Genomic DNA, 144,179 nt, shown 5'->3' with positions numbered 1-144,179 from the left:
TACCCCTCCTATCAGTCTGCATCCCTATGTAGTGCCCCAGCACAGGGTGCTGTCTATTGCATCTGAGTAAGTAAGTAATTCCCTCAGGTTCACACAAGTGGGATATGGTGTATTATTGTGTTTTCCCCACTAGGTGTCACTACTTTCTTTGTCTAACTTTATGCACAGATGAAGGAGCAGAAGGGTTAACTATGTTTTGTACCACATGTTGTTTTCTGACCACTTATAGGTGCAGGTGCTTTCCCTCTTGTTCTATCCTATCCTCTCTTTCTCTACACACACAGCCCCTACCACTTACAGGAGGGTTTAGTTAGCCCCCATAGAAGGAGTTAGTTCATGGTGGGAGGAAGTTGGGGAGTTAGTGGCTGTAGGTCCAAGTAAGTGGAGGTCTGAGAAGTAGCTCAGCAACAGCATTCTTCTAGTGACTCTTCAGACAACTTTGCAGTGCTAAGCTTTCAACAGTGGAGAGAAGACAAACAGGGATTCACCTTGCCCATGCCAGGAAACTCTCTAAAACATGCAGGGCAGTTACCTGAAAGCTATAGGAAATGACCCAAGTGGGACAAAGCTATGGAACATCTACGTATTCCACTGTGCAGTGCAGGCCAACTAGGAAACTTTGGGAGTCTGCTTTGGGAGTCTCTCTCTTTCTCTCTCTCTTTCTTTTTCTCTCTCTCTTTCTTTCTCAACTGCAAAGCACCCCTTTCCCGGTATTTCTTTTCAACTTCCAGCACCTCCGTCTTCTGTAAGATTGGTACTGATCTACTGCACTGTTAACACGTGAACTGTTTGCACTACGTTGATTCACAACATACCTGCACCTACACACACACCTGTACACTTGAGTTAATCCCTTTTTTGTGCTGATGAGGCGCAAGTGACCCTAGACCCACACAGCTACCACACCACCATACTAGCTGACCCGGCAGGGAAAAACCACCAATCCCCCATGCCTCTCTTCTCCCTCCCACTTCTTCTAGCAGTCTGCATCAGTGGCTTGCTCACTTCCACTACTCCTCATACAAGTCTGCATCCCTGCCCTTCTCCCTCCCACTACTGCTCCTAGCAGTCTGCATTCCTGGCCTGCTTCCTCCCACTACTCCTCCTAGCAGTCTGCATCCCTGCCCTTCTCCCTCCCACTACTGCTCCTAGCAGTCTGCATTCCTGTCCTGCTCCCTTACAGTACTGCTCCTACCAGTCTGCATTCCTGGCCTGCTCCCTCCCACTACGCCTCCTCCTAGAAATCTGCATCCCTGGCCTGCTCCCATCCATTACCCCTCCTAACAGCCTGCATCCCCAGTGTGCTCCCTCCCACTACTCCTCCTAGCAGTCTGCATCCCTGGCCTGTTCCATCCCATTCCTCCTCCTAGCAGTCTGCATCCCTGTCCTGCTCCCTCCCACTACTCCTCCTAGCAGTCTGCATCCCTGGCCTGTTCCATCCCACTCCCCCTCCTAGCAGTCTGCATCCCTGCCCTTCTACCTCCCACTCCAGCTCCTAGCAGTCTGCATCCCTGTCCTGCTCCCTCCCACTACTCCTCCTAGCAGTCTGCATCCCTGGCCTGTTCCATCCCACTCCCCCTCCTAGCAGTCTGCATCCCTTTGGCAAGTTGGATGCCTCACTAGAAATATCATGATGTTCCCCCTTTAGCCTTTAGTCTTTGTTCACACTTTTCTATGTCTTCCTGCCCACAGGTCTATTCATAACAGTGCATGTGCTTTTATTAAACAGACTATGCTTGCACCACACTGAAAGCCGGCATGACAGTACATATTTACACAGTAAAATTGTGGTGAGAAATTGTACACTGATCATATAAGTCGCAGGTAAATTGTTAAAATTTTGCTGAGGTTTGCATAATTGATGTCAAATGGCACCATTCTACTGCAGTTTTGCAAAAATTGTCAGAAATAACGTGCCGCTACAGTGTGCACTGTCATGCAGAGGGCTGTGGATTAGTATTCAGTGCAGCACAAGCGCAGCTCTGGTGGTCCGCATCACTGTCTGTTTTATAACAGCACTTGCACTGTTATGGCCAGGACTGTGAGTGGGGAGACATGAAAGTGTGTGACTACAGACCAGTGTCAAGGCTTTGTGAGGGCTAAAGAGGCTGTGGGTGGGCTAGCAGAGAAGAAGACATCAATGGGGAAATGTATAGTTAGGAGAACCAGAAGACTGATGCAGAGGTCATGTGGCTGGTTTCTGCAGCATCAAAACAATGGTGAAGTTCTAATTATATTAGGGTGCCCTAACACAGCACAGCAATAAAAGTCTATAAAATAGCAAGGGGTACAGGATGAGTAAATACGAGAGAAAGGGTAGGGAGAAACAATGGGCTCAGCTTAGTATTCTGACACAGAAATGGAGCCTGCAGGGAGGTAACTTATGGGGAAAATGTCATATTCAAGTTATATAATGGCCAGAAATAGTTAATTTATACATACAGTAAAGTGCTCTCCACTATGCCTCTGTAACAGAGCCCCACATCACACTTCCTAGTTAGTGGTCATGCAAGACATGCCCATCAGCCAATCCGCAAGCTGTACCTTCTCAACTGCTGATTGACTAATGGGGCTCCATTACAGACGTGCAGTGGGAGAGCTAAGAAGGTAAGTATGGTATAACCACTCCCCACCTGCTGTAGCAGCATTTTTAAGGCCAGGTACACACAGCGTGAGACACCGATCATTCTGTGACCCGGCAGTGTCACAAAACGGCCAGGGTCAGTGAGGTCATCCCGACTGGTACTGCAGTATCGGCCGTATGAACTTCACTTTTGTTGAATTGGGATGCAATCCCGGCCGGAGCGTATACTATGGGAGACATGTATCAAGTGGCGTACATATGTATTTCGGCGTAAAGAGCAGATTTGTGAATATTTTAATTGCAAAATGGCCGCTTTGCGAATAAAATATTCGCAAACCGGCTCTTTACGCCGGGGGGCCGGGAGGGGGTGTAGTTGGTGTGGAACGGGGGGCGCGGACTCATAGTCCACGCGATTCACTATTTTTTTCTCTAAAAGATACGCCGAAAACCTACTCCAGTCCTTAGCTGGTGTAGGTTTTCGGCCGTGCGCACCGGAGCGCACAGGATTTATGTAGAGGCAGTCCACCTCTACATAAATCTCCATAGCGCCGGAGATGCGGGGACATTTTTAAGTCTGGCGTAAAAAACTTCGGACTTAATAAATGTCCCCCTATGTGTATATACTCTGGCCGGGATTCCATTCATTCAGTGGAACGTGTCTTTTGAATTAATCACAGCCGTTGTTGCAATTTGCAACAACAGCAGTGATTAATTTAAAAAATATGTTGTGTGAACATAGCTTAAAAATTATACACAGGATGGCTAAAACAGCATGTACACCATATTTGTAATAGTAAATCTGGCATTATTATTATTTGTCTATAATACAGACTCATAAGGATTTAAGGTTACAATTTCAATGTATGCATCTGTGTATGTAACAATTGTATAAACATCTAGTACTATTATTACATACTTGTGTTCTAAGTACAAGGTAAATGCTCAGCTAGTGAAAGGAATACAATTTACTAATGCAAGGATATGATGCCCATCTGTTAGCTAATGAAAGAATGCTGAGCATATAATCTTTATAGTTAAAGACAGATGCGAGGAAGAGGTATTGCTGCACATTCATCAATAACTCTGGATCAATAGGCACACTTCTTTAGATCAATATACACAGCTTCAAATCCAACAACAGATTACAATAGGTTACTTATCACTGCAATTTTTCTTGAGGAATCAATAACTCAATTTATATCTTAAACTTCTGTAAGTAGTATAACCAGTTCAATAAAATATTAGCTATGCTGGTCTTCGAGTCATACTAGCTCTATGCTGGTATGATACAAAAAAGATCCTAAAGAAAACCATCTTTGCCAGGAAAATAAATCACTGCCACAGGGCAGATTTTAGTCCTCTGACCCCCCCCCCCCCCCCCCCCCCCCCAACAACAAAAAAATGCATAAAACATTTTACAGAAATAGGCTGGGTTCACACACAGTAAATTTTAGTCAGTATTTGGTCAGTATTTTGCAACCTTAGGGCGGGTTCACACTACGGAATTCTCGCAGACCATGTCCGCGGAATTCCGTCAGCTGTCTGCCCGCACGGTGCTTTTCCGCCGGCTCCATAGACACCATTCTATGGGCCGGTGTATTCCGCAATCCGCTAAAAGAAGTGACATGACACTTCTTTCAGCGTATAGCGGAATACGCCGGCCCATAGAATGGTGTCTATGGGGCCGGTGGAAAGGCGCCCAGATGTGCGGGCGGACAGCTGACGGAATTCCGCGGACATTGTCCGCGAGAATTCCGTAGTGTGAGCCCGCCCTTAACCAGGAGTGGATTGAAAACACAGAAAAGCTCTGTTCATGCACTGTGTGTGAACCCAGCCTCAAGCTGTGTTTCCACAATAGCGTCCCTTGTTGAGAAACAGCGGCCATTCTTAACGGCCCTTATATGCCCTTATTTTTACAAACAAAGTTAAGACAAATATCTATGTATGATTTTAAATATAGTAAATATTTTCACCATACAAATGACCTCATACTGTTACTGACCAAACCTAGGATACCAAGACCAATGTTACCAATAATACCACTGTACCAGTGGCAGGATATTACTACCACATCATACCACATTTTACCATCATATAATGACTGAATAATACCATCATACTTTTACTGAATAAGAACTACTATACAAAAGCCAAACATACTCCCATACAGTGACCATACAGCAGTAGGTACCAGTTCTTCATCAGCACTCTGTGAACAGTATAAGTGATTTTGTGTAGTGATGAGTAAACTTACAGACCGTTCAGGTTGGTCTAAACTCATTTAATTTGGCATTTAACTCCCAGTGGCTAGAGAAGTTGGATGCAGCCATAGGACATGTTAAAAAAACATGGATATACCCATAGGCGACTGTAACATAATCTTGTGAATCAGCCAGAACACACTGCATGAATTTGACTATTAAAGTCTATTACACATTTGCTCAGATTTTCCTGGCATTATCTCCAAATGTTCAGCACAGATATAGTATGAACCTACTTATTCAATATCTTGTATTATTGTGCAACATAGATAATGGCCTAGATTTTGGTCTCAAAAAGCAAGCAATCACAGCTCAGCTTTCATTTCTTAGAATAGAGTGTGATTGGTTGCTATCTGAGACAAAAATGTGTCCGTTCTTTGTCTCAAACAAGTTAATAAATCTAGGCCAATGATTTATTACTACATCTTATGGCATCTAACATTTCAAAATGTTTGATGCCAAGTTTAGAATATATCTGTATTTACCTCACTTTATTCTAATTAACACTCCATTTTTAGATTACATTGACAGCAAGGATATAAACATTGAGTCATATAGATTATACTAGATTACATTACCAGTTTATAGGTACATTCACGCAACGTCTTTTTTTGGCCACATTTGTGAACGGCCGTCAAATAACTATTTGCACAATACAGCTGTATTTTCATTGCAAAAATGTAAATTGCCTAAGGGTATATTCACACGGGCGGGCTCGCAGCGAGATTCTCGCTGCGAGCCCGGCAGGTCCTGGCAGTTCCCATACACTACATACTCGCTGCGGTCTAAACGACCGCAGCGAGTATGTAATTATACCGCCCTTAACCCCTTCTGCTCCCGCCGGCTCCCCCGCTGTAAGCAGCATACATTACCTGTCCTTGCTGCACGGGTCCGGCGTCCTGCTCTCCCGTCCGGCCAATTAGTGTGTTGCCCAGCCGCAGCCACTGATTGGCCGGGCGGGAGAGCAGGACGCCGGACCCGTGCAGCAAGGACAGGTAATGTATGCTGCTTACAGCGGGGGAGCCGGCGGGAGCAGAAGGGGTTAAGGTCGGTATAATTACATACTCGCTGCGGTCGTTTAGACCGCAGCAAGTATGTAGTTTATGGGAACTGACAGGACCTGCCGGGCTCGCAGCGAGAATCTCGCTGCGAGCCCGCCCGTGTGAATATACCCTAAATGTAAATGTTTCAGGTTTTGGACAGTATCTCTGCTTCCTGCTGTCGGAGCTCCATAAGAAATTAGTATTGTGGGAGCAAAAGGAACTCGTATTGAAGGTATTATTAAAAGGTTTAATTATGTTATTTTGGGGAAATCTATCAATAGGCTTAAAACTTTAAGAAAAACTTTTAATCCAGATGACCGTCAACATCTGAACTGAAATGTCATCATTAATAAAAGATTGCCCTGTGAGCACAAGGTTCTTTATTACTGCACCTAACAAAGCCTGTTTCATTCCTCAACTGTAGGAAAGAGCAGGTGGTCCCAGAGATCCATGTGATAAAAAGGGTGCACAGATGCTAGCTTCAGAAAAGAGGCAGAGAAAAAATACAATTACTTTGCAAGCTTGACACAGCAAGAAAGATGTGTAATAAATTATGCAGAGACTCTTTAGCTGTCACTATAAAATTAGAGAAGCAATAAATGGACTACTTTAAAGCAACTGCTTGTTATACAATGCATTTTCTTGACAACTATACTACCAAGGCTTTGAGTGCTTTCTTGGAAAATTGTTGGAAACAAATCAAAGAGTCAATTTGTTTTAGTGAACTACAGGAAGAAGAGTGAAACCAATATTATCCTATTGTTCACTCTTCTGCTCAAAAAAAAAATCTGAAGAAATATGAATTTACCTGTAAATGATGTTCCACTGATAAATGATGCCTCTGACATGGAGAAATACAAATACATTTTAACCTATAACTTGTCACCATTATTTTTTGAAAAACACAACAAATATTCTGTGCACTTAGCTTTACAGCTCTAAAGCTACAGTTTTAACCTGACTTGGTTAGCTTCTTTATGATCAAGAAAATACCAATAGGAAATTAGGGCCCGGATTTATCATTCGAGTCTGTGTCAGAAGTGGAAAAGGGATAGCTCAGATGGGACCCGAAGATAATGTACTGTAGGAGGATGTGGGGGAGCACGGAGAAGTAAGAGTAGGCTCTTTCTTATCTTCTGAACCAGGGCAGCAACATATTAAAAGTTACTTTGGGTGGAAAATCCTGTCCGCGCTAAAGAATGAACATGTTCATTCTTCAGCGCGGACAGAGCAGGAGCGCGCACCTCCCATAGACTCCCATTATGAGCGGGAGGCTAACAGCATTCCACTAGTTTTGCTCAGTGGGAACGGGGCCTAAATCAAATAAGTTTGATTTGATTGACAGCTGAGGAGAGACATGCAATTCCCCCTGAGTGTATCTTGGGATAACAGTAGGTCTCAGGAGTGAGATCTGGTGTGATCAGAAACTTTTTGTATGTTTGTTGGCATGTCAAAAGTTAGTGCCAATAACAGTTTAGGTTAAAGTTTATGCCATATGCCGTGGTAGCTTGTGCGGTGTTGTGGGTGTAGGGTCACTTGGGCACGTGTCACAGTGGCCAGGAGTAGTGTTGTAACCCACCCCCGAACACACTGGCACCACGCTCGAGGATTGGGTAGCCCAACTGTGAACTGGTGTGTAGGTGCAATAAAGGATAGACCAGAAGCCAATGTCTTAAACAGAACTTACGTTTACTTAAAATCTTCAGTGCAATACAGGATAATAAGAAGACTTTGGCATGCAGGTGCAGGCATGAGGTAGTTATAGTAGACTTTGTGGAGTGACAGTAGAATGGAGTAGAGGAGCGTCTTGAGGGCCCTGTCCAATGTACTAGTGTACGTTTCCAGGATAGCGTAGTTGAGGAGAGAAGTAACAAAGGAAGAAGATACTCTTACTTACATATAGATGCTTTTGACCTCCCTTTGCCCTATAGTGTCAGGGTACCCGTCTTTCTCGGGTAGAACGAGGTCCCAGGTCCCTGCGCTGGGTTGAGCAGACTTTCCAAGACCTCTCAGAATAGCCATGCATTACAGTAGGATATGTAGGCTTGCACGCTGCTTTCTCCTACTGGGGTCAGTACTCAATTCCAGGTTTACTGCCCTGTGTGTTGCTGAAGGTATCCCTGCAGGGGCAATGTTCTCCTCACAGGACATTACGTGCTCCTACAACATGTATCCTCCTCCACTCCAAGATGGTTAAAACAGGCGCAGGTCCAAGGTGTATTTGTGATATAAAATATCATGAAATTCTGTAAAAGAATTAAGCCAGTGACACAACGCGTTTCAAGACCGGTCCGGTCTCTTTATCAAGTGTCTAAGTGTCAAGTGTCTGATACTGTTTGTCTTTCATCCCTGTGGGGATTAGTCGGGATTGGCTGCGGTTCATTCTAATGCTATCAGTAAGTGCTGTGCCTTACATCAGCACAACCTACCCAGGTGAGAGTTCTATGTGCTTGCTTTCACCACTTCAGCCGTGTCTGAATTATGCTATGGAGCGCTATCTTTGTTCCTACAAAATGTGACAAAGACTGTTAACCCATGAGACCTTCAGCTGTGTCTAGTACAGTGCATCCAAAAAAATACCACAGTGACATCTAGTGGGGAAAACTCACAATACGCTTTCCTTCATAACCTTTTGGTGAGAATCTGAGTAACTTTGCCTAGGTGCATAAAGACTTAGTGGCACACCTGTGCTGGAACACTACAATTACCCCCTTCCAAGCAACAGCTCATGGGTTCAAGCCCTACTTGTTTCCTACAGTCTTTAGTAACCAGGGCCTGAACAGTGAAAAAATCCTAGTAAGGGTGCGTTCACACCTACAGGATCTGCAGCAGATCTGCAGCAGATTTGATGCTGTGTTCAGTTATTTAAATAATATCTGCTGCAGAAAATGAGCTGCAGATCCTGTAGGTGTGAACGCACCATAAAGGAGCCAAGCTCCCACAAGCCCCCTTCCCCCTTCATGACTTCTGTCAGTTGCTATATCATAGGTTTTAAAGAAGAATGTATACAGGAATATTAAAATAAGGATTTACTGCCTCAGAAAGGGGTACACATTGAATTGCCAAAGGACTTGAACCAGGAATTATTGTGTGCAAAGGCATTGTAACTAACTACAGCGCCAAACACATTCCAGGCTTAGCGCAAGAATGGGGCAAGGCCATGATTATGCTGCCTTGAATCTGCTACCTCCCAGATCTTGATAATTAACATTAACACCTTTGATCGCAAGGATCATGAGTTTCACTCTTCTTCTGATACTAGGGAAGTTTGGAGACATTGGAAGCTCAGCAGATGACGTTGATGGATGAGGACACTGCCCCATAGAAGAGGCATATATTTTATCTCTAGTATCTTATTCCCTATTACATGCAGATTGTAAGACCATATTGGCAATGTTCTTACAAGATGCATTTCGTAAAAAAACTGTTTACATTACATTTTACAGTGTGTTACCTTAATGTTGTGTTATGGAAAGTGCTGCAGAATTCAATGGTGTGATATAAATAAATTGCATACTTTATATAAAGAATTACAGTCATATGCTTTTATTTCTTTTTATTTCTCTTCAATTCCCTATTGATTATGATATGTATACATATATATTGAATTCCAACAGAATGTATTTACAGTTCATGTTGCCATACATCAAAATTGATTTTCCATTACTGTCTTGAAAACAGCAATATCCCCAGTCAACGTACTAAAATATGAAACTGTAAACAATTATCCACATAACCTTTTGTCAAAAAGATGCTACTCGAATGCAACTAGGTGGCACGTGCCAGATGAAATACCAATAAAACTGCAAAAGATAAAAATTTTAAACCTATGTTCCATTTAAGCTCTACATTTCTACATGCTATCTAGTATATAGAGGAATATTTTGTTTTGTTAACCCTTATCTGTCCAAGATCTGTGTTGAAAAATCTTTCTTACAGTGGTTAGCGTGCCATTTTCATGACAGGTTCAAAATGCCCTGTGATCTTCAGCAGGTATTGTAGGTAGGTCGGTAGTTAGGTAGGTAGATAAACAAAACACAAGAATCACTAAGCTGAAAAAAATCAAACGGAGTACTCATTTAAGAGTCTCCACTGATATATTGCCCCCTACAAAATTTGAATATGCAAAGAAGGGGTCTGTGGAGCCTCAGTTGCGAGTCACAAAACACGGGAATAGCCAGATATCCCTCTCTCCAGAGAAGGAAGCCTGTTGCCAAGGGGTGCCTTCTAGTGGGGAGAGCACCAAACCACCCTGATATGTAGCCTCTTAAGTCCTCACTTTGTTGCAAGCTTTGGGACATAAATAGGGAAACACCAGGGTGGCTCCTTTAAGTCAAAGTCTAACTCTTTTGCGAGTGTAACAACACAAGACAAGGGTTACCAAGGCTAGGCATCCATCCACAGACAGCTATCTGTGGATGGATATCAAAAAGGTAATCTATTGTTTTCCTAAAAAAAAAAAAAGTCTGCTAATTCTCTTTTAGATTTTAACAGTTTTTACCCCATACAAAGAAAAAGCACAGTGCTTTTTTATTACATCTTGTGCTTTTTTATTCATTTATTTAATAAATTCCTTACATGTTAGTGCTCCATTGGATATTCGTTTTGTTTGGGACAGCGCTGACCTAGAGTACCATATACAGTATATTTTTTCTAGTTTCCAAGTAAATGAAGCCTTGATGCAGTAGTAAGTGCAGGAGAAAGTGCAGGTGAAAAAGCACTTTATAAGCATTTCCGTAATAAGTGTATATTGGTAATTTGTATAATTTTTGGGAAGCAGTACAATACTTTATTAAATTTTCGCCTAACTTCTTCTTTAATACCTCTATGATTGTATAAAATAAAATTTTAAATTCTTTTATTTCTTTTCATTTTTCCATCTTTGACAAAAGACATTTATTAACTTTTCATAGAGAATACAAGTCTCTTACAATAAAAATTACACAATATAATCATTTACAAAACATATATATTAACCACTCTGTCCCATTAATCCCCCCCCCCCCAATTTGCCAATAATGGGAGAAAACAAACAAACAAAAAAGGAGGTCCGCCTCCATAAAACTTCACTCACATAAATCTGCTGGTGCACAGTATACTTAAAGGGGTACTCCGGCAAAAATATTTTTCCAAGTAATTGAAACACATTACAAAGTTATATAACTTTGTAATATTTTTCAATCACCTATCTGCCCTCCTTCCCTATTTTTCCCTCCTCAACCCACCACCAGGAAGTGAAGTAAACTCATTCTTACCTAATGATTGTTGATCCCAGACTGCTCTGTGGCAGCCATTTTGTGACAGTGACATCATCAAGAGGGAGGTAAATCTAAGCCCTGTTAGGCCAGCCTCCTTTTGTCAGAGTCAGACATCACAGGAGACAAACCTGAACCAGGAAGCGAAGAAAAAATTAAGACACCAACTGGAGTTGGAGTTCAGAATCCAAAAACAATGGTCCAGCACAGATGAAGAATAAAAGCTTATCTTTATTTAAAAAAAACAGGAAAGTCACAGAGCAATCAGATGTACTACCTCCACTACCCCATATTTCCTTTACATCCCTGAAGATTTTGCCCAGATAGTTCATAAAGCTTTCTAACATTCTTTCTCCCAAGATAGAATAAATTTTCATATTTCTGTACCTTATTTACTAGTATCACCCAGTTGATAAAAGTGGGTGGGGTCTGGAGTATCCAGTTTCGCAATATGATCACCTTACCAAGAAGTAGGAGCTTGGAAACCAGCAGTTAATATTTTTCAGTCCCACTATATAGCCTAGAATTATACAGAGTGCTCTATGGGATCTCTACATCCAATTTCACTTGTATTTGCTGTGTTACCCTCCTCCAGAATTGTTGAGAAAATACACATTTCCATATCATATAAGTGGCATTACCTTCTCCACATATAAAGCATTTATCGTTCTTCTTGCATTTGATTTTATATAGAAATGATGGTGTATAATGGAGCAAGTGATTCATTTTAAACTGCAATATTTGAAGGCGATTTTAAGAAACTTTGTAATTGGCTTTATTAGGCAAATATGCCATTATCTGCATTCAAAAAGACTTTCCCCAGGTCCCCCCCCCCCCTCCTCTCTCTCATTTACTGCTCATTATCAGTAAATCTCGACTCTTTTACATCAGTCGAGCCCTGTCTAACCTATGGAGAGGGGAGGGGGAGGAGGGAGATTAGTAGCCAGCAGAGAGCAGAGAACAAAGGATTACATAGTGGAAGCTGTGTGAAAGCCAGTATTCAGAGGTCAGAGAGGTCAGTACTGACTTCAGAGGAGAGAGCCCGGTGATGTAGCTGTAAATTAACTCTTTGTTGTCCTGTTTTGGTGCCTCATCTTCCTCCACCCCTCCTCTCTCCATAGAAAACCATAAAGACAGGGGGGATAAAGTAAATCTCGCAAAAACAGAGGGACTCAATGTTACTTTATCTGCCCCTGATGTTTCTCTTTTACAAGCTACCTTTTCCTTTCAACGGCACTCAGACAGCATCACTTATTTGGGGATTCAGATTCCATCCCGACTAGAGCTTCTATTCTCGCTAAACTACCTCCCACTGCACAGCAGGACGATGGACATGCTCCAGTCCTATCATCGCAAATATCTGTCATGGTTTGGACGTATGAATGTTCTCAAGATGGATATTCTGCCACGCTTTCTCTATGTTTTCCAAACGATCTCTATACACGTGTCAGCAAGCTATTTTAAACAGTTGCAACGTGCCTTTGCTAGATATGTATGGGGATATGGTCGAGCTAGATTTGGGTTAAACTCCTCACCAAACATAAGCTCAAGGGGTGTACTGGTTTACCCGACCTCTGACTGTACCACGAGGCGGCGATGCTATCTAGGATGGTTGATTGGTCCCACAATGCTCAGACCAAATGTTGGGTGGTGCTCGAAGACAGTATTTCCCCGTTGACTTTGGCCACATCCCCTTGGCTACTAGCGTCAGACCGGGACACCATAGAAGACTGGCCATACCTGACTAGACATACATTGTGCATTTGGGAGAAGTGGGTGACCACACACAAGATCTCCTCTAGGCCTGGCTCTATGACCCCATTGTTCGCTAACCTGGCTTTCGAGCCAGGCCTCACAGCGTCCTTCTTCCTGGGGTGGCGCCGTACGGACGCCCCTAGGCTTCAACAAGTATTAGTGGCTTCACAAATTCCCTCCTTGTCTGATCTCCAGGCATTGTGCCCCGATAGGATCCTCTCCTGGTTCGCATATAATCAGTTGCGTTCCTTCTTGCGTGCCTCCTTAGTGGGGCTGCCGGACAGCTGTGATCTCTCTGACTTTGACAATTGGATCTTGTCCTCGGGGGGGCGAGTCGGGCACTCTGTCTAGAATGTATGCCCTGCTTCTTTCACTAAGCAATGCCGCTAGAGCGCCTTTCTTTTCTGCGTGGGAGAGAGACCTTGGAGTTTCCTTTTCCCTAGAAGATGAATTGAAAATTTGCTCTTTTTCTCACGGCTTGTCCACTGATTCGCACTCCAAGGAGAAGAATTACAAACTTTTATCACGATGGTACAGATGCCCTACGCTACTGCACCGAATGTACCTGGAAGTGTCTGATAGATGCTGGTGGTGCCTCAACGAGGAGGGTTCCCTGCACCATGTATGGTGGGAGTGTCCCTTGATCCAACAGTTTTGGGGCGCAGTGTTTCGGATTTATGAAAAGTATGCTAGTAAGCGGATTCCACATACCCCCCAACTGGCACTTCTCTCTCTTCTACCTGGTACCCTGGCCACTCAGTAAAAAAGTATGCTTAGACATATGTTGGCCGCAGCACGAACAGTAGTGCCGAGACATTGGAAGTCGACAGTGGTGCCTACCATGACTGAATGGCATAATGAACTCACAGCTATCCGAAGAGCTGAGGAGCTGGTGGCGGATGTGCATGACCTCACGGAGGGTTTCTCCAAAGTATGGAACCCCTGGGTCCTTTTTGAGGCTTCCGCTGATTTTGCCCCACTTCTAATATGAACCTTGTGTGGTTTACAAGTCCTGTTCTCCATACTGCGTGGGGGCATCGTGCCCCGCATTTGTCTGTTTAGTTGTTAAATGTGATCCCTCCTCTTGTTTTGTCCCTCATCCTGTCTCTGTTGTCTATGTCCCCTCTTGTCTGTTTCCCCGCCACACCAGGGTGCATGTAGGTCACTAGTTGAGTGTCATGTTGGAGTGCCTTTTCTTTCCTTTACTATGGTGTGCTAAGTTTGTCTCATAGCCCAGTTTTTTAGAAGTTCATTACGGGCCTGGTTCGTCCAAGTTAGGTATTACTGGCTCACCAGTTCATTTAATTTCCTTTTTATTATAAGCCCTGTGGCCTATTCAACGGCTCGATCACCCATAATATATAGGTATATTACTTAGATGAACATGCGCTGAACCGATTTCTGTACCGTGCTCTGACTATACTTTGTTTATTTGTGTCCATATATATTGAAAATGTCAATAAACTCAGAGTTAACATAAAGACAGAGGGGAGAGCTTCAAACTGATTTTTCATGATAAAAATGCATTTTTCAGCTAATAAACCCAGGTACAAAGTTTCTTAAAATCGGCTGTACTATTGATTTCTACAAAAAAAAATTTAAAGTGACACTGTCACCCCCTTTTTGCATTTTGACTGCTCTTCACAGGTGTAAAGGGTAAATGTTACAGCTTTCATTACTTATTTTATATTATTTGTCATGGTGCTTGTTCTGATAAAAAGTGGTTTTTATTATTTGTGGATTGGTATATGAGGGCGTGGCTTAGCGGGCTAAGCACCACTTAGCCCCGACCCCCATTCGTGACATCATCGCTGCATAGGCCCCCTCAGCAGCCATTGGTAGGGCCAGCCTAAAGATCTAGGCCCCACCCCCTAGATCAACCCACAATAATGGCTGCTAAGGGGCCTATGCAATGATGACGTCACGGATGGGGGCGGGGTGATGTGGCATATTAGAGACTAAGCAACGCCCCTTTGGCGCAGTAACAAGCGGATAAAAGTACACTTTTCACAAAAACAAGCACCATGAATAATAATCTGAAATAAGGTATGGAGACTAAATTAGTCATTTAAACGTTTTTAATTGTGTAAAAATGACAAAATTGGGTGACAGTGTCACTTTAAGGTTAATAGAAACCGTACTTATATTGCCTCGTACATTTTCTCATTTTGCCTCAGTAATTGTTTCTAGCTCTTTTTCCCATGCATCTTTGGATTTTTCACCAGGGTCCACCCATGAGCTGTCTAGAATACTTTTATAAATTTGCCTAAGTTCTCTTTTTTGTGCCAGTGATTGTTGTAATTAGATGTAATAGTGAATGGTTTTGTACCTCAAAGGTATTTTGCACAGCGTGTTTTAATTGATTGTATAGGAATAAGAAAGAAGACGGGATACAGTGTTCTGCTTGCAATATCTCAAATGTATTAAGGCACCCATCAATGAGGAACTGAGTGACCTTAACTAAGCCATAATTAATCCGCTATGTAATATTATCAATTTTGTTTACCTCCACCAATTAAGAATGTTGACACAATATTGTGAACTGTGTACAATTTTCAATTTGACAATGTGTCTTGATTTTCAACCATAGTTTATGCCATGCTTTTAATTTAGTGATATACAGTACTGTATTTCTATAACTCTGGAAATAGTCTGGTCTGGGTCCCGTACAAATAGTAAGACATCTACATAAAGCACAATTTTAACTCGCCTTGCATACCAAACCCTTAAAGGGAACCAATCACCGGAAAAACGCATATAGAGCTTTTGAAATGTGCTGTTAGAGCACACAGCACACTTGCCACACGTGTTTCCATAGCCTCCGTGCCTTCCCCGTGTAAGCCGCAAAGTAACTTTATAAAACTGGCGCCCTGTATGCTAATTACCTGAGGTAGTCACCTGGGCGGTGTTCGGCTAGCAGGTAGTCACGGTCCCCTGGGCGTTCTACCGCTGTAATCACGCCCCTCTGGGGCTGATGCCGGACGCCGCCGCACATGCGCAGTGCAGCCGCTTCCATTCCGGCGGTACTGCGCCTGTGCAGAATAGCCTCGAATAGCCTGTTAGCCGGAGTTTGAGGCTATTCTGCACAGGCGCAGTCCAACCGGAATGGAAGCGGCTGCACTGCGCATGTGCGGCGGCGTCCGGCATCAGTACGCAAGCGCGCCGACGTTGGGCACGGCGCGCTCCCGAGTGACGCCACAGCCACTCTGACATTTGAATCACGCCCAGAGGGGCGTGATTACAGCGGAAGAACGCCCAGGGTATTCACCAGCATATTCACCATATTTACAGAATATTTCAAAGACAACCAGGGTGTGGTACGACACAACCTTTGATTCATAAGCCATCCTCTTTACCTTGGTAAGCGCCGTTTTGTCGGATAACACCAGGTCAATATGAGATGCTGAAAGACAAAGTGGAGATGCCAGGGATTGAACCTGGGGCCTCACACAGTGATAACTTAAATTTAGCGGGTATTTTGAAGTTGACAGAGTCCCTTTAAAAACAATCATTTGATGATCGGCTCCTTGGCTGATCCTTGTCTTTATTACATGCGGTAATATATGCCCAATTCTGCCAATAAAATGACAAAATTACCACATGGCGTTTGGTTCAAATGAGTCATTGAGGAAAAATGAAACTAATACCCCCATTATATTTTCCGGTTTGCTTTTGGACATTTTATCACAGGGGTAAAAACACTAGGAAAAAAAGTCATGTCTATATGCATACTGGCATTGTTTTCTAGAATTATTTACCTAACATTTAAAAAAAAATATTAAAAACTTACATTGTAATTAAAAAAAAAAAAAAAAACGCAAGACATAGAATGCCAGAGATAAAACCTATACAATGGTCCCTCAATAGATTGGTTTCAGGTTGAAACCATTGTATGTTGAGACCAAAACTCTATGGAAAACTGGTAATTGGTTCCAGTTTTCCTAAAATATGATCCCAAAATGAGAAAAAAAATGAAGATTTAGAAGAAAATAAGCAGATAACTAATATGAACAAAGCAAGCCCTTCCATACAACAAACATAAAGTGTGACTGGAGACTGTAAATGACTATGTAAATGTCCCAGAAAAATACACTGAAGTCATCCTTACCTGGTGCCCAAAGGAGCAACTTATCCTGGTACAGGGAAAGAGCTATATAGGACATGTAGCATCACACTGTATTGTAGAGAGGAGATACTAGACTCCAGACTTTGATCTCTCTCTCTCTCTCTCTCTCTCTCTCTCTCTCTCTCTCTCTCTCTCTCTCTCTCTCTCTCTCTCTCTCTCTACCAAGTGGACCAACATGAATCATGGCTCCAACAAGAGATGTGTTAATTGAAACAAAGGGGAGGATTATCAAACTCTTAAAAGAGGGCAAATCATCACGCAATGTTGCAAAAGATGTTGGTTGTTCTTAGTCAGCTGTGTCTAAAATCTGGACCAAACACAAACAACATGAGAAGGTTGGTAAAGGCAAACCTACTGGTAGACCGAGGAAGACAAAGTGTCAAGACAGAAAACTTACAGCAATATGTCTCACAAACAGAAAATGCACAACAAAACAATTGAGAAACGAATGGGAGGAAACTGGAGTCAACATCTGTGACCAGACTAAGAAACCGCCTAAAGGAAATGGGAATTACATTCAGAAAAGCTAAATGAAAGCCCAAAATCCTTCATTTACACATAAACAGAAATAACAAGGTTCCAATGGGCTAAGGGAAAGCAATCGTGGACTGTGGATGACTGGATGAAAGTCTTAGTGAGGAATCGCCAATCTGCATTGGACAGGGTGATGATGATTCAACTTTTGTTTGCCTGAAGTTAACATGCAAATGTCCACAGTCATTATTGATATGGGGCTGCATGTCAGGTAAAGGCAATAGGAATATGTCTGTCAATACATCTTCAATAAATGCACAAGTTTACGTTGATATTTTGGACACTTTCCTTATCCCATCCATTGTAAGGATGTTTTAGGGATGATGAAAATCATTTTTCAGGATGATAATGCATCTTGCCATAGAGCAAAAACTTTGGAAACATTCCTTGAAAAAAGACACATAAGGTCAACGTCATGGCCTGCAAATAGTCCGGATCTCAATCCAATTAAAAATCTTTGCTGGAAGTTAAAGAAAATGGTCCATGACAAGGCTCCAACCTGCAAAGCTGATCTGGCAACCACAATCAGTGAAAGTTGGAGCCACAATTGATGAAGAGTACTGTTTGTATTCATAAAGTCCATGTCTCAGAGACTGCAAGCTGTTATAAAAGCCAGAGGGGGTGCACCAAAATACTAGTGATGTTTCAGAGTGTTCTTTTGTTTGTTTTTCATGATTCCATAATTTTTTCCTCAGAATTGAGTGATTCCATAAATTTCCCCCCGCTTGGTCTAAAAAATTAAATGTTACAGACTACCACATTTTTATTTCTTGATTTCTGTTAGTGATTCTTAAAGCCAGAACGTTGCCATTTGACATGACTTTAGCTTTGTGTCATATCTGTGATCTGCTGAACATCCTCCAAGGCCGGTGATTCCATAATTTTTCCAGGGGTTGTATTTGCCTAGCTCTGTGGAGTTAATCTCCTAAAGTAGTTATTTTAATCTACATCTATAATATTTCAGGTAAAGCTGGCAAAACATACTCTTACCACTAGATGGTGCTACATTACCATAAAAAGACTGCTATTCAAGTAAATTGAATAAGAAATATTAGATGCTGGATCTTACAAGAAACATTTACCCCTTTCCAGAAGTCTTTTAAAGTGTCTTTGTCGTTTGTAAAAACTTTTTATACGTCATAGAGGCAAACGTTTTGATACGTCCAGTTCTAAGTGTTCGGACCCATACCAATCGGGAGAAGGAGTGGAAGAGGTTGTACTGCAGTGCGGTCCACTCTCACTCTGTGTAAGAAAAAAATTGGGCTCATATTGGAGCTATATTGATCCTGAGTCTTTTTTTCTTACACAGAGTTGGAAGAGGATGCTCTGCAACACGGCCCTCTCCCTCACCCGAAGCGATCAAAACTTTTGACATGTGTCTATGACATATCAAAAGTTTTTACAAATGACAGGTACCCTTTAATTTTAATATAATGTTAGTTATTCAAGCAACTTCAACAGGTGATATTAAAATTATACTTGCCTCTAAAATTATACTTGCCTCTAACTCCTTAACTAATATATTGTGTTGGAATTAGCCTTCAGAGCTGACCCCCATCTCTGTGTAGAGCTAGCCATAACTGCAGTCTATGCTAGAGCAATGCTGATAGTGTTCTCTCATTTATTTATTTTGTAGTACAAGCAATGCCCTAGAATATATTTAAAACCGATGGCTGTACTGACGGCCAAACATGTTTTGCCCCTAAATGGGCACTATCAAGGGGTAGAGTTTTCAAATGTATGCACTTTGGCTTGGTGGAGTGCATATGTGAAGTAAAATAGTTTTATCCAGTAGCATATTATAATAGGTCAGTTTCACGTGGTAGCCCGGGGCCTTGAGCTCCTGGGGGCCCATGGCCGCCCAACTAAACTTATACTTTCAGGAGGGGGAAATTTTTTTTCCCCCACCAATTTTGCAAAAATCAGGTCAAAACTGCGGCCAGGAAACAATTCAGTAACAGTACAGTACATAATGAAGGACCTTATCACGTGATTATGATGTCACCACAGGTTCTTTACAGTCAACACTATGGAGGAGGATTACTAAAGCCACAGGTATGTGGAAGGGACAGGGAGGACAATCAGTGAACAGAGGGGTTCAGGGTGACCAGTCTGGGGTAGGGGCAGGGGGTATAGGATGACCAGTCTAGGGTGTGGACAGGGGAATACAGGGTGACCAGTCTAGGGTAGAGGCAGGAGGATACAGGGTGACCAGTCTGGGGTAGGGGCAGGGGGTATAGGATGACCAGTCTAGGGTGTGGACAGGGGAATACAGGGTGACCAGTCTGGGGTAGGGGCAGGGGGTATAGGATGACCAGTCTAGGGTGTGGACAGGGGAATACAGGGTGATCAGTCTAGGGTAGAGGTAGGAGGATACAGGGTGACCAGTCTGGGGTAGGGGCAGGGGGTATAGGATGACCAGTCTAGGGTGTGGACAGGGAAATACAGGGTGATCAGTCTGGGGTAGGGGCAGGGGGTATAGGATGACCAGTCTAGAGTGTGGACAGGGGAATACAGGGTGATCAGTCTAGGGTAGAGGCAGGAGGGTACAGGGTGACCAGTCTGGTAGGGGCAGGAGGAGTGACTAGTCTGGGATGAGGGTAGGGATACAAGGACACATGCTTTTTGGCTTGTTGAAGTACACATGTGAAAAAAAAAAGTTTTATCCAGTAGTGGACATGTAAGTTTTCACTGCAGCCGCTAGCGATCCTAGCCAGAGTGCATACTATGTGTATACACTCTGGCCGGGATCTCATCGACTGCAGTGTAACGTAAATTTTCTATTAATCATGGCAGTTGTTGCAAATCGGCAACAACGGCCGTGATTAATAACAAATTTAGGTTGTGTAAACTTAGCCTAAATGTGACAGACACATCATTATTTTGCAGTCCATAGATTGCATTTTGTGATTTACTATTCCTAGCAGACATAGTTTAACATTGTAGTAACCTCTGATTTCTGCCCCTCCACCCTGTTTTAAGGTGTCTTTTGTGTTTTTTAGGGGATCATTTGAGATTTTTTGACATTTAATAAGATTTATTAAGGTAGTTTTTAGTTGTTAATTTGTCAATATAATGTTATTTATTTTATTTTTTTTATTTAAAATATAAAGCCTTGACAGTGACTGGTTAGAAGGTAGAAGAAAATTTGTCTCTTCTTCTTTTGGTCCCTGACAAGGGCTCTGGCCCATGCCTGGGTATTATTGCAACAGGAACTCTCTTGCTTTATGTTCTTTATGAGTCTAACCTCCCATTGGTGGGGAAAGTGCTAGAAGGGAAAGAAAAGAAGTGTGTGATAACAGAAAAGTGTGTGTGTGTGTGTGTGTTACCTGTGATTGGTTAGAACAGAACACAAAAAACACATAGGTTACCGTTTTCCTTCAGCTGTGCATAGGTAATACAAGAAGTCACAGAGGCTCTAGTGACATCTAGTAGCAGAAAAGTGGGTAGTGCAAGCATTCAGTCCCCAGCATGAAAATACATATAGAATAGAGATGAGCGAACCGGGTTCGGGTTCGAGTCGATTCAAACCCGAATGTTCGGTATTTGATTAGCTGGGGCTGCTGAGCTTGGATAAAGCTCTAAGGTTAGACAAATGCTGATTTGGGGTCAGCTCACCTGCTACTTCCACTCACGGTGCACGGCAAAGCCCGGAGCCAGGGCAACACATGCGAAGGGAAAAGTCCAGCACCAGTGCAGCGGGTAAAAAACGTACTTCTTTATTTAGGCAAACTTCACATACAGGAAATAGACATGCGGTAGGTTGACGCGTTTCGGCGTATCTCACGCCTTGTTCACAACACAATCACAATAACCTACCGCATGTCTATTTCCTGTATGTGAAGTTTGCCTAAATAAAGAAGTACGTTTTTTACCCGCTGCACTGGTGCTGGACTTTTCCCAAAGCTCTAAGGTTGTCTGGAAAACATGAATACAGCCAATGACTATATCCATGATTTCCACATAGCCTTAGGGCTTTATCCAAGTTCAGCAGCCACCGCTAATCAAATGCCGAAAGTTCGTGTTCGGATCGACTCGAGCATGCTCGAGGTTCGCTCATCTCTAATATAGAAATTTTTTTCTGAAATACTTTTTGACAGGTGGAATAGAAACTTAGTGGCACATTTGTCCCAGGACACTATAATACACTGAAACAAATCCACATGCATTCATTTTCACTGGAACACTATAAGGGTCCATTACAAAAGAAAGATTATCTGACAGATTGTCTGCCAAAGATTTGAAGCCAAAGCCAGGAACAGACTATAAACAGAGATCAGGTCATAAAGGAAAGACTGAGACCTCTCCCCTTTTCAAATCTATTCCTGGCTTTGGCTTCAAACCTTTGGCAGATAATCTGTCATATAATCTTTCTGTGTAAATGGGCCCTAAAACCTTTGCACAGGAAAGAGGTGTGGTTGCCTGATACAACAGGTGATTGGTATGGAAAGGATTTAAGTGCCTTTGAAAATCGTTTTTTGGAGAGCAGGAAACAGCTGAAACCTTATGCTCCCAAGAGCTCACTTCTGGTGATTCTATGTCTCAGAAATAAAGGCCCTATTCCTCGGAAACGATTATCGTCCGTATTCGGCTGATATCGGCCGCTACGGACGATAATCGTCCCGTGGAATAGAGTGCAACGATCAGCCGACATCGTTCATGTCCCCGCAGCTCCCCGCCACTCCCTCCCGCACTCACCCACTCGCTGCAGCCGCGTTGAATAGCGGCGGCAGCGAGCGGGGAACGAGGAGCAAACGAGCGCTGAGAGCGCTCGTTTGCTCCTCTTAACGACCAGTGTAATAGGCCCTTAAGCCTCTGAATATGAAAAGTACTTTGTGTCTCCTTCACCTAACAGTATCAGCAGTCAGAAACGTGACGTGGAGCTGACAGATTCCCTTTAAGCAAACTAATAGTTGGTCTAAATTAAGAGTAAACAGTCTTTAAATGCAACAGATTTATCAAACAGCCTGCTCCACATTGCATCTGGTACATCTGAAGCCTGTTTACTCTACTAGTATTAATAAATCTGGGCCAATCTGTTTAGCAAACCAGGAGACACACAGAAACAGACAGAACAGAAACATTCCGAAGGGGCCCTTCAATGTAAATGGTATTCCTTCAGCTGTGATGTCTGCTGTCCACATCCATTGGCTATATACTTGTTTCGTTTAAATAAATTACGTAGCCTTTGAAGTTCAGTGAAACTTTCTTGGCATGTAATTCTCCATTTATTAAATTAAAACTGTTTTGTTTTTGTAATTTTTCTTCATGGAGGAGACTTAAGGATCTGTATAGGCCAAAGTAATGCACATATATACGTAGGTCTTTAGCACTCCATTACCAGTGGAACCTGTGAATAGTCTTAGTTCATTCAAGGGATTGTTATATACCCGGGAACATAAATATCATATACTGTATTTTTCGGACTATAAGGCGCACCGGACTATAAGGCGCACCTTCAATTTTAGCCTGCTAAGCCATCTAGGTTCATATATAGGGCGCACCGGACTATAAGGCGCACCAGACTATAAGGCGCACTGCAGAGTTGTGTAGCAATTATTCTCATGTTACTCCAGCTATCAGTACACTTATTATTTTGTCGTTGTGTATGATGAGGTGCTGCAGCAGCTGACGTGCATGATGACATTCTGCAGCAGCTAAGGTGTATGAAGTGGTTCTGCAGCAGCTGGGGTGTATTATGAGGTTCTGCAGCAGATGGGGTGTATTATGATAAAGTTCTGCAGCAGCTGAGATGTATTAGGTTCTGCAGCAGCTGACGTGTATTATGAGGTTCTGCAGCAGCTGAGGTGTATTATAAGGTTCTGCAGCAACTGACGTATATTATGAGGTTCATCAGCAGCTGAGATGTATGAGGTTCTGCAGCAGCTGACATGTATTATAAGGTTCTGCAGCAGCTGGGGTGTATTATGAGGTTCTGCAGCAGATGGGGTGTATTATGATAAAGTTCTGCAGCAGCTGAGATGTATTAGGTTCTGCAGCAGCTGACGTGTATTATGAGGTTCTGCAGCAGCTGAGGTGTATTATAAGGTTCTGCAGCAGCTGAGGTGTATTATAAGGTTCTGCAGCAACTGACGTATATTATGAGGTTCATCAGCAGCTGAGATGTATGAGGTTCTGCAGCAGCTGACGTGTATTATAAGGTTCTGCAGCAGCTGACGTATATTATGAGGTTCTGCAGCAGCTGACGTGTATTATAAGGTTCTGCAGCAGCTGACGTATATTATGAGGTTCTGCAGCAGCTGAGGTGTATTATAAGGTTCAGGGCCGTATTAATAGCTACTGCTGCCCTTGGCACTAAACCTGAAGACGCCCCATCTTCATGCACCAGTTAGCATTATGAAGTAATGGGGGCGTGGTTTCGTCCATATGCACTTCTCTACATGTAAAATTAAAGTCTGAATCACGTTTTTCATGGTTTTTAACTGCTTAAAACATCAACAAATTTCACCACAAGATTGGTAGATTGGTAGGTGATAGCTCCAGGCATCATATTTAACACCTCTACAGCAGACCTGACCAATACCACTATACCCCAACCCCCCAAACCCCTTTTGAAAAGACACCAGATTTGCTGGCAAGTCTGAACAGGATGTGGGAGACAAAAAAATAGGTGCTGCCCTAGGCACCGGACCACGGGTGCCTAGTGGTAAATACAGCCCTGATAAGGTTCTGCAGCAATTGAAGTGTGTTATAAGGTTCTGCAGCAGCTGAGGTGTATTATGAGGTTCTGCAGCAGATGGGGTGTATAATCAGGGCCGGCGTCAGCACCCGGCTAAGTAGGGCAAATGCCGGGGCCCCCAGCTCCTCTAGGGGCCCACTCCCGTTTGTTACTACATTTTTTTTGTTAGTAAAAAAGAAAAAAAAGTGTAGTAACAAAGGGGACTGGGCCCCTAGAGGCCGCATGTGACAGTTAGGGGCCCGCCGATCCATACTGGGGCCCCCGAGCACCTGTCTTCCATCACAAATCTTCCCTACAGCCGAGTAGGAAAGAGGACCTGTGAGTCTGAAGGACCTTTGATGATGTCACGGGTCATGTGATCGGACACATGACCTGATAGAGGCAGCAGGTAGGCTCTGCAAACTAAGGGTACTATTACACCAACAGATCTGACGACAGATTATCTGTCAAAGATTTGAAGCCAAACCCAGGAACGGACTATAAACAGGGAACAGGTCATAAAGGAAAGACTGGATTTCTCCTCTTTTAAATCCACTCCTGGGTTTGGCTTCAAATCTTTGGCAGATAATCTGTCGTCAGATCTGTTGGTGTAATAGTACCCTAAGTGTCCTGTATGTGCTGGTTCTTCTACTTGTTTTGTGTATAGAGGTCCTGCTGTAATATATATATATATATATATCTATTACAGCAGTATATATATATATATATATATATATATATATATATATATATATATTACAGCAGGACCTCTATACACAAAACAAGTAGATATCCGTATCTATCTATCTATCTATCTATCTATCTATCTCCTATCTATCTATCTATCTATCTATCTATCTATCTATCTATCTCCTATCTATCTATCTATCTATCTATCTATCTATCTATCTCCTATCTATCTATCTATCTATCTCCTATCTATCTATCTATCTATCTCCTATCTATCTATCTATCTCCTATCTATCTATCTATCTATCTATCTATCTATCTATCTATTTCCCTATCTCCTATCTATCTATCTATCTATCTCCTATCTATCTCCTATCTATCTATCTATCTCCTATCTATCTATCTATCTCCTATCTATCTATCTATCTATCTATCTATCTATCTATCTATCTATTTCCCTATCTCCTATCTATCATATGAACATGGTGAGACTTCTAGTTCTCCTATATTTAGGCCCTGCAGTGATATACAGTGTGTGTGTGTGTATATATATATATATATATATATATATATATATATATATATACACTGTATATCACTGCAGGGCCTGAATATAGGAGAACTAGAGGTCTCACCATGTTCATATTATAAATAAATATATATATAATGCTGGTGCTGCTAGTTCTCTAGTATACAGCTCCTGCTCTGTTTGTGTGTATGTATATACACACACACACACACACACACACACACAAACACACACAGAAGGAGCTGTATACTAGAGAACTAGCAGCACCAGCATGATATATATATATAATCCTGTGACTGGGTCTGATTCCTCTAGAGTCCTGACTACTGCAGAGATCAGGAGATACAGGAGGAGAAAGATATGCAGCAGCCGCATGTTTCTTCTGCTGCAAATCTTTCCTCGCCTGTCTCTCCATGATTTGCTCCTCAAAGGGGCCCGCCGAGGCTCTGTCGCCCAAGGGCCCACAAAAAGCTGGAGCCGGCCCTGTGTATAATGATGAAAGTTCTGCAGCAGCTGAGATGTATTATAAGGATCTGCAGCAGCTGAGGTGTATAAGGTTCTTCAGCAGCTAAGGGTGTGTGTTATAAGGTTCTGCAGCAGCTGAGGTGTATTATGAGGTTCTGCAGCAACTGAAGTGCGTTATAAGGTTCTGCAGCAGCTGAGGTGTATTATAAGGTTCTGCAGCAGCTGAGGTGTATTATAAGGTTCTGCAGCAACTAAAGTGTGTTATAAGGGTCTGCAGCAGCTGAGGTGTATTATGAGGTTCTGCAGCAGCTGAGGTGTGTGATGAGGTTCTGCAGCAGCTGAGGTATATTATGAGGTTCTGCAGCAGCTGGGCTATATGCTGCAACTTACAACAATTACAGCTAAAAGTTGTTGTCTGGTAAGAGGCTGTTGCTTATAAAGATACGCATAGAACCTCATCATACACCACAGCTGCTGCAGAACATCACAACACACACTCCAGCTGCTGCGGCAGCTCATCATACACTTCAGTTGCTGCAGAACCTCATCATACACCTTAGCTGCTGCAGAACCTCATAATACACCACAGCTGCAGCGGAACATCATAACACACACCTCAGCTGCTGCAGAACATCATACACCTCAGCTGCTGCCGAACCTCACCATACACCTTAGCTGTTGCAGAGCCTCCTTATACACACACCTCAGCTGCTACTGCAGTACATCATACACCTTAGCTGATGCAGAACCTCCTCATATACACCTCAGCTGCTGCTGCAGAACATCATACACCTTAGCTGATGCAGAATCTCCTCATATACACCTCAGCTGCTGCATAACATCATATACCTTAGCTGATGCACAACCTCCTTATACACACCTCAGCTGCTGCAGAACATCATACACTTTAGCTGATGCAGAACCTCATACACCCCAGCTGCTGCAGAACCTCACCATACACCTTAGCTGTTGCAGAGCCTCCTTATACACACACCTCAGCTGCTACTGCAGTACATCATACACCTTAGCTGATGCAGAACCTCCTCATATACACCTCAGCTGCTGCATAACATCATATACCTTAGCTGATGCAGAACCTCCTCATATACACCTCAGCTGCTGCATAACATCATATACCTTAGCTGATGCAGAACCTCCTTATACACACCTCAGCTGCTGCAGAACATCATACACTTTAGCTGATGCAGAACCTCATACACCCCAGCTGCTGCAGAACCTCACCATACACCTTAGCTGATGCAGAGCCTCCTTATACACACCTCAGCTGCTGCTACAGAACATCATACACCTTAGCTGATGCAGAACCTCATAAGCCTCTTACATCATCTTTTAGCTGTAATATACACAATTATACAAACACACAGAGACACAAACATGCAGAATTACATGAAAACACACACATCAGTGCACTTACACTCTTCTCAGGGAAACTCCAGGGGGCCATGTGGTGTGTCCTTATCTTCCGGTCTTCTGCACACAGCCGGCTCTGGGCCCCTCCTCTTCTGTCGCGACATGAGAGAAAGTATGCAGAGAAGCTAGTGAGGAGGTGGGGGAGGGGCCCAGTGGCAAGTGAGGAGAGGGCCCTGCTTCTGTCGTGTGACCCTGCCTGTCAGCTATGACAGGAAACAGCAGTGTGCGGTATAGCTGTCAGGAGCTTCAGTGGGCCCCCCCAGATTCTAGTTTTGGCCCGGGCCCCTGACAGCTGTACCGCCAATACTGCCCTGATGGCGGCCCTGTGTGAATGTAGCCGAAGGGTAGCTTTACACGTAACGAAATCGCAGCGGATTCCCCTCCTGTCAGCTACAATAGGATTACTTACTCACAGCGGAATTATCATCCTATTGCAAGTATGTAAGCGGCAGTCGAGCAAGTATGTAAGCGGCAGTCAAAAATAATCATCAAGAGCATTAAGTCTGGCAAAATTTTTATTAAAGTATTGTATTGCCCCCCAAAAGTTATACAAATTACCAATATACTTTTATTATGGGAAATGCTCATAAATGCCTTTTTCCCTGCACTTACTACTGCAGCAAGGCTTCACTTCCTGGATAACATGGTGATGTCATGACCCAACTCCCAGAGCTGTGCGGGCTGTGGCTGCTGGAGAGGATGATGGCAGGGGGATGCTCGGTGTCCCTCCAGTGCCCTGTGTCCCTCAGTGTCCCACTGCCATCATCCACTCCAGCAGCCACAGCCCGCACAGCTCTGGGAGTCGGGTCGTGACATCACCATGTTATCCAGGAAGTGAAGCCTTGATACAGTAGTAAGTGCAGGGAAAAAAAGCACTTTATGTGCATTTCTCGTAATAAGTGTATATTGGTAATTTGTATAAATTTTGGGGGGAAATAAAATACTTTAATAAAAATTTTCGCTGGATTTCTTTAATTTGTCACCCCCGCAAACAACATCTGTTATTCAATACACTATGTGCATTGGATGGCCATCATTCTATTGACTTAATTTATTTATTTTTTAAATTGATACCTTTTCTCTTTTTTTTACACAGTGTGAACATTGCCATTAGGTGATCTCTTCCACATTCAAGGAATTGAGTGTAACTTTTTTAAAGGGGTTATCCAGTGCTACAAAAATATAAATATGACCACTTTCTTTCTGAGACAACACGACTCTTGTCTCTAGTTCAGGTGCGGTTTGCAATTAACCTCCAATCACTTCAATGAAAGCAATGAAAGGAGCGAAATACTGCCCAAGCTGGAGACAAGAGTGGGTCTGTCTCTGAAAGAAAGTGGCCATGTTTTGGTAGCGCTCGATAACCCCTTTAACCTTCTGCTGATCAATAAAAGGTTGTTGCTATACATTTAGGAAAGTCCTCTGCTCAAAAATGTTATTTAATCCCTATAGAGGATCAAAAATTCTGTGATACTTCTCTTCAAGAGGGTAACTGAGCTTCATCTCATATTGACAACTCTTCTGAAGATAATTCTCAGTGGAGTTCACTTTATGTGGTGGTTTACCTGTGCTCCTAGGACCACTAGCATAGATTAAAAAAATTAAAAAATTTGTTCCTTAGATCAGTAAAGCTTTGTAGCCCTACAAAGCTTTACTGATCTAAGGAACAAATTTTTTAATTTTTTTAATAGGACATAGGAGATGCTGAGATCAGTAAAAAAAAATATGTGTAGCCAGTGACGGGCTGGGGTATCAGGGGCCCAGCAGAGAAACTGATCCTAGGGGCCCACCAATAAGGAACCAGTGAGAAATCACATGTTAGTGTTAGGGTAGGGACAGGGAAACACAAGGACAGGTGAGCCCTGAAGCTGGCAATAGCAACGGACAACTGGACGGCAATCCCTGATCTCACTGAGTGGAACACAGAACAAAACAAGACAATACACAACACAATAAAGGGAAAGTCAGGAGTCCAAGTCAAAACCAACCGAGCAGCAAAGTACAAAAATCGTGTCCAGAGGGGAAGTCAAAGGGTTAATAGCCGAAGTCAGGTAACCAGAGAATAAATGCAGGAAACGCTAGGTCAAGTAAACTAGGAGCTAGATACTATCACCGGTGCTGAATCTGGCCAGAATGGAAATACTTATAGGACCTGGAGTCCCAGCCCAGCCCAGCCCAGATACTGACGGCTAACTGGAAGAGCCAGCTGTCAGTCCAGTCACCATGATAACAAACACCAGTGCTGATTCAGCCAGGGAGAGCACACTTGCCACTGCTACAACATCGAGCAGCAGAGCTGAGTATAGCAAAAAACATGAAAGTGTTCAAGTAGCTATGGACGCCGAGCCGAGCGCATGGCCCGAGTCCTAACAGTTAGTCATTGTTAGTGCAGGCTCTAAAGCTGGGGGCCCACCAGAGCATCCTCTGATCCTCTGGTGGGCCAGTCCGACACTGTGCGTAGCAGAAGAGTAAAACAACCTCCAACTGTGGTGCAGCTGATGTTTCTGTGGAACCCTGTATACAACAGTATATACAGTAACTGACCATCAAAAACCTCTATTATGAGGAGCGCAGCTTAAAGTGACACTGTCACCCCCTTTGTGCATTCTGACATCTCTACACAGGTGTAAAGGGTAAATTTAGCGTTTTTCATACCTTATTTCATATCATACGTCAAGGTGTTTGTTCAAGTAAAAAGTGTCCTTTTATCAACTGCAGATTGTATTAAGTGGGCGTGGCCTCGCAGCATTAGCGCCACTTAGCACCGCCCACAACGGCACCACCCCTTGATGCCCATTGGTTGGCCGACGTAAAGGGGGTGCGGTCTAGACCTTTCGGCCAGGCTGTTCCAATGGCCGGCGAGGGGACGGGGCCAACTGTGGTGTTGTGGGCGGGGCTAAGTGGTGCTAATGTCGTGAGGCCACGCCCACTTAATACAATCTGCAGTTGATAAAAGATGACTTTTTACTTGAACAAGCACCATGACGTATGATATAAAATAAGGTATGAAAAACGCTAAGTTTACCCTTTACACCTGTGTAGAGATGTCAGAATGCAAAAAGGAGGTGACAGTGTCACTTTAAGTTTAAAAGACAACCTCCAAAATTTTGCAATCAATTTCTCTCTACAAATCAAACTACCCACTTTATTGTATGGTAATCATGTACATCCCCTCAGTGGAACACCTTGAGAGATGTAATCTACAATTTACCATTTAAGACATACAGTACAGACCAAAAGATTGGACACACCTTTTCATTCAATGAGTTTTTTGTATTTTCATGACTATGAAAATTGTAGATTCCCACTGAAGGCATCAAAACTATAAATTAACACATGTGGAATTATATACATAACAAAAAAGTGTGAAATAACTGAAATATGTCTTATATTCTTGGTTCTTCCAAGTAGCCTACTTTTGCTTTAAATACTTTCTACACTCTTGTTATTCTTTTGATGAGCGTCACTTCACAGGTGTGCCCTGTCAGGTTTAATAAGTGAGATTCCGTGCCTTATAAATGGGGTTGGGACCATCAGTTGTGTTGTGCAGAAGTCAGGTGGATACACAGATGATAGGTCTACTGAATAGACTGTTAGAATTTGTATTATGGCAAGAAAAAAGCAGCTAAGTAAAGAAAAACAAGTGGCCATCATTACTTTAAGAAATAAAGGTTACTCAGACCGAAAAATTGTCAAAACTTAGAAAGTGTCCCCAAGTGCAGTTGCAAAAACCATCAAAGAAACTGGCTCTCATTAGGACTGCCCCAGGAAAGGAAGACCAAGAGTCACCTCTGTGGAGTAGGAGAAGTTCATCCGAGTCACCAGCCTCAGAAATCACAGGTTACCAGCGGCTCAGATTAGAGACCAGGTCAATGGCACACAAAGTTCTAGCAGCAGACACATCTCTACAACATCTAGCAAGCGGAGACTGTGCAGCAGGCCATCATGGTAAAATAGCTGCTAGGAAACCACTGCTAAGGACAGGCAACAAGCAGGAGAGACTTGTCTCGGCTAAAGAACACAAGGAATGGACATTAGACCAGTGGAAATCTGTGCTTTGGTCAGATGAGTCCAAATTTGAGATCTTTGGTTCCAACCACCGTATCTTTGTCCTAAGAAGAAAAGGTGAACGTATGGACTCTACATGCCTGGTTGCCACCATGAAGCATTGAGGAGGAGGTGTGATGGTGTGGGGGTGCTTTGCTGGTGACAATGTTGGGGATTTATTCAAAATTGAAGGTATACTGAACCAGCATGGCTACCAGAGCATCTTGTAGCTGCATGCTATTCCATCCGGTTTCCATTTAGTTGGACCATCATTTATTTTTCAACAGGACAATGACCCCAAACACACCTCCAGGCTGTGTAAGGGCTATTTGACCAAAAAGGAGAGTGATGGTGGGCTACGAGATGGTTTGGGGTGAGCTGTACCGCAGAGTGAAGGCAAAAGGGCCAACAAGTGCTAAGTATCTCTGAGAGCTCCTTAAAGACTGTTGGAAGACCATTTCAGGTGACTACCGCTTGAAGCTCATCAAGAGAATGCCAAGAGTGCAAAGCAGGAATCAAAGCAAAAAGTGGCTTCTTTGAAGAACCTAGAATATAAGATATATTTTCAGTTGTTTCAAACTTTTTTGTTAAGTATATAATTCCACATGTGCTAATTCATAGTTTTGATGCCTTCAGTGTGAATCTAAAATTTTCATAGTTATGAAAATACAGAAAACTCTTTGAATGAGAAGGTGTGTCCAAACTTTTGGTCTGTACTGTAGTAGGAAGTTTGTACGATTTATAGGGAGAGATTGGTTGGGCACCATCTATATTATCTGGCTATTAGCTACCATTTTGTAGGTTACCATTTAAAATTTAACCTAGCTGCTCATAATAGAGATTTTTTAAATCTGTGCAGAAGATCAAAATCCCCCGGGGGGGGGGGGGGGGGGTGATTTTACTCGCTATAACCCCATATAATGTGCTGCTGTAAATAAAGTTTGTATTTAGAGTATGAGGTGGTGTCCCACGGGTCTTTCGTGTCTTACACCTGTCACAAAAGTTTCTACTCTAGGCTCAGTGGTGATGAAGGTAGCATTCTCTAGTTTCACCACTAGATGTCAGTGTTTATTATATATGCTCTTATGGATTGCACAGCTGGAGTTAACAAAGGGTTACTGTTCCTTATGTGCACTTATTGTGCACTTTTCTTGTCCAATAGAGATACTCTTTTTTTTCTGAGCTATCCCTAACCTTCTTTTCTTTGCACACAGGTTGCCTGATGAAGGCTCTATCTTATTTGTGAGCCAAAACGTGTTGCGTCTGTTAATAAATACCGCTTGTTCTGATATTTTACAGCTTGGAGATTCTCCTTGGGGGTGTATAATATACTGGATTTCCCTACACCTGCGCCAGGCTAGTTTGGAAGGTTCTTTCCTGTCCCAGTTGGTTGCTGCTGGGAATTTGCTCTACTGCTACTGTGATTAATAGAAAAGATAGATTGTGTGAACATAGCCTGAATCTGTTTTCCATTAGTTCTGTCAGCATCATAAGGCTTTCTTGCTATAAAGTTTTTAGTCAGTGTGCTAATAAAGATTTAGGAGATCTCATATTGTATTTAGGTGTCAGTAAAAACATCCATCTTGCCTATCAGCTCCAAGTGGGTAGAAATTACCTACTGTGCTGCTGATGGGACTGATAAGGCTGTAATGTAAGGCTTTGTTTATACTCCAACAATGGTTCGAAGCCACTCAATAATGCTGCATATGTGCATGGGGGCGTTTTGACCCCACAGAGTATATATCAGGGTTGCTTCCAAAAAGTACTTACAAACTGCTAGTAAAAACAAAGTGTGAACAGAGACTTGGGAAATAAGGGCTTTTCAAAGAATGTAAAAGTAGCCTTATCTTTCCATGAAAAAGTATTTGTGAATCATCTGCGCAGCTTGCTAAAGGGGAAAAAAATTCTTATCAGGTGACGTTTGCATAGCAAGCATCAGAAATGGTTTAGTAACATTATTCATCATGATTCAGTGCAGTGTCCTTGTTACATAGCAGGAAATGCCCGGTGACATTAAAATAACCCACCTTTTGTAATACTCTTTAAAATCAGGGAATCCCGCAGGTGTGAGTCATAAGCACAGAAATAGTAGCTATAGATATGAACGGTATGACTAATATGCTCAAGTAAAGGTGAAGGCTTAGGAAATTCTTCAAAGTACAAAGGTTAATCATTACCAAGTTTTTCACCTTCGCATATTTCTATTTAATGTCACTTATGGAGTGAGCAAGTGTATGTTACTCAAGTGTTCTCTATAAATCATGTGATTTGACAGATACAGTATTATGTCCCCACACAGTATTTGTGCTCAGTATTTTGCAACCATAACCAGGAGTGGATTTCAAACACAGAAAGGCTATGTTCACACACTGTTGAAATTTAGTGGATGACCGCCATATAACGGTAAACAAGGCAGGCTCTATTAGAAGATAGCAGATAACACTTATCAATGCAATGTTATGGCATAGCATTGACCAGTGTATGCAATCTGATGAGTGCATGTAATAGCCTCCCCAATGGGGGGCTTAAAAAGTGTAAAAATAAAGATATATAAAAATGTATTTAAAATATTTCAAAGCCCCTTCAATAAAAGTTTAAATCACCCCCCTTTTCCATTATAAATAAAACATGTAAAAAAAATTAAAGGAAATAAACATATTATATATTGTATCGGGCGTAATTGTCAGACTTATTAAAATAAAACAATATTGTTCCAGCACAGTGAACAGCGTAAACCAAAAAAAGCGGTACCAAATGCAAGAATTTCTCATTTTTTATTACATTTTATTTTAAAATATAAAAAAAATATTATACTAATAAAAACTAGAGATCATGATGCAAAAAAAGACATCCCATACAGCCCCGTAGATGAAAAAAATAAAAGTGTTATAGGAGTCACAATAGGGCCATTTTATGCTGCGTTTACACTGAACGATTTTCGTGCGAATTTGCACGATAACGATCGAATTTGAACGATAATCGTACGTGTAAACGCAGCAAACAATCAAACGACGAGCGAGAAATCGTTCATTTTGAACATGTTCTCAAATTGTCGTTGGACGTTCGCAAAAAATTCGCAGATCGTTCCGTGTAAACAGTCGTTCACCGATTAAACCTATGTGCGAGATAGGCTTAAGCGATCGCAAAACAATCGCAAAACGATTTTTCTGTATGATATATTGTTCCATCTTAACGCTGATCGTTCTGAAAAAAAAAATCGTTACTTCGAAATCGTTAATCGTACGATCGGGTGAATTATCGCTCCATGTAAACGCAGCATTAGTCATACCTATTTGCAACAAAAAAAAAAAAGTTTCACTATTAATAAAAAAAAGTAAAACAGTAGAAAAGCTATGTAAATGTACATATTGCTGTATTCAGACTGGCCTATAGAATAAGGTTGTATCATAAAGTGCATTACGGAAACACAGAATACCCCCCACCTCCCCCCAATTTGTGGAATTGTTTTTTTATTCCAATTTCACCACATAAACAATATTTTGGACGTTTCATCATTCAGCCATCAAGAAGCCATTACAAAGTACACTTGTTCCTGAAAAAAACAAGCCATTTTGTGGCCCTCTATAGAGATAAGTGAAGCGAATCTGGCGAATCGCGCCATCAATTTGATTCGTTCTGCTAAGTGAACTCACAACATATGGAGCACCACCACACCAGGCCAGAGTATACCCCCTGTCCAGACTATAAAGTGACCTAGACTGGATTATATCCCAGATATATTTTGGCTTAGGCTAGATTTTACCCCGGGGTGTATTTTGGCCTAGGCTAATTCATTCCCCTTCAGGCCATAATATAATTCCATGAAATCAGTAGCATTGAGTGATATTCACAAACATTACTTAACTTTTCAACATTTTGTCGTGTCACACACTGGTGTATGACAAGCCATACACCGATTAGCTCATGATGTGTCATATACTTTACTAATAAGGTGACCCGGGAGACCTGCATAGATAGGAGACAGCGCACCTTTCCACAAATTAGAGACAGTGTGAGAAAACCATTGAAGTGACAACTTGACAGCCTGGAGGGTTGTAGTCTGGCCTCTGCATTTTTAAACCCCTGGGTATGAAAATATATCCCCTGGGGTATACTATGAGCTGGGCCAGACGTGAGAAAACCAGTGAAGTGATAACATTATGGCTCTGAGGGATGTAGTATGGCCTAGGCTGTTTTATACCCCAAGTATAGAGTTTATCCCCCAAGGTATACCGTGGTCTGGGACAGAGGTGAGAAAACCAGTGAAGTGATAATATTATGGCCTGAAGAAATATAGTATGGCCTAGGCTGTTTTATACCCCCGGACAGAGAGTTTTTTCCCTTTTAGGTATATGGCCTGGGCTAGACTGTACCCAGGTTCGACATTCGATATGTTCTGGTCCACATGGGTATAGTTTGGTCTAGGCTATTTTACACCCCAGGGTATAGTTTGACCTAGGCTATTCTACACACCAGGTATTTTGGCCAAGGCTATTTTACACACCACAGTACAGTTTGGCCTAGGCTATTTTACACACCAGAGTATAGTTTGGCCTAGGCTATTTTACACACCAGGGTATAGTTTGACCTAGGCTATTCTACACACCCGGTATAGTTTGGCCTAGGCTACTTTACACACCAGGGTATAGTTTGACCTAGGCTATTGTACACACCAGGGTATAGTTTCACCTAGGCTATTTTACACAACGGGTATAGTTTGGCCTAGACTATTATACACGCCAGGGTATAGTTTGGCCTAGGCTATTTTACACACCGGGTATAGTTTGACCTAGACTATTTTACACCCCAAGTATAGTTTGGTCTAGGCTATTTTACACCCCATGGCATAGTTTGGCCTAGGCTATTTTACACCCCAGGGTATAGTTTGGCCTAGGCTATTTTACACCCCAGGGTCTAGTTTGGCCTAGGCTATTTTACACCCCAGGGTATAGTTTGGCCTAGGCTATTTTACACCCCAGGGTCTAGTTTGGCCTAGGCTATTTTACACCCCGGGGTATAGTTTGGCCTAGGCTATTTTACACCCCAGAGCATGGTAGGACCTGTGTTTGTCACAGAACAGGAGAGCCAGGATCGGGAGCAGATGAAGATTTCTGCGTGCTATACACCTTCTCCTTGCTTTTCTGTACTTTACCCTCCATAGGCAGATGGGATTTATCAAACATGGTGTAAAGTGAAACTGGCTCAGTTGCCCCTAGCAACCAATCAGATTCCACTTTTCGTTCCTCACAGACTCTTTGGAAAATGAAAGGTGGAATCTGATTGGTTGCTAGGGGCAACTGAGACAGTTTCACTTTATACAATGTTTGATAAATCTCCCCCTATATTTTCTCACAATTTATGGCTTCTTACTTATGGCACTTTTTGTGCAAGAAAGCACCTGAGAGTACAGCATTTGATTATGGGTTGCTGAAGAAGTTTGATACAACCCTAGAAAGCCCTGGAAAACATGAATACAGCCTATGGCGAAGCCCAGCATGCTCAAGGTTCGCTCATTTCTAGTCCTGACTGCTGAGGCCACATTCAGACACTTTTGGTTTAGTAGAGCAGTTTTGGAGTAATCTGGTGTGATGGCTTGCAACTGTGTGTAAGTCTGCAACTGGGACAGATCTCATTCTGGGAAAAGGATCTAGAGTGAAATGCCTGGGAAAATGCCACTCAACATGTGTATCAGGTTGTTTGGATTGTGCTATTTTGTGTTTGTTGTTGGTGCCAGGTATTGCGCCTGATTCACAAAATTAGTGCACTTACCATATTTACAGACAATGTGCTACAGACCGGACTTTGGAACTCCCGGCATCATCATCACTTATAATGCCTTGTGCTCTGAAAAAGTTCAGTATTCGCACTACTGTACTGACACAGCAGTGCCAGTACAGTAGGATGAAGATTTAAACTGATTTGGAGCCCACTGCATCATAATGAATGATGATGATGCCGGGGGTTCTGGCCTATAGCACATTGTCTGTAAATATGGTCTGTGCACGGAATGTGTGAATGTGGCCTTAGGCATGCTATATGTTAATAGGAAGTATCTATGTTTATTTCAAGCAAGAGGAAATAAAACTGGTTGAGGTCAGTTGTACCAGCATTTGGTGTCAACTGTAACCTGCTTGTGTACCTGCTAAAGAGTGTCCCGCTACCTAATCCCTTAACTCTTTAAGGCTAAAGACAATTTTCACTTTTTCCTTGTGCTTGCGCTTGCATTTTTTTTCACCTACAGATCCATATGAGCCCTTATTTTTGGCTATGCCAATTGTACTTTCCAAAGACATACTTAATTTTTCCATAAAATTTGCTGCACAATTTTTTTCATTATGGGGGGTTCATCTTTATGCTATTTGCCTGTGGTAAAACTGACATGTTATCTGTGTTCCTCAAATCAGTGTGATTACAAGGATAGACACTTTATATAACTTCATTTTTATTTTACTGCTTTTAAAGAATTCAAACCTTTAAAAAAATTAAGGAGGAAATTTATCAAACTGGTATAAAGTAGAATTGTCTTATTATCAGATTATCAGATTCCACTTTTCATTCCTCACAGATTATTTGAAAAATGAAAGGTGGAATATGATTGGTTGCTAGTTGACAATTCTACTTTACACCTGTTTGATAAATCTCCCACTAAGTGTTTAGAATTGCTGTATTATGATCCTTGTAACACTTTTATTTTTTTGTCTATGGGGCTATTTGAAGTGTGATTTTTTGCATTTTTCTGTCCTTTTTATCAGTATCTTGATTGCGTATGTTTGACTTTTTGATTATATGTACTGCATTGATTTATGTTATCTATGCTTTATTGTTTCAGGCTGTTGCAGATAGCCTGAAACAATCGCTGAAGCAGGGACAAGGCCCGCAGCCAGAAGAGGACCCAGGCTGTAAGTATGATGGATCGGCTTGCTGCAATTGCGTCACAGCAAGCAGATCCTACCATTGGACCACCAGGGATGGCTTTAACAAGCAATTTAAATGCTGCTGTCTAAAAAACAAAAAAATAACGCTGTTGGAAGCCCGGCACCTAGATGCCCCACTCACAAAAAGCCACACCTCTTTGTTGTCACAAAAATCCAAAAGTTGGCAACTATGAGTATTTTGCTCAGTAAGTATTTCAGTAAGTATTTTTAGCCAAAATCAGGAGTGCAACCAACAGAGAAAAATGTAATGGAAAGATTTGCATTTTTTCAGTATTTTTGACCCACTCCTGGTTTTGGTTAAAAATACTGACGAAAATACTATGTGTGAACTCGGCCTTAGGCCATGTTCACATTCTGACACGACCTATTGTAACAAAGCCAAGTTCCAAAGGTAGGCAGAGAAAGTGCTATGTCTCAGTCCACTCACCTGGTGGGGTTGTGTAAGAAAAATAGGCACAACTCTACGTAGAGCATAAGCAGAAGACCCCAGCACAGCCAAGGACGGACTATCTGTACAAACCATAAGAGTAGTCAGTGGAAGAGAGCAGGTTACCTTAGGGACCACAGAAACCTCATTTGAGCCACTATATGGCAGAGCGCACATGACAGTTCACATGAGATCACCTGCATTGAAACCACAGCTAACACACAGGCCACCTCAGACCAATGTCAGAAAGGGTATTTTATTTATTGTTGCAATGAACTTCGGCACCTAAATCGGCTGTACAATAAAATTGACATGTCTATTTGGTGCAGCCGCATAGAACAATGGCCGTAGCGTATACAGTGTGTATACACTACAGCTGTTGTTCTATAGAATCTAATGTAAAGCTACACTATCAACAAACACAGGCTGTTGTTGCAATCTGCAACAACGGCTGTTGTTGTAAATATGCGTAGTGTAAAGGTGGCCTTAAAGAGCACATACAGTTATTCCCACCCAATATGAAACTGCAGTATTTAATTTAATTTATTTCATTTAATATTATTTACTACTATAATTAGGACATCATAGGACTGCCATTTGCAGCAGGGGTTAAAGCTAAGAAGAAGAAAAAGTGTTTGTAAAGCGCTTACGGAAACATCACATGATTATTGAAGAGGGAATTTCCGTGTATTGAAAATGCTGAGGAAAAAAAAAACTATTTGTTCTTCAGGCTTGTTTTTCAAAATACCTAAAAACTTTAGTAACAACTTTACGTACTTACTGCAAAGAAATTACCCAAGCTTCCCCAGCCCTATGGTAACACAACAGCAGCTCGGGTTATTCTTACCTGCTGCTAGTTTCCATTTAACAGATTTATTTTTTCTTAGCATGCAAACTCTTTCACTCTTCTGTGCTTCAGTAATAACAACATAATTCATTCACCTTTGCTACTCATTTTCTCCAGGCTAAGTATTTTTGACATGACAACAAACACTGGGTATTTTGAGAAAAGACAAAACTTCAAATCAAGTTGAAGTTGTTCTGAGGTAATCCTTAGGGTCCTATTCCACGGGCCGACCAGGGCCCAATTAACAATGTAAACCGGAGGCGATCTGCTAGATTTTACTGGGCCTATTCCACGGCCTGATAATCGTTTAGCAAGGGCTGCAGGGACATAGTTACCGATGTCCTTGCAGCCCTTGTTTAAACATCATACTTTACCTATTCAGGCTGCCGGTCTTCTGGGCTCCTTTTCCCGATCCCGCGTGCAGCAGCAGCTTCGGGGGCCGCCTGTATGAACTGACAGACCACTCAGGCAATCACTGGCCGTAGCGATCCCGGCCAGTCATTCGCTGAGCGGTCTGTCAGCTCACACAGGCCGCTCCGAGGCTGCTGCTGTGCGCGGGATCGGGAGAAGGAGCACAGAAGACCGGCAGCCAGGATAGGTAAAGTATGATGTATTTAAACCGTCACCCGCCGCGCAACATTATTCCACGTAGCGATGCGCTGGTGGCGACCGATGATTTTAGGTTTGAACGAAATCAATGAACGATCAGCCGATAACACGATCATTGATAACACGAACGCTGATCGTTCTCTCTATTCCACGAAGCGATAATCAGCCGAATAGGGCCAATTCGGCCGATCATCGCTCCGTGGAATAGGCCCCTAAAAAAAAATAATGGCCGTTGTTTTGAAATAAGGGTTGTTATTTTCCATTAAAAGGGGGCCATCCACTAAATTTCAACACTGTGTAAACATTGCCTTTCTGTTTTTTTTATCCACTCCTGGTTTGGGTGGCAAAATACTGAGCAAAAATACTGTGAGGGAACACACTATGTGAGTGGATTGCCCCCCTACCCCCCCCCCGTTCATCCTACCCGGACGGGCCTCGGCGCCAGAATGTAGCTGATCCTGGCTCTGTATTCTATTGATTTGGTCTGCTTCAGAACAGACCAATAGAGCACCGATCTAAAGTCCCCAGAGGACTTCATAGTACTGTATAAAAAAAAAGTATTTCCATAAATACAAAAGCCCTCCGCTAATAAGAATTTAAATCACCCCCCTTTTCCCATTTTATAAAAATCTTACTGACTTGAGGAACGAAGATAACATGTCAGTTTTACCATAAGGCAAATGGTCTAAACACATACCCCCCCCCCTCCCCCCCAAAAAAAAAAAATTCTTTCAATTTCACTGCGCAAATATTCTTTTTCCAGTTTTGCAACATATTTTATGGAAAAATTAGGTCTGCCATTGCAAATTACAATTGGTGGCCCAAACATAAAGGTTCGTGTGGGTCTGTAGGTGAAAAAAACGTAGTGCTACAGCCTTTTAAACACAAAGAGGAAAAGGCAAAAACGAAAATTTGCCTGGTCCTGAAGGGGTTAAACAACGGCTTGTGTTATGAAATATGGCTGTTACATAGTGTGAACAAAGCCTAACCCTGTAAATGCAGTGGTCACATGGGTGAGATTTAGCTGATTCAGAGCAGATTGCTCAAATAAAAGCCAATTTGGTGAACCAGTGGCATCCCCGCACCAGTTCCCTGACTGTAAATTAATTGTAAGCACATCCTTAGTAAGCCCAAAGACTCCCAACACCATGGCCTGGAACAAGATGTAGACAGCGTGATACATGTTATTTGGCAGGGATATATTAAAGGGGCACAGTGTGTGGTAGGATTATATTCAGGGGGTGCAGTGTGTGGCAGGCTTAGGCTATGTTTCCATCCCCATTTCAGCCCCACATCAGGCTTCACATTGGGAATCAATGAAAAAAGGATGCAGACGTGCGACCCAGCACGCGGCCGATGGCCCCATTGACTTGGCCAGGAGCTATTTTGTAACCATTTTTTGTTCATTTGGCCGGCATATACTTCTTTTGTGCAGGTCTTCCATGCTTTTGAGTACTGCACAAAAGAAGCATTCGTTGGGCAGATGGGCAAATGTAATGACTTCGTCCTGCCCATTCAAGTCAATAGGGCCTGTCGGCTGCACGCCGGGCTACACGTCAACATCCTTTTTTTTATTGATACTCAACGTGAAGCCTGACGTGGGGCTGAAAACATGATGTGAACATAGCCTTTTATTCAGGAGGTGCAGTGTGTGGCAGGGTTATATTCTGGGAGTAGTGTGAGGCAGGGTTATATTCAGGGGGTACAGTGTGGGGCAGGGTTATATTCAGGGAGTAGTGTGGGGCAGGGTTGTATTCAGGGGGTACAGTGTGAGGCAGGGTTATATTCAGGGGGTACAGTCTGGGGCAGGGTTATATTCAGGGGGTAAAGTATATGGCCCCATTATATTCAGACTTAGCAGTGTGTGGCAGGATTATATTCATACTGTTTAGTGAAGATCCGCTGAGAACACTTTCCCCTTTTCCAGCATCATATTGATACATGATGCCAGAAGGTGATACATTCCACTACACCGCTTACCTTTCCGTAGATTCCGACTTTCAAAGAATATGTAAATGCCCCCTAGACCTATGTACCCACAAAGTCTTTTTTTGGCTATTTCTAGGTTGTTTCTTTGGGCCATAATTTGTATTAAATGACCATGTTTTGGCTCCAAAATAAGGACTGTAGAAAAAAACGGCCATGAAACGAACAAAAAAAAAACCCTGAAAAAATGGAAGAAAAACATCACCCCAAAATTCACAGGGCCACACATGCAAAAAACTGTAGATCTAGGGTAATAAATATTGACCTGAAATTTTCTGTTTGCATCTGCTGTAACCTCCATTTTCTTTTATTTCCAGTAAATCAGTGCTTCTCAATTCCAGTCCTCAGTCCAATAGGTCGTGTTTTGAGGCTATCCCATACAAAGAACACCTGTGATAATACCTAATGCACTGAGTATAATTATATCACCTGTGAAAAACTAAGGAAATCCTCAAAACATGACCTGTTGGTGATGCCTGAGGACTGGAATTGAGAAGCACTGCTGTAAATGGCCTGAAGGGTTGACAAAGTTCCTGAACCTTGTTGTGAACTCTTTGAGCAGTGAAATTAATAAATTAAGTTTTTTGTAGGGTACACCAGCCTAAAAGTCTCTTCAGAAACTAATTTGTTCCTTTAAAAATATCAATGCTTGAAATTTGAAAATGTGAAAATTTGCTGCTTGAAAATTAACAAAGCTTACTAAATGATGTTAACATAAAGTTGACATATTGTCAATGTGAAAAATAAACTCATTTATGTGGTATGACTATCTTTATTAGCAGAGAATTTAAAATTTAGGAAAATGTTAATTTTCGCATATCTTCACAAAAGTTTTTCACAAAAAAAATAATCGCTGAAAGTATCACCCAAAATTTAAGTACAATATGTCTCAAAACAACAATCTCAGAATCATTTGAATGGGTTAAAGCATTGCAAAGTTATTACCACATCAATTAAAACAGGTCAGATTTATCCAGGGAGTCAAAATTGACTTTGTGCCCTTAAGGGGTTAAAAATGCTAACCCAGTATTGGTCTTACACAGCTATACAAAAAGTTCCCCTGCAAATTCGATAACAGAGGAATGTTCTATGTTTAAAAGACTTCATATTATATTACATTGGAAATATTCTCTTAATGATAAATTAAGCAGTAAAAGAAAAATCAACCATACTTTGTTTTCAACTCGATGAGAAATTCCACAACAACAATAAAAAAGGTCACTGCTGCTTTTACACAGTATATAATGTGGCCATTCACACACACACATATATACCATACATGTATCAAAATATAATTCTCTCATTTAATTATAATACCTTTTAACAACATTTTAGACTACATATCTTCATATTTTTACCAAAATATTATAAATATAGATAACCAAAGTTTTCGGAAATTCAGTTTGCCAGGTTCGCAATTGTTATTTTGCGTAAAGTTTGCAAACTTGGGAACCACTCAGCTTCCGGGCCACTTCCTCCACTGCAGGGGCCAGATGTAGAGCTTAAAGGGGTTATCCAGCGCTACAAAAACATGGCCACTTTCCCCCTACTGTTGTCTCCAGTTTGGGTGGGGTTTTGAAACTCAGTTCCATTGAAGTAAATGGAGCTTAATTGCAAACCGCACCTGAACTGGAGACAACAATAGGGGGAAAAGTGGTCATGTTTTTGAAGCGCTGGATAACCCCTTTAAAAGAGGGGAACATCCTTGTGTATAAGGATTCCCAGATAGACTAATCTGTGAACCAGAAGTAGAGAGGAGGCAGGAGATTTGCACATTAATCCTCGGTGTGTCCATACAAATAGCCGTTTGTGCCATGCAGCTGGGAAATGTTATGGATGCAGCTTACCACAAATTGCCAGTTTTACTATGTACAAGTGTACAAGAATAGGTAAAGCATTTTTTATATGCTTTACCATGATTTTTGCCATGACTAAAAGTAACAACAACACAAAACTGTTTCAAATGCGGTAAAATACCATGGTGTACAGTTTGGGCCATTTGGCATCAAAATCCATGCCTCTTGTCAGTTTTCTGTGGCCACTATTCATTGAATAGCGGCCGCAGAAAACCCTGTCAGTGCACACTATGGAGCTCAGGGCCTCAGCGGCGCAAAATATCATCTAGTGGTACTGCAGTACCTGCCGGGATGGTCTTTTCTGAGACCAGCCATTCCGTAACCCGGCTGGGTCACGGAACGGCCGGTCTTATACAGCGTGTGAACATAGCTTTAAACTGATCAAAAAGTCTTATATTCCCCAAAATGGTACAAATAAATACTACAGCTCATTCTGCAAAACAAAATCCCTTACACAACCCTTCAATCAAAAAATAATAATTTAGAACTGTCAGAATATGGCGACGCAAATTGTTGTTTTGTTTGTTTTTTTAAATAGGGTTAACAATGATAGCTGATTGGTAGGGGTCTGACCAATGTGACCTCAACCAGTCTTAGACATGGAGGCAGAAACATGTATACTGGACAGCAGCTTCATTTACATGCTATGGGACTGCTCAAGATATTCTGCTATGTTTGTCAGACTGATATAAAGGGAGCACCAGCGCATATACACAATGTCGATGACTGATTCACTTATGCCGGGGCCCTCAGAACCCCTTTTCCTATAACAGGTCAGTTACAAGTGTGGTGTTTTGTTGTTTTTTTCTATTGTGGCACTAGTTGGTATTTGCCTGACAGCTTAGCCAGAGATGGTATAGTCGTGACGCCAGTGCTTATCCAGCACACAGGTGTGATGTTGATACCTGCTTTGTGTTTGTGGCTGGCTGTATTCCCCAAATGGTCGCTGACCTGCCAGGTTGTAGAGGCTCCCTCCGGACTATTGGTACCATCACTCATAGAAAGGGGAAAAATAACCCAAGGTGTGCGGTTTGTGTGTATGGGTGCTGGTGTGTATAAAGTATGATGGAGTCCGAGTGATATAAAAAATAGAACAAAATTACTGTAAAGTCTTTCAGTAATACAATACACTTCAGTAGAATAGATAAATCTTCACATAGACTTTAGTGCTGGAACTTGTTTGTGCTTGAGGAGGAGCTTAGAGTAGTAGAGTAGAAGAGAGGTAGTTGTAGCAGTACTTGGAGAGTTAAGTAGAGTAGAGGAGAAGAGTTGGTCGAAAGAGCCCTTTCCCAGTGTAGCAATGTACTCTGCCAGAACTTTAGAGAATACTTTGTAGTGGAACGTGTACTTGTACCAGTGTTTAGACTATGTCTGACCACCTTGTGCTCTACAGTGTCAAGTGACCCGTCCCAATAGGGTGATACAAGCCCCAGCTGTGGTTATCTGAGCAAAGGTAAGTTTCCAGGAGTGCCCCAGTTACCGGCACTGCAAAATAAGATATGTAGACTTTCCTTTGGTAACTTTCCCCTATCCAGGAAAGTTCCTCTGGTTCTTAGGATACTGCCCTGCACTTTTAAGACGTGTTCTCGGCATGGGGTAGGGTGTTCCTGGACTCTTCTCCCTTAAAGTGCTTAGCACTGCATAATAGATATAGTAGGAATACTAAAAGTACTGGTTGTCTTTAGCTGCATCTATACAATTCTGTGTCTCAGACTAGACTGACTGATCACTTCCTCCCACACGGAGCTATTGAACTCCTTCTTTAGGGGTTGAGTGTATGTGGAGAGCAGAGATAGGCAGAAGAAGATAAAGCACCTCCTATAGATCAGCACTGAACACATGGTACAACAGTAACCCATTCCTAACTTCAGCTGTAGATAAAATAACAAGACTTGGAAATAACACTGACACCTAGAGCTTTGCAACAGGTGCCTAAGCCGCTTAATAATGGGACACCATGCAAGCAGTTGGACAATCGAATAGTTGAAGTTTTTCAGAAAATAATTTTCCGCACCCAGAAAGCCAAAATAAACTCACAATTCGGCCATAAACTCATGATTGTACTGCTAAGCTTGCCAAACCATATACCTCCAAGAACTGTCCCTAATACATTTTTCAAAATATGCAACACTGAAATTGCATACCTGTGGTAAAGTGCAATACTCACTTTCCTCCAAATGATTTGCATTACGTTCTGAAAAACACCAGGGTATGTGGGATCAATACTACTGTATTCAAGAAAAATTGTGTAACAAATCTGGAGTGTTTATGGTAAAAGTGGGAAGAAATAAGCTGAAACTACATATTTTTGGAAAAAAATGTATTTTGCATTTTTACATCTCAACAAATTTTATAAAACATCTGTGGAGGTCAACAGTTCACTACCCTCTAGATAAATTCTGGTTGTAATTTCCACAATCGGATCTTTTGGGGGAGAATTTTAATGTATTGTAAGCTTAAATCCTTTAAAAACCTTATATGGTACCTGAAAAAACATCCTAAGGGTATAAACCCGCACACCGTATATGCAGCGTATTTACTGCTTCGATACGCAGCAAACTCGCAGCAGATTAGATCTAAATAACTAAACACAGCATCAAATCTGTACCAACAAATCTGCTGCATATTTGTTGCATATCTGCTGCATATACGGTGTGTAGGTTTATACCCTTATATTAAGAATACCCCAAAATCCACAAGCCCCTCTATTTCTGAGCCATATGTCTGAGGGAAGGAGAGACAAAACCAGAAGAGGATCCAACACAAAAAGGAAGTACAAGTCCTCCTTTTACATTCCTTCTTTGTCCATTCCATTTGAATCCACTTCTAGTTTTGGCACAAAAACTGCAGTGGCAGTTTTCCCCCCAAAAAAGCTGTGTGTGTTTCCAGCATTATACCTGCTGTGTTAGGCCCCTTTCACACGTCCGGAAAATCCATCCGGATTTCCAGACCCATAGACTTTAATTAGTCACGGACACCCTTCCGGATTTTTCCGGAAGGGTGTCCGTTCCAGAAAATAGATCCAGAAAAAATAGGACATGTCCTATTTTTGGCCGGAATTCCTGGCCCGGACGCTCCCATAGAAGTCTATGGGAGCGCCGGAATCATGGGCACTTTCCTGATGTACATCAGGAAAGTGCCCATGATTCCGGAATGTCAGAGAGACCCGCCACGCCCGCGCCCTGCTGACAGGTCATGATGAGAGTTGTACTTCTGCAGCCTGTGGCCGTGCAGGTTGCAGAAATACAACTCCCATCATGCCCTGCAACCTGGGTGGCCACAGACTGCAGAAGTACAACTCCCATCATGCCCTGCTGACAGGTCATGATGGGAGTTGTACTTCAGCAGCCTGTGACCATGCAGGTTGCTGAAGTACAACTTCCATCATGCCCTGCTGACAGGTCATGATGGGAGTTGTACTTCAGCAGCCTGTGACCATGCAGGTTGCTGAAGTACAACTTCCATCATGCCCTGCAACCTGGGTGGCCACAGACTGCAGAAGTACAACTCCCATCATGCCCTGCAACCTGGGTGGCCAAAGACTGCAGAAGTACAATTAACATTATGACCTGTCAGCCGGGCATGATGGGAGTTGTAGTTCTGCAAACTGTGACCATCCAGTTCGCATCTCCCATCATGTCCTATTTTTTTCTTTTCATCAGGATATCCTGAAGGTTTTTCCTGATGGTTTCCTGAAGGTAAAAACGGATTACTGTCAGGAAATCCTGATACTTTCCTGATGACATTTGAGGTCTCCTGATCAGGATTTCCTGACAGTAAAAACTGACACGGACGTGTGAATGGGGCCTTACAGAAAAATACAGATTACAATTGTGAAGAAACCTCCACTTTATTTTAATTCATGTAAATCTCCTAAAAGATTAACAAAGTTCCAAAACCCTGTTGTGAGTTCTTAGATGGGTGACATTTTTTAAATAGGGTGATTTATAGGGGTTTCTAGCATACAGGAAATGTTGTTGAATATTTGCTGCTACATTTCTGAGCTCTCTGAAATACTAAAAAAGTAAGAGAAGGTTAACCAAATGATGGCAATATAAAGTAGATACATTATGTGAAATATTAATGGGATAATAACAGCAGGTTAGAAGACCAGAGACAACAGCCATTAGTACACGTTCTGCCCCTCCGGCCTGCCCTTTCTTGTGAAATATTCATCCAGTGCTCTGCAGTGATCAGTGCTAAAGTGAAGTCACTCATTATAGATCGCCGCCTCTATATTCATGGGGAGGGGACGGGCAGCACAGTGGTTTGTGCACTGAGGAGGGTGGTAGTCCCGTCCCCAGTGCCCCAATGTTATATTTCCATAGGGCACAGAACACTTACACTAATCCTCAGCACTGTTTTCACAAAATGTTGACTTCAATCAATATGTAAATAATGCAGACAGTACAGAGATATTTCTAGTAATCTTTTTACACCTAGGGGGCATCCTCTATGTTCATAGAAAAGAAGGTTTCATCATTATCATCATTAATGGGGATTCCTTACTATAGGAGCAAGAAGGCCATGGAACTTTCTGACAGATTACTCATTACACAAATCTATTAAAGGGGGGACCTGGATGAGGGGAGAGAATATAAAGCCATGGAAGTTGCAATTCTACCTGTTTGTTACTGGTGATTGCCAGACATGCTCACATCATATCTGTTTAAATATTTTGGGAATAAATAGCAATGTTATATTGGAGAGGGATCAGGTCACTCCTTTTATGTTGTTTGGATACTATGAAGATTCTTCACTCTCCATGGAATGTTGCACCACCGTAATCTTTTCTACATGACTGAAGTTTCTCTTATGCTGCATAGCCGAAGTCTGGACTTTTAGTGACGACTTGCTGTTTCTTTCTTATAAATTATCCAGTCATCCAATCCAATTTATGAAATGTATTGGTCATGCTTCCAACATTGGTTTACGTGCAATGTAGAGGTTTTTACGTTTTTTTTAATTATTATTTCAAGCTTACCTACAATTATTGTAACCCTCCCCCCCTCCTTCCACCCTGTGGTATATGAGTAGTTCTTAATTCTCTTGCCCCTAGTTCTTAGGTTCCATTCTTAGGTTAGCCATTGTCTCCTACTCCATCTTCCTTATTGTTTAAATGTCTGTGTTTTAGCTCAGGTTCCAGGTTACCTGGCTTCTCCTTGCTCAGGTTACCCAGAAATGGTAGATTCTTTGTTTTCAGTTCCCCTTTGGTTGATAGATATTGTTGTCCTAGGCATTGAGGAAATAAACTTAAGTTATTTATCATTCTAAAATAAGGCACCATTTTAGTGGCGTTAGTATTACTGAATGTCTATTGTTTCTACAACCAATTTATTACCTTGGTTTTCAAACAAACATAAATTACTGAAACATCAAAATAGGATTTAAAAAAAAAATGACAGAATTACCTTTATATGTATCCCCCTGTCTGTGCCTAAACCCAAAACATAGCTTGGACTAAACTGTTAGGGGTTAATGAATCTCTCAATCCATGTCTGGTCCTGGGCTTCCCTGGATGCTCTAGGCCAGAGTTTTGGGGGCACTGTCAGATGATTCAGATTTGCTTTACAGGGTTTATATCTATATTTTGTAAAGCAGTTTAAGGCTATGTTCCCACACAGTATTTTGCTCAGTATTTTGGTCAGTATTTTGCAATCAAAACCAGGAGTGGATTGAATACACAGAAAAACTATGTTCACACACTGTTGAAATATAGTGGATGGCCGTCATTTTACAAGGAAAACAACAGTCATTGTTTCAAAATAACAGTAATTAATTGTCATTAAATGGTGGCCATCCACTCAATTTCAACAGTGTGTGAACCAAATCCACTCCTGGTTTTGGTTGTCAAATACTGACCAAAAATACTGTGTGTGAACATAGCCCTAAAAATGATACAATAATGAGGGGGAAGAAAAAAATAAAGACCTATATTTCATTTCTATCCAGGAATTTGAATCAAAGAATGAACTGCTGGCTGGTCTCTAGACAGGAGAGTTACCCCCAAACCACAGCTCCAACATATTTGGGGACAGAGATTCAACTATATCTGAGTATTTCTTTCAGACATTAATTGCCTACAGAGTACTGATCTGCAATCAGAGACACTGGCTGAAAGCTGAGTGAGAAGGAGGCCGGGCAGCATTGATTAATCATGAAGAGGAGGGAGGAGGAAGGAGTGGTGAGGTGTGCCAGAGTGTGGCACAAACAATTGTGCATAATACACTGCACAGACAAAATACCAAAAGGTACCCTGCTCACTAGGGGACTGCCAGCTACAGCACACTGCCAGCATCTTAGGTAGGAACCGGGAGATTAATGATCAATGACAGATTAATGTCATTAAATTGGCGATTAAACACCTTTCTACACTTTCTTTTTTTAGATTTGTTGGATTATAGTTTGTCTGACAATTTAGTTAATGGCCATGAACTTAAATTTAACAGTACCAGTATTCCATGGGGGGCCGTTAGGGGTGTATGGAGTGGATTTGGGGCTCCTGTCTGAACCATATCCAACAGCTATCCGCTGCTGAATTTTGCTAATAGCTCAAACGTAGCCATCACTCAGTGCTAGCTATTAAAAAGTCCAGAGCGAACAGTGTCAGCCAGGAGAGAAAACACCACTTAATTTACAAATCTGTATAACTTTCTGGCACCAGTTGAACAATTGAACAATGAAAACAATTTTTGTCACTGTATCCCTTTAATAATGGAAGTTGTAATGGGCATGATTATACAGTCAGATGGTATGACTGTCTCATGGGTATATGTATATGCCTAATATACACTCCCTGACTATATAACCACACCCATTATCTGAAATCCACTCCCATTATTACAATTTAGTGCATGCCTAGAGAGCCTAGGCCACCTAGGCTTTTTTATGATAGTAATATGTTATTTTGGGGGAGGGGGCAAAAGTTCCTTTTTAAATTCAGTGTCTGTGGAGTTACTATCCACATTTGCTCCCAGTTTGTTCCAAGCATCTACTACTCTTTAAGCAAAGCAATATTTTCTAATCTCTCCCCAAACTAACCTCAGATTGTGTCCCTTGGTCTTGTGTTCTGTTTTAAATTAAAAACAATCCCTCGTGTTTCAATAAAACTTTTTATACTAAAAACGATTCCTTCCTCAACCCTATTTACCCTTTACTTAATATATTTAAATGTACTAAAAGCTGAACTTTGGTTGCTTGCTATGGACAACTCAGTAGTTTTAGTGTCACTTTATATTTAGTCCCCCTACTTTTCCTGAAAGGTAAATCAGGTCTTCTCTCTCATCTCTGATCCCCATAAAGCTCAGGACAGCTGTCTCTTGTGTTAATCTGTATACCTACTGCTGTATGTAATTCTGTAGTGCTGCAATATAATCTCCTCCTCTCTTTAGCTTATCACCAGCAGTTCAATGCCTATTGTAACCCCTTCCATGCTGTTATGTTTATATCATCCCAAAGCACAGTGCAGCCTACTCAGTGCACTTTCACAAGCACCATGATATAGCATAGCAGGGAGGAGTATGTGCTGTGACTAGCCAAAGAAGTAAAGGAAAGGGTATCCTGTGCGTGTCCTACTAGCAAACGTCCCAGCTCTGGTCATGCCCTCTTAAATAAAGAAAATGCTGTGTGGTGTGGTGGGGACTCTCAGGCACACAATAACAGCAGTAGGAGCACTAAAATCACATTGTCTAAACTGTTACTTTTCCATACCGATATATTCTAGAATAATCCTCACTAGTGTATAAATTGGCACCTGTATTATAGAAAACAGTGATATACAATTCAAACTTCAGATAAATTAATATCTGCATTATACTAGGGTAGGATAAGCACTAAAGCATTTAAGATCATAAAAAGAAAATTCTTTGTATGGTAATAGTTACTGTATTCTAGTTACAAAGGTATCAGGGATACTTACTACAAGGTATATCACAGATCTGCACAGGAAAGGAGTAATTCACATCCACCCTTGAGCCCTGTATAATGGGGGAAAACAATTAATTTTGTGATACATATGTTTTAGTAGTTACATTTTAACTATACATGATGATTGAATATTATTACTGTTACCAGACTATCACCAGACTATCACTTTAAATCTCTGGGTGTTTGGAGCCTTAAAGGAAACCAATCAGTAGTATAAAGCATATTACGCTGTTATAATAGAGCTGCTAAAGCGTTCTCTTACCATTAGCTAGTGTGCCATCCTCCTAGGGGGTATATAGGAGAAAATGTTGTTTAATTCTGGCACACGCTGCAGGGAGAGAGCCAGGAAATAGTCATTTGGGTGGAGCCGACCTGTAACTAGTCACAGCTCTCTGCTTGTCAGAGTGCTCTGCAGAGATGATTGGCTTCTAACAGGCCTCTTAATCGTCCCTGCAAAGCGCACAGACAGGCAGAGAGCCATGACTAGTTACAGGTCAGCTCCACCCAAATGACTATTTCCTGGCTCTCTCCCTGCAGTGTGCACTGGAATATAACAATGTTTTCGCCTATATAGCCCCTAGGAGGACAGCACACAAAGTATGGTAAAACAATGCTTTAGCAGCTCTATTAGGAGCTGCTAACAGCATTTTATGTACTATAGCTGTGATTGGTTCCCTTTAAAGAGATAGTATGACATTTTGATAATTCCCCTAAATTTTTATAATTCAGTCATTTGATAATCTTGATAAATCCCCAAACATATTTAGTCGTAAAATTCTGAACTAGCCTTAAAATTCTTCTCCAGGCCTGTATCATTAACCCCTTAACTCTGTAGCCATCATTTGACATTAAGAACCAAGCTCTATTTTTAAAATCTGACCTGTCTCGTTTCATCGGCTAATAACTATGTGAAACCTGAACGTATCCTAGAGATTCTGAGACTGTTTCCTCATGACAAAATGTACTTTATGTTAGAAGAAAATTTTGGTGCATACAATAACCCTTTCTTTCTTTAGAAAAAAAAAATTCCAACATTTTTGAAGGTTTGAAATTCTCTGCGTGTAATAAAGATGGCGACAGAACACAAATAAGACACACAATGGAGGAGATCAGAACCAGAGCTGTCAGAAGCCAGTCCATGCTGACATTTCTCAATTGCTAATGACAGACAAATCACAACACAAGTGGTGATCCCTGGCTGGTTCCTGGTGTCACTCATTGCGTAAATCAACTAATTTGCATATATGTACCTACATGTACTTGGGGTTGCAATATTATTCAGCAACCATTGACATACGTGCATGTGAAATTGGGTCAAGGAGAAGTTAATCAACTTACCAATTCATGAGGCGGCTTGAGTATTTATTAGTCTTATTTACAGATTTTGAGGTATTTTTATAAATCCAGCTGACAGATACCCATACCAATAATGAGAAAGTCAGAGTTGCAGTACTGGGGGGAGGGGGGGGGGAAGACTTTTTGTTTGAAATAAAAACAAAGCCAGGCATGGATTGGAAAAGAGGGGGCATCTTAGTATTTCCTTTATTACTTGTACTCTAGTTATAATCTGTTCCTGGCTTTGGCTTCAATAATTGCAACTAAAAAACCTCATTGTGGAACACACTCTAAACTGTCCTCTCTAAGGGTATGTGCACACTGAGGAATTCAGACAGAGCCTCCGACGTGCCCCCGCCCGTGTCATAGACTCCATTCTATGCACAGGTGGATTCCTTCCTCCGTTCAAAAAAGTGCGCGAGCTGGGAATTCCACGACTGAGGTTCCATCTGAATTCCTCAGTGTGCACATCCCCTAAGGGTCCATTTACACAGAAAGATTATCTGACAGATTGTCTGCCAAAGATTTGAAGCCAAAGCCAGGAATGGATTTTTTTTAAAAAGGAAAAATCGCAGTCTTTCCTTTATGACCTAATCTCTGTTTATAGTCTGTTTCTGGCTTTGGCTTCAAATCTTTGGCAGATAATCTGTCAGATAATCTTTCTGTGTAAATGGACCCTAACACTGCCAAACTAGTGTCAATGCACCAGGTTGCCATCCACCTATGTCCAACTAGGCAATGCCTTTCACACTTATAAAGATAATTCTTCTCTGTTTATACTCATTTTGATATTCCTCAGAAACTTTACTTAAAGGGGTTGTCCAGCGCTGCTTTCTTGGAGAAACAGCACCTTTCCTGTCCTCAGTTTGGGTGTGGTTTTGAAGCTCCTTTTCATCAAAGTGAATGGTGCTGAATACCACAAACAACCTGGAGACAGGTGTGCTGTTTTTGCACCAACAAAAAAACTAGCTGTACTCTTTTAATCCTGGATAACTCATTTAAGATCAGTTAAATACTGTCCAAAATTAGGAACCTATTTACACATCTATCGTTGCTACAGATCCGTAAAGGTCCATGATCCGCATATGGCAATACTGATAAGCCATTTCAATCAAAGGGTCTATGCAAATACGGACAAGACAGATACACATCCAAATCCTGTCATTAGTTGCGGGCCTGCAATGTGTGCATAAACTCACTGTTAACAGTGAACCCAACTGCACCTCCATACCCCCCCCACCCCAACACACACACACCGCAGTTTTTATATGGACATATCTGTTCATACACTAACACTTATGAATTCATATGGACTTACTCATTCTTACACAGACACTTATGAATTCATATGGACTTACCTGTTCTTACACAGACACTTATGAGTTCATATGGACTTACCTGTTCTTACACTAACACTTAGGAATTCACATGGACTTACCTGTTCTTACACTAACACTTAGGAATTCACATGGACTTACCTGTTCTTACACTAACACTTAGGAATTCACATGGACTTACCTGTTCTTACACAAACACTTGATGGATGAATTACTCATGAAGCTTTATGAGCCATACAGTGATTTTAATTTTTATGTAAATGTTGGCTTGACCATTGTACAAAAGAAGCACTTGCACCTCTTATTTCACCCCAACTTCTTCATAGTAATGTCTGATTGTGTACATTTATACTCTGAATTTTAAAGTGTATGTAATAATCTGTTACACAAATAAAGATTATTCTCATTACTCCTTATGGACCTTTGATCTCTCTAGTGCAAATCAAGCAGATGATTGATGTTGACAGTAGGTTTATATGTTTGTTTAGCTAGACTAACAATGTTATATATCTTAGTTACAGTACAGCTTTAGAGGTCAGAACTTTCCATCATTTTGTCCTCATATGCCTCAGTGCACTATGTACACCTTTATGGGCTGACAGTGGATTAGCAGCTCTAATGCAAAACAGGTTTGGTCGATACTGCAATCTTTAGCATAATTAATTTTCTAATTAACAGGTTATCTTCATGAGTGTTTCATTGCACATTTTCACATGTGTTTCATGCCTGCAGTGTCATTATACAGGCATTCAGCATGCATGTGAATTACTTTTAATCCATGAGAATATTTGAATATGACTGTGAAATTATTTGGCATTGTACTAATCCTGTCCACATAAAGCTTGGTTAACAAACTATAAATGAAAAAAGTGGCTGTAAAATAGGTATAAAAATAAGGCTTTTTTTAATGTGCACACTGCTGCTTTGCAGTAGTCCATAAACTTTAACAAAACACATTATGAGTTTTTTTAAAAGGCTTTTTATATCCATTTTACAGCCACTTTTTAATTCTAATTTGACAATGTGAAGCACAGACTTTACTCAAAAAATACCATGGCATGGCTTTTTTTGGCTTAAAAACACTGTTCCCAGTTATTAGCTGAGAGTCAGTAGGGAAATACAAAATGTCATATCTTCATGATGTTTTTGTAATTTTCTTCTCTTCTTCTCTTTTGCAGGTACTGTATGCTAAACTGCAACAGGTTGAGGCTATGTTTCTATAACATTTTTTCAGCTCCGTTTAAAATTATGTCCGTCATTTTGAGTCTAAAATAACAGACGTCATTTCGCTGTCTGGCCTCCCCTTATTACAATGACTGGTGTTGGTACATTATTTGAACTCTGCTGTGAACTCTTGTCTGAGGGAACCCTTTAGGGTATTGTCACTTAATGCAGTACTGCATGCACGCATGCAGTTTTTAATTATACAGTGCAGTCAACTGTTGAGTCAACACATGCTACAATGGGAGTTATTTTTCAATGATACAGACAGATTTATCAGTATGAAAGAATCCCAGAACAGAACAATTTGTGACAAATGTATTCATCTCATGTAGACGCCACTTGTAGGCATCATTTACAACCATGGGTGTTTTGTAAGGCTATGTTCAGACACTGTATAAACAAAGATCATTATTTAACACTGAAAACAACAGCTGTTGTTTTGCGTATGAACAGGGCCGTATCTGCCATGAGGCGAGGTGAAGTGTTCGCCTCAGGCGGCAGATAACACAGCCCTTCAGGGGGGGCGGCATCAGCGTCCTGTGTCCTTATCATTACAACTAGTTACGGCTCAGTGCCCAGCCGTGTTTCCTGTCAGTTGCCTCATGAGAAGTGCTGAGGAGGCACTGGAAGCCTCGTATTCACAGGTATTCACATCACATAAGACATAGATATAGTGTCTCCTGCTGTTAACCCTTTCAATAATGCAGAGTTATTATACTCTGCATCACTTACACACTGTAGAAAAGAAAAAGTTAACAGCAGCGGGGACGCTATATTATGTCTTCTCTGCACTGCCGAACTCCGAGCTGACCTCAGCATAGTGCAAGAGCCGGAAAAGAGGCATAAAAGTCATGTTCTGCTCTGCTGTTAACTCTTTCTGTATTGCAGAATGTAAGTGATGCACAGTAATACTCTACATTCTGCAGTACTGAACAAGTTAACAGAGCAGCCGTTTTATGGCTCTTCTCCGGCTCCTGAGGTCAGAGGTCAGCAGTTGCAGATTGTTGTTTGTTTTGAAGCTCTCAGGGGGCCCATAGTGGCTCAAACAGTTAAAAAAAATCTGGTCACCGCACGGCTCACACTGTTATCTATAGTGCTGTCCCATACACACTGCGATGCTGCACTGTGCCTGTCCTGGATCTTCTCTCCCTGACTATTGCTCTGAGGTCCCTGCAGTTTAGACTGCTGTCAGGTCACAGGATAGGATACTCAGCTGAGGCATTAATCATGTTGAATGGAGGGACCTGGGAGTGCTGGAGTTCTTGTATGGGGAATGTGAGGGGCACTATGCGCATGGTAATATTACAGGGAATGTGAGGAGGGCAGAGGGCATGGTAATAATACAGGGATTGTGAGGGGCACTATGCACATGGTGATATTACAGGGAATGTGAGGGGCACTATGCACATGGTGATATTACAGGGAATGTGAGGAGGGCAGGGGGCATGATAATCTTGTAGGGGGAATGTGGGGGAACAGGGATATAATGCTGAAATGCAATTTTTCAGCTCATTCAAGTACAGCTGCTAGTACTGCTTCATCTGTGTCTTGGTGTATTTTTTTCTGCTTATTTAACATAAAAATAGAAAATCGAGAATTGTCTCAAAATAAAAAAAAACAAAAAAAAATAACGAGATTTTATCATTTGTCATTTCTCGCCTCAGGCGGCAGAAAAGCTAGAATCGGCCCTGCGTATGAAACAACGACCGTTGTTTTAAATGCAAATTGCATTGAAGTCTGTGGACAACGGCTGGAAATAATTGACATAATCACTATTTTGACAGCCACAGAAAACAACGGCCAATGTTCAATACATTGTTTACAACTGACTTCAACGCAAATCATTTAATTATGAAAAGAACGACCATTGTGTAAATTGAAAACAGTCACTCTTTTCATAAAAAGTATACTGTGTGAACATAGCCTAAGGGTGCCTTCACACCTACCGGATCCGCAGCGGATTTCACATTGCGAGTTAGCAGTGAAATCCACTGCGGTTCCAGTAAAGGGAAGGTGAATGGGTCCCATTCACGAAGCGGATCCACTGCGTGTATGGGACCCGGACCCTTTAACCCCCGCGCCACCGGCCGGCCGCAACCCGCAGCTTGCAGACCCGGCCCCTATAACCCCCCGCCCGCCTGCAGCCCCCAGCTGGATCCTGCATACATTACCTGCTCGGCGCCACGGCTTGATTCAGGCTCCCAGCTCCCCTCGCTCCTCTTCAGCCAATCAGTGCTGCCATGCACTGATTGGCTGAAGAGGAGCGAAGGGGCCGGGAGCATCACACAGCCGCAGCGCCAAGCAGGTAATGAATGCTCTCTGCCGGGGCTGGAGGCTGCGGGCGGTTAAAGGGAGCCGGGGCTGCAAGCTGCGACGTTGGGGTTAAAGGGGCCGGGTCCCATACATGCAGCGTGTATGGGACCCATTCACCTTCACACTACTGGATCTGCAGAGGATTTCACTGCTAACTCGCAGCGTGAAATCCGCTGCGGATCCGACAGGTGTGAAGGCACCCTAAGGCCTTATTCACATATCCCGTAATTTACGGATCCGTATTTCCGTATCCGAGTTAGAGCACATTGATGTCTTTTGGGCTATTCACACTATCAGTGGATGAAACGCATGAAAATCAATGCCGAAAAAAAAAAGGACATGTCCTAGTGCGGACCTAGTGCAGACCCAGATTTTTTTACGGATTCTCTTATTGAAATCAATTGTTTACGGATTGTTTACAGATGGCAACATATTTGGCATCCGTATTTCCGTATTCCCGTAAAAAAATACAGATGAATCATAGGTCACAAGGTTCTGTTTCTAAGCAATCACAGGCTGACAAGCGATCATGTGACTTATTTTAGGGGTTGGGCAAACTCAACTTTACTCAACCTACTCAACTTTACTTAACCTACTCAACTTTATTAACTTGTATAAAGCAGTCAGTAGTAAAAACAGATTTACGGAAATATGGATGCAATACGGATGTACTACAAATGTCTAATCTGTAATTTTTAGCGGGTTGTTTCAGGACTAGAAAATATTACTGAACGTGTGAATAAGGCCTAAAGCTGATTTATGGGTGACTTTTCTGTATTTGTCCCAAAATTGCTGCATACTGACCCTGCATGCAAAATTTCGTAAAAATTTTGCATGCAGCAACAAGGCTCAGACTACAAAAATAGAATAGTAGTTTACCTACTAATCATTTGCACTTTGAATACAGTAGTGCATTACTCACACAGCAGCAACAGACCACACATAAAAGAATACACTGATGATAAATTCCCCCCAATGTACCCTAACCCATTAACCCAAATTCATGTACATCTGGGAGGAGTACAGAGTCAGGAAAGAAGAACAGCACCAGCACAAAGTAATATGTAACACACACACAATACATAGATTAACCCCTTCCTACATGACTGGAGCCCCTACCCCACCCCCTGTTCCTGTATCTATTTGTCACCCCTGTTGCTGTACTGATAGTCATTCATCACTGTTCCCCATAGGCATCCTTGTCCCCTGTTGCTGTACTTGGAGTTTTAGTTTTTCCTGATTATCACTGCTGTTACTGTACGTAAAATGTCTAAAATTGGCTGCTAAACTTCTAAGCTTTTTTACCATATAATAAGTAAAAGGATCAATGCCAACATAGAGTAGACATATTGTAAATGTGAAATATTATCTCATTTGTGTTGTGTGACTATCTTCGTTAAACAGAAAATTTCAAACCTATTATTTTATGACATTTTAAAGTTTTTCACAAAGAAAGGTTAATGTATTGATCAAATTTTTGTCAGGAGGACAGTTCTTTTGTTATCTTAATAGAGTCAAATAATTTAGATCTGCTGAACAACTCTTCCTGCTTTTTTTTTCAGGTAGAACGGGGGGGACCGGCTCTAAAGCAATGTTGTCTAGATGGATTAGGGACACAATTTCTTTCTGTTACAAACGTAAAGTATTATTCCACCTATGCAATCAAGAGTACACACTCTACCTGTTCTACAACTACATTGTGTACTGAATAAGGTCATATTCCTAAGGTAGATATCTGAAGGGCAGTGACATGGACTTCTCCATTTACATTCATAAAACATAGATTGGACGTGTCTGGTAATACAGTTAGAGGCTGGGTTCACACTACGTATATTTCAGTCAGTATTGTGGTCCTCATATTGCAACCAAAACCAGGAGTGGATTAAAAACACAGAAAGGCTATGATCACACAATGTTGAAATTGAGTGGATGGCCGCCATTTAATGGCAAATATTTGCTGTTATTTTAAAACAACGGCTGTTATATTGAAATAATGGCAGTTATTTACTGTTATATGGCGGCCATCCACTCAATTTCAACATTGTGTGAACAGATCCTTTCTGTGTTTTTAATCCACTCCTGGTTTTGGTTGCAATATGAGGACCACAATACTGACTGAAATATACGTAGTGTGAACCCAGCCTTAGGGCAGATTGCTCCAAAATGCCACTAAATGATGCCCATTCTCTTTTCATTATTGCATACTAAATCCTATTATATGCTGCCATAGGACTGCCATAGCAGACTAGATGGACCCAGTGGCCTTTTTCTGCCAACAACCTTCTATGTTTCTGTTTTTGAAAAAAGGCATTTCATGTTCACAGCTTTTTGGTGAGGAAGCTGGTGTGGTTCAGCAGTAAGTGCAAAATTGTAAGTAACATGTAAAAACATGTAAAAATAAGTCCTTATTAGAGATGAGTGAACAGTATTCGAATACTGCAGTATTCGAAAGATTCGAGTTCGATCGGATATGTGATCAAATATTCGAATCTAAATTAACTTTACTAAAACAGCTAAACAATTATTTAGCTGTTTTAATAAAGTTTACTGCTCCCTAGGAAAAAAGGAAAGCGATATTACAGGGATCGGTATTACCGGGATTGGCGATCCCCGGCAATAATGCCAATTCCTGAAATAGTTAATATTTAATTTTAAAAAAAAGTTTCGTTCTAAAAAAGTTATTTTCGTTGTTCAGTAGCTTAATCAATTAATTAATTAAATAAAAAATAAATAAATATGTACATTTATTTATTAATTTATTTATTAATTTACAGTATATTTAATTGCAAAAGTATGTATTCGTTTAAATTAAACTATTGAACAACGAAAATAACTTTATTAGAATAAAAATGTGTTTTATTAATTAAATATTAACTACTACAGGAAGCTCTATTGCCGATAATAAAGCTCAATGTACTAATTAATATTTTAATTTAATTAAAACAGCAAATGTTTCTTCTAATGATGCTATTTTTTTTATCACAATAGCAACATTAGAAGAAACATTTAGATTTATTTGTCCGCTCAGCTGATTGGCTGAGTGGACGTATAAAGAGCCAGTCCGGCAAAGAGAGAAGATAGAAGAAAAAAGAGAGAAGATAGAAGAAAGATAGAAGACATCAGAGGGTGAGTACAAAGCTCCCCCCCCCCTGCACTACACCCATCCTAGCAAGATAGGGGGGTCACTTAACCCCTTCCTTGCTGGTATCAGTCTGGCCCCCAAGAGGTTAAGTGGGGGCCCTTACTTAACCCCCTGGGGGCCAAATTGTTTAGTATGGCACCCAAATGGTTAAGGGGGATGCAATGCATCCTCCCTTAACCCCTTGGGTGCCACACTGTAAGCAGCCATCTGTAAAGATGCTGCATACTGTTAGGTGCACAACACCGCTCACAATGATGGGTGTTGTGCTCCTGTTTGTGTGTTTTTTTGTGTGTTTCTCCCTTTTTGAATTTCAGATATCGGTATCCTGTGGATTACAGCGGATTCAATGGACTACGTCGATGATCAGCGGTTGTTGGGATTTTCTTTTTATTAAAATGGTCAACAAGGGGTGTGGGGGCGTTTTTATTTGAAAAAAAATCGGCCGAACTATTAATTAATCACATTACTGATTTCGCACGGTAAACGGCGTAAGCGCAAAAGAATCCCAAAGTGCAAAATTGAGCATTTTTGGTCGCATCAAATCCAGAAAAAATGTAATTAAAAGCGATCAAAAAGTCGTATTTGCGCAATCAAGGTACCGATAGAAAGTAAACATCATGGCTCAAAAAATGACACCTCACACAGCCCCATAGACCAAAGGATAAAAGCGCTATAAGCCTGGGAATGGAGCGATTTTAAGGAACATATATTTGTTAACAATGGTTTGAATTTTTTACAGGCCATCAGATAATATAAAAGTTATACATGTTATATATAATTGTAATCGTAACAACTTGAGGAATATGCATAACAAGTCAGTTTTACCCCAGGGCGAATGGCGTAAAAACAAAAAAAACCTAAATAAAAAAAATGCGTTTTTTTTTTTAGTTCAATTTCACCACACATTGAATTTTTTGCTGGTTTCGCAGTGTACTTTATGCAAAAATTCAGCCTGTCATTGCAAAGTACAATTAGTGACACAAAAAATAAGGGCTCATGTGGGTCTCTAGGTGGAAAAATGCAAGTGCTATGGCCTTTTAAGCACAAGGAGGAAAAAACGAAAACGCAAAAACGAAAATTGGCTCCGTCCTTAAGAGGTTAAAAAACCGCATAGGGTTCCACCTATTTCCATAACCAGCCGGGTTAAAAACCAAGCAACAGCAGCCTAGTAACACCAGGGTGGGAAGGGCCATTGTTTTTGGTCCTCCTCAGCCTTAATATTACCAGCCTGCTGCCGCCCAGTCCGGGAGCGCCAATTTTGATGCTCCGGGACCACTGGCACCCAGCTCCTCCCAGTACCCCTGGTGGCATTGGGTACTGGGGTAATAATGAGGGGGTTAGTGTTAGCCATTTTATACCAGCTAACACTAAGCCCTAAATTAGTAATGGATTCCGTCTATTAGACGGCTTCCACTACTAAGTCTATATAGTAAAGAAATAAAGACACGACACAAGTGAAAAATATTTTTTATTCAAATAAAAACACCCCCCACACCCCTTGTTGACCATTTTATAAAAAAAAAATCCCAACAACCGCTGGTCATCGACGTAGTCCATCGAATCCGCTGTAATCCACAGGATACCAATATCTGAAAAACAAAAAGGGAGAAACACACAAAAAAAACCACACAAACAGGAGGACAACCCCCATCATTGTGAGCGGTGTTGTGCACCTTATAGTATGCAGCATCTTTACAGATCGCTGCTTACAGTGTGGTACCCAAAGGGTTAAGGGAGAATGCATTGCCTGCTTTGGGTGCCATACTGAACAATCTGGCCGACAGGGGGTTAAGTAATGGGGTGATGTCAGACTGCACCAATACCAGCAAGGAAGGGATTTAGTGACCCCCCTTCCTTGCTGGGATGGGTGTAGTGCAGGGGGGGGCTTTCTTCTCACCCCCCAATGTCTTTTATCTTCTTTCTTCTATCTTCTCTCTTCTCCGGTCCCCGGCACACTGAGCTTAGTGTGACGGGACTGGCTCTTTATACGTCCACTCAGCCAATCAGATGAGCGGACATATAAGTCTAAATGTTTCTTTTAATGTTGGTAGTGTGATAAAAAAAATAGCATCATTAGAAGAAACATTTGCTGTTTTAATTAAAGTAAAGTATTAATTAGCACATTGAGCTTTATTATCGGCAATATGTATTGCCGGCAATAGAGCTTCCTGTAGTAGATAATATTTAATTAATAAAACACATTTTTGTTCTAATAAAGTTATTTTCGTTGTTCAATAGCTTACTTAATTAGAAAACATACTTTTGCAATTAAATATACTGTAAATAAATAAATAAATATAAATTTTTTTTTATTAACAGTATATTTAATTGCAAAAGCATGGATTCGTTTTAATTAAGCTATTGAACAACAAAAATAACTTTTTTAGAACAAAATTTTTTTTTATTAAATAAATATATTAACTATTACAGGAATCTGCATTATTGCCGGGGATCGCTAACCCCGGTAATCCCGGTAATACTTCTTTCCTGTATTCCAAGATGCATTCCAGAGGTGTTTGCATCACTTTCTAAAGATCTCTTGGACTTGGTGACCTCAAATTCGTCAAATCTTGATTTCCAGGTCCCAAGGAATTTTCTCCCATAGACTATAATGGGATTCGATATTCGATCGAATAGTCGAATATTGGGAGCTATTCGGTTTGAATCCAATCAAATCAAATATTTCACTATTTGCTCATCTCTAGTCCTTATGTATGTTCAGATTACCAATAATAATTTTGCAAGATTTCGCTATAGATTTTAAAATAATGTGCACTGATTTAAATGGAAGAAAAAGTCTTATACCAGATGACAAGCTGCAGCAATATACTCACCACCTTCTGAGTCATTATAAACTTACCTGGATACAAATTTTGGGTCCACATACATCTCTGGTTAAATTTAGGGTTGCGTGGTGTGAAACTTCCTATTGACATGAAATGGATGTTTTTATGACCAGCATAGTATACATAAATATGTATATGATAAATTATACAAATATGTGGTTAATCATAAGTGAGACCAGCCTAAACTGTTACATATAGTAGACCAGTGCTTCTCAAACTGTGAGTTTTTACAAAAGTAACTATGATCTGCACAGTCGTTTTCCTGTTTGAAAAAATCTCCATTTTAGTAACAATATTCAAATGTTTTGTACTTGCTTTATTATTATATTGAGCTTGGAAGATGGGTTAAAGGTAGCCCCAGCATTATTTTCAGCTTTTTAAAGGACTTTCACCTTAGATAATGAGGCCCAGGCACCCTCTTGGTCAGTCTGGTGAGGCCCATGCATTGCCATGGTCTGTTGGGTGAGGCTCCAGTAAAAAATAGTTTGAGAAGCGCTGTGGTAGAGGGTTACGCTGAATCTGTGCCATTTTTCAAAAACACACAGCAAATAGATTATACTGGAAAGCTGGAAATTTTGGGGGACAAAAATAGTTTCACTATCTAGATGTTTCTTAAGTCATAGAATTTGTCTCAAACCAATAAGCTCTGTTATTAGAGAATGCATATATGTAAGGGTTCCCAGTTCACATTAAAGTGTCCCTGTCGGTTTAAAAATGTTTGACATGTCTTAGGCCCCTTTCACACGTCCGGAAAAAACATCCGGATTTCCGGACCCATAGACTTTTATTAGGCACGGACACCCTTCCGGATTTTTCCGGAAGGGTGTCCGTTCCGGAAAATAGATCCGGAAATAATAGGACATGTCCTATTTTTGTCCGGAATTGCGGCCCGGACGCCCCCATTAAAGTCTATGGGAGCACCCGAGCCCCGGACGCTTTCCTGATGCACATCAGGAAAGCGTCCGAACCTCCGGATAACCTGTGGCCTGGGAGAACGCAATCACTCCGAAACTTACCGGACCAGTCCTCCTGCACATCGGCCGCCGGGACTCCACAGCTGCCCTGGTGATGCCTGATGCCGCCGGCTGACAGGACTCCTCACCCGGTTAACCTCTTAAGGACATATGACGTACCCCTACGTCATATATTCTCACTTGCACTTCAAAGCGGGGCCGCGCGGCGGCCCCGCTTTGAAGTGCCGCGATCCCGGGTGCCGCGAGTAGCCCGGGACCGCTGCTATTAGCGGGTACGGTCTGATCGCCGTGCCCGCTAATTAGCTAATCGGAGGCAGCTGTCAAAGTTGACAGCTGCCTCCGATTACCGGAGGCAACGTTTCCCTGGGGTCTAGTGGGGGAGATCGCTCCTCCGGGACCTTGTCCCGGAGGAGCGATCTCCGTTACTGATGCCGGCCGGGGACGCATCCAAGATGGCGCCGTCCTCGGCTCGGCACTCGTTCGTTTTCGGCTGCAGCAGCCGAAAGCAAACGAGTGCCGATCTCATGGATCTCTGCAGCATATCTATGCTGCAGAGATCTCAATGAGAGATCCAAGTGTATATACTAGAAGTCCCCCAGGGGGGATTCTAGTATATGTGTAAAAAAAAAAAAAAAAAAAGTGTTGTTTATAGTAAAAAGCTCCCTCCCCTAATAAAAGTCTGAATCACCCCCCTTTTCCCAGGTTTTAAATAAAAGTAAACAAATAAATAAATAAACATGTTTGCTATCGCCGCGTGCGTAATCGCCCAAACTATTAATTAATCACATTCCTGATCTCGTACGGTAAACGGCGTCAGCGCAAAAAAATCCCAAAGTGCAAAATTGCGCATTTTTGGTCGCATCAAATCCAGAAAAAATTTTATAAAAAGCGATCAAAAAGACGTATATGGGCAATCAAGGTACCGATAGAAAGATCACATCATGGCGCAAAAAATGACACCTCACACAGCCCCATAGACCAAAGGATAAAAGCGCTATAAGCCTGGGAATGGAGCGATTTTAAGGAACGTATATTGGTTAACAACGGTTTGAATTTTTTACAGGCCATCAGATACAATATAAGTTATACATGTTATATATCGTTTTAATCGTAACAACTTGAGGAACATGCATAACAAGTCAGTTTTACCCCAGGGCGAATGGCGTAAAAACACATTTCCCCCAAATAAAAGAAATGCTTTTTTTTTTTTTTCAATTTCACCACACTTTGAATTTTTTTCTGGTTTCGCAGTGTACTTTATGCAAAAATTCAGCCTGTAATTGCAAAGTACAATTAGTAACGCAAAAAATAAGGGGTCATGTGGGTTTCTAGGTGGAAAAATGCAAGTGCTATGACCTTTTAAACACAAGGAGGAAAAACCGAAAACGTAAAAACGAAAATGGGCCCCGTCCTTAAAGGGTTAAACCCACCCCACCCCCCCGGGCCGGCCTGGTGATGCCGCCGACCGAGTCCAACGGGATCCGCACCCCCTCATCCGATCTGCACCCCCCCCCGGCCGGCTTGGTGATGCAGCCCTAAGAGCCCCAACCGCTCTACCCCCGCAACCACAGCAGGTTCCCCACCCGTGTTGGTACTCACCACCTGCTGCTGTTGCTTATCCGATGCCGACGGAATGCCGAGCAACCCTCCTCTCTACTACCCAGGACGGGCACGGGATGCCGGGACAGGTGAGATCACCCCTCCCCAAACTAAAACTCCCACCATGTACTGCTAACAGGTCATGATGGGAGTTGTAGTTCTGCAACCTGTGGCCATCAAGGTTGCAGAACTACTACTCCCATCATGCCCTGTTGACAGGTCTTGATGGGGGTTGTAGTTGTGGCCATCCAGGTTGCAGAACTACAACTCCCATCAAGACCTGTCAGAGGGGCATGATGGGAGTTGTATTTGTGCAACCTGGATCGTCGCAGATGGCAAAACTACAACTCCCATCATGCCCTGCTGACAGGTAATGGTGGGAGTTGTAGTTCTACAACCCGTGGTCATCCAGGTTGCAGAACTACATCTCCCATCATTACCTGTCAGTAGGACATGATGGGAGTTGTAGTTTTGCCATCTGTGACCATCCAGATTGCAGAAATACAACTCCCATCATGTCCTACTGACAGGTAATAAAGAGAGTTGTAGTTCTGCAACTGATTAGAGGATGACATATGGCATGAGGGAGACAGGGTGGCATGGCACATGAGGGGGACAGGGTGGCATGGCACATGAGGGGGACACGGTGGCATGGCACATGAGGGGGACACGGTGGCACGGCACATGAGGGAGACACGGTGGCACAGCACATGAGGGGGACACGGTGGCACGGTACATGAGGGGGAGATGGTGGCACAGTACACTAGGGGCTGTGTGGGTACCTATGATGTATGTTGACATACTAGACCATATTGAAATAACTTACATTGGAGCAAGGGCTGCACAGACATTGTTACTGATGTCTGTGCAGGTTTTGCTCAAACAGTTTACATTACCTGTTCACATTCCTGGTCTCCTCCTGCGCTCTGCTTCCTCCCAGTCCTCCATGCTGCAGCTTCAGAATGTCCTGTCTGACCTGACAGGCCACTCAGCCAATCACTGGCTGCAGTGGTCCTGGCCAGTGATTGACTGAACTGCCTGTCAGCTTAGACAGGGCGCTCTAAAGCTGCAGGACGTGGGACCGGGGAGAAAGCAGAGCACATGAGGAGACCAAAAAGTGGTCAAGTAATGTAAACTGTTTGTTGAATCGTCAGCCAATCGGCCGCGCATCGTTATTACATGTAGTAATGCGCAGTCGGTGGCCGATGATTTTAGGTCTGGGCCTAAAGAAACAATCAACTGATGATCATTTCATCGTCTGATCATTCTCTATTACACAAAGCCATAATCCGCCAATCGGGCTGATTTGGCGAATTATTATTCCATTTAATAGGACCCTTAGGGCCCTTCTGCAGTGATCACTTTCTTTGTGTAACACCATTGGGAGCGCCACTTAGTCACTAGACACATGTCAAAGAGTTTTGGGATGCTATTTAGGGTGTGTTGTGCAAGTAGTTAGGCATAGGGAAGTGGGTTCTGCATAAGACTGCACTGTACCCCTACGCATTACCTGCTTACATTTGTGTTATTGTAGTAACATTTGTAATCATTTAAACTTGAGGAAATAAAGCATTAGAAAGATTGTAAATAAATCTACAAACTCACCACATTGAATAAAACCTGTCCTTGAAGAGCGTCACAAGAATCATGTTTTGTGAGATTGCAAATAAAAACACAGAACTCTGCCTTAGCTGAAGACACAAATTTGATTTGTATAATTTCATCCATAAAATTAGTTTTCATTTCCCAAGCTGAAATACAAATAAAAGTGAGTAAATACCAGTTCAATATATAATATAGTCATCTATTGTGCAATATACCTGTTCTTTTTAAAACTATTCGGATTCGTTTTCTGCTGTTTCTTACCTGGAAAGTCTCTAGAAGAAAAGGGACATCTCACCCAAAACCCATTTTTAGTTGTAAACTGTAAATAAAAGTATGATACTTTATGTACGTGTCATTCCTGTTTAACGATAAACATACTGAGCATTTCCCAGTTTAGCTGTGGTCAAAAATAAATATTAATAATTCTAGTTCTATATATTACATAGAGGAAAAACACATACCCTAAAGGACAAGTCCGGCATTTTTATTAAAGTATTGTATTGCCCCCCAAAAGTTATACAAATCACCAGTATACTCTTATTATGGGAAATGCTTATAAAGTGCTTTTTTCCCTGCACTTACTACTGCATCAAGGCTTCACTTCCTGGATAACATGGTGATGTCACAACCCGACTCCCAGACCTGTGCGGGCTGTGGCTGCTGGAGAGGATGAAGGCAGGAGGATACTGAGGGGCACAGGGCACTGGAGGGACACTGAGCATCCCCCTGCCATCATCCTCTCCAGCAACCACAGCCCGCACAGCTCTGGGAGTCGGGTCGTGACATCACTATGTTATCCAGGAAGTGAAGCCTTGATGCAGTAAGAAGTGCAGGGAAAAAAGCACTTTATAAGCATTTCCCATAAAAGGGGCATGGTCACATGCTCCTCCATGTCAGCCATGTCAGACAAACTCCCCACAACGCAGGGCAGCACAGCCCGGAGGAGAGCCTGATTTTAGCTCTATCAGGTACACAGGGAGCTGCTGTCATTAGGGGCTGCAAGTACACTTAATAATACTGTACACTAAGCAATTTTACTATAAAGTGGCCGACCCCTTTAATATTATCTTAAAGAACTTAGACATTTGAAATATGTTCAGTGTACTTACCTTCATACAAAGCTTTGGATGAGTGTCCACTTGATTATACAAAACCTAAGTAAGTGAAATAACAAACTATTAAAACAAGAGGTGTTTTCACAAAACTCCTTTCCATTCAGGCGCTTGCTGTGCTGCATATAAAAAGAAAAATTTAGTTTTTATTACAATTTTATTGCTGCATTCGAATTGTGTACACTTATGGTGGGATACCATTTCAGGTGCTGGTACTCCCTACCTTGCTCACAAACTAAAGGAAGAGGCAAATTTAAAGTTATCCCTATATAAATTTTACATCTGAGGTATAGGTAATAGTAAGGATGTATTACATTAACTTGGTTTCCACCAATATAATGGAGGCTTTCAGATCCCCCCCCCCCCTTTCACTACAAATTGCCAGCTCCATTGCTGAGTATACTATAAAGCTTTCCACAACAAAAATGTAAACATTCCTCACGCTCAGCTGGAATAATACAGTATTCTTTGTAATAAAAACTGCTTTTAAATTCTATATTGGGAACCAGTATAATATGACCTCACCTGCTTCTTTTTAACACTTTTTGAATCTGGAATATTCACACATTTTTCTTCTTCCTTCCGGCATAGACTGACAGTGGCATCAACAGGACATGCTGATTTCCAAGCAAGCTCAAGGGTTATGGGATTATATGTAATATGGTCCCAGAGGTTACCAATATCTGTGGGAAAGTATGAATAATTTATTACTGATTTTCAACTCATAATCATTTAAAATCATAGTACCCCATTTATAAAACAAAATTGCTTGTGTGTTGAGTTTCCATGATTATCATATTATAAAGACTCACATTCCCCTAGAAGATAAAACTGTAGCACATAACAGTATTACTTCCAAATCTACAAATCAGCGCCCATAGACATTTACAGAGTCCCACTAAAGTGATACATTTTATTGGCTAATTGAATACATCGATAGCGCAAACTTTCTTAATATCTAAATAATACAGTGCCATATAAAGGACTAAGTAACCCATAGCACAATGAGTTGGAGCCACAGGGTGCACTTGCCCCTAGATTTCTAAAATTAGTATCCGTTTCCATACTGTACTATAGAAATTTTGTCATATGTCTATGACATTATCTCCATTTATATTTTTGAAATGCAAAATAATTTTTGGAGAGTTTAGAATTGTCTAAATAGTGGAATGACATCCAGAGGGCACTACTTGCCATATCTGTATGTTGGTGACAGCAAAATGCCTTCTTACTAATTCATTTTTCCATTTAAACTAAGTGCTCCAGGAAGTTATTTGGCCACATAAGGGGTCGTTTTAAAGATCATGACAGTTAGAAAATGTCAAATGAACACAGTGTTGCATATTTTTGGTCTGGTGTAATTTTGGACAGATGTAATTTAAAAGATGATTTTCACTTAGGACAAGTATATAGTTAAGATTTCCTGCTAAAAAGACAAAGGATAATTATCTGCAGAAAATATTTTGTCTTGATCATAGATATATTCCACACTAGGCAATCACACTCCAGTGCCTAGGGCAGCACTTAGTGGGGATGGTGCTGGATGACAAAATCCACCCACGTCCTGATACTATTTGTTCCCTGCCCATACCCTCAAGAGATCCCCTAGTGGTAGAACCATATCCCTAGCTTACCTGATTGTTGTGTGCTTTTGTTATTGAGCTGTTTTGAGTTGTGTGCTACTGGAGCTGGAGAATCCACTTAAGGAGCTAGCCTCTAAATCTGCAGACCTGCTGATAACCCTCCTACTGTTTGAGAGAAAGGGTGAATGTAAAATCATGATCCTGCTGACCACTACTCTACCTTTTCTTGCCTTTTTGTAACCATATATTCATCTTCCAGCCTCCAAGCATGGAGAGCACTCCACATCTGATGCGGTTCTCTAAGCAAGTATCTCCCCTGTAAGGCATGTCTGTGACACTTTTATAGCCTTTTATATGAGCTTCCAAATCTTCTTGCCACACTCTGATGTCCTGCTACTCTGGCTGTTATACCCCATAGCCCATTGTTCTTTCCCTAAACAAAAAAGTCCATTTGGTTCCAGGGGTGTGCTAAGGCCTTATACACACATTCTGTGTTTCACGAATGTGCCATCCGCGGAAGGCCTGATGTGGAGTCCCCACCCCATCCTTACACAGCATCTTATATTAATAAAATACTGGCACCAGGGGACATGTTTGACTCTTTGTGTCACTGTAATGTTGCTTCATTACAGTACCACAGTGCCTCAAATATTCAAAGACTTTCCCCACTTCCAGCAGCACGGGGGGATTACACAACAGGGCTTCCATGGATGGCACATCGATGAAACACGAAGATATGTATAAGGCCTAAGATGTATTGTTTATGTTTCATGTAGTATCAACATCAGCTAGTTATTTTGACCACAGCTATTGCCTGCTGCGCATACTAAACTCTTCCAGCTTCTAACTTATGGCTGAATTTTGCCTGCCCTGGCCTGTGCCCATCTGCAGTAGCGGTCTTGGGCACCAAGCACCCCACACAATTGCACACAGGGGATCTATATAAACGGGGGGAGCACACAGGGGGTCTATATAAATGGGGGAGCACACAGGGGGCTATATAAATAAGGGGAGCATATGAGGGGGTCTGTATAACTGGGGGAGCACCCCGATGGGCTATATATAACAGGTGGAGCACACATGGGGGCTATATATAACTGGGGGAGCACACATGGCGGTTTTAGACTACTGGGGCATCACAGAGGGGTCTATATACTACTGGGGCGGCAGAATGGGGTCTATATACAACTGGGGGAGCACTCAGGGGACATATATACAACTGGGGGAGCACAAAGGGGTCTATATACTACTGAAAGAGAACACAGGGGGTCTATATACTAATGGAGGAGTACACAGGGGGTCTATATACTACTGATTGATAATATAGGAGGTTTATATACTACTGGTGGAGCACACTGGGGTCTATATACTACTGGGGGAGCACATGGGGGTCTATATACTACTGGGGGAGCACACAGGAGGTCTATATCCAAGTAAGGGAGCACACAGGGGGGCTATTTACAAGTGAGAGAGCACACAGGGGGGCTATATACAACTGGGACAGCACACAGGGGGTCTATATACTACTGGGGGCAGCAACCAAGGGGTATATAATAATAGGGGCAGCACACAAGGGGTATATACTACTAGGGGCAGCACACAAGGGGTATATGCTAATGGTGTCAGCGCACAAGGGGTATATACTACTGAGGACAGCACACAGCGGTATATATTACATTAGGGCTGCACAGAGGTGCCTATATACCTTACTACTATACAGGGTCACAGAGCATACCTAATTAAGTGGGGGCACATGGACACTCTAAAACTATGGGGGCACAGAGCAGTGTAACTACTATATAGGGGTACATAAGGGGTAACTACTATATAGGGGTACAGGGGACCTAACTACTGTATGTGTTGGAACCTAAAATGTTTCTCTGGTGGATTCTGGAGACAGGATTCACAGCCAGGGGAACACTTCAAGGTGGTCCATGCTGGATGGAGAGGAAAAAAAAAAAAAGAAGTAAAAGACGCTTATCAGAGAAGACACCTTCTGTGAGTCACTGGATGTAACTACACTCTGTTAAAGGGTCTGTAGTTATAATTGTCATGGTGTGGCAGTATTATGTAATGGTATCATTGGTGATATCTTTCTGTTTTGTTCAGAGTCGTTTTGAGGCTATATGTAATCACTGTATGGTGGTAGGAGGGTTATAAGAGAACTACAGGGGGGGGTGCGGACATAACATCGCTTGGGGCCCCAGACCAAATGCCAAGACTGCCCCTGGCCATCTGACCATTTATTCTGGGAATTCCCTGTGGTCACTTAGACTTGGCTTCCCATATTACCCTCATGTTCTCCAGTAGTCTTTGTGTCAGCTTGAGAGGAGAAGGGACAACAGAATCTATGCAATATGGCAAATGCTGGTAGGGAAACTAACAGCAGATTAAAATACTTTAACTTGCTGTTACTGTATGTCCCCATAGTGATCGGTATGCTGAGGATGAAGGCCATTTTCTTTCCACTATCCTCAATGTAGTTTTTGGAAACTTTTAAATAAATTTCTGCTTTAAATTATCTCCACGGACAATGGCTGTGTACTCCAGTGCTTACAGCTCTATATTTGCAACAATATACAGTATACGTGTCACTACTTACTGTATAATGCTTTCTTTAAATGTATATGACATGCATCAATGTGGTCAATATATCTATGCTTGTTATCTCCAGGAGACTAGTATTACTAACTAGAAGTGTCCAATTAACTCATTTCTGTAATTCCTTCCACCTTCCATTTGTATAATTACATGCAGCTCATATATGCTATATATTTTGCCACTTATTACGTTGCACGCTGAGGGTGCGTTCACACAACAGAATCCGCCAGGATTCCGTAATTTGAAAATACCTTTAGGGTATGTGCACACAGAGGAATAGACAAGGAATTTGAGGCGGAATCTGCTCTTAATTTCCACTTGAAATTCCTCCCGTAAAATATAAACAGAGCAATGTCACATTGTGTTTAATGGGATTTCCGCTCTCTTGTTCAGACTGCAGAATTTTTGGCTGTGGATCCATTTTCCACCCACATAATTGAAGTGCCAATTCTTTGGGCGGATTCCACTAGAGGAATCCGCTAGAAGTCAATGGGGCTTGAATTCTGCTTGAATTCCGCTTCCATTCCACTTAGAATTTTGTACAAATTTAGTTAAAATTCCGCAGAATAGGCTAGGGATTTCAAGTAGAAAACTTTCCTCTTCAATTCTTGCCTATTCCTCAGTGTGCACATACTCTAAGTAAATACAGTGGTGCATTGGATTACAAGCATAATTTGTTCCAGGACTGAGCTTGTAATCTAAATCCACTCTTAAACCAAAGCAAATTTTCCCATAAGAAATTATTGAAATGCAGACAATTGGTTCCACACCCCCAAAAAAATTTTTTATTCTGAATAACAGTTTACAGTATAGTAATCAGCATGTAGAGTATAATGTATAGTAAGTATATATAAGTATATACAAGTAAGTAAGTATATAGTAAGTATAGTAGGTATGTATAGTAACCTGAAAAAACAGCAGCAAGTTGTAGATACCCGGAAGTAAGCATCACAGAGCTGTGCAGGAGGACAGTGACAGAAACTTTTCTATACAGTAGTGAGTATAGCTGAGTGTGAGTGCAGGCACATTATAGCAGGAATGGAGAGGATGGGAAACACAAGGGCTGACAGAAACATCAGGGAGCATGAAGGAATGAGCAGGGCAGATGTGGGCACATACATGCAGCGCTCTCTGTCCAGAGAGAGAGGGGTTACAGCTATGAAGAGATTTCCACCACAGACCTGTCCATTGATGTAAGCCCCAGCCTGAAGTGGATCTGCAATGATTTGGAAGGTGAGGGAGACTTCCTGGGTCATAGTACAGTGCTGTAGACCACGCTATGCATGCCATGCCCCTCCCACCCAGTACAAGGAGCTCTTAAACCAAAGCAATGCTCTTAAACCAAGTCACAATTTTGAAAAACTTTGATCTCTTCTAGCAAAACAATTCAAGTTACTCTTAAACCGAGGTACCACTGTATTCATTTGTGGCTTGTGAATGTAATATATTACCCTATATTTTTTGCTTACAATGGCATTAGCATATCTGATATGTGTCGTACTACTTAGCCTTTTGCCACATCAAATGTATTCCTCTGTTTGCTTTGTATGTACTGTGATCAAGTCCTATTATGGTGCTTATCAAATTACTTTTCTACCAGGTTCAGAAAGGAGTGTCTAATACATCCATTATTTCTATGCTTTCTACAGTATTATGGCTCTTGCTTTTTATGTTGTCCAGTTGAATAATTGCATAACATTACACTCATGTGACTCCACACCTACTGCAGGTGACTATTCTGAATCACTCTACATATATGAAAACCTTGTTCTTCCTTGTTCTTTTATGTAACCCCTTTGTAACTGGGTTTACTTTCACTTCTGATTTTTTATTTTTTCTTCCTTGCCTTCTAAAAGTCATAACTCTTTTATTTTTCTATATACAGTGCCGTATGGGGGCTTGTTTTTTTTGTTTTTGTGGGGGTTTTTTTGTGGGACTAATTGTACTTTCTGATAACTCCTTTCATTATTCTATTAAACGTTAAGGGAAACTGAAAAATAATTAACTGTGGGCTGAAGGTAAAAAAAAAGAGAGAATGGCAACTTGACAAACTTTGGGGGCTTATATTTTTTACATCATCTGAGTTACAGTATAAGTGACCAGTTCTCTGTATTCTGTGAGCCAGTGCGGTTATAACAATACTCAATTTATATAGATTTTGTTTCATTTTAGAACTTTTAAAAACTTTTTGCTATGCTATAGCAATCTAAACTTTTTTCTATTTTTATATGGTATAGCATTGCATAGAACAGTGAGATTGTTGCTCTGCTAATCAAGTCTGCCTGAGCCAGACCTTCTTAGCAGAAATGCTGCAGCAACTAAAGTTAAGTATAGACCTCTGGCTGAAGAAGTGAGTCATTGGCACCTTGCAATCACGTGTGTGTGTGGGGGGGGTGCTGATAGGACACCTGGCAGGTACAGCACCTATCATTCAGCTACTTCAATTGCTTTACATCACAGCACTGGAAGGGTTAAAAGAAAGACTGCCAACAGCAGGAATGCTAGAGTCAGCTATTAGCAATGTGGGTCTGCTGCACATACTGTATAAGCCAACCCCTCCCGATGTATAAAGTGGGCTCAGCTCCTGAGCCCGATCCATTTACCCCTCCATATCATCTGACATATATAGCCATATGGCTGATGTAAAAGGGTTACTGGATGGCTGATGTGAAAGGGTTAATGGTTAAGTTGGTTGTGAAAAGCCTTGGTTTTCATGTAACAATTTTCTCAATACTGATGCTATCCAACAATCATTCTTCATGAAGGCATGTTTCTCTGATCTTATACCTTTCAATACATGAGGTTCCTTATTTTCCTTAAATCGTTGATGTATAAACTAGTTTTAAAGTGTCACTGTAGTTTTTAAGAAACTTTGTATTTGGGTTTATTAGCCAAAAAATGCATTTTTATCACAAAAAAGCAGTTTGAAGCTCTCCCCCCTGTCTTCATCATTTTGTATGGAAAGGGGAGGGGTGGAGGGAGATGAGGCACCAAAACAGGACATCAAAGAGTTAATTTACAGCTACATCACCGGCTATCTCCTCTGACAGTCAGCACTGACCTCTCTGACCTCTAAATACAGCTTTCATGGAGCTACCAGCTGTGTAATCCTTTGTTCTCTGCTCTCACTGCTGACTCATGTCCCTTCTCCCTCCTCCCCTCTCTATAGAACAGACAGGGTTGTGTCTGATGCAACAAGTCACAATTTCCTGATATTTAGCAGTGAGTGGAAAAGAGGAGAGAGGGGGGAGACCTGAGAAAAGGCTTTTTGAATGCAGATAATGTCATATTTGCCTAATAAACCCAAGTAGAAAGTTTCTTAAAATCGCCTGTACTATTGATTTCTGCAATGAAAAATACGACAGTGACACTTTAACTTTATATATACTTACCTTCTTCATTCCCCTGTTTTTGCTGTTACAATAATAATTTTATATAGCGCCAACGTGTTCTGCAGCACTTTACAATTCTGGTGGTACATACATTGACAAAATGAGACATTACAGATACACACATAACCATCAAGTCAAACATGAGGGCCCTGCTTGCAAAAGCTTATAACCTCTGAGGAAAGGGTTGGAGATGAAAGGAGAGGGGATATGGTGCTTTATTTCTACAATGGTCCCACTATCTTATGTAAATAAGATAATGCAAGTGAAGGTGGGTGAACAAGTCACCAACCAATAACTGTATGTACGGGTCTAATGCTGGGTTTACACGAAACGATAATTGGCCTGATCGTACGATTAACGATGTCGGAGTAACAGAGAAAAATCGTTTTGCAATCGCGCGCCCGCAGCCCGGCCCCCCGCTCATCCGAAGCCCGGCCCCCGCTCATCCGCAGCCCGGCCCCGCGGTCAACCGCAGCCCCCTGCGCCGCCCCCGCCGCTCCGATCGCCACCCCCGACGCCGCTCCGATCGCGACGCCAACGAGCATACGCTACCTGCTCCGCGTAGCAGGTCTTCGAAATCCCCGGCTCCCCACTTCACTGCATTGATTGGCTGAAGAGGTGAGTCGGGAATTTCAAACGGCTCCTCTTCAGCCAATCAGTGCTGCCGTGCATTGATTGGCTAAAGAGGGGAGCTGGGAATTTCAAACGGCTCCTCTTCAGCCAATCAGTGCTGGCGGGGGTGGCGATCGCAGCGGCGGTGGGGGTGGTGATCGGGGCGGCGGGGGTGTCGACCGACCCGGCGCAGGGGGCTGCGGATGAGCGGGGGGCCAGGCTGCGAGCGGCGGGCGGCCGGACTTTCGCGCGACGACTGTTTACACGAAACGATCGGCAAATTTTTTGCGAACGACGAACAACGATTTAAGAACAAGATAAAAGATCAAAATGAACGATTTCTCGCTCGTCGTTCGATCGTTCGCTGCATTTACACGTACGATTATCGTTCGAATTCGATCGTTATCGCGCAAATTCGAACGATAATCGTTCCGTGTAAACCCAGCATAAGTGTTTGGAATGTAGTGGGTGTCCAAATTAGGGAACCTGGTAAGCCTGCTTGAAAAGATGTGTTTTGAGGGCACATTTAATGCTTAAGGAAAAAGTCTGCCTTTCTGAGGAAAAGCATTCCAGAGAACTCCTGGAGACAAGAGGGAGAGGTGCGGATTAAGTGTGGATTACAAGGGTAGGGTGGTAGACAGAGATAAGGGAATAGGTGTATAGAGGTACAGCACTGTAGAGAGTTTTTTGGGTGAGCCCGAGAAATTTATATTGTACTCTGTGCTGAATGGGAAACCATTGTAGTGACTAGCACAGAGGGAGGCAATGGTGTAGTTACTGGACAGGGAGATGAGCTTGACTGCTGCATTTATGGATTAGAGAGGGGAGAGTTTAGAGGAGGGAAGACCCATTAGTAAGGAACTGTAATAGTCAAGACAGGAATAAATCAGAGCGGTCAATAGTAAGGAAGGGAAAGATCTTAGAGAATTTTTTAGGTGCAGGTGACAAGGTCGTGAAAGGGATTGAATGTGGGGAAGTGAAAGACAGATCAGAGTCAAACATAACCCCAAGACACTAAGATTGCTGTCTAGGGGTTATGGTTGTGTAGTGTCCCGGTCTTTATACCACCAGGGTAAAGTTCCTCTGTCAGGTATTGCCCTAGAGGGGGTGAAGGTGCTAATTTTAATTTCTCCACTAGGTGTCACTGTCTGTCTTTTGTGTCTTTCTATGGAAACACAGCTGAAGGAAAACCATGGGTTAACTGTTATGTGTCAGATGTTGTTTAACCATTCATAGGTGCAGGTGCTTTCCCTCACTTTCCTACCTCTTACACTTCTTCTTCTCTCTCCTCTTCTCCTACAGCCCCACCACTTACAGGGAAGTTCCTGGTGGTGGTGGTGGTGGGGGCTCTCTAATTAGTCAGTGTATGAGAAAGTGACACAGCAAAAGAGAGATACTTATACTGAGATATTTACTCCAGTATGCAGTTCTAAACCCTCAGGATGGGTAGCCTTATCCACACCTGGGATTCCTATATAACCCCAATAGGACAAATAGCTGGAAGCTGTAGAAGAAAATCCCAGCACTTATCAGATAAAGTATTGCTTATTTATTTTGTGCAAACATTATAGGCTACAGGAGGAGGCGTTTCGGCGTATAGCCTTCATCAGCTCGGTGATACAGTGTGTTTAAGGAGAAGGGATACACAGTAGCACAGCTCAAATTCCAGGTCTTGGAAAAAGTCACACTACCCAAAAAAGGAGGAGATCTCAAGAAATTACTACATAGACGTGAAGCTTACTGGATACACACCCTGCAAACACTTTCACCAAAGGGACTTAACAGAGAGTGTGAATTATCCAGCATTTTAACATAATCTTGTCTTGCTATTATAGACCCCTCAACCGTTCTGACTCCAGATTCCCAAAGGGGGATATAGTTGTCTTGGATGAGGTACGTCCCCCCTGATACTTTCATCCTGGTACATGTTGCTTAATTACATATCTTGCATATTTGTATATACGTTATCCTATATACGTTATCCTATTTTGCATGTTGCTTAATTACATATCTTGCATATTTTAGATTTTGCATTTGTATATATGTTATCCTATATACGCTATACTACCTTATGATAGTTCAGTTGTGGTTATAGCCAGTTTACTGTATATATTGTACATATTGTGGTTACATTGTATATATTACACAGCACTTCCCCCCTGGGTCACGTGCTCCGTCTCCTATGCCTTTACCTGTTTCAAGATCTCTCCAGTGCCGCTCCACCTACCATGCTTCATTGTATCCTCTACAAGCTTCAAGTCAATACGCAGCTTCCTTGTGCGCATGCGCCAGAGCGCACTCACTGCTACAGCGATCTGGACATCAGTTATTCTGCCTGCAGATGACAGCGCCACTGGGACTCGGCCACCCTGTTCCCCACTATCCTTGGTGTCCCCCGCTCCCCCTCCTCACTCCCTGTAGGACAGACTGCCATTTGATGTTGTGATATTTATTTGCATGTGACCACTACTATGTTTCATTAATGTTTATTATTTTTTACTATGTCACGTCACTATGATGTCATTAATTGGTCACTCCCATTGCTGTTTCATTGCTGTTGTGGTCTTTTGTACCTCATTGAAACCGCTTGTACACACTGTATCACTGAGCTGATGAAGGCTATACTCGTAAAAAACGTCCTCCTGTACCCTATGATGTTTGCACAGAATAAATAAGCAATACTTTACTTGGTGAGTGCCGGGATTTTTTTCTACACTACTTCTGGGATGCCGCATCACCACTACAGCCGTGCCGTCTCCAGAAAGCAGAAACCATAGCATTAATTGGTTATGTTCACACATTGTATTTTGGTCCGTATTTCTAACCAAAATCAGGAGTGGAATTAACAGAGAAAAATTTTAATAGTAAGATTTGCACAGTTTATGTGATTTCAACCCACCCCTGGTTTTGGTTACAAAAATATACTGACTAAAAGACTAATGGAAATACTATGTGTGAAAAAAGCCATTCAGTGTTGTATCCTCTTTCCCTATTTTTTACGAAAATGTTTGAATGTCAAAAATGAAATAAAATTTTTCTGTCGTTTTTACCTCAGTTCTTCGATAGTAAAACTGGAATCACATGATAAAGAATCACGCGACTTGTACTAAAGAAAAATGCAGAGGATAAAATGCCTATAGGAATTTACACTGACAAGAAAATGACAGAAAGGAAAAAAGCCAAAAAGCAGGAAAAACTGCTTGCAGTTTTGAGGCATTTTTTTCAGCCTAAAAAAAGCACTGTCCAAAAGTTGTGTCTGAGGGAAGCCTAAAGCAGTATGTTGTTACCATGTGGCATTCTAGGATATGTTCACACAACCCTTTTTTTCCAGCCGTAGTTTTGAACTGCTGTCATTTTTTAGGTGAAAATATAGCCATATTTTAATATTTACGGCCGTAAATGAAGAGAATAAATATTATTTACACCCATGATTATCAAGCTACAACTGTATTTTTGCCTTAAAGTGTAACTGTCATTTCAGGGTCATTTTTTTTAAAACATTAAATATCAACAGTACAAGAGATTTTTAAGAAACTCTGTAAAAGGTTTTATAAACCAAAAGAGTTTCCTTCTGTACTGAAAAAGCAATCTCCCAGCCTCCCCCCAGACTTCAGAAGAAGAAGGATTTCTGTCTCCATTATGTGGCTATGGAGAGGGGAGGGGCTGTTAGGAGTGACTGAGCACGGAGCAGTCTTGCAAAGCAGAACACCCTGCAATCTTCTCTCAGTAAGTTCATAGATAAGCACTGACCTTTCTGACCCCAGAATCCTGCAGTTTAGGTGCCCAGTCTACAAACAGCTGACCTTCATGTCACTTCTTCCTGCTCCCTCATCTCCCTCGGCCCCTCCCCCCTCCATAAGGATATAATGGAGAGAGCAGAACCCGTCTTCAATGGCTTCTTTGTAATGAAGACGTGTTTGCCTGATAATGCACAGATAAGAAGTCAGGGGGGGAGGCTGGGAAATTGCTTCTTTAGTACAGAAAAAGGCTTTTTTGGCTGATAAAACCTATTACAGAGTTTCTTAAATTTCCATATACTACTGATTTTTGCAATAAAAAAAATATGACAGTTACGCTTAAACCCCTAGACGACCCAGGGCGTATAGTTACGCCATGGAAGTCTGTCCCCAGACGACCTAGGGCGTAACTGTACGCCCTGGGTGTTTCTCCAGCTATGAAGCGTGCTCCGGAGCGGAGCGCGCTTCACAACAGGTGGGGGCCGGCTGCAATCAGCAGCCGGGATCTCACCGTTAATGACACGCTGCAGCGATCGCACTGCCGCGTGTCATTAACTCCTTAAACGCCCGCGGCACGACCGCGGCGTTTAAGTGTAAGTGACAGGGGGAGTCCCCTGTCACTTACCGATCGAGACCCCCGCAGTGTGACTGCGGGGGTCCCGATCGGTAAAACGGGCCGCCGGAGGTGTCTCACCTTCCTCCGTGCGGTCCGATCGGCGATCTGCTGCACTAAGCCTGCACAGGCAGGCTCAATGAGCAGATCGCCGATAACACTGATCAATGCTGTGCCTATGGCATAGCATTCATCAGTGTAGAAATCAAACTAATCTATGTAAAAGTCCCCTAAAAGGGACTTCAAATGTGTAAAAAAAAAAGTTAAAAACACTAACACACTACCCCAAAACCCCTACCCCAATAAAAGTTGAAATCACCCCCCTTTCCCATTATATAAATAAAACATATAAAAATAAATAAACAAATAAACATATAATATACCGTAGCGTGCGTAATTGTCCGATCTATTAAAATATAACATGCGTCATTGCAAACGGTAAACGGCGTACACGAAAAGAGGGAAAAAAGTGCGCGGATTACCGATTTTATGTTACATTATATATAAAAAAAATTAATAAAAAGTGATCAAAACGTCCGATCTTCACAAATATGGTATTAATAAAAAGTAGAGATCATGGCGGAAAAAATGACACCCCATACAGCCCAATAGGTGAAAAAATAAAACCGTTATAAGCGTCACAATAGTCCGATTTTATTTATAATTAATTGCCAAAAAAAAGGATTTCATTTAAAAAAAATATATAACATTAGAGAATCTGTGTAAACCTGCATATGGTTGTGTTCGGGCTGACCTATAGAATAATAGTATCATGTCGCTTTTACCATATAGTGCATTACGTAGACACAGGAACCCCCCAAAAGTTACCATATTGCATTCTTTTTTGCGATTTCACCAATTTATATCTTCATAAATAATATATTTGGAATTCCATCATACATGTTATGGTAAAATGAATGACGCCATTACAAAGTACAACTATTCCTGTAACAAATAAGCACTTACATGGCCTGTAGATAGAAAACTGAGAGTGCTAGAGCTCTTAGAAGGGGAGGAGGGAAAAATGAAAACACTAAGATCAAAATTTGCGCGGTCCACTGGGTCATTTTGGGCCTGGTCCTCAAAGGGTTAAGCTGACAGCTGTCCATAAATAAAGTTAAAAAAAAAAAAAAACTTCTCCGCTCTTTAAACAAGTCATATTGCTTTCAAGAGGGCTCCTGAACGTAACTTGCTGACACATAGGACATTTCCACAGCAACCTGAACTTCCGTCAGCTGCCTTGCAATGGGGAAGTTTAAAACCACAAACGGTGACAGGTACACTAGAAAATATTAATGTTTTGTTAAAAATTTGTGCGCATATTCACAAAGCAATTTTATGAGCCACAGAATTTTTTTTTTCAATTAAAGTACATGCATATATATATTGGGACATATTTTGGAACGTAAATATTACAAAATAGTTTTTTTTAAGCTATAGCTTTTGCATTTAGCATGAAGAAACACCCCAAGATGAAGGAAACAAAACGGGTGTCAGGGTAATGGCGTCTCAGGGAAATCATGGTACTGGTGTTCTGGTGTTTACTACTCGGTAATTGTATCATCAGAGCAGGAGTGATACAGTGTATGGGTTGGAGTTACTGAATGCATCATGTATATGGGATTTAGCACCGGCACTTTTCTTAACCCATCTTATGTATTCTTTGTATGCAGATCATGTTGAATTTTGATTTATACATCTGTAATATCTACTATTTCCCTGGGACTGCCATCATATTTTTTATGTCGTTTTCATAAAGTAATTTTATTGTATATATGTAACTTATAATAAATATATTAATTGGCTTCATATAGTTTAACTTTTTTTGTATAGGTAAATTGTTGTTCTTAAGGTAGAATAACCAAGGGTTAATATATAGTTATTTGACTGTGAAAAGTAACAGTTCCATGTCTGCATCTGTGAATGCTACATTGGTTTAGTGTACAGTATAGTGTAGAATGCTATGAATTAAAAAAAAAATAACTTTTTGAAAAAATGTTTGTATTGAAAGACTTTATTAAAATATTTTCTATATTAGGGTCTATTATTTACAGCTTTGTACACAGAATAAAACAGCACAAATAACTTCAATCAGGTACACAGGTTGGATTCAGGGAGGATGAAATTCACAGGATCATTGAGATTACTTCTACCTAAAATAAGAGGAAATGTTATTCTACATATGACTTTTCTAAAGTCTATAGTTAAGAGCACCCATCACCACATCAATTAAGTATGTACTGATGCTAGTAATAAATGAATAAATAAGTTACATTCTTACAATACATACAGTATATACACTACTGTTCAAAAGTTTAGGGTCACATTGAAATGTCCTTATTTTTGAAGGAAAAGCACTGTACTTTTCAATGAAGATAACTTTAAACTAGTCCTAACTTTAAACAAATACACTCTTTACATTGCTAATGTGGTAAATGACTATTCTAGCTGCAAATGTCTGGTTTTTGGTGCAATATCTACATACAGTAGGTGTATAGAGGCCCATTTCCAGCAACTATCACTCCAGTGTTCTAATGGTACAATGTGTTTGCTCATTGGCTCAGAAGGCTAATTGATTATTAGAAAACCCTTGTGCAATCATCACAGTTCACACATCTGAAATGCAGTTCAATGCAGTTCACACATCTGAAAACAGTCTAGCTCGTTACAGAAGCTACAAAACTGACCTTCCTTTGAGCAGATTGTGTTTCTGAAACATCACATTTGTGGAGTCAATTAAACGCTCAAAATGGCCAGAAAAAGAGAACTTTCATCTGAAACTCGACAGTCTATTCTTGTTCTTAGAAATGAAGGCTATTCCATGCGAGAAATTGCTAAAAAATTTAAGATTTCCTACAACGGTGTGTACTACTCCCTTCAGAGGACAGCACCAACAGGCTCTAACCAGAGTAGAAAAGGAAGTGGGAGGCCGCGTTGCACAACTAAGCAAGAAGATAAGCACATTAGAGTCTCTAGTTTGAGAAACAGACGCCTCACAGGTCCCCAACTGGCATCTTCATTAAATAGTACCCGCAAAACACCAGTGTCAACATCTACAGTGAAGAGGCGGCTGCGGGATTTTGGCCTTCAGGGCAGAGTGGCAAAGAAAAAGCCATATCTGAGACTGGCCAATAAAAGAAAAAGATTAAGATGGGCAAAAGAACACAGACATTGGACAGAGGAAGACTGGAAAAAAGTGTTGTGGACGGATGAATCCAAGTTTGAGGTGTTTGGATCACAAAGAAGAATGTTTGTGAGACGCAGAAGAAATGAAAAGATGCTGGAAGAATGCCTGACGCCATCTGTTAAGCATGGTGGAGGTAATGTGATGGTCTGGGGTTGCTTTGGTGCTGGTAAGGTGGGAGATTTGTACAGGGTAAAAGGGATTCTGAATAAGGAAGGCTATCGCTCAACTTTGCAACGCCATGCCATACCCAGTGGACAGCGCTTGATTGGAGCCAATTTCATCCTACAACAGGACAATGACCCTAAACACACCTCCAAATTGTGCAAGAACTATTTACAGTAGATGCAGGCAGCTGGTATTCTATCGGTAATGGAGTGGCCAGCGCAGTCACCAGATCAGAACCCCATTGAGCTGTTGTGGGAGCAGCTTGACCGTATGGTACGCCAGAAGTGCCCATCCAACCAATCCAACTTGTGGGAGCTGCTTCTAGAAGCGTGGGGTGCAATTTCTCTAGCTTACCTCAACAGATTAACAGCTAGAATGCCAAAGGTGTGCAATGCTGTAATTGCTGCAAAAGGTGGATTCTTTGACGAAAGCAAAGTTTGATGTAAAAACAATGTTATTTCAAATACAAATCATTATTTCTAACCTTGTCAATGTCTTGACTCTATTTTCTATTCATTTCACAACATATGGTGGTGAATAAGTTGACTTTTCATGGAAAACACAAAATTGTTTGGGTGACCCCAAACTTTTGAACGGTAGTGTATATATGATCATAGACCCATGGAGATAGAGTATGGCCTCATAGAGTCAATGAGCAGTGCATTACAAACTTATACAACACAAATCAAAGAAAGGGGGGGGTCCACACATAGGCCTTATTCTCACACTTCATAATCCATGGAAGCTAGGGAGCATGAAGCTGTGAAGCAGACTCATAGATCTCCTGTGCGGCTGTGTCAGTACAGGCCCTCGAAGATGTAAAAACTTTCAGTGCTCCCGGCATCATAATGATAAATAATGGAGGTCTGCGAGTCTGCCGTGCAGCTTTACACTCCGTAGCTTTTGTGGATTAGAGAGCATGGGAACAAAGCCATGCAGTTTTTTTTTTGGGGGGGGGGGGGGGTTGGGGGGGAAGAGGGGGGTTTAGGCACTTTGGTAAGCCAAAGCCATTTTTTTTTAAATTACATAAAATTGCATCAAAAATGTATAAAAAACACCATTTGTGAACACAGCCTAGAGGGCACGTTCACACAGCTTGTAACGGGGGCCGTATTTACCACTAGGCACCCGTGGTCCGGTGCCTAGGGCAGCACCTTGCAAGTGGGCAGCACCAGGGAGAGGGAAAAAACGTTTTTATTTCTTTAGTTTTCTCCCACCTGCCGTTCACACCTGCCAGTAAATCTGGTGTCTTTTCGAGGGGGTGGGAGGGTGTATGGGGGTATTGGTCAGGTCTGGGATGGCAGTGTTATCCAGTCACAGTATGGTGGTATTGTTCAGGTCTGGTGTGGCGGTGTTATCCAGTCACAGTATGGCGGTATTGGTCAGGTCTGGTGTGGTGGTGTTATCCAGTCACAGTATGGCGGTATTGGTCAGGTCTGGTGTGGCGGTGTTAAATTTAATGCCAGTAACTATTACCTACCAATCTACCAAACCTGATGCTAATTGGTAAGTGAAGATGGGGCGCCTTCAGGTATAGTGCCTAGGGCGACAGCCTTGCTTGTAACCACTTTGTTTGTGAGGCTGAAAAAATTCTGATATACATGCCAAAAACAATGCAGTGTCATCTTACTTAACCCCACTCCCATTGACTTCAGTAGGAAGTGGTTACGCTCTGAATCTCACATCGAAATCAATAGCAATTTCATGGCCTCAACACTGACTGCAACACAAAGAACTCCACAGCACAGTGCTGCAAATAGGTTCAACTTTTGCCCATATTCACATGCCCCAAAGAGGGATTTCAGAAACTGCTACAAAATGTTGCCTGTGCGACTTCACGTACATATCATCTTCTTGTTTAATCTAATTGTGTTTTTCCCCCCTGTGGAGGCTTTACCATTACATGTCATTTGACTCTTTGATCAGATGATTCATAAACACTGAAAAAACGCACATTTACACATGGATTTTGAACGACCACAACTGCCACTGACCACAAAAAATGCACCCCCATTGAAGGAGAAGAGAAAAAAAAAGACAAAAAAAGCTGTGTAGGTATAATGCTTTATATTCCTCTGTCCCTTCCTTCCAGCTTACTGGCCACACTGTTTAAAAAAAATAAAATAACACCACAAAAAGTGCAGTGTTCTTTTTTCAGGAAAAAAAAACACATACGACACCACCCTTTGGCTATTGTCAAACTGTGTTGTTTTTTGGGTTGTTTTTTTTTAAACATAACTGACTTTTGTTTTTTAAGGACTGGATCGAGCAAAGAAGGAGAAGCAAAATTTTATTTCTGTTCTGTTTATTTCTATTTTTTTGCCTTTGGCCAAACAAACTGACTGAAAGGACTGAAAAAAATGCTATGTGTGAAATCCCCTATGTCTTCCTTCACATATACTCCTAGTTTTTGTTTCAGAAACTGTATCTAAAAACTGCATTAGAACAGCAGTGCAAAACCACTCTCATACAACAAAAATCTCAAAGAACAAGAAAGTTTACCTAGAAAGTACATGAACATGCATCAATCAATCTAGTCAGTAAGATACACAGACTAATCCATGTAAACATAGTTCCGCTATTGCAAACAAAATTTTATGTATTATCAGGTCATGTCCTCTTTGTAGGTCAGTAAAAAAATGGGGATTTTCAGTAACACGAAAAATATGTAGTAACTCTAGTTAGAAATACATGTGCTAATGTAATGAAATGGTGTCAGTGTTTTATTTTTAGAATAATGGTAACAAAAATTATGATAGATAGATAGATAGATAGATAGATAGATAGATACAACTCCATCCCACAACTATGCTAAGATCTTTGCCATATTGATAATGATAGGGTATTGTCTTATTAGATCTAGGACTAGGAGTCCACTGTGACTTACATTGAAATGGTGGGAAATACCCAAGACAAAGGTGCCAAGGATTTACCATGCCCTGCAGGACAAGCCAAAAGAAGAGCAATGTCCTCAGTCCAGTGCAGAGTGTTGGCTTCACAAAGCAAGGACCGCATCAAGAGGCATAGTCTGCTACTGGCTAACTTTGGTTTCTTTCAAGTCCATATGCATTTTATTTCCAATACAAAAAAGCATAGTCTACCAAACCTTTTTATAGTTTATATATCTATACACTGGCTTGACACAGCACAACATTCAAATGATGCAGCCCCTTCAAACTCTTTCAGTGTGAATGCCAAAAGTTGATCTAATATTGAGGCTATGTTCCCATTCTGTATAAACAACGACCGCCGTTGAACGGATGTTGTTTAATGCTACCTACGGCTGGAATGATCATGATCATTAACTTCAGCTGTTAAACAACGGTCGTTTACACGGAACGGACGTTGTTTATACAGCGTGTGAACATAGCCAGATGATCAATTTCTTAAAACCATTTAAAGAGGAACTCTTTTTTTGTAAAAGTTGTAAAAGTTTTGTAAATTACTGCTAGTTAACCCCTAGGCGACCTAGGATGTACCGGTACACCATGGGTGACTGTCCACAGACTCTCCTGGGCATACCGGTATGTCTTGTGCTATGAAGTGCACTCCGGAGTGGAGCGCGCTTCATAGCAGGTGGGGGCCGGCTGCAGTGCGCCGCCCGGTCGTCACCATTAATGACATGCAGGCTCAATGAGCAGAACGCTTATAACACTGATCAATGCTATGCCTATGGCATTGCAGTGGTCAGTGTATGCAATCTATTGATTGTATGTAAAATACCCCCAGGGGGACTTAAAATTTGTACAAAAAAAAGTAAAAATGTTTCGATAAAAACCCCAAAGCCCCTTCCCCATTAAAAGTTTAACCCCCCCCCTTCACATTATATAAATAATACATTTAAAAACAAATAAACAAATAATATACCATAGCGTGCATAATTGTCCGATCTATTGAAATGTAACAATCATCATCGGGAATGGCGTAAACTAAACTAAACTAAAGAGTAAAAAAAGCGCCAGGATTACCGTTTTTTTTGTTACATTGTTTTAAAAAGTAATCAAAACGTCCGATCTTCACAAATATGGTATTAGTAAAAACTAGAGATCATGGCGCAAAAAATTACACCCCATACAGCCGCGTAGGTGAAAAACTAAAACCGTTATAAGCATCACAATAGGACCATTTTAATTATAATTAAATGCAAAAAAAAAAAGGATTTCATTAAAAATATATAGCATTAGAGAATCTGTGTAAACCCGTGTTGTCACTGACCTATAGATTAATGGTATCATGTCGCTTTTACCATATAGTGCATTACGTAGACACAGGAACCCCCCAAAAGTTACCATATTGCATTCTTTTTTATGATTTCACCAATGTATATCTCCATAAATAATATTTTTGTGGTTCCATCATACATGTTATGGTAGAATGAAAGATGCCATTACAAAGTACAACTATTCCTGTAAAAAACAAGCCCTCACATGGCCCTGTAGATAGAAAACTAAAAGTGCTAGAGCTCTTAGAAGGGGAGGAGGGAAAAACTAAAACACAAAAATAAAAATTTGCGCAGTCCACTGGGTCATTTTGAGCTTGGTCCTCAAAGGGTTAAAATATCAAGCTTTCAAGTACTTATCAGCTGCTGCATGTCCTACAGGAAGTGCTACTTTATTTCCAGTCTGAATCAGTGCTCTCTGCTGCCACTTCTGCCACCAACTATGCAAAGCAAGAGAGGTTTTCTGTGGGGATTTGCTACTGCTTTGGACTGTTTCTGTCACAGACAGGGGTGGCAGCAGAGAGCACTGTTTCAGACTGGGAAGAAAACAACAATTTCTACAGGACATACAGTAGCTAAGTACTAAAAGACTTAATATTTTTGAACAGAAATAATTTACAAACCTATATAACTTTCTAGTAACAGTTGATTTGAAAAAATAACATTTTCCACTGGAGTACACCTTTAAAGGGGTGGTCCTAAATAAAGAAAGCAAAGGGTTTTATAAACATAATAAGTTATACACACCCATCTTGGTCCCCTACAGCCACAGCTGCTGGTCCCCCGTTTGTTTGCTTTATCTATTGGTTCATATGGTGTCACATCACCACTGACTGATCAGCCAATCAGTAACTGTAGCAGTGTCCCTCCTCAGTCTAGATAAAGAGGTATTCCTTGCATACAAACTCTTTAATACTTGAGTGGGGTGCTTTTAAAATAAAAAAAAAAATGCATATTCATTTGCAGCATTGCAACTGCTGTTGTAATATCTTCCAGTGCCTGACACTCACAGCTGCTTCCTACTTCCTCTGACATTTTGTTCCTGCAGGAAATGCCTGCTCAGACAATCACTGGCTGCATCAGTATCCTACCTTTAACTGAGTGGGAATTTCCTGCAGGAACAAAATGTCAGAGGAAGTAGGAAGCAGGCGTGAGCAGCAGGAACTGTGAGTCATTTAAACAGTACCTGCAGGGAATGGGTCAAGTGAATACACATTTATTTTTGTTACGACAGCACTCCCACTCCATTATAATGGTTGGAGATAGATCAGACTAGCACCTTAGTAACACAGTATGAGCAATAAATTAGGTATTTAAAATACTTTTAACAAGGTCTTTTAAAGGGGTAGTGCGGCGCTAAGAAATTATTCACAGAATAACACACATTACAAACTTATACAACTTTGTAATGTCGTTATGTCTGTGAATCGCCCCCTTCCCGGGTCCCACCACCCCCGCACGTGTACCCGGAAGTGTTGTGCATTATACATACCTGATCCGTGTCGCGCATGTCCACCATCTTATGCCAAGAGATCATCTTCGGAGAGGCCGGCCGAATTGCTGCCGCCGTCCCCCCTCTGCCGCGTCATCGGCTGCTCAGCCGCGATTGGCTGAGCACAGTTATGCTCAGCCAATCGCAGCTGAGCATCTGATGATGCTGCAGAAGGCGCCCGTCACTAGGGACGGTCGGAGCGGTTCGGCCGTCTGTCTGAAGATGACGTCTTGGCATAAGATGGCGGACATGCGCGACACGGATCAGGTATGTATAATGCACAACACTTCCGGGTACACGTGCGGGGGTGGTGGGACCTGGGAAGGGGGCGATTCACAGACTTAACATGCATTACAAAGTTGTATAACTTTGTAATGTGTGTTATTCTGTGAATAATTTCTTAGCGCCGCTCTACCCCTTTAAGGCTAGCTTCACACAACTTCAAAATGAGGGCCTCTTTTATTCCAGTGTGTGGACATATCCAGTGGCGTAGCTACAGTGAAGGCAGGGAAGGCGACTGCTATGGGGCCCCTGCATGAAGGGGGCCCGAGGAAGCCTGCCCTGCCTTCATGGTAGGTACCCCGCTCCCCCAGGGGTCCAGAGAGGAAGAGGGACCCCCACTGCACTGTTCAGCCCCCTCACTGTATTGCCGGGTGAGCGGGCTGAACAGAGGAGCAGGACCTGCCAGACGGCACAGGAGAGGGATTAAGGACCTTTGGGTCACATGACCCAAAGGTCCTCAATACCTATGTGAAGATCAGCCCGGACTACAGGAGGAGGAGGAGGAGGGGGAAGCCTGGGAGCTGTAAGTGCTGTGTATGTGTGTCAGTGAGTGTATATATGTATCTGTGGGTATATTTATATGTCAGTGTGTGTGTATATATTTATATGTCAGTATGTGTTTGTATCTGTGGCTATATGTGTGTGTGTGTATGTCAGCAATGTCTGTAGCACTGGTGTATATATGTGTGTGTGTATGTCAGCAATGTCTGTAGCACTGGTGTATATATGTGTGTGTGTATGTCAGCAATGTCTGTAGCACTGGTGTAAATGTGTGTGTTTGCTCCCAAAGATGTTCTGCAGCAGCTTCTATTAATGCTGGGCTCTAATAAAAGAACCTACCATTAATATCTGCTGCATTTTCTTTTATTTCCGGTTGAGTATTTCTTATTACACTGAGATGATTTCCCTGTGTACAGTCTATTCATGGAGTATACATCAGCACTAGTGTAATCACATTACAGCGTATAAATGTCAGTGGCGTATCTGTATATATGTTAATGGTGCCTCTGTGTGTGTGTATATGTGCGTCAATGTCTGTGTTTGGTGGGGGGGGGGGCGTACAGGATTTATGGGGCCCCATACAGTTTTTTGCTATGGGGCCCCATGAATCCTAGCTACGCCCCTGGACATATCCTAAAAATATTTTATCCTTAAAGGGAACCAATCAGCCCAATTGGGCTGATATGGTTCCCTGAAGCAATGTATAAAGGACCTCTCTGCCTGTCAATCATTCCCGCGGAGCACGCTGACAGGCAGAGCACGGTGACTAGACATGGGCGGGGAGCCGCCCAGATTACTACTTCCCCGCCTGTGTCACCAGCCAGGGGAATAAAAGTCATTTTTCCCCAGTATAAAGCTCCTGCTGCAGCCGCGTAGGTACGTGCCGAGGCTGCTGCAGGAGCTTTATACATTACTCCAGGGAACCATATCAGCCCAATTGGGCTGATTGGTTCCCTTTAAAAAAAAAAAAACGCTAAGGCTATGTTCACACACAGTAAAATAAAAGTAAAATACAGCAGTAATTTTGAGGTAAAATACGGCTGTATTTTAAATTTAATAATGCACTCCATTGAACTCAATGAGAAACTGGACAGTAGTGCACACACAGTATAAAATAACATCCAACTTCCTTAGCCACCGGTAATCAAGTTGCACTCATCTCTAATTGTTTACTGTCAATTAAAATTACAGCTGTATTTTGCTTCTATTTTACTGTATGTGAACCTAGCTCAAAGTGTGCCATAAAATAAGGACTTCTGCTTTTTGGGGTCAAAATAGAGAAGTGGTAGATAAACTACCACTAAGACCAACTGTATTCATCACTTAGCATCTCACTGACAGTTTCTGGGGAAACATTAGCACATCCTCATTCATATACAGTAGCTGAAGTGATCTCATGATTCCAAAATGACTAGAAATGTGTATACAAGTATATATGCTGACATCTTGCATAAGTGGATAGAAAAATGCTAATGTACAGTGTACACAAGAAGAACACTGGAAGTGTAGTTGCCTTAGCATGTCATGTTAGCAGAGAGACAGGAAAGTTCCCAATTACTTCTTATTTACACATACTACTAGCTACAGCTATAATCAGTGGCCTAACTTAAAGAGTCACTGTCGTGAAATTTATTTTTGCAGAAATCAATAGTCCAGGCGATTTTAAGAAACTTTGTAATTGGGTTTATTAGGCAAATATGCCATTATCTGCATTTAAAAAGCCTTTTCCCAGGTTCCCCCCTCCTCTACTTTCTGTCATCCACTGCTCAGAATCAGGAAATTTCAATCAGACGCATCCTGTCTGTTCTATGAAGAGGGGAGGGGGTAAAAGAGACGGAGCAGAAATGTCAACAGCAGAAAACAGAGAACAAAGGATTCCTCAGCTGGGGAGCTATTCAGAGGCTAGTCAGAGTTCAGATAGCTCAGTGCTGACTGTCAGAGGAGAGAGCCCATGTTGTAGCTTTTAATTAACTCTTTGTTTTCCTGTTTTGCTTTCTTATTTCCCTCTCTCCATAGGAGAACAATGAAGACAGGGGGGGAGAGCTTCAAACTGCTTTTTCATGATAAAAATTCATTTTTCGGCTAATAAACCCAATTACAAAGTTTCTTAAAATCACCTGTACTATTGATTTCTGCAAGAAAAAATTTCACAACAGTGACCCTTTAATATTCCTGGGGACAATTAAAAAATATTTTATGAAGCAAAGGTTATTATTAGGGGAGGGCAAAAGTAGAGAACAGGGGGATTGCTTGGGTGCAAAACTGAAGGTAAAGTTAGGGGAACATGTAAATAATATCAAGAATGGATAAACTTATAGCACATTTTTCAGAACATCATGATCAAAACCATGAGGGCTTGAATGCTATTGGGGTTTTTAAGCTAAAAAGACATACTAGGGAAGTGGATTGGTTAGAAACCTTCTCAAGAAAGCAGGTCAAAAAATAAAAAATAAAACTCCCCCTCCATTTACTAATTTAATTAATTGGGGCCTACCCATTTGAGACAACCTACCTACTTATTAGAGATTAGAGGGACTTACAGTACCTACCCACTGGAGACCTACCTACCAAATAGGTCCACCTACCTACCTAATAAGGGGGACCTGCTTCACATGAAGGACCGAATTGGTAAACACAGTTAACGGCAAAGCAATTAATGCATCATTTAATTTAAAGAGAAAAACATTGCCAAAAATAAACAATAAATTATAAAGAAAAAAAACTTCAAACATGCTGTTAAAAAAAGTTCTTGAGTGTCACAAAACAGAAGCCATGATGCTGCCTCGGATCTTATAAAGAGGACTGTCAGAGCTCTGTTGTATTAACAACAGAAATAGTGCTGTATGCTGCATGATTAACCTGCCAACTATGAGCAAAAAAAGAAAAATGCTGCATGGTATTTATGATAATAATGGTACTGACCATTAAGAAGACCCCATTGTGGGACTGAAATGTTGCACACTGCAGAAATAATAAAGAACCTTCTTATCTTATATCTGAGCGCCGCCCATTAATTTAATATATTAGTATAAGTTTATTTTACTACATCACAAGCGGAAATAAAACTCTGAATAATAAATGTTGTTACTTGCCCGTTGCACTTATGTTATGAGTGGGTCAATATTCTATGAATGGTTAACAGTTGCTGTGCATATTAATTCTATTGTAACAAATCAGAACCACTGGAATTGCATTCTACAAAGCAAGCATGAAATTATCAAGCATTACACATAAGACCCAAGTTATTCATATTTACCATTTTTAAATGGACAAATCCTTGTTCTTCGTGAATCTGGAAATACTGGCCACCCCTTAAAGGATAACATAAATCCAATGATTAAAAAAATACATAAACAAAACATTAGATATATTGTATGATAATCATTAAAGGGAACCATTCACCCCGTGGCCCCCGGCAGAAACTGACATACAGTGACATAAAGGTCAATATACTTACCACATCGCTCCCGGTCCCGTCCCGGATTCCGTTGTTGACACGGAGAAATCGCTGATTCTTCTTCTCCCGCCCATTATGGTAATGAGCTGAGATGAGTCCAACGTCCATAGGAAACGACGGACGAGTCCAACTTATTCATAAGGTCCTCTTCTCGTCGCCGCCCATCCACGCCTCCTGGAACTTGATTGACGTCTTCAGTCTTCTGACGAATTCCCGCGCAGGCGCCGTTGCGATGGTCTTGTCACCTCTTCTGCGCCTGTGCGGTAAACAGGATACGTGTTCGAGACAATCGGCGCACGCGCAGTAAACAGTGAAGCTGCGGAGCGGCTTCAATTGTGAACTGAGCGCCGAAAACGACTGTCATGGCGCCTGCGCAGGATCCGGCGAGAAGAAAGAAGACGAGGAGGAAGAGGACCCGGCATCAATCAAGTGTCGGAGGCGGGGAGAAGGCTGGACTTCAGACCCGGCAGCGCTCATTACCATAATGGACGCGAGAAGAAGAATCGGCGATTTCTCTGTGTCAACAACGGGATCCGGGACGGGTATATTGACCTTTATGTTACTGTATGTCAGTTTCTGCCGGGGCCACGGGGTGAATGGTTCCCTTTAAAGGGATTTTCCCATATAAGGTAGATAGGTCCCATCCACAGTATGCACAGGGTAGGGCATAACTAAGAGATTACAGAGGTCTGACCGCTGGGGCCACCCTGCAGTCTCCATAACAGGAACCTTGAAATTTGGGCCACAACTCAATTTATTATCTAAGATGCTACCAAAAGAGTTCTTTATGGCGGCTGCATAGAGAATAATTGGAGCTGTGGTTCAGCTCTATTCCAAAGGGATTTTGGGGTCCCCATTTTAGAGATTGCAGGGTGGCCCCAGTGGTCATACCCCCTGCGATCGCTTAGATATACCCTATTCTGGACAGGGCATAGATACCCCAGATGAGAATACCCCTCACACTAGGAGTCTTGCTTTGAAATCCGCTGCAATACTCAGTACCAGTATAGTATATGGCCCTGCATTCTCACAGCAGATTTTAATTCAATTAATGCAATGTCCCAGTGCAGCCAGTGACTGGTTGAGCGGGCCATCAGTGAGCAGGGGCCAAGAGACTCGAGCTGTTGCACGTCGGGGGAACACAAACAGATAAGCATTGACTTTTAGTTATTTTTATCGGCATGGCAGTAAAATAGTTAAAAATGGCAGTCACTACACTTTCACAGTGGAATGAAAAGCCGCTGCGAGAATACAGGCCAATAGACTATAATAGTACTGAGTATTGCAGCGGATTTGACTGTGAAACTCGCAGCGTGAAATCCGCTGTGAACTCTCCATGTGTGAACGCACCCTAAATCACAGAGCTAAATTGTTTGCCATACAGTACCTTACTATTTCAGAATATAACATTTAAATTTAAAGTAATTCAACCACAATGTATAAAAAGGATGTGGTTATATGTGGTTAAGTAGGATTTTGCACTGTGCAATAAAACATGGAAGGGGTGAATAGTAAAAATTGTGAATTTTACACATTAGGTGACATACACATAAATAGAAAAAAGAGAGGGGAGGACACACTTTCTTGGGGTCCTCCTGTGTTTTGGGGTCCCCTGCTGAACACTCCAGCCATTAATTCTGAGAAGGACTCATCTCGGCAGTGACAGCCGCTAAGCCGATCACTGGTTGCGGCCCTCTCTGTCTTCAGTCAGTCATTGGCTTAGTGGGATGTCGCTGCAGACACAAGTCTGCCTCAGGAGTGGAAGTCAAAGGGGGAAATTTATCAGACATGGTGTAAAGTGAAACTGGCCCAGTTGCCCCTAGCAACCAATTAGATTCCACTTTTCATTCGTCACAGACTCTTTGGAAAATGAAAAGTGGAATCTGATTGGTTGCTAGGGGCAACTGAGACAGTTTCACTTTACACCATGTTTGATAAATCTTCCCCAATGTGTTTAGTGCGATACCCAGGCATGGAGCATGGTCAGGTCCCAGATTTACTAAAACTGTGCAAACTTAGAGACAATCTCTACATGTGGTGCAGACTGTTTGATAAATCTGTCACACTTAAAGACCATCTACTCTTAGCTTACACCAGCTATTAGTTTGCTTTAAAGCGACTCTGTACCCACAATCTGAAGTAGTAAATCCGGATAAATGGCCAGAGTACCCCTTTAAATTAAATATTTATAGGAGCAATAAAGTAAAATATACAACTTACTATAAAAATTATTTTGAAATAATGATTTTTACAAAATTTACCTCAATGCATAAACAAGGCAACATTTCTGAATACGCCAATGTTACAGACTTTGTAGTGTTGTCTTTTTTTATCTATAAACACAAAATTCAATCTTGATAAATATCACTGGGTCAAAAACAAAATGAGGAAAAAAAGGCATACATATATATACAGTGTATATATATATATATATATATATATATATATATATATATATATAGCCAGTTAATAGCCGGTTATTAGAGCTGTCTACTTTAAGCAACCCCTTTTTGTACCCTGACAATAATTTCATGGTGTCCTGCAGCAGAAGCCCTCATCAATATAATGTCATCTATTGGACATGAATAGCGGCCTGGGGAGTCTTGGGGCTGCATCCAACTGTTTTGGTTCAGACGAACTTGAACGTTCGGCAAGTTCTCTCATTACTAGTCTTGAGGTCAAAATTAGCAGGTCCCAAAGGGGTTAAAAACCCCTATGAGGTACCTATGAGATTTTTGTTAAAAGATGTCAGAAATACAGCTTAAAGTGACACTGTCACCTCCTTTTTGCATTCTGACATCTTTATACAGGTGTATAGGGTAAATTTAGCGGTTTTCATACCTTATTTTATATCATACGTCATGGTGCTTGTTCAAGTAAAAAGTCATCTTTTATCAACTGCAGATTGTTTGAAGTGGGCGGGGCCTCGCGGCATTAGCGCCACTTAGCCCCGCCCACAACACTACAGTTGGTCACGCCCCTCGCCGGCCATTGGAACAGGCTGGCCGAAAGGTCTAGGGTGGCAAGGGGCGGGGCCAACTGTGACGTTGTGGGCGGGGCTAAGTGGAGCTAATGCCGCGAGGCCCTGCCCACTTAATACAATCTGCAGTTGATAAAAGGACACTTTTTACTTGAACAAGCACCATGACGTATGATATAAAATAAGGTATGAAAAACGCTAAATTTACCCTTTACACCTGTGTAGAGATGTCAGAATGCACAAAGGGGGTGACAGTGTCACTTTAAGGCCAGGTTCACACAAGATATGACCGCAGCAGTTATGTGACACAGCCGTGTCACTGAACGGCCGCTGTCAGTAAAGTTCACCTCAGACAGTACAGGAGTACCGGCCGGATTAACTTCATTTCTTTTTAGTTGTAATGCGGGCGCATTCAGGTACCCATGGCAGACAATGTAAAGTGCGGCCGGATCCGCACTTTACATTATCTGCAGTGTCAGTTTCGTGTGGGCGCGAATGATTAGCAGCTTCACAAAACTGACATGTCAGCTCTCTGTTTGCGGCCGCAGTGTACACAGAGTGTATTTTGATAGTAAGTAAATTGATCGGCCACGGTGATGGCCGTTGTTGCAAACCTGCAACAACGGGCGTTGTTTAATCAAATTATATGTTGTGTGAACGTGCCTTTAGGGTGTGTTCACACATACATGATCCGCAGCAGATTTGATTGTGCAGATATCAATGTAACAAAATTGCTGAACACAGCATCATATCTGCTGTGTATCCTGTACGTGTCAATGCACCCTAAACAACAATACAAATGACAGCACTGATAATATAAAAATTATTGCACTAACCAGTCCATGAGCTCCAGTATCATGACAGCTGAAATGTTTCAAACATAGACGTACATTGTAATCATAGTCTTCCGGGATATTAGAAACGTAAACAATTATATTTTTCTTTTCTTCATTGATCATGTAATCTAATTTTCCAGCTGAAATAAGAAAACAAATATCTCCATTACTTTCTTTACATATATGTGGGAGTAAGTTGGTAAAATACAATACAAAGATAATAGCTAGATGTGAATTTTCAGAAGAAAATAAATAGTGCTTGAAAAGAGCACCCCTTCAATGCTATGTTCACACAACATCAAAAATAGAGAAAAGGCGGACGATTTTGCAATTTAAAATAACGCCCGTTGTTGCCCGCAATGGCAATGCATTGTAGTCAATGGAAAGACGGACGTCCAATGTACACAATGTATTGAATAACGGACATCAAAATAGTGATCATGATCATTATTTTCGGACGTCTTTTGCAAACAGTGGACGTTTTTATTAGTTGTTCACATACAGTTTTTCTTTTGTCACCGTTCTTTCTCTATTTTTACTATTAAATTTAATGAACTTTTCAATTAAGTCGCATCCAAAGTCCAATTAGAAATCCCAAACCAGAATACTGTACCAACAGCCATCATTGCACAAGGGAAGGCTAGACAGCTAAATGCCGTCCATTATTTTAGACTCAAAATGACGGATGTCATTTTAAACGGAGCTGAAAAAAAGTTGTGTGAACATAGCCTAACAGTGATTTCCAGAGAGCTTCTTTAAGAGAAAATTTAACCCTTCAGCAACTTTAACATGCCTTTTAAGGGCAAATTCGGGACCAACCCTTTAAGAGTGAATGCGGTACTGACCTTCTAAGAGTGAGCTCAGTAACAATCCTTTAGGAACTAATGTGGTACTGGCCCTTTAAAAAGCCTGGTTTAAAAGCCAATTCAGTACTGGCCCATTAAGAACAAATTTGATGACGGTCCTTTAACAGTGACATCCACAGCAGCCTCATAGCAGTAAAAAAAAAAAATTGCTTGGTTACCATGACAATCTTGTGCAAATTTGTATTTATGTCAGTAAGGCAAAATCGTAAGGACCTGCCATCTTCTATTGTCCAATAGGGGACATGTGACTGTGTGGATGTTGTCAGGCATTGAGTTGCTACATTTCTATTGTCAATTCTCTAAACGGAGAGCTGAGGAGCACAAGAAATCCCATTGAATCAATGGGACAGGCGGAATTTCAAGGGACGTCCATGGCGCGGGATCTGCTTGAAATTCCGCCTCTTTTGCTCAGGGTAAATGGGCCATTAATACTGTAGTTGATTGGTATAAATCATTTTTAATGCCTTTAATAGCAGCACATAATGACTTACTTAGACAGGGCAGTATGTGCTTCCCTACATCCTTATTGTGACAATCTGGAACAAAAAAAAAAAATAATAATAATAATAAAAATATACACATAATTTAATGCCATATTTTATTCTACAGCATGTGTTACATTTACAATTCTCAAACACGTCCATCTGTTTCATTTCTATATATTAATCCTGCTTACTTGGGAAGTTATCATGCTTTAGTAATCAATACAATGTTGTGTTTGCAACAATCTGAGCAAAGACATTGATAGTTTAAAGGAATGTCCTCCTAATAACAGTAATACTGACCAAGCTGCAAAAATAGCACCAAAGACCGCAACAATGATGCACATTTTAAATACAGTGCAGATTTTTTTTTAGCTTTGACTGATTTTTTTTTTAGAACACTGTTAGGCTATGTTCACACAACGTTTTTAAGCCCTGTTTAAAATAACGTCTGTCATATGGATTCTAAAATAATGGACGTTATTTAGCTGTCTAGCCTTCTAGCGTTGTTGGTACATTTTTCTAGTTTGGGTTACTACTTGGCCTTTCGTTGTGTCTTAATTAGGGATGAGCGAACCGAACCGTTACAAACCAGATTCGTTACAAACTTTGCAAAAGGTTCGATTCAGCACCAAACCGAACTTTGAGAAAGTTCGTTACGAATCTGGTAAAAATAACAACCGCGCCACAAAATTGTACTTTTTTCTGTGAATATCAAGATGTGTGACATCACCCCTGTGAGGGTGAGATCTTAAATTAGTCTCCTCAGATATACCTGGGTGCTGCCTAATCAAAAATGTAATGGGACAGCTGTCTGTGAGTAGTAACCAAGACACATGAAAGCAACTTCAGTGTTCAAGCTTATCAAATTTATTAAGGGAAAATCAGTTCATATCTTTACAATAAAGGTTCAAAAAATAGGAGAACCCCGTTTAGCCGCAACAAAAAAAGTTTAAAAAAAAAAAAGTCCAAAAAAAAGTCCCGAGAACACTGTCCGAGAAAAAAAAAAAAAAGCTGTTCCATCAGAAAAATGTTGACGACTCATTGGGACTCTTGGTGTCCAAGACCGTGCACCCCAGTGCTGATGTCTGGTCCTTTAATTATGGGCAGGGGCAGTACATGTCTGTTAGTGCCCATTGGGTCAACATTCCCCCAGAAGACCACCAGAAAGTTGGCCCATTCTTGCCACTGTCACCTCCCAATGCTTTAGGGGGCCAGTTCTGCAAAAATTATGCCTCCACCAGCTTGCAACCATCCTCCCCTTTGACTGTAGTCCAACCTGCCCCGGTGTCTTACCAACGATGTCAAGCCCGGCGCTCTCAGGCTGTCCTCCATTTTGTGAGCCTGGGTGAACAGAGCCAAAGTGGGCAGGAGCTCCTACGGACCATCAGGGAGGAGATATATGAATGGCTGACCCCAGGTCAACTAACGGTGGGAAGTGTTGTAGCCCACAAAGGGAGGAACATTGTCTCTGCAGTGCAGCAGGGACAAGGAGTGCCATACAAGGAGTCATACACCTTGTATGGCACATAGTCTTAATTGAAATGTCCATTAAATTTAGTAGTAAAAACAAAGAAAGAATGGTGACAAAAGAAAAAGTGTGTGTGAAGAACTAATAAAAAACGCCTGCTGTTTGCAAAAGACGTCCGAAAATAATTGTCATGAACATTATTTTGACGTCCGCGATGATAACGTCCATTATTCAATACATTGTGTGCATTGGACGTCTGTCTTTCCATTGACTTCAATGAACTGTATTGAAGTCAGTTAAATCGCGGCAATAAGCGGCTGCCTTTTCTCTATTTATGACGTTGTGTGAACATAGCCATAGGCTGGATTCACTTTTTTTGTTTTGGTCTGGAGGACCATTTTGTTAGATTGTAATACTTGCTGAAAATGGGTCCTTTTTTAAGAATAATGAAGGTAAAAAAAGATGTTGTTAATAGGCCTGCAGAAAATGGACATGTAACCCTAGCATAAATGTTGAGTTACACTAGCCTGTTAACTCCAGAACCAAACCTTAAAGCGACTCTATCCCCACAATCTGACCCCCCCCCCCCCCCCAACCACTTCTACCTTCGGATAACTGCTTTTAATCCAAGATCTGTCCTGCGGTCCGTTTGGTAGGTGATGCAGTTATCATCATAAAAAAATACTTTTAAAATTGCAGCTCCGTGCCCTACTGGTGTATCTGTGCCTTAACTTTGCACCACCCCTCCGTCCCTCCTCCCCACCCTCCTCATCATTAGGAATGCTCCAGGCAGATTGCCTATTATTCACCACCTGTGTTACCACAGCACATGGGCTGGATCATTAAGGCACCTGTGCAATGTTCAAATAGAAGTAAATGTTCCAGTGGCATTCCTAATGATGAAGAGGGTGGGGAGGAGGGACGGAGGGGTGGTGCAAAGTTAGGGCACAGATATGCCTGTAGGGCACGGGGCTGCAATTTTAAGATTACTCTTTTATGACAATAACGGCATCACCTGCCAAACGGACCACAGGACAGATCTTGGATTAAAAGCAACTATCCGAAGGTACAAGTGGTTTGGGGGGGGTCAGATTGTGGGTACAGAGTCGTTTTAAAGAAGTTTTCCCATGAAGGACAGGTCATAAGTTTTATTAGTAGGGGGAGGGGGGTATGACTGCTAAAACCACCTTGATCACAAGAATGGGGGTCTGAGATCCCCCAGCTTGAATAAGGTGGAGGTCAGACATGCACTCTGTGGTTCTATGGAGTTCTATAGGACTATGGGCTCTCAATTATCTTTGTCAGGTACATGTATGAGTATTACAGCTGTGGCGTACGCCAGGGAGAAGGCGCAGATTTGCCCCTTCTTCCTGGCATACACCTGCCGTATCCCCCGATCACTCGATGGGCGGGTAGGGGCGCAGCAAGTCAGTGTCAAACAACGGCTGCTGTTTAACGTGTTCCTCCAGCCAATACTGCATTATCGGCAGGAGGAACATTAATTCTATAAAGCCCATTATAAACTGCTGGCCCCATTCAATTAAAGGGTTTATCCAGTGCTACAAAAACATGGCCACTTTCTTTCAGAGACAACACGACTCTTGTCTCCAGTTCAGGTGCGGTTTACAATTAAACTCCATTCACTTCAATGGAACTGAGCAGCAAAACCCCGCACAAGCTAGAGACATGAGTGGTGCTGTCTCTGAAAGAAAGTGGCCATGTTTTTGAAGCGCTGTATAACCCCTTTAACCATTGACTAGCATGCACAGTACGGTCAGCAGGACAGCCACACAGTGTGTGAACTGTCAATTAATCGTGGCCAAACGTGGTCATTTCCAAACAACAGCCTTAAATAATTGACAATGTTAATTATTTGTACGGTGCAGTAGAACAACGTCCGTTGTGTGCTACATAGTGTACACAACAATGGCCGTTGTTCGGTTAAAACCAATGTAGATGAATTGATGGTGAAAACTACGTCCATAGTAGTTGGACTTCATTCCCTCTAAATTTTTTGTTGATAATAACTATATTGTCTTACCTTGTACATGATATTCTTTGCTTATTTCAATACCACAATAATCTGGTACTGTCCTCATAGTTACAAATACTTGCTCCGAAACACCCACTTCAAAGCAGTTAGCCTGGATCTGTATCTATAATTGGAATGTAGATACTTAGCATTTAATATTTTCACAAAAGACTTTCATTTACCTAATGCTTTACATATGTTAGCACTGATACGATGTTTCAGCTGGTAAGAATCAGCTTTCATATTTTACTTCCCAATTACTGTCATCTCTGGGATTCCCCATGCTTTGTAGCAATAGCAGAGAAGACACTTCCTTAAAGGAAAAATCCACTCTTAAACAACATGATTACATAACTAACAGGTTTATATAAAATGTTGAGTAAATGCAACACATTGCCCATTTTCCCAAAACATATTGCAGTTAAGGGTTACTGGAAATGCTTTCAGTACACAATACACTCCTTTTTAGGTGAAGATTTTTATTACGCTAGTCAAAAATCCCCACAGTTGGTGATCAAAGTTGATTCTAGTAAAGAATATAATGCTACAACAATGGATGATAATAATAATAATAATAATAATAATAATAATAATAATAATGCACACAACATGTAAATGAGCCATATGAAGACATCTGCGTGGGCAGCAGGGCACAATAATAGCACTCAGACTGTAATCACACTCTTCAGAGTGGTTTCTATGCTATTACAGCATCATGACTAGTTGCAATCTGCTCCCTGTCCTAATATTGAACTGGAGTCCTTTTTCATGCAGCACTTGACTGACGTAAACAGTAATATTTCAGTATTACAGTCCTTGTTGTAAATAGTGAATACACCATCATGATGCAGTTTTTATTGCTCACATGGTGGTGTGAGCAATTTTATATAAGTATTTCTCCTCACAGGAGACCATAAAATATTATGCCAGGGGTGACATCAGGGAACAAGTCGGCAGGAGGCTGGGGCGGCGGTGAGCTCTGCAGTCAGTCCATGGCAGGGCATGTGAACTGAAATGCATCAGCAGTGATGGCAGGGATGTGCAGGTGATGGGAATAGCCCTGGTACTAGTCCCCCATCATCTGTTCATACTATGAGCACTTTATGGAAGGAGTAGTACAGTGTATACGTGGCGGTGGCGGCAGCAGTAGTGGTGGGGCTGTTTGAATATTGGGATGGTCCTGGTACTACTCCCCCATCATCTGCTCAGACTATAAGCAGATGATGGAAGGAGTAGTACAGTGTATATGTGTCCCACAGCACCGAGCAGGGAGTGAGGGGAGGAGGTAGTTAGATGCACAAGCACCTCTCTCCCTCTCTGCTCTGTAGCCTCCAAATGTATTGATTGAATACATTTATGGAATACTTTGGGGAGCAAGGACACTTTTATCATTCTGACTTCTCTACAGAGGTGTAATGGGCAAATTTAGCAGTTTTTATACCTTATTTTATATCATACGTCATGGTGCTTGTTCAAGTAAAAAGTGATCTTTTATCAATTGCAGATTGTGCTAAGTAAGCAGGTCTTCACGGCAACATCGCCACTTAGCCCAGCCCACACTGCCACTTAGCCCCGCCCCTCCATGGCATTATATGCACATAGGCCCTGTCCCCTCGCCAACCATTGGAACAGGCTGGCCTAAAGGTCTAGCCCCATCCCTTCTAGGTCGGCTCATATTAATGGTCATTGAGGGGGCGGGGCCTATGTTCCAATGATGTCATGGAGGGGTGGGGCTAACGGTGGCGCTGCGGGTGGGGCTAAGTAGCGTTGTTGCTGTAAAGCCTTGCCCACTTAGTAAACAATCTGGAGTTGATAAAAGATCACTTTTTGCTTGAACAAGCACTATGACATATGATATAAAATAAGGTATGAAAACTGCTAAATTTACCCATTACACCTGTGTAGAGAAGTCAGAAGGCAAAAAGGGGATGACAGTGTCACTTTAAGTATTAAGGCTCAGAATGTATGCAAGCAGAAGGGGTTAAAGTAATTCTTGCAAATGTATTTTTAATTTACCTTATGTTCAGATTTCTTTAATTTATTCTTTGTAATTCTTATGTTCATACACTGGTTCCGTTGAGAGCTCAGGGACATAGTACAGATTTCTACTCCACGGATATTATCTAGAGACAGATTTATTTACATTATTAATAGTTACTTATTTACATATTTATCTTATAGGGCAAGAGGTGACAAAATATATTGAATAATATAATATTATTTAAAATACACATTTTTCTGCGTAATGTTCATGGTGAAGTGATAAAAAATCTTATTGGTCTTTCAAATTTTAGTTCAACATATGGTAATATGAAGAACAAACCTTATCAAGCCTATAGAGAAAAAAATAAACTAAATACCGTATTTTCCAGCACATAAGGCGACCTAGGGCCCGTTCCCAGCCTCTGCGCACCTCTAGTACCGTTCCCGGCGCAGGCATTGTGACATACACTACCTGCGTCGGAGATAGAGATTGCCGAACCTCCCCTAGCAACCGAGCGTCTCATTGAAGAGGCTCAGAGACACTTGGCTGCCGGGAGAGCTTTGGGAGAATGAGAGAAGCTTCGGCAACTTCCGGCGCCTCTTTCATTCTCCCGTAGCTGAGGATCCACACTAATAACTGGAGTTAATCAATCTCATATGCAGGCTGTTTCAAGTATTTAGATGCCACTGTAAAAAATGACTACAGTATTTAAACATTATGGCTGTGCATATAGCAGCTAAGTTGCCATGATGAAGCAAGTTGAATTATAACAGACCTCTTTGCCTGTCAATCATCCCTGCAGAGCGCATGACAGGCAGGGAGCCATGACTAATTATAGGGGCATAACTAGGATTCACGGGGCCCCAAATTTTAAGCGGCCCTCCTCCCCTACGCACAGTAAGTATGTAAGTAAACATTGGGTCACTTACATACTGCAGTACATAAGGGATTAAGCAGAAGGACACATGCTCTTACCTTCTCCCCCAGACCCCCTCCTGCACAGGCCCCAAAGCAACTGCCTACCCTGCCTCTGTGGTAGCTACGCCACTGCCTAGGAGGACGACACACTAAGCATGGTAAGAGAACACTTTAGCAGCTGTATTAGTAGCTGCTAACAGTGTTAAATGTGTTCTAGTATTGATTGGTTCCCCTTAAGGGTCATTTCCATTGAATTAATCATGAGTCACAGCAAACTCACCCAACATTAAACCACAGTAAATAATAGGAAATGATAATCACAGTGATAGCTTACTAATAATGATATATAAGTTATAAGCTCACTGCGTTCATTGCTATTGTGCACTGTGATACACAAAAGTTGCTCTTGGTTGATACATTCCTCACATACATAAAATCTAGGAGAATATTTAATTACTTGCTCATGAAGAACAACTGGATATGGAACTGTTAAGGCAAACATTACACTGAGTTCATACCATCAAGAATTACTGTTCCAATTACATTTAAATGCAGAGAACATCGACTGGACTGTGGACACTTCATAATAGTAGATATCTTGAGATGTTCCAAAACATGAGGTGTTAATGATTCAGGGACAGCCCGGCAAAAGAGGTTCAATATATCATCTGTAAAGAAAGCGACATTACAAAATGAGATGATAATGTGCCTCTTCAGTTTAATAGCGAGAGTTTTTAATTATAAAGCAGAGTATGTGGCCAGTAAGGTTTCTGGACACATTGAGGATTAAGGCTATGTTCTCATAGCGTAAGAGACCGGCCATTCCGTGGCCCTCTCTGAAAAGATCATCCTGGCCGATACTGCAGTACCGGCTGTATGATTTTTCACGCCGCAAAGTTCTGATGCAAACTGATCAGAACTCCCCATAGCTCACTATGAAGCGTGCGGCCGCTTCATAGTGTGCGCTGACAGGGCTGCGGACGCTATTCCCTGAATATTAGCCTCAGAAAACTGACATGTCAGTTCTTTGCGGCGCCGCAAGGGATCCCGGCTGGAGCTGTGGCCAGGATCCCATAAAAGAAGATAAGGCCAATTGCAACAATGGCCGTACTTTTACGAAAAGATACGCTGTGGGAACATAGCCTAATAAAAAGTTGGGCTTTAACAATCTCTGGTCTCTTAGGAAGGATTTCCAAAACATTTTGGGGTGTGTTGTCTGTGGGAATTTGTACCCATTTGCCAAAAAAGTAATTGTGAGGTCAAGCACTAATGTTGAAGCAGGCACCTCTATGGTGCAGGCTACGACATACCCCCCCTGAGGGCTGATGTTACTTCCCAGATGCACCGAAGAGGAGCCATATACTATAAGGAGACTGCACAGGGAGGGGTGTTACTCTATTTAACCCCTTCAAGACCAAGCCTATTTGCACCTAAAAGACCAGGCTCATTTTTCAAAATCTGACCTATCTCACTTTATGCGCTTATATCTCAGTGATGCTTTAACGTATGCTAGCGATTCTGAGATTGTTTTTTCGTCACATATGGCACTTTATATTAGTGGCAAAATTTGGTCACTACTTTGTGTGTTTTTTGTGAAAAACATCAAAATATCATGAAAAATTGAAAAAATTAGCATTTTATGAACTTTGAAATTCTCTGCTTCTAAAAAAAGAAAGTTGTATTACATAAATTAGTTACTAAGTCACATTACCAATATGTCCTCTTTATTCTGGCTTCATTTCATAAACATATTTTACTTTTTTAGGGTGTTACGGGGCTTAGAAATTTATCAGCAAATTACCACATTTTCGTGAAAGTTTCCAAAACTGATTTTTTTAGGGACCAGTTCTTATTTTAAGTTGATTTAGGAGATTTGTATACTGGAAACCCCCATAAGTGACCCCATTTTGGAAACTAGACACCTTAAAGAATTAATCTAGGGGTATAATGAGCATTTTAACCCTACAGGGGCTGGAGGAAAGTATTCACCATTAGGCCGTAAAAAAATGAAAAATTAAAATTTTCCAATAATATATACATTTAGATTAAAGTTTCTCATTTTCAAAAGGAACATGAGAGAAAAAGCACCCCAAAATTTGTAACACGGGTTCTCTTGAGTACTACGGTACCCCATATGTGGGCGTAAACCACTGCATGGGCACACAGCGGGGCTCAGAAGGGAAGGAGCGCCAATTAGCTTTTCCATTGCAGATTTTGCTGAAGAAGTTTCCGAGCGCCAGGTGCATTTGCAGAGCCCCTGTAGTGTCAGCAGAGAGAAAAAAAAACATAAGTCACCCCATTTTGGAAAGTACACCCCTCAAAGAATTCATCTTCGGGTAGGATGAGCAATTTGACCCCACAGGTGTTAGAGGAAAGTATTCAAAATTAGACAGTAAAAATGAAAAACTCAAATTTTTTCCAATAATATGCTCGTTTAGTTTGAAATTTTTCAATTTCACGAAGAAAAAGAGAAAAAAAGTACCCCAAAATTTGTAACGCAGGTTCTCCTGAGTAAAAAGGTACCTCATATGTGAGCATAAACCACTGCATGGGCACACAGCAGGGCTCAGAAGGAAAGGAGCGCCAATTAGCTTTTTCAATGCAGATTTTGCTGAAGAAGTTTCTGAGCGCCAGGTGTGTTTGCAGAGCCCCTGTAGTGCCAGCGGAGTAAAATCTCGCCATATGTCACCCCATTTTGGAAAGTGCACCCCTCAAAGAATTCATTTTGGGGTGTGGTGAGCATTTTGACCCCACATGTATTAGAGGAAAGTATTCAAAAGTAGACAGTAAAAATGAAAAACTCGAATTTTTCCAATAATATGTTCCTTTAGTTTGAAATTTCTCAATTTCATGAGGAACAAGAGAAAAAAAGCACCCCAAAATTTGTAACGCAGGTTCTCCTGAGTAAAAAGGTACCTCATATGTCGGTATAAACCACTGTATGGGCACACATCAGGGCTCAGAAGGGAAGGAGCGCCAATTAGCTTTTTCAATGCAGATTTTGCTGAAGAAGTTTCTGAGCGCCAGGTGGGTTTGCAGTGCCCCTGTAGTGCCAGCGGAGTAAAATCTCGCCATAAGTCACCCCATTTTGGAAAGTGCACCTCTCAAAGAATTCATCTTGGTGTGTGGTGAGCATTTTGACCCCACAGGTATTAGAGGAAAGTATTCAAAAGTAGACAGTAAAAATGAAAAGCTCGAATTTTTCCAATAATATGTTCCTTTAGTTTGAAATTTCTCAATTTCACGAGGAACAGGAGAGAAAATTCACCCCAAAATCTGTAACGCAGGTTCTCCTGAGTAGAACGGTACCCCATATGTGGGCATAAACCACTGTATGGGCACACAGCGGGGCTCAGAAGGGAAGGAGCGCCAATTAGCATTTTCTCTGCAGATTTTTCTGAAGAAGTTTCTGAGCACCAGGTGCGTTTGCAGAGCCCCTGTAATGTCTATAGAATAGAATCCCCCCAAAAGTCACCCCATTTCGGAAAGTACACCCCTCAAAGAATTCATCTTGGGGTAGGATGAGCATTTTGGCCCCACAGGTATTAGAGGAAAGTATTCAAAATTGGCCAGTAAAAATGAAAAACTTGAATTTTTCCAAAAATATGTTGGTTTAGTTTGAAATTTCTAAATTTCACAAGGAACAGGAGAAAAAATGTACCCCAAAATCTGTAACGCAGGTTCTCCTGAGTACAACGGTACCCCATATGTGGGCATAAACCACTGTATGGGCACACAGCAGGGCTCAGAAGGGAAGGAGCGCCAATTTGCTGGAGCAAAACCGCAGCTAGTAACAGTTATTAGAATAGCGCAGTTACTAAAATACAATAAAAAAAATTAGATTACAGGTAATGTGGGGTGGTTACGGACAGTCTGGGGTGGTTCCGGGTAATCTAGAGGTGGTTACGGGCAGTCTGAGGTGGTTACGGGCAGTCTGAGGTGGTTACGGGCAGTCTGGGGTGGTTACGGGTAATCTGGGGTGGTTACGGATAATCTGGGGTGGATACGGTCAACATGGGGTGGTCACAGGCAACCTGCTGTGGTTACGACAACCTGGGGTGGTTACAGGCAACCTGCTGTGGTTAGAGGCAACCTGGGGTGGTTAGAGGCAACCTGGGGTGGTTACGGGCAACGTGGGGTGAATATGGACAACCTGCTGTGGTTACAGACAATCTGGTATGGTTACAGGCAACCTGCTGTGGTTACGGACAATCTGGGATGGTTGCAGACAATCTGGGGTGGTTGCGGACAATCTGGGGTGGTTACGGACAATCTGGGGTGGTTGCGGACAATCTGGGGTGGTTACGGACAATCTGGGGTGGTTACGGACAATCTGGGGTGGTTACGGACAATCTGGGGTGGTTACGGGCAACCTGGGGTGGTTACGGGCAACCTGCTGTGGTTACAGACAATCTAGGGTGGTTACAGGCAACCTGCTGTGGTTACAGGCAACGTGGGGTGGTTACGGACAATCTGGGGTGGTTACGGACAATCTGGGGTGGTTACAGACAATCTGGGGTGGTTACAGGCAACCTGCTGTGGTTACGGATAAACTGAAGTGCTAATAGGTAATCAGAGGTGGGTACCTGTAATCTGGCGTGGTTACGGGCAATCTGGAGGGGGTCACTGGCAATTTGGGGTGGTTAGAGGCAAGGTGCATTGTTCAGAGGCAAGGTGCGGTGGTCAGATGCAAGGTGCGGTGGTCATAGGCGACGTGCGGTGGTCATAGGCGACGTGCAGTGGTCATAGGCGACGTGCGGTGGTCAAAGGCGATGTGCGGTGGTCAGAGGCGACGTGCGGTGGTCATAGGCGACGTGCGGTGGTCAGAGGCGACGTGCGGTGGTCAGAGGCGACGTGCGGTGGTCAGAGGCGACGTGGGGTGGTCAGAGGCAACGTGGGGTGGTCAGAGGCGACGTGCGGTGGTCAGAGGCAACGTGCGCTGGTCAGAGGCAAGGTGCGGTGGTCAGAGGCAACCTTCGGTGGTTGCGTGCAATTACTCTGTTCACAGTGATCGCGGCGGCCATCTTGGATCCGATGGCCACCGCGGGAGGGGGGGTTAGTGACTGGGGCACTAGGGGGCTGATCTGGGGGCTGATTTTTACTTATTTCATCTCCCCCCACCGTGGATTCACGGTGGGGGGAGATGAAATACAGCGGCGGCACCGGCCCATTAGTGACCGCCGTTTCGGCGGTCACTAAGGGGTTAATGGGGGTCAGCTGCGGAATCGCAGCTGATCCTCATTATCTCCGGTGCTGTACACAGATGAGAGCGGGATCGCTGTCCCTGCAGCGATCCCGTTCTCATCACAAAGCCCCTGTCAGTCAGGAACGTATATGTACATTCCTACTGCACGGGGCATGTGCAATAGGAACGTATATATACAGATGGCTGACGTGAAGGGGTTAAGGGATGCTACATAGGTGGGCGATGCTATATAGAGACAGCTGCACAGCAGGGACCTGTATTATATGGGGAATACAGCATGGGGGGCTATTCTATATTGGGGTTGCTACACAAGGGGACAAATAATATATGAAGACTGTACATGGGGTTATATACTATATGGGGACTGCTGGACAGGGGGGTCATATACTACATGGGGACTGCTGCACAGGGAGGGTATACTATAAAGGGACTGCAGCAAAGCAGGGCCTATACTATGTGGGGGCTGCTGCAAAGGGGGGCCATATTCCATATGGTAACTGCTGTACAGGGGACATATTCCATATGGTGACTGATGCATAGAGGGGCATATACTACATGGATACTGCTGAACTAGGGGCCTATACTATAAAGGGGCCTATACTATATGGAGATACAGTGGGGGCCTATACTTTTTGCAGGCACAGAGGGGGGCCTAATACTATGTGGGGGTACAGAGGAGGCCTATACTATTTGGGGGCACAGAGGGAGCAAAACTACTATATGGGGGCATAGCGGGAACCTAACTTCTGTATGTGCTGGAGCAAGGAACCTTAAACATTTCTCTGGCAGATTCTGAAGAGAAGAGTCATGCCTCGGGCTGAATGGAAAAGTGAGCAACTCCGATCAGAGAAGGCGTCAACTCAGAATCACTGGATATATGTCACTGTTTTAAATACTAGCCTCTATGACCATCTGTTAAAACATATATATATATACACTCACCGGCCACTTTATTAGGTATACCTGTCCAACTGCACGTTACCACTTCATTTCTAATCAGCCAATCACATGGCGGCAACTCAGTGCATTTAGGCATGTAGACATGGTCAAGACAATCTCCTGCAGTTCAAACCGAGCATCAGTATGGGGAAGAAAGGTGATTTGAGTGCCTTTGAACGTGGCATGGTTGTTGGTGCCAGAAGGGCTGGTCTGAGTATTTCAGAAACTGCTGATCTACTGGGATTTTCACGCACAACCATCTCTAGGGTTTACAGAGAATGGTCCGAAAAAGAAAAAACATCCAGTGAGCGGCAGTTCTGTGGGCGGAAATGCCTTGTTGATGCCAGAGGTCAGAGGAGAATGGGCAGACTGGTTCGAGCTGATAGAAAGGCAACAGTGACTCAAATAGCCAACCGTTACAACCAAGGTAGGCAGAAGAGCATCTCTGAATGCACAGTACGTCGAACTTTGAGGCAGATGGGCTACAGCAGCAGAAGACCACTTGTTACTAGCATGGTGTACATAATAAAGTGGCCCGGTGAGTGTATATATATATATATATATATATATATATCCTTACATACATGTGGTGTGGGAGGGTGCCTTTCTGTAGTTCACCTCAGGCAGCAGAGTGGCTTGTATCTCTAGGTCAGTCAGCTGTTCAAAAAATGAATATGATGCAGCATGCATCTCTTGTTCCTTAGGAGTCCTGTAGTCTGCTGCGCATAGTATCATGGCAGTGACAGATCATGTGATACATCATGTAGAGCTGCCAAAGCTGGAATGTACTAGTTTTGATTCCCCCCAATTTAACATAATAGGGGGCTGTTTGGTGAATACAATTACATGTTCTAATATTAGTGTGTCCCAATGGTCTAATGTGTTTTGTCACAATGACAGTTTCTTTTTCCAGAGGGCTTTCATTTTATATAGTGTATACGTGGTAATAACCTTTGGGCATGAAGATCCACAAGCATGTCAAGCATTTGCAATGAGAAATAACGAATGAAGGACTAATTACACAGTAAAAGAAAAAAAAACAGCTGCAAGAAGAGTTTTCTCATTCCAACACTAAAGTATTTAATGAAAGGAATAACCCATTACAATACAGTTGCAAGGTGCACAGGTTTTATTGACAATAAGACATTACTACGTCACACGGTGACTCATACACCTTCCTGCTGTCCTATCTTCATTTCCCACTGCAATGGAAACTATGTGACGTGGAGAGAGTAGCTGGTTAGGAAAGTATGCTGTTAGGAGTTTTATGCTTTCTTATCGTATACGTAATATGATCAAACAGATGAGTAGACAGTATTCTAAGACGAGTAGCAATGCATACCAGACAAAAGTTCAAAGAGCTAACACACTTTCTAAAAGATGAAAGTATTGTCATACACGTCATGTGTCTTAAAGAAGCAGTTCTAGGAAATTCTATAGCATTTTTACCTCTGGGATTACATATTACATAATTGCCCAGAGAAGTCAATAGATAACATATGCCACAAAAAATCATTGTATTTTCAAGAATCATTTCAAACAAAAAACAACATGTTGTAATGGTGTTTTAAAGGGGTAGTGCAGCAAAAAACTTTTTCTCCCATTCCCTCCCCACATGAAAAGTTATATGGGTGCATAATATACATTGGTAGAAAATTGCAGCCCCTTACCCGACTTTTCTTGGTCCCGCTGGTACCGGAAGAGGCTTACTTCCGGGTTCGGCAAGGACCATGTTACAGCCCAGGGCCGCCATCTGTGGTCGACACATAGGGCCCATACGTCACAATCTGGGGCAATCCTGGGGCTCCCGACACACACCCCTGCCTTGGCACGCCTCCTGAGCTCTGCTATTGCTTATCCTCTAGCACAGTAATTCCACTACTATTAGTACTATTACTATTACAGTACTATTAGAACTGCAAGTCCCAGCACACCTGATGGCCATACACTGAACTGACATGTGTCCGGCCATCGGGTGCGCTGGGACTTGCAGTTCTAATAGTACTGACATTGCTGTAGATAGCGCGGCAGGGTAAAGCAGGTCATACACTGACTGACAGTGTACAACCTGCTTTACCCTGCCGCACATTCACTTATATCCACCTACATGTTCCGCCGTTCCCCATACATTATATAGTATCTCCTGTGGGGGAGGGCATTCCCCGGAGCTGACCCAGCTCCGCTATCCTCCCCCTCTGTCGGACTCCGTATCCCCCCTCTGACCGGCTCCATATTCCCCCCCCCCCCTCTGCCCGGCTCTGTATCCCCCCTCTGCCCGGCTCTGTATCCCCCCCCTCTGCCCAGCTCCGTATCCCCCCTCTGACCGTCTCCGTATCCCCCCCTCTGACCGGCTCCATAATCCACCCCCAGCAGTGCCACCGGCCCGGACAGCCCAGCAGCGTCCACCCCTCCGCCTTGCTCCCGAGCCCCGGACACACTAAGCCCATCTGCCTCTCCAGCATCTACCGGTCAGCAGGAGTGGTAGAGGGGCTCAGTGTGTCCTGGGCTCGGGAGCTGTCAGCGTTGCTCACCGCCCGCCTCCAGCCACTGCACCCCCTGTGATTGCGGCGCCGCAGCTCAGAGTGTCCCACCCTGCTTTACCCTGCCGCGCTATCTACAGCCAGTTAGTACTATTAGAACTGCAAGTCCCAGCGCACCAGATAGCCAGACACATGTCAGTTCAGTGTATGGCCATCGGGTGCGCTGGGACTTGCAGTTCTAATAGTAGTGGAATTACTGTGCTAGAGGATAAGCAATAGCAGAGCTTAGGAGGCGTGCCAAGGCAGGGGGGAGTGCCGGGAGCCCCAGGATTGCCCCAGATGGCGGCCCTGGGTTGTAAGTTGATCCTGGCCGAACCCAGAAGTAAGCCTCTTGCGGGACCAAGAAAACTCGGGTAAGGGGCTGGAATTTGCTACCAATGTATATTATGCATCTATATAACTTTTCATGTGGGGAGGGAATGTGAGAAAAAGTTTTTCGCTGCACTACCCCTTTAATAATGTTTTGCATGTTCAATGGATTTCAAATATAATATTATTACAATAAGAATTAATATACTTACATGTTGGTTTGCTTTTACATTGAACTCCCTAAAATAAAATAAAAATAAAGACAAATTATTAATTAAAATAAAGCAAATTAATAAAGGGGTTGGCCACCTTTCTTTAAATGAATATTCTCCATGCCAGTGAGTCACTGATGTCCTGCCACTGCCTTATTCTTTATGATTATACATCTCTGCTCCCCTGACAATCCCACATATCCCTGTGCAACTGGACAGTTCCATCCAGGGTCGACAATAGAGGAGCATGTGACATGTGACATAGCTACCATAAAAGCAGGCCACGCAGCTGCTATGGGGCCCGTGGGGGAAGTGAGCTTAGGGATTCACAGGGAAGGTTAGAACTGTCCTGTGTCCTTCTGCTCAACCCATTATGTACTGCAGTGTGTAAGTGACCCAATGTTCACTTACATGCTGCAACACAAAAAAAGGGTTAAAAAGCAGAAGACAAGGAGATCTCTGCTTCACTGCTCTGATAACCCCCTGACCTCTGTTATCCACTGATGCAATCAAGTAGGAAAATGTGACAGCCTTTCTGCAGAGGTCAGGGGTTATCACTGTACAGCAGTAAAGCAGAGATCTTCTTGTCTTCTACGTTTTAACCCTTTTTTTAGGTGTAGCCTTTTCCTACACCTATGTATTTAACCATAAGGGCTCCTAATAGGTCCTTATAGTTAAATACAGTGGACTAACAGAGCAAGCAGCCATTGGCTCTCTGTTCTGCCAGTCACTCTTGTGGCTGCAGGTAGGATTCTACCTCTGGCCAGAAATTTTATTTTTTGGCCACATCAACGAGCCTATAGTGCTTTGTGTTTTGCATAGGGGAGGGTGGGGCCATACAGTTTTTTGTCATGTCGCCCCATGAATCCTAACTACGCCCCTGCATGTGACAATACATTTTACTCTGCCTCTTCCATAGCAATACATTGCACTGAAGCAAGGTACAGTGGGGGAGGAACAGTGACAGTGATCCTAAATTGTCAACCAACTTACAGACAGAGGAGCCATCCAGCCATAAAGGGGCTTGTAGGATTCACGGGGTCAAAGCTACATATTTATTATGAATGGAGCTGCAGCGGGACATCAGTAGCTATCATAAGAATTACTTTAGAGAAATATGCCTAAATGTAGCCAGCCCCGTTAAATACCCTGGCAAATATAGTTAAAATTAAATTCTTGGTATTCATGGAAAAACAATAAAAAAAATAAGCAAATGTTATTACTTAATGCAAGTTTTAGAGTAAACTGGTTCTTACTACGAAAGCTTGGACAATGAGTATCAAAGCTCAGGATCATAGGGGTATTCCATCACATAGGATTGTTCCATCATGCTGAGATATGAGATGTAACATTAAGACTGGTGGGGATCCAACCTTTGGGACCCATATGCCAAGGGATCAACAACAGCCCACAAAACATCTTGTTCTCTGCATAGCAACGTGCCCAACCACCTAAGTAGTAAACTGCAACATTGTGTTGTAGGTTTCCTGAACAGTCGGCGGTTGAGAACATGACTTTACCTGGAGATGCTGTTAAGACGCTGACCTGCTAAACCAGCACAATGAGTAATCCTAAGAATTGGTGAGAATAGGAGCCCAATGCAGTGAGACAGAAATCCCAGAAAGCTGGGAAAAGAAGCACGTAGCCGCATGCTTCTTCCAGCTATATCTAGAGATACACCAAAACACCTAATCAGCATAATGAATAAACAGCTAATATCAATGAAATGGTAAGGCCCAGTTCACACTGTATGTCAACCACATTTTTGGGCACACAAAAAAAAAAACATTCCTTTTGATTCTTTTTTTTTTATATGATGGAAGTTAATGGAAAAACGGATCCAAACGGATAGCACACAATTGCATTAGTTTTTACATTTTTTTTTCATAAAACATACATGTTAAACGGACGAACCCTGCCCGAGAAACCTTCATCACCAGCGCCCTATGCGTTATAAGGACACATCAGGTTAGATACTTCAATATAAGGGATCAGACTGCACAGAGGTAAGCATGAGACCTTTGGCAGTCAGAAAACAATTGTGACCACTGCAGTCACACTGTGAGGATCCTGATCAATGACAGGAGCTGAGATCCTGCCACTGATACTTAAAAGCTACTGCCTGTCATTGACGTTGAGGACCCGGGTGCTCATAGCTCCTCAGCTCACTTCACAGAGCCCATGGCCTTTATTGCGTACCGGTACGTCATGGGTCCTTAAGTGACAGGCTCCCATGACGTACCTGTACATCATGAGTCCTTAAGGAGTTAAGTTCTGGAAAACACCAGTGGGTGTGAGGTCACCCTGCTTGACTGCTGCCTCCTTGATAAGCACCACAGTAATGTCACTGCAGAGCTCAGTAGTCATAAACAGGGGCAGGCAGGCATGGGAAACCAGTGCACTTATTAAACTGAAGATTTAATGAAAATAGCGCAGAGGATGAAAGTAGGAAAATTACCTTCCTCCTCAGTATCCCTGGGAACATAACAGCAGGTACAGTCTTGAGACCTTCTGTTGGTTTCCCTTTAAGTCTGACATCACAGACTAAAATGAAAACCAAAAAAACTACCATAAAATAGGTATAAAAAGTGGCCCTTCTTCTGACCTTCTATTAAAGTATACAAAACGGTGCACACGAAGTGGTGCACACGTATTTAAAGAAAATTTTTACACCCTTTGACAAATCTCCCCCAATGTATGCACAGATAGCTGCTTTTTCATTAAATAGCATACATTATTAGAGTTAAGAAAACAGAAGCTTTTCATACCTTTTCCACTGCCATATTTTAGTTATATTTCAACCTATGCAATGTCTTTGCATGTCATGTTAGCAATATACGACTTGTTTTGAATATATTTTTCTCTCTACTTCCTCAATTAGGATTTTTCAATGCAGACATACCACTTGTGAAACCAGGAAGTCTGCCATTCATAGTTTATTATACACAAAATATGCAAACAAAATCCAATAATTCTGCCCCTTACTTCCTTGTTTCTTTGGACTTTATTCTGTGTTTATATTTCCCTGTTTGTTTGTTTTTATATCTTTTTTTTTTTTTATCAGACATCACAATTCACAGTATGTCACAAAGGACACAACAAAATAGGCTGCACAGATCCATTATAAGTAAACACTTTAACAAAAGAGAAAAGGACAAATGGATAATTAATTAAAATATACAGGGGCACTGATAGTAATAGGGTCCTATTACACAGAGCCATTTTTAAAGATTAACGACTAATGATAAACGATCACGAATGAAATTGTTAATTGTTAACCTGAAATCGTTCACCATATTACACAGAATGATAGTCGTTAGTTACGATCATTATTGCGATCGTTACTATGATCATTTACTCCATCTGATCCCAGCAAAACAATGAACAATTTGCAATTACATTGAACGATTATGCGGAACTACAGTGAACGAATGTGAGATTACAGCAAACGATTAACAATGATTTTAGGGTCAGATCTAAATCACGAACAACGACACACGAGCGATTTTTCAATCTTTGCCTGTAATTACACAGAACGATTATCGTTTAAGTTCAAACGATATAACGATTTTCACATGATAATTGTCCCGTGTAATAGGGCCCTTATTCTCTGTCCCCTGAAGCCATCCTGAGTAGATTATCTATTGGATGGTAATTGGGGTGTCTGTGGTGTTCAAGGTGAACATGATTAAGCGCTATGGCGCAAAACGCGTTGGTTTTATATATTTATAAATTAAAAGTTATGTTTTAATCTCTTATATCACATGAAATTGCTGACCGCTTGCAACCTACCAATTAATTCTTTGTGAATCCAGTGTCCAGCAAACGCCAGGACTTGTGCACCCCACCCACCTTGTACTGGGTGAGCTGACTCCTCCATAGCTCTGCCTGAAGTAGCCAAAGACAGGTCTAACAACTATTATAACAATTCCCTTGTATACAGTAGTGCAATATTGCATGTGAGGAGTAATCCATTTCTAACTATAGTGCAGGCAGGGGGTTGTTAAGAAGTGCTTAGCCTTGTGCTTCTTCTGATTTCGACATGTGTGTTTGACATGTCAAAAGTTTTTTAAAGTAGGGGCCCTATTCCACGGGACAATTATCGTTCAGATTGTCGTTAAATCGTTCAAATCTAAACAATAATCGTTCGTTTGAAAAGCAGTTAACGTTTAACCACCGAACGAAAAAACGTCAATTGCTTAATTAGACCTGGACCTATTTTTATCGTTGCTCGTTCGCTATTCGTTCGCATTGAATAAGATGTCGTTTGGTCGTTCGCAGTAGTGACGATAGCGATGACAAGACGACCGCAAGAACGATCATAAGTAACAATTATCGTTCCATGTAAATGGGTGAACGATTTCAGGTCTTTCGCAATAGCGGTCGCTTGGATCGTTTATAGTTAACGATTATGCGAACAATAATCGTCCCGTGGAATAGGGCCCTTAGAGTAAAACTTTAAAGGGACAGCCAGCAATTCCATAAAAATAAAATGCACAAAAAGCTTGACACCTTTCCCACTCTTGTACACTGCTCCTAGCCCCAGATGCAAACATTTATAAATGATCCCAGTTTTACATCATGGCTCCTGGCTGGGAAACTACATCTCCCATCATCCATTGCACCTCAAAACCACCTGCCGGGTACCCACCCCTGTCTTGTAGTATCTGCTCACCACTATCTCAATTAGCTTCTAATTTGCACAGTAAATACAGTATATATATATATCTATCCTTCTGTCTATTCATCTACATAGATAGATTAGAGAGAAAGAAAGAGAGAGTGAGAGAGCAAGAGAGAGAGGGAGAAAGATAAAACAACATTGTGTCCTTCCCCCTTTACTACTCAGGAGAGGCTGTTGTTTCATTACCATTGGGCCAGGTGATTGCTGTGTTCTGTCATTGGTGGGCGGGATTACAGACGTCATAAAACTTGCCTGGCAACAGAAGAGACGGAGATCATGTGACCTTTGTCTCAGAGGGGAGGGGAAGAACAAAGAAGCCGAGACAAAGTGGCCCAGTATAGGATTTTCAGCAGCTTTAGGCTGTAAGGTTGTGTTTACATACACATATAAATGACCAATTTATCCGACAGATAAATAAATTAAATAAATTAGCTGTGTGTGTAAATGCAGCCTGAGGCTGGGTTCACACTACGTATATTTCAGTCAGTATTGTGGTCCTCATATTGCAACCAAAACCAGGAGTGGATTAAAAATACAGAAAGGATCTGTTCACACAATGTTGAAATTGAATGGACGGCCGCCATATAACAGTAAATAACGGCCATTATTTCAATACAACAGCCGTTGTTTTAAAATAACAGCAAATATTTGCCATTATATGGCGGCCATCCACTCAATTTCAACATTGTGTGAACAGAGCCTTTCTGTGTTTTTAATCCACTCCTGGTTTTGGTTGCAATATGAGGACCACAATACTGACTGAAATATACGTAGTGTGAACCCAGCCTAAAGCAGGATTTTCTATAAACAGAGCAAATCATATAATAGAAACCTATTGCAAACATGCTTAGATTATGGGTGGGAATTGAACAGGGTAAAATCTTTCCTATCTGGAGTCCCCCTTCACGTCACAGCTGTGTGTTGGGCCTTTCTGGGACAGTGTTACATCTTGATATGTCACAATAATGGACCCAGAGGACCCAAGTGGGTAAGATTTCCCAATGTACTGTATGTATCTGGAATACCCCTTTATTATCCACATGAAAACTCCATTGTGTGAACACACCTTATTAATCTCCATGTCCATGCATGCTGCTTGTCCACCAAAACACAAAAGTTGAGTGCTCCTTTTTTTAGTTACTTAATATTATTCGCCCAGACCTATTGTTATATGAACCACCTTTCATAGGTTTAAGGTGTTGTCTGTGTGGGGGAATAATAAGTTCAGTTCTGGGAAGCCTGAGTAGTACATTGTGGTTTTGTTCCATTACATTTATTGCTATGCTTACAAGGAAACATGTTTTACTGAAACATTATCCCAGTCCAACATGTACAGCAGCATTATGCTAAGCTATTCTTACGATTACAACACATTCAACAAAGCTAAGAACAAATACTCAGCTCAACCAAACATGATGTTGCTGCCCAGCACTGGCCTACATGAGACAGCTCTAAGCTGTAGATGTAGGAAGTTTATGTTTACAAAGAGCAGATTCTGACACCTGACGGGCCTGCATTCTGTAACTGGTCTAACCAGTTGCAAAAGGTAACTCTTCATTTCTAATGTTTAACAGTTATTCAAGTGATGGAATTTTTTCTAAATGAGTGGGAGGAGTCCTTAATAAATAACAATCAAACCATACTTACTGACCCCAATGCCCAGCCATGGTTCCTGTATATCACAGACTGAGCTTGATGTACAGTCGAAATTGAATTGAAAAGTTCACTTTGTGATATGCATTCATCTTACAGACTATATATCACAGATAGAACACGGACATGTAAATCTGGCCTTAGGGTACATTAAAAGCTTACATTAAATAGGGTACACAATCCACTGGAGATGTCACGCTGCGGGAAATTCATAGCAGATTTTGCAAACCATTGAAGTGTAACTACCATTTTAAAAAACTTCTGACATGTCATAGCGACATATCAGAAGTGTATGTCAGTCGAGGTTCAGCTGCTGAAAACCCCGCAGATTGCTAGAACAAAGGGGCTGCCACGTGCAGGAACGCACGCTCTGCCCCTTCATCTCTGCTACAGGGGGCTGAATTCCGTAGACTGCAGACTCTGTATTCAGCTCCCTGTAGCAGAGATGGAGGGGCAGACAGCCTCTTGGCTCTAGCGATCAGCAAGGTTCACAGCAGCCGGACCCTGACCAACATACACTTCTAACATGTCGCTATTACACTTCAAGTACAAGGTGTCTGCAGCAAATATGTAGTAGTGGAGGATTAACATATTTGCTGAGGACCGCTCGATGTCAATGAGTAGTGAAATCTGCTGTAGATTTCCCCCAGAATACTATTGTTGAGTGACTAGTACAGGGCCAATACTCCGTTGAGAGGCTAAACCCATGTAGGGCTGTGATATCTGTCAGTCCTGTGAAAGACATTTAAAGGGAATGTATTTTCTTTTACTGATTAGAGTCAGATACTAAATCTTTTTCTATTTTCTGATTGTAATTTTTTTATTTTATTTCTTTGTACATTGTTATAAGGGCTGCCATCTTACCTCAGCAGTTTTTAACAGCATTTAGTGACATACTTTACAGCAAGACTCTTGGACAAAGACGAGAGTAGACAAACTGTCACCTTGAGATGAGTATGAAACATTACTGAGAGTACTCTGTGACCCTTGAGGAGGCTGTTCCATAGGGAGCGGCTGTTGTCTTGTACTGGTGCTATCTATCTATTGGTGTCACATCTTGCCATAATGCTGTACAGATCACTTTACAGCAGCCTCCTTTTACCACCATAGACAGAACAGAAAGTTTTAGTTTTAGACCTAGTGGTGAGAATGAAAACTGCAAGATTTCAGGATTATTTTATAATATACAATGGTACCTTGGTTAAAGAGTAACTTGGATTAAGAGAGGTTTTCAAGAAGAGCTCACAGTTTTTCAAAATTGTAACTTGGTTTAAGAGGATTGCTTTGATTATAAGGGAACCCATTTTGGCTGATATGGTTCCCTGCATCACTGGATAAAGCTGCTGTTCAGCTTACGGGACATACTGTATGCTGCTACAGCAGCTTTATCACAGTGAAAAAGCAGTTTAATAACCCAGTACCTGCATGATTAACATAGCTAATCTGCTCCCATATCTGCTAATGATAAGCTGGTTTGTTTCCTTCTTCCACTTCATTGTAATGCTAGGTGTTATTTCACTTACTACATTTATTGATATTTACACAGATAACCAGCTTCTTCTTGTCTTCCTAGGTGATTCTGACATAACCTAGACATATATTTTGGATCATTGTCTTTATGTGATATGAACCCCTTGACAGACTAAGGGTTTTGCATGGCACATCAACATGTTGTGGTAGCCCTTTTTGTCGAGTGTTCCACTGACTTGGTGCAGAGTGCCAAGATTCAGCAAAATAGGCCCAGACCATCACACCTCCTCCTTGTTTAATAATTGGCGTCACACACAGAGGAACCCCCCTTTCACCTACTCGATAATGTACAAAAACCCTGTGTGATGTACTAAAGATGTCAAATTTTGATTGATTCATCAGACCATAAGATCTTCTTCCACTCTTCAACAGTCCACTGGAGCTACTGCTTCACCCAGGTTAGTCATTTCTGTTTTTTACAATCTTAACTGTGGCTGTTTTTGTTTTTTTTTAACTGATATTTAACTTGTAAGACCAACAGATACAAGTCTTCTCATCAAGTTGAAATTGAAACTTGTCAATTTTAGCTGCATTAAGCTGTGCTTAAAGGGGTAGTGCGGCGGTAAACAATTATTCACAGAATAACACACATTACAAAGTTATACAACTTTGTAATGTATGTTATGTCTGTGAATGGCCCCCTTCCCCGTGTCCCACCACCCCCACCCGTGTACCCGGAAGTGTGGTGCACTATACATACCTGTCACGTGCCGACTCGTCTCCAGTCTTCAGTCAGTGATGTCGTCTTTGGACGGCCGGGCCGAATCCCTCCGAGCATCCTGAGTGCCGGCCGGCCGCCCTTTTCAGCGTCATCAGATGCTCAGCCGCGATTGGCTGAGCACAGTTTGGCTCAGCCAATCGCGGCTGAGCAGCCGATGACGCGGCCGCGGCATCGGCTGCTCAGCCGTGATTGGCTGAGCACAGTTATGCTCAGCCAATCGCGGCTGAGCAGCCGATGACGCGGCAGAGGGCGGCTGGCACTCAGGACGGACGGAGGGATTCGGCCAAAGACGACATCGATGACAGAAGATCGGAGACGAGTCGACACGTGACAGTTATGTATAGCGCACGACACGGGCACGGGGAAGTGGGCCATTCACAGACATAACATACATTACAAGGCTGGGTTCACACACAGTATATTTCAGGCAGTATTTGGTCCTCATGTCAGGTCCTCATAGCAACCAAAACCAGGAAGGCTATGTTCACACAATGTTGAAATTGAGTGGATGGCCGCCATATAACGGTAAATAACTGCCATTATTTCAATACAACAGCCGATGTTTTAAGATAACAGCAAATATTTGCCATTAAATGGCGGCCATCCACTCAATTACAACATTATGTGATCATAGCCTTTCTGTGTTTTCAATCTACTCCTGGTTTTGGTTGCTATGAGGACCTGACATGAGGACCAAATACTGCCTGAAATATACTGTGTGTGAACCCAGCCCAAAGTTGTATAACTTTGTAATGTGTGTTATTCTGCGAATAATTGTTTACCGCCGCACTACCCCTTTAAAGGATGTAAGAAAGATGTATCACCTAGATTTTTTTTACTAATACGAGTCAGATACTAAAACTTGTTCTTTTTTTATTGTAAACTGTTTCTGATTTCTAAGTGTCATTTTTTTAATATTACCTTTTGTACATTGTTATGGGAGCTGCCATCTAGCCTTAGCTGTTTTTAACATCTGCTGATGTCACATATCGCTGCAATGCTGTACAGATCACTTTACAGCAGCCTCCCTATCACCACAGTCAGAACAGGAAGTCTCAGCTTAGTTTTAGCCCCAGTGGTGAGAATGAAAACTTCAAGATTTTAGGATTTTATTATAATATAGAGAGAAAAATTGAATGTATCACACTGTCAGCACCTCGGGTCAGGTCCAAGTGCTCACAGATTCCCTTTAAACCATTTCATCTTATTTAGTATGCTAAAACTGTTAACCCCCTCCCGCCGCTGCACTGTAAATTTACGTCGCTGCAGCCTATGCCTGCTGCTGCAGCAAGGTGAATTTACTGCAGAGGATGACACAGGTGTAGGAGGTACACCTGTGTCAGTGATAGCCGGGGACCCGCCACAACTCTCAGCACCGGAGCCGCGCTACCGTGCTGAGAGTTAACCCTATAGATACTGTGGTCAGCACAACCACAGTATCTATAGGGCTCCGGAGAGACAATTCTCCCTCTTTTTTTTTGAATCAGAATAATTTTTATTGAAAAAATTTTTTCACAAAACAGATTTTATCCCCGTACAATCGCAAGAACCCTGGAGGGAATACCCTCCGAATCACCCCCTCCCCCCCCCCCCCAACCCCCATACCTCCCTCCCACCCCTTAAACCGTCCAACCCCACACACTATGTAAACATAAATCAAGTGCAACTTTCCACTGAATAGGCTTTATGTATGGCCGACGCCACCCCTCTCCAGTATCGGAACAGCTTGGGGCATCGCCAAAACATGTGTAAAAGACCCCCTTCATGGATATGACACCTGGGACACATGGGTGTATCTCTGACATTAATACGGAAAAGGAATTGTGGCGTGCGATACACACGATGCAAGAGGTATAGGTGTGAGAGTCGGTGATGCTCCCCCAGGGACAGCTTAGGTGTCATTTCTAGTATTTCTTAACCATTGACCTTCTTCTATAGGGCCAACATCCGCCTCCCATTTTTCCCTCAATGTAAGTGGATACCTATCTAAATACTTGGAAATAATGTGGCGGTATAGACAGGAAATGAGTCCCTTAGTGGAATCCGATTCCCCAACAATATTCATAGGTGGCAGATATTGTACCCCCGACACAAGAACCTCCCCCTCCGCTTCACATGCATGGCGTAATTGTAGGTATTTATAAAATTGAGTATGGGGCAGAACAAATTGGCTCTGTAATTGATCAAAACGCTTCAACTGCCCTCCATCATATAACTGCATTATTTTCCGAATCCCGGCATCTCTCCAGGTGGCAAATCCCTCTAGGAAATGTAAGTCCCCTAACCACGGAGTGTCCCAGATGGAGGTGTACGGTGTGTACCCCGTGATACCATATAGATCTCTAAGTTTCCACCACATCTTATGAATGAGCAATAATGTGGGTATTTGTGGGGAGAGCAGTAGTATCCTTTTGGCCTCCAGAGTTTCAAACAGGTAGTCAGATTGTAAGTGATGCCTAATCAGTACTTTATTTTGGTCCCCTCCGTCATCCATCTCCCATCCCTTCAGGTGTTGTAGTTGAGCTGCCAGGAAGTACATGGCAGCATTAGGGATCGCCAAGCCCCCATCAGTCTTAGACCGCTGTAGTGTGTCTAATTTGATGCGTGGATGCTGGGATCCCCAGATCAGGGCGCGAAAAAGAGCATGTATCTTATGGAAAAGACGAGATGGAAGCCACACAGGAGAGTTATGTAAAATATATAGTAATTGCGGCATCCAAATCATCTTCACCAAATTCGCCCTTCCCACCACTGACAAAGGCAATTTGCGCCAGACAGCTAGCTTTTGCTGAAATTTATATATCAGGGGCGTCATATTCAGTTTTTCATAGGCCCTAACATCCCTAGAAATAGTAACTCCCAGGTATTTAAAGGTGTGGACACACCTCAGTGGGATGGCAGGACCCAGCTGCAAACTATCCTCTGAGTCTATGGGCATAATAACTGATTTGTCCCAATTTACAGTAAGGCCTGAATAAGTCCCGAATTCATTTATTATGGACATCGCACTAGAAAGGGAGGAGGAAGAATCACTAAGGTACAGCAATAAATCATCAGCGTATAACGCCAGTTTATCCTCCCTCGATCCCCTCCTAAAGCCAGTCACGCCAGGGTGCGAGCGCAATAAGGAGGCCAGGGGTTCGATAGCCAGCGCAAACAATAGCGGGGAGATCGGGCAGCCCTGCCGTGTCCCCCGGTGGAGCGGGAAAGCCGGCGACAGCCCTCCATTTATCCGCAAGCGTGCCATTGGGGCCGAGTACAGTAATTGTATAGATGACAAGAATACCGGTCCAAATCCCATCCTGACAATTCTCCCTCTACTGAGGGAGAAATTTTTCTCCGGTGTCCATCGGGGCTCTGTGAACTAATCGCAGAGCCCCGATGGTAGCCATAGAAACCGGAAGCCGGAGCCTTCCGGTTTCTATCTACGGAGGCCTGCAGGGGGAGGGAGGGAGGACAGAACGTGCGCCCTCTCTCCCCTGCCGCTGATACAAGATAGTAACAGCGGCAGGGGACATCGGAGAGGCGGCAGAGCTAGGGGACATCAGCTTATGGGATCTTTATGATCCCATAAGCTGATGTACAATCACGACCTGGGCATTGAGGCAGCAATGATCCCAGGTCTTGAAAGGAATAACATAAGAAAAGAAAAACTGGAAAAATTGGGGTGTTTGAGCGTAGTAGTAGTAGTGAAATATTCTATGTTTGCAAAGCCTCATTCAACTTAGAGATAGCAACAAGCCTTATTTTACTTTTGTAACACTGTCAACTACTAATTTTCATTTCTATTACTTTAACCAACTGAATAACTTTTCTTTTTGGGATCATATAAAACTTTGTGGGCTTTGGGGGTTGGGAATTGGAAATTGTGGGAGTGGGACATCATCTGAAACAGGCAGAATGGTAGCACAGCACTGGAAGAACTGACAGCTGGAGCAGCAGGGGGAGTGAGGGAGGTAAGTATGTGATTATTCATTGTTTTAACCCCTGGGGACCAAACACGGGAAAAGTAAACCTCTCCTACTAATTTTTGTCCCACAAGTAGTAGAGAACACAAATTAACACAAATGCAGTTACTTTCCTTTTAAATGGATGGGAATTATAGTCAGACATTGATTGAATACTTGAATACATTCAGAAGTTACACTGGCTAGTTTCCAAAATTAGCATTTTAGGACACAACCCCTTGAAACTGCTATATGTTGTTTTTTTGTTTTGTTTTTTTAGAACATTTTGAAGAGGACAAAAAAGATGAGCATGACATTACAGGATCCTGACCTCATAGCCAGTTGCAGGTTATAATGAACCAATGTTTCTGTCATAAAGAATTAATATTTCAAAAGTTCCTAAAATATTATAAAATATAGTTTATGCAGGATCAAAACAAAAGTTGAACATGGAAACTATTTACTGTAGTCGAAAGGGAAGTTCAGTATGACAAGGAAATGGTACAGAAGAAGGAAACCTGTATTAAATACAATAAAAGTAGTATTGTAACTTTCAGCTAAATATATTTATTCAAGCATTACTCAGAACGCTAGAGGTTATAAAGAACAAGCAACAATCTGTACCAGAACACATGAATACCTCGCCTGAGAAAACATTTTAAGTTAGTTTCCTTACTTGAATGACATTACAAAAACTGTTCCAGAGATGCAGGAAGTCCTCATACATGCAAATTCCCATCTCTATTATTGCAGCATGCCATTAATAGTATCATATCATGACCACAAACTGCTGTAAATTGGAGATGTGAATTATATTTATTGTTTAGACACTTGCTTCAGGGTATTGTTCCTTACAATTGATTTCAGAATCAAGTAAAGACTTACGCAATGTTGGGTACAAAGACACTTGTGCCATCAACTCATGTGACATGATATTTACCCACTGAGTGCATTCCACAGAAATTATGGAAATGAAGAAGAAAATTAGGGCAGTACCATCAACACAGGCAAACAATGTGCCCTAAAAAGTCACACATTTACCTTCAACTATGAATATTATTTACTGTATTTGTGGGTTCAAAATTCAGTAATATCTTACTGCCATAACATTAAAGGACAACTCCAGCAGGACCCCCCCCCCCCAAAAAAAACACAGACACCATACTCACCATCCCTCCGGTGACGATCGCCACCGATTCGCCCGCCGTCTGCCTCACCGTCACCTCCATCCGCCGTCCAGCGATGTCTCTCACTTCCGGGTCCATGGGAGAGAAAACGCTGCCAGCGGCTTCCACCAAGCTCAGCCAATCAGGGCTGAGCAAGCTGGAAGCCATGTGATGCGCTCCAGCCAATGAAAAGGCTGCTGGTGCACATGTGCACAAGCAGCCTTTTCTCTCCCATTCACTTTCCATGAAGACGCAGAGGAGGAAGAAGACCCGGACCGCCCCCCAGCTCTGACGTCGTTGTCACCAGATGGCGCCCGGGAGAAGAGGACCGTGACGACCGTAATCGGTAATGTATGCATTCTTTGACTTCCGGGGAGGGGGGGGGAGGTTGAAAAGTGGGGGAAGTGGGCCAGGCCGGTTATTTAACCACATTACCACAAGTTATATAACTTTGTAATGTGTGTTAAATAAACCAAAAAAAAAATTCGCTGGAAGTTGTCCTTTAAGATCACTGCAGGTGAAGAGAGTAACACTCATTATTTCAATGACACCTGTCAAGTAGTAGAATATATTAAGCAAGTAAGTAGTCAGACCTTGAAGTAAAATAAATAAATAATGGACAGTATAAAGATCTGAGTGACCACCAGTGGCCAAATTGTGGTGGCTAAACAATTGGATCAGAACATCTTCAAAATGGCAGGTCTTTTGGAGTGTTCCCAGTAATTAGTTTTTAGTACCTATCTCTTATCTCTACCAGAAAAAATGCGGTAAGGTGGTGATTTTCCATCATGCCTGACCCCTATTACTACTAACATCATCTGTTAGTGATTGCTTAGAAGATTGACTTCAGAACCTGCCTGTGTGTATGGGGATCTCAAGACATAAGAATTATGGAGGCCAAAGTGCTACAGGTAGTTCTCTGCACCTCATAGCTTGACCTTTTGCCCTGAATTGCATTGTCAGGTCTATTGTCATAAAAGGTCGTCCTTCGCAATGTTCAATTAACTGATTTAAAAAAACAACAACAAAAAAAAACAGTTTCATACATCTGAATGGGACAGTCACAGGAACCTATGCAACCGATCTGCCAAGTGTAAATTTACCAATTTTACAATTTTTAGAGGGGTATACCCATTTCAACATTAATGTCATATTCACAGGAATCAATATAGATGAGGGAGCTGCAACCTTTGGGAACTGGATTTTTTGGAGATCAAGGGTTCTCCAGCCTGCCCCTTGGGAAGGTGGTCAGGAAGTGAAAAACAACAAAGTTGGCTGTTTTACATATTTTGCATAACTCCCATTGGCTTTAATAGGAGTTTCATAAACAGCACTATGAAGTACATTGTTTACATAGCTCAATTTAAACTTGGATTAACTCCTTAAGGGCACAGTGGATTTTGGCCTCGATGACCAGGCCAATTAAGATTTTTGCATTTTTGTTTTTTCCGCCTCACCTTCTAAGAGCTATAGTGCTTTTTTGCCAATAATTATGATTAAAATGGCCTTGTTGTGACTTATAACAGATTTATTCTTTCATCTATGGGACTCACGCAGACTATATGAGAAGATCAAGGATCAGACTGCACAGAGGACAAGTATAAGACCTCTGGTAGTCAGGGGAAATGATTGGGACCCCTGAAGTCACACTGCAGGGTCCTGATCGGTAAGTAACAGAAGTCCCTCGTGATAGCAGCTGGTCCTCACCCGCTATGAAGTGAGCTCAACTTCTTAACTTGCTTCATGGTTACATAACAGATAATGGCGTACCAGTGCAGCATGGGTTGTTTTGGCACAGGCGACAATGGCATATCGGTAAGCCACGGGTCGCCTAGGGGTTAAAGCATATGTGTCATGCTTCAGGTTTCTGAAGTTTGGGTTGCCATGGGAGCATCCTGAGCATCAGCATCTGCATCTGCACACAGAAGTTTAAGAGCCTAGGGTGCCTTCACACGTACTGCATCCACAGCGGATTTCACGCTGCGACTTTGCAGCGAATCCGCTGCGGATCCTGTACTGTGAAGGTCTATAGGGGTTACATATCCGCAGCAGAATTTTCATTCCACTGCGAATATGTAAGCCGGCCCCTTAAACCCCCCACCGCCCGCAGCCCCGATCCGAAGCATACATTACCTCCTCGGCGCCGCGGCTGTGTGAGGCTCCCGGCTCCCCTCGCTCCTTATCAGCCAATCAGTGCTGCCGTGCACTGATTGGCTGATGGGGAACGAGGGGAGCCGGGAGCTTCAAACAGCTGCGGCGCCAAGCAGGTAATGTGTGTTTCGGACCTAGGCTGCGGGATGCGGGGGTTAAAGGGGCCGGGTCACATATAGGCAGTGGAATGAAACTTCCGTTGTGTGTATGTGACCCATTCAGCTTCACACTACCAGGATCCACAGCGGATTTCGCTGCAAACTCGCAGTGTGAAATCCGCTGCGGTTCCGGTACATGTGAAGGCACCCTAAAAGTGATTCTTTAACCCCTTTTCTGCATAATGACTTTTCTACACAGCTGTAAAGGATAAATTCTGCAGTTTTCTTACCTTACTTTACCATAGATTTCTTGGTGCTTGGTCACATCTGCACCATAGGCCATGATGTCATTGGCGTCTAGACCCTAGGTCTGAGCCGACCTAGAGGGGGTGGGGCTTAGACCTCTAAGCCAGCCCATTTCAATGGGCACCTAGTGGATGGGGCCTATCCCAATCCACCAAAGATAACAAGTATTTTTTTACTGGACCAAGCACAAAGAAATTCATTATCCAGTAAGGTATGAAAACTGCAGAATTTAGGTTTTACAGCTGTGTAGAGAAGTCCTCATCCAGAAAGGGGGTGACAAGAGATATAACTCTTATTTCAATACATCACGCCTTTTCTGCAAAGCCCACAGAGGCATTCCCCTGGGCTGCGAGAGCCTAGCAACATTCAGCCCCTTCTCTCCTAATGCGACCACTCTGTTTACACTCTGTTTTGCAGCCGAGGGGAACACCTTAAAAGCTTTATCTCCTAAGTTGCATAATATTTCTGAAGCATCTCAGCGCTGGAACGACAGATTAAAATTGTATTGTACACAACGTACAGCTGCTTGACAGGTCCACTTTAGCCTAGAGGAATTTGAGGTAGAGACTTAAAAAGCTTTGTAAATGGAGTTTCCTGAGAACAGTATACAAATGTGCTAAAGGGGTATTCCCATCCAAACATGTCACACCTATCCATAGGATAGGGGATTACAAGCTAATTGTTGGGGGTTTGACTGCCAGGACCCACACTAATCCAGAGAATGGGAACTCAATGGAGCCCTCAGTGCACCTGCACAGCCACCACTGTCTGTGCTTGATTCATTGTGAGACAATTGCCTCCCAATTCTCAAGATTGGTGGGAGTCCCAGTGGTCAGACTCCAAGTGATCAGCTTCTTATCCCCCATCCTATAGATAGTGGATAACAAGCTCAGACAGGAAAACCCCTTTAAACACTAGAACTAGTTTTGGTCACGTAATTTTGTACTATTACCTCAAGATAGTAATCTGGGAAATTCCTCTTCTAAACTGTTAACACCCAAAGCCAATTTGTGGACTGTGGCATTTCAAAATTGCTATAGTACATTTATAAGATAAATGCTTTAAGAAAGAAATGCCAAGTACATTAGTACATAACAGTTGATGCTCACAGATCTTTATCATGACTGCAGCAATGCATTATACTATTATCTGATTGAAAGGAAGCATTGGCACAAACACTTCAAATGGTTTCTGGCTTTATGTATATAAAAGTAATGACTCTATAATAAACAACTATGCAACTTTTTAATATGCCATCTCCCCATGTTTAAGAACGTATTCTAAGTTTTAAAAAAATGTTCTCAAGAACAGGACCCTGACTCCTATGCTGGTAGGGGACAAGTTAGTTCAACTAATGCTTTAAAGCATTAGGCTATGTTCACACAACGTCTTTTGAGTTCCATTTAAAATTACGTCCGTTATTTTGAGTCTAAAATAACGGAAGTCATTTAGCTGTCTGGCCTCTCCTTAGTGCAATGACTGGTGTTTGCACATTATTCTAGTTTGGGATTACTAATTGGACTTTGGATGCGGCTTAATTGAAAAGCTATTGAATTTAATAGTAAAAACGGAGAAAGAACGGTGAGAAAAGAGAAACCGTGTGAACTACTAATAAAAACCGTCCGCTATTTGCAAAAGACGTCCGAAAATAATGATCATGTTCATTATTTTGCCATCCGTGGCAAAAAGGTCAGTTATTCATTACACTGTGTGTATTGGACATCCGTCTTCTCATTGACTTCTATGCATTGCCATTGCAGTCAGTTAAATCGCGGCAAAAACAGACGGTTTTTTTATATGAAAATCGGATGCCTTTTTTAATATTTTTGACGTGGTGTGAACATAGCCAAAGTGTAAACAATTACTGATCACACAGGGTCTTACTCTTGAGACCCGCTGCGATCCAGAGATACCAGCCAGGTAGAATGAGCGCAGAGCGTTTCACTCCCCAGAGTAGAGAACAGCCGACTTGCTTGCGCTATAGACTATAATGAAGCAAGCAAGTCAGATTTTATTCACATCCAGGCAGAGACGCGCACTGCACATTGTGAATTGTAACAGATTGTCAGATACACTGACATCAGAGCAGGTGAATATGCGCCCTTTTTTATTCTCACTACAGTCCAAGGCTTTTAAAGAAAGACCTCCCTGCCCAGAAAACCCCTTTCAGAATTAGGAATAAAGAACATTTCATCACATCAGACTACTAAAATTATTATTTTAATTAATTCACTGCGGTGTACTATTAACTTAGAAGTTTAACTTACAACAATGCATATGACACAGATGTAAGCAGTGGTAGGCTGTGTATATTACAAAAATCCTGTATCACTGCATAGAGTTTCGGCAACAGTGACATCTACTGTCAGCTTGTGGAAAAATTACTATTATTTACACAGAAACATGAAAGACTGTTCTGTGCTTGTTAAGTCTGTTTAATTCTACTGTATCTACATTTACTTATACAACTCCCTGACTACTCAATAGAAAATAGGGTAATATAATAATTTATTAGAGTACCGGTAATAATTCACTCCTAATATTATTTTTTTTTATGTCTTTACTTGTCCATGATTTAGTAATAACTGCAATATTGCAAATTCTTATCCTCATAATATCATAATTATTTACAGATATCCAGTTACTGTAAGGCTACATTCATACATTGTATTTTGGTCAGTATTTTTGTCAGTATATCGATCAGTATTTTTACTAAAACAAGTTTTAGAACAGCAAAAAATTATAATGGAAAGGTTTGCACCTTAGATGGTAAGATTTGTTTTTAACCTATAGGACCCCTGATTTTAGTTAAAAATACCAAAATACTGATCAAAATACTATGTGTGAACATACCCTAAAATTAAATGGTAAAAATAAAATGAATTAGGAGTATGAAAAATATTAATGGCTATTAAATATAACTACCAAAGGAGGCACAAATTTGTGCAACAATTTATTTTATAAATAATAAAAAAAAGCTACTTACCGGGGAGCATGATATTCCACATTCTGTAATTTTGATTATTGAATGGCAGTTAGCAATTCCAATGAAGAATATAAGTAGAGAATTAAATCCTGATTTTTTCCAGTACAGAAAACGTGTTCTGTTGTTAAATGTCATGTCTACACTCACTGTCACTGACAGTTATGTGTACTTACAAGAAGGAGAACAACATTCCTGCTATTTATTATGCCAAAGCCCCTCCTTATACTATGTTGTCACACCCTCTATGATGCAACAAGACAGAAGGACGGAGCATGACAAGGATGATGTCATAGTGCTATATATAGTATTTTAGACTCCCTGTTCTTTCCCATTTTAAAAGGCACTTTTGACACGTCAAAGTGACATGTCATAAGTTTTTATTTGTGGGCTCTGGGTGCTGTGATCCCCTATGGTAGCTAAAACAAATTTGGAGAAGCACTCTATGTGTAGGAATGATTAACATGGGGGGTAGTGTGTTTCAGTAGGTGATGTGGGGACAGTGTGGTGCAGTGGGTGACACAGGGAGGTGTCAGGTAGTGGGTGGCAAGAGGCCCCCCCCCCCCCCCCCCCGGCAAACGCAGACAATGACGCACATATACACACACAGAGGCACCATTAACATATATACAGATACGCCACTGACATACACACATATATACGCTGTAATGTGATTACACTAGTGCTGATGTATACTCCGTGAATAGAATGTACACAGGGAAATCATCTCAGTGGAATAAGAAATACTCAGAAATAAAAGAAAATGCAGCAGATATTAATGGTGGTTTCTTTTATTAGAGCCCAGCATTAATAGAAGCTGCTGCAGAACATCTTTGGGAGCAAACCTGTCAATCACTTGAGTGACACTACTGACATACACAAACACACACATATACACCAGTGTTACAGACATTGCTGACAAACACACACATATAGCCACAGATACATACACATACTGACATATAAATATATACACAGATACATATATACACACACTGACATATACATATACCCACAGATACATATATACACTCACTAACACACATACACAGCACTTACTGCTCCCAGGCTTCCCCCTCCTCCTCCTGTAGTCCGGGCTGATCTTCACATAGAAGTATTGAGGACCTTTGGGTCATGTGACCCAAAGGTCCTTCATCCCTCTCCTGTGCCGTCTGGCAGGTCCTGCTCCTCTGTTCAACCCGCTCACCCAGGACTACAGTGAGGGGGCTGAACAGTGCAGTGGGGGTCCCTCTTCCTCTCTGGACCCCTGGGGGAGCGGGGTACCTACCATGAAGGCAGGGCAGGCTTCCTTGGGCCCCCTTCCTGCAGGGGCCCCATAGCAGTCGCCTTCGCTGCCTTCATAGTAGCTACGCCACTGCATGGTAGTGTGTAGCAGCTGGGGTGACAAGGGGAGCAGGTTTCGGAATAGGTGACACTGGGCAGTAGGGAACATGAGTGAAATCTGGGGCAGACACAGCGGAAATACTTTAGCAGCATAGGGAGCCATTTACTTACCCAGGAGCACACTAACCACTTACAGCTTTAGTCTTCAGTCTGAACGAAGAACTTATTGGTTGTTTCACTTACCAATAAGCTCTTCTGTCAGTGGCGGAAGAGCTACCGAAATGACCAATGAGCATTATCCAGAGGAGTTATCCAGAATCAGAAAAGCACAGCTTCTTCCTTCTTTCTTGCTTAAACAGCACCACCCCTGTTCCCCAGGTTGTATGTGGTATTGCAATTCAGATCCATTCACTTCAATGGAACTGAGCTGCAACACCACATCAAAATTGAGGGAAAGAGAAGTGCTGTTTCTGGAAGAAAGTGGCCATGATTTTCTAAGTCTAGATAATGCCTTTAAAGGGAAACTGACAGAATGAATATGCATATATCTGTGCTACCAGTTTCCTGTTGCCGATCACACAAGCAGTGTTCCACTTTGTGATCTGGTGTGGTCATGAAAACCTTTCTTTATCCCAGGCTGACAGTGTCACAGAGGTGTGTCTGTGCCACTGTCTGCACCCACCCGACACAGCCTCTGCCTGCACTGCTCTCCATCCAATGCCTGTACTGCCAAAATGGAAGTTGTGGTGCACTTGGTTTGTGAGAAGTGGATCTTAGCACTGGACAGCGCCAGGCAAAAGGTTAAACAGATGAAATCCTACAGCTTCAGATATGCATGCACTTGCTGAGTCGTTCCCCCCGTCCCATCAACGTCAAGAGGGGACTGGATCTTAGCACTGCACACTGCCAGGGAGAAGGTTACAGATATACAGTTTCAGATATGGCAAGCAACTTAAGTGTCACAAAGTGTATGGCTTTTAGGGCTGGACAGCAGGGAGAGGGCTTTAAATGGCCAAAACACTGACCATCAATGATCAGAGGGGTTTAAAAGATATTTTAGACTATGTCTATTCTTTTATCTGTGCAGCTGTTAACCCTTAGCCATCCACACATTAGTGATAGGGTAGCATCATTACAGCATTTTCACACTGTATAATGTGTCTCCTCCCTCTGCTCAGTCTCCTGGCTCTGCTCACAAATCCTGCAGCTTATAATAATAAGTGTATACTGTATACCCAATCCAGCTCCACCATATATCACTCTGTCCCAGCATTACCTTCCATCCTTAGTGAGGACAAGACAGAGTATCAAAGTATCAAATCATCAACGTATCAAAGTTTCCAATTCTTCAGGGGCAGTGATCACTTGTAGAGTAGTGACATGTGAAGTATATAACAATACCTGCAGTGTCTGCAGTCCTGACTTCCTTGCATTTTACCTCTGTGTCCAGCGATCATCTGCAGGTCATGGGGTCAGGTAAGTCAGTGGTGTATAGCAGATGATATAATTTATGGCAACTCCATAAAATCTGCCGCCCCTACAAACAACTACAAAGCTGCCGCCCCTGAGAAATAAACTCACTTCGCCCCATGGCAGAAGCGTCTTGACAGTCTTGACTTAGGGTCCTAATAGACAAAGGGATTTTTGTTTCAATTGATTAACAATAAATGATAGCAGACAAGAGCTTTTAGGAATAACCTGAAATCATTTGTCATAATGATGGAATGATTAGTTAGGTGTACTCAAGTCTACAAATGTTCGTAATTACAAACAAACATTGTGTACATACACCAAAAGATTAGCCAACAATTAGCACTGATTTTATGGTCAGCTCAAAAGAGGCAATTAGCAACATGCAAACAAATTTTCGTTGGTCGTTTGATTTTTGCCTGTATACACACAGAAGTGTTATTGCTTAAATTCAAATGAGTTAACAAATTTTCACATGATAATCTTTTGCAAGTCATTTGATTGCTGCCTGTATGTATCAGCTGATGAACTAGCGATTTGGAGCTGCTACTGTATGGAGGCACAAGCATGGCTTATATGCTATATGAGGGATAGAGGAGTCCTGAGTACTATTTGAGGGCCCATCATGATGTCATCATGATGGTCTGGGACAAGTGGGAAAGATGAGAAAGAATCGGAGAAGACATCACTTGTGAGTCACTCGATTTACAGTAACTGTGCTTTAATATGCTCACTGTATGAAGTAACAATGGTCTGCATATAGGGGGAGATTTATCAAAGGATGAAAAATTTAGACTGGTGCAAACTGCCTGAAGCAAACAATTACAGCTCAGCTTCCAGCTCTGGTAAAAGGAAAGAGGAGCTGTGATTGGTTGCTGTCTCAGAGGTCATGTATATTTTTTTTCACAGGAGGGTGCAGACTGTTCTGAGAGAACAGTCTGTGCCGGCGGCTGGGGGGGGGTGTTGCGGCGGTTCGGCAGGCTTACCGGTGATGGAGATGGCCCTGGTACTACTCCCCCATCATCTGCTCATACTATGAGCAGATGATGGGAGGAGTAGTACAGTGTGTATGTATCCAGCACCAAGCAGGGAGGGAGGGGGGAGGTAGATGCACAGGCACCTCTCTCCCTCCCTGCTCGGTGCCCTCCAAATGTACTGATTGACTACATTTATGAAATACTTTGCTCCCCAAAGTATTCCATAAATGTATTCAATCAATAAAGCACACTGTACATTACATACCATTAGTTTACATAGACATCCATAGAAACAATAAAGTCCCATAGGCTGCTGGATACTCCATAGGAATTACACCCTAAGTCGTGACGTCACTGTTTCTGAAAGAATTCTAACACTCCATGATCTACTAAATTAAGGGAAATAGCAGTATATGTGCATTTCCCATAAGTAATGTACATTAGAAATTTGTCTAACTTTCCATAAGTAATAACATATCAAAAAATAATTTTGGCCGGACTTCTCCTTTAATTTCTCTCTTTCTTGAGGGGACCCCCAAGGCCAAAGTCTGAAACTGCTGTCTGGTATAATGACAAGATGGCAGGGACACTGTTATTGTCTGGGAGGTGCCGATTAAAACAGATGGCAGGGAGAAGAGGAGGGAGGTAGTGCAACAACTCTTTGCTGACAAGTTACTGACACTTTACAGCACTTGTACGATCCAGTCATATTCAGTTTAACCCATTAAGGACTGAGACAATTTTCACTTTTGCACTTGTTTTTCCCTCCTTGTGTTTAAAAGGCCATACTGCCTGCATACAGACCCACTTTTTGTAGCACTAATTGTATTTTGCAATGACACTCTTATGCTGCGTTTACACAGAACGATTATTATGCGAATTTGCACGATAACGATCCAATTGGAACGATAATCGTACGTGTAAACGCAGCGAACGATCAAAATCGTTCATTTTGATTTTTGAACATGTTCTTAAATCGTCGTTTGCAAAAAATTTGTAGATCATTCCGTGTAAATAGTCGTTTACCGATTTTACCTATGTGCGAGATACGCAAAACAATCGTGCAGTGTCCCAGAACAGAGTTCCTTCTCTTGTTGTTTCCTTCAAAGTGTATTTTTATATCTGAGTCAGTCAATCTGTTATTGCCTCTGTTCTGGAAAACTATGGCCCACTGCAAACTGTATGATGTGTCACCCCTCTCAGTATTCAGGTCAGGTCTGCTGTTTCACTCATTTTCATGTATATTTGGTCCTATATGTTCTAATGGTGTGATGATGCAATGGCTTGGTGTAACGTGACTGTCCCCTGCTTCCATAGTAACCCCGATGGCCATCGAGCTTTGGCTGGGAATACCATGTGACTTCCTCTCTGCCTCAGTCCTGTCTTCTACCTTCAGGGGGACAGGTTGTGTGTGTGTCCTCTCTCTACTGTTAAGAGAGAAGGACGTGTGCTCTGCTGCAGCATTACCAGAAGTGTTCCTGGCTGTGTCTTTATTCTCAAGTCTCAAGATCCTCATCTATACTAAAGATCTGGGTGCCGTTCTTCAGTCATTCCTCTCATCATCTTCTCTAATAATCAACAGCAAGTATTCATCTCAGTTTCATTCCGCCCAGCATCTCAACTTCAGTATCACTACTACTTCCATCATCCAGCACGTTACTCTCACAGCCTATTGCAGCATCACCCATTACTCTGCCTTATCCAAGTCTGCCTTATACCCGGTTGCATCCGGAGAGACTGTTGCTACGAGTTACCACCGTTATAATAAATACACAACTACCGTTGTTTCTGAACCTTGGCATTGGTGTAATTATTGGTGCCCTGACTATGGACAACGAAGAATTGCTCAGCCTCCGCTTGGTCAGGTTCCCAGTCTACAGCTGCTATCCCTCGTGCCCATACCGTGACATACCATCAGGCAAGTGGCTAACCGGGTCCCTACCCAGTACTACCACCTACTACTACTCTGAGCGGAGTGGCCCAGCGCAATCGCAAAACAAATTTTCTATGATATATTGTTCCGTCTAAACGCTGATCGTTATAGAAAAAAAATCGTTACTTCAAAATCATTAATCGTACGATCGGGCGAACTATCGTTCTGTGTAAACGCAGCATTAGTTTTCCCATGAAATATGCTACATTCCGTGAAAAAAAAAACAAAAAAAAACATTGCTCTGTGAAATAAAAAAAAACAATTTTTTTTCATTGGGGGGTAGGGATGGTCCGAACCTGTCTGAACCCGAACGCTCGGCAGCAGATTCCCGCTGTCTGCCCGCTCCGTGGAGCGATCGGATACATTGGGAGGAACGCCTGGAAAACTGGGATACAGCCTATGGCTATGGCTGTATCCCAGTTTTCCAGGCGGTCCTCCTGCTGGATCCGCCCGCTCCACGGAGCGGGCAGACAGGGGGTGTCATTATTGGGGGTTCGGGTTCGTGCGAACCCAAACCGAACTCGGTTCGGACCATCCCTATTGGGGGGTGTTCTTCTTTACACCGTTTGTCCTGTAGTAAAATTAACATGTTATCTATGTTCCACAAGTCAGTACGATTATAAGGATAGGCAATTGATATAACCTTTATTTTCTTTGACTGCTTTAAAAAAATATAAAGTTAATAATAATACAATATATAAATAAATAAATGCAATTAGAAATGCTAAATTCTGATCCTTAGAACACTTACTTTTTAGTCTACGTTCTTATTTATTTTATTTTTTACAGTAATTTGTGGTCTTCAGCAATATCATGATTGCTCATAGGGATTAATGCAGTACATACAGTATATCGATGTTATCTATACTTGATTACTAAGAGCTGATGAAGCCCCAGTAATTGAGTGCCCACTCAGAATTCAGGCACAGACCCGGTAATTATGAGGTATCGGCTTCTCACAATTGCAACCAGTAATGTCTTTTTACCCGCATTTAAATGGTTAATTTGCTGGAATGGCTGATTGGCAGTGCTGGCTAATAGCTGCTGGGAGTGGTATGGTACATCCTCTCTATACCACCATGGCGTCACTAAGGGGTTAATGCTGGTGGCCTAGAATGGGCAATTGTGTTTGTGTGGAGAGATGTTGTAGTTGCTTGCAATCGAGTGCATCTCTACAAGTGGGGTGTTGGGGGGCGCTACAATCCTGGAATCCAGGTTTCTCCTAATGGGGTCTTTCTTTTCCTCTAGCTAGGGAGCTTTTTGAATGGGTATCTAGGCTTGGCCGGAAGCCAACTAAGAACGGTTTCTGACAATTTGCACGGGTACTTCAATCTGTACCCCTCAAACTCAAAAAGAAATTGTACACAGCTGACCCTTTCCCTATGTGTGAAAATGTGTGGTCCCCTCAGAAGCTCAAGCAGTTTCCTGTCACAGCTGGGTTTTATCTGGAGCCTATTAGCATAGCCCCATCCACCTGCTGGAAAATTCTATCAACTTACATCAGTACATTCTATTATACAGGTGTCGAACTCAGGCCCCCCAGCTGTTACAAAACTACAATTACCACCAAGCCTGGGCAGTCGAAGCTAAAGCTTTGGCGGTCCAGGCATGATGGGAGTTGTAGTTGTGCAACAGCTGGAGGGCCTGTGTCTGAAACCCCTGCGACCTATTACATGAAATAAATACCACACAACCAGTGGACAGGTACCATCCTAGGCCCAGATGCATAGACAGACGCTGCAAAACCTACTTTGGGCTCATCTGGTGTCGACAGTGGCTGATGCATAGCTCTGTCCTTGATGTCTCCAACATCGCTGGTAGCCATCATTTATGCTTAACATGAATCAACTTTCATCTGTGTATAGCACTGAAGCCCTCTGGCTCCTCATCCAGCATAGAAGGAGTGCACTATGCACCAGCCACTGTTGCCTTTGGGTATATATTGCAAATACCCTTACATATTTTACATTTTCCCCAATCTCACTAAAGAAAATGAATGAAATAAAAGGACATAAAATAACATCTTGGATGTCATTGAAATCAATGGATGTCATTGCAAAATAACGGAACAACATAGTTTTTGAGCCAAAGCCAGAAATTGATCCATCAGGAAGCAGAAGTTCTTCTTATATAGTTCCTGTTCCTTTTGAATCTTAGTTTTGGCTCAAAAACAGCAGTGGAAGTTTTCCACAAAAAAATGCCATGTGTGACAGCAGCTTTATAGCTTTTAAATTCACCAAATGTACTAAAAAAATCAAAAAATGTGTCTGTTCTCGAAGGAGGTAACAAGCCTGGCCTTGTTTGTTCACACTAGGTGGCACTATTGTTTGAATGTTTCAGGTAATACCATGTTGACAACAATATAACAACACATTTAACAGTTTAATTTTTTCTTTGGTTTTTGTTTTCTTCACAAAAGCTCCTCTCTGTCCTGCTTAACACAGGACCAAACCTGTTTCTCAGTTCTCACCATCTAGCTTGTTACAGATTTATTTATCAGACCCTCTTCACAATTGCTTTCACCTAGATATATACGTAGTACTAGATAAAGTGGTGGTTTAACTGTGTAATGGGCCCTGTACTATTTAAAACTCCCCTCTAAACCAACTATATTTATATGTAAACATTTAAGTGGTTCTCCAAGAGTTAAAAAAAAATGATAAAATAAAAAAGCAACAACTATCCTACAATAAAGACAATATTTAAGCCCATAGGAGATAGCGGTGATATTTTTGAATAAAACCCAGTAAACTAAGGCCATTATGACCAATAATACCACAACACAACAGAGAAGAAAAATCAGCAGACCATGGCCACATATTACCACCACATAGGGACTTTATAATACTCTATGCTGTTAGCAAAATTATACTGACACACCAAGACCACTTGTAATTATCACATAATTATTGAACACTACCATACTGTATTTCCTTCATACAGTGACCATATACTGATTACAATGCAGTTACGTTCAGTCAGTCAGTGTCCTGAAACTCCCGGGCATGCTAAGAAATGCCTGATCAACCAATCAGTGACTGGGTCCGGACACTTTTGCAGTCACTGACTGGTTAAGAGGGCAGTTCATGTGGTTCACTGTCTATGAATCTATATACTACGTGTGCCGC

General features: G+C 42.0%; 1 protein-coding gene across 2 annotated transcripts; it reads right to left on the bottom strand.

Moving 5' to 3' along the window:
- Positions 1 to 47,491: 47,491 nt before the first annotated feature.
- Positions 47,492 to 135,571, bottom strand: IL17REL (interleukin 17 receptor E like). Of its 2 annotated transcripts, XM_069956114.1 has the most exons (16): positions 135,331 to 135,571; positions 116,089 to 116,116; positions 107,401 to 107,550; positions 105,997 to 106,103; positions 103,990 to 104,104; positions 100,487 to 100,531; positions 99,130 to 99,269; positions 97,575 to 97,646; positions 95,113 to 95,167; positions 69,998 to 70,155; positions 69,470 to 69,514; positions 68,622 to 68,679; positions 68,361 to 68,506; positions 64,197 to 64,262; positions 51,978 to 52,035; positions 47,492 to 49,291 (listed from the first exon to the last, which is right to left on the bottom strand). In XM_069956114.1, the coding sequence occupies exons 1-16, from the start codon at positions 135,463 to 135,465 to the stop codon at positions 49,140 to 49,142; spliced, it is 1,530 nt and encodes a 509-aa protein (XP_069812215.1). In that variant the 5' UTR covers positions 135,466 to 135,571; the 3' UTR covers positions 47,492 to 49,139. The 2 variants fall into 2 exon arrangements, with proteins under 2 accessions (XP_069812215.1, XP_069812216.1); XM_069956115.1 differs by lacking the exons at positions 116,089 to 116,116; positions 135,331 to 135,571 and having other exon boundaries at positions 107,426 to 107,550.
- Positions 135,572 to 144,179: the final 8,608 nt, after the last annotated feature.

This window comes from Dendropsophus ebraccatus, chromosome 1, assembly GCF_027789765.1.
Source record: "Dendropsophus ebraccatus isolate aDenEbr1 chromosome 1, aDenEbr1.pat, whole genome shotgun sequence".
In the NCBI taxonomy this organism is placed as follows: Eukaryota; Metazoa; Chordata; class Amphibia; order Anura; family Hylidae; genus Dendropsophus; species Dendropsophus ebraccatus.
Note: the sequence above shows the minus strand (reverse complement) of the source record. Positions and strands in the feature narration are given on the sequence as shown.

Bases quoted from the DNA above. Each gene is read 5' to 3' on its own strand.
- IL17REL (XM_069956114.1), bottom strand. From the start codon at position 135,465: ATGACATTTAACAACAGAACACGTTTTCTGTACTGGAAAAAATCAGGA. The intron at 69,515-69,997 runs GTGAGGTCATAT...TCACTTACTTAG, and splicing joins AAAGTGTTAAAAAGAAGCAG to GTTTTGTATAATCAAGTGGA. The intron at 68,680-69,469 runs GTAAGTACACTG...TTTTATTTACAG, and splicing joins ATCCAAAGCTTTGTATGAAG to TTTACAACTAAAAATGGGTT.